Here is a 102982-nt window from a genome sequence, read left to right as displayed (position 1 = left end):
TTTTGCTTTGATCAGTGCAATTGAAATGTCCTTTGTTACCAATATAGTTCTACATATACAGGGCATTTATCCATTAAAGTTACGAAGATTGCTGAAAGTTTGGTCAAGTAAATTGCTCAGTGTCTGTTTTTGTTTGTTTTTTTTTTTTCTGTATTGAACAGAGCAAATACTTTGAAACTTTAATGACCATAACAACTAATAAAATAAAATGATGAGCATAATAGTATGAAATACTGCAAATAACACAAGTTTTGAAAATGTGGGCACTTTTTCTTCTTCTTAATTCTTCATATACAGTGCCGCCTGAAAGTTTGTGAACCCTTGCAGAATCTGTGAAAATATTTTTTTAACAAAATAAGAGAAATCATACAAAATGCAAGTTATTTTTTTATTTAGTACTGTCCTGAGTAAGATATTTTACATAAAAGATGTTTACATATAATTCACAAGACAAAAAAATAGCTGAATTTATTAAAATGACCCCGTTCAAAACCATTGATTCTTAATAATGTGTGTGGTTACCTGGATGATCTACGACTGTTTTTTTGTTTTGTGATGGTTGTTCATGAGTCCCTTGTTTGTCCTGAGCAGTTAAACTGAGCTCTGTTCTTCAGAAAAATCCTCCAGGTCCTGCAGATTCTTCATTTTTCAAGCATTTTTTGCATATTTGAACCCTTTACAACAGTGACTGTATGATTTTGAGATCCATCTTTTCACAGTGAGGACAACTAAGGGACTCAAACACAACTATTAAAAAAGGTTCAAACATTCACTGATGCTCCAGAAGGAAACATTAAGAGCCAGGGGGTGAAAACTTTTTGAATTCGAAGATCAAGGTAAATTGTACTTAATCTGTCTTCCGGGAAACATGTAAGTATCTTCTTTTGCTTCCGAAGGGCAGTACTAAATGAAAAAAATTGATATTTAAACAATAAGAAAAATGTGGACATCTTCATCCTGTTCAAAAGTTTTCACCCCCGGGCTCTTAATGCACCGTGTTTCTTTCTTAATCATCAGTGAATGTTTGAACCTTTTTTTAATAGTTGTGTTTGAGTTCCCTAGTTGTCCTCACTGTGAAAAGATGGATCTCAAAATCATACAGTCACTGCTGGAAAGGGTTCAAATATGCAAAACTGGAAAACTGAAAAATCTGCAGGACCTGAAGGATTTTTCTGAAAAACGCTGGGCAGTTTAACTGCTCAGGACAAACAAGGGACTCATGAACAACCATCACAAAACAAAAAAAACAGTCGTAGATCATCCAGGTAACCACACATAGTATTAAGAATCAATGGTTCACAAACTTTTGAACAGGGTCATTTTAATAAATTTAGCTATGTTTTTTGTCTTGTGAATTATATGTAAACATCTTTTATGTAAAAAATCTTACTCAGGACAGTACTAAATAAAAAATAACATGCATTTTGTATGATCTCTTATTATTTTCACAGATTCTGCAAGGGGTTCACAAACTTTCAAGCAGCACTGTATATGTTATTCAATCAGGAAGTTGTGTAGTCCATCATTCCTAGGTGCTGTTATTCATATTAGAGTTGAAAATGTGAGTTCACTCAGTTCATGTGCAACTGTGAGAGAAAGCTTGACTCGGACATAAAACTCATTTCCACGTACCTGCCTGATATTTTTCGTTCATCTGTTTAGTACATAACTGCACAATCTTATGAAAGCAAACACGTGTTCATTTGCTGCTTCTACATGAGTCCACAGCACGGCTCTTTTGTGTTAGCCGTGTCCTCTTCTGGTGCTCTTAGCTTCAGTAGAGGTGGATCTCCACTAGCTTGGGTAAAGTACACTGCATTGGGAGGCACATCCTGTTGTACCGATTCAGGGGTTTCCAGCGGCCCTTGGGGTCCTTCAGGGATGAGCTCACCCTGAGGGCCTGCAGACAGGGGTAAAGGAGGTGCTGGATGTTTCTGTAGTTTAGCTGCAGCTCTCTGCCGTTTAAGATCTGCGAGCGTGTGGTGTGATCTCTCTCTGCTCATGCTGTCCCCGCCAGTAGCATCCAAAGCTGGAGTGAGCTGATAGGAGGCGCTGCGATCCCTGCGGCCCCCACCCTGGAGTTCTCCTGGAAGTGAGGAAGAAAATGACGCTGTGCTGCCGTTCCCCAAAACTTGAGTTCCATTTTCCACCTCGACAACCTCTAATGGAGGAACAGGGTTGGCATTAGTGCCAGACACCTAAATCAAAAGAGGGAAAAGTACAAGAAAATTCACCAAGGATGGTCACATCTGTATATATAAGACACAAACACATCACTGAGCACAATAGAGGCTCTCAACAAACACAAGATCAGTTCCTTACACAATCATTCTTTTTTTTACGCAATCATTAAATTTAATATTTTAAGCAGTCATGGTCAAAGCAGTTGGAAAAATGTGGAAAATATTATCAGAATTGACTAATTTGAAAGAACAGATGCTTCTGATCCTGTGAATATAGTTGTATTGCTGGTAAATGGAAAAATAATCATGTTTTTTATGTAATTAAATAGGCCTATCATACTAATGTATTGTTTTATTGTAAATAAAGTACTTTTATTATAGATCTTTGTGTCACTTGAGCTGACTGACACACCCAAAGCGCGCACACAGAAAGACACTTCTCTCAGCATGCGATCCCGCATTCAGTTCTTTTTAGCTGCATATTGCGCTTGAATGGTCACAGAATTATTTTATATTTTATATCTACAAGTATTCATGTAAACCTAGTCGGTTATGTCTTAAGTAAACAAACAATTGGGGGTGGGGGGAGATGTGTAGCATTATATTAGATCCACACATTAGATCCATTACAAACAAGAGGTTTCTGATCTCCCTATACACAGCAATGTCATTCCAAATTTCAAGGCCCAGAAAGGTAGTGAAGACATCGTTAAAATAGTCCATGTGACTGCAGTGGTTCAACCTTAATATCATGAAGCGACAAAAGTACCTTTTGAGAGCAAAAAAAAAAAAAAAAAAAAAAAATAGAAATGAAAATAACTTTCTTCAACAATTTCTTCTCTTCCCTGTCATTCTCCTACGCTGTTGATGTAGTAAACACAGTGCAGCGCTTCCAGGTTCTACATCAGAACCAAACGTTTGTTAAAAACAAGAGTCTATAAAGGATATTAAGATATCTTGGTAACACTTTACAATAAGGTTCATTAGTTAAACATTAGTTAATGTATTAACTAACATGAACTAACCATGAGCAATACATTTGTTACTACATTTACTAATCTTCGTTAACGTTAGTTAATAAAAATACAGTTGTTCATTGTTTGTTCATGTTAGTTCACAGTGCATTAACTAATGTTAACAAGATTTTAATAATGTATTAGTAAATGTTAACAAAGATTAATAAATTCTATATAAGTGCAGTTCATTATTAGTTCATGTTAACTAATGTAGTTAACTAATTAACCTTATTGTAAAGTGTTACCTATATCTTTAATACTTCTTGAGTTACAGGCATGCAAACACTTCTTGTGTTTTTTCCCCCATTTTTGAACTGTCATCATTGGCATATTATGCAAGATTGCTAAAGTAAACATTTAAATAACATACATACCAATCTCAGTGTAAAAATAAAGTCATTTTTTAATGACTAAAGTCATTTTTACCCCCTGTAATTTGGCTCCAATTCTCAGGTGAAAATTGTCCTTTTTACCCCCCTCTACAAAACAGTGAATTACTCAGTAAATATATATTCATGGCATTTTATATTTTGGCTTTCTTCTTCATTTATGTACAGGTGCTGGTCATATAATTAGAATATCATCAAAAAGTTTATTTATTTCACTAATTGATATATTTCAAATGTTTATTTCTTTTAATTTTGATGATTATAACTGACAACTAAGGAAAATCCCAAATTCAGTATCTCAGAAAATTAGAATATTGTGAAAAGGTTCAATATTGAAGACACCTGGTGCCACACTCTAATCAGCTAATTAACTCAAAACACCTGCAAAGGCCTTTAAATGGTCTCTCAGTCTAGTTCTGTAGGCTACACAATCATGGGGAAGACTGCTGACTTGACAGTTGTCCAAAAGACGACCATTGACACCTTGCACAATGAGGGCAAGACACAAAAGGTCATTGCAAAAGAGGCTGGCTGTTCACAGAGCTCTGTGTCCAAGCACATTAATAGAGAGGTGAAGGGAAGGAAAAGATGTGGTAGAAAAAAGTGTACAAGCAATAGGGATAACCGCACCCTGGAGAGGATAGTGAAACAAAACCCATTCAAAAATGTGGGGGAGATTCACAAAGAGTGGACTGCAGCTGGAGTCAGTGCTTCAAGAACCACTACGCACAGACGTATGCAAGACATGGGTTTCAGCTGTCGCATTCCTTGTGTCAAGTGTGATTTGAAACAACAAACAGAAGCGTCTTGCCTGGGCTAAAGACAAAAAGGACTGGACTGCTGCTGAGTGGTCCAAAGTTATGTTCTCTGATGAAAGTAAATTTTGCATTTCCTTTGGAAATCAGGGTCCCAGAGTCTGGAGGAAGAGAGGAGAGGCACACAATCCACGTTGCTTGAGATCCAGTGTAAAGTTTCCACAGTCAGTGATGGTTTGGGGTGCCATGTCATCTGCTGGTGTTGGTCCACTGTGTTTTCTGAGGTCCAAGGTCAACGCAGCCGTATACCAGGAAGTTTTAAAGCACTTCATGCTTCCTGCTGCTGACCAACTTTATGGAGATGCAGATTTCATTTTTCAACAGGACTTGGCACCTGCACACAGTGCCAAAGCTACCAGTACCTGGTTTAAGGACCATGGTATCCCTGTTCTTAATTGGCCAGCAAACTCGCCTGACCTTAACCCCATAGAAAATCTATGGGGTATTGTGAAGAGGAAGATGCGATATGCCAGACCCAACAATGCAGAAGAGCTGAAGGCCACTATCAGAGCAACCTGGGCTCTTATAACACCTGAGCAGTGCCACAGACTGATCGACTCCATGCCACGCCGCATTGCTGCAGTAATTCAGGCAAAAGGAGCCCCAACTAAGTATTGAGTGCTGTACATGCTCATACTTTTCATGTTCATACTTTTCAGTTGGCCAAGATTTCTAAAAATCCTTTCTTTGTATTGGTCTTAAGTAATATTCTAATTTTCTGAGATACTGAATTTGGGATTTTCCTTAGTTGTCAGTTATAACCATCAAAATTAAAAGAAATAAACATTTGAAATATATCAGTCTGTGTGTAATGAATGAATATAATATACAAGTTTCACTTTTTGAGTGGAATTAGTGAAATAAATCAACTTTTTGATGATATTCTAATTATATGACTAGCACCTGTATTTCTTTCTTTAATTTTTAGCCAGGGACCTCTGGTTGAGTTGACACAGAATGACCCAGATGTCCTATTTTTTTAATAAGCATGATCTTTATTACTGGAAGCTTAGCGTGTTTCCAATCTGTCATATTTCATATTTCAGAAGGTTTTAAACACTGTATTAGCTCATTTCTCACCAGTGCAGCGTGCAGGTTCAGTTCTGCATCAGTCTGTCGGTCTTCATCATCATCCAGGGCATCTGACTGTTTTCCTCTCTCTTGCCACACCATGGCTTCCTTCTGATGCTCTCTGCGGTACAGACTGCTGCGCTCGTTTACACTGCTGCGCCTCACTACTTTACTGTAAAAACAATCCACACAAAGAAGAGCTCACACACACTGCTTTAGAGGGGTTATTTATATTATCATAATTAACTAAGATCACAAACAACATGATAACACTATTATCTAATCATGAAAAATGGCAACAACAGTATTCCAGTGTAAACGATATAGAAACTGAGCGATGCAACAAAAGTACAGCACTCCAATTATAGTCAGCGAGGCTGTTTCCACGGCATCCACTACAGAATAAACATTACACACTAAAAATTATGCTTACTTTTCAGTGTAAAAGAATAAAAAAGGTAAGTGTACAGTATATGGTGTAAAAAAAAAAAAAAAATGCAATTATAAATTACTGTTTGTGTTACAATAGTGTGATGTACAGTAGTGGCCAAAAACTATGCCCAGAGGAGGATTTCTTTTTAATGACCCAACAAGTTTGATTAAACCATCAAAATATGAGGAAAACATTAGATATATATATATAAATATATATATAAATATATATAAATATATATATATTTTAAACATGAGGGAAGAATAAAACACTAAACTTGGTTAAGGTATTTGTCCGACAATAATATTTGAAACCACAGCTACAGGTTTTATTTTACAATGCAGAATTTTATTTTATTATATTTTATATTTTATTTTACACATGCATGTTTTTGCATGTGTTCATAATTTCTTTGTATGAATGCTCAATATTTTTTATGTGTGTTTTGCTGCCAATTATCATTTTTATATTGTAGTAACAGTTTCTTCTAAAATCTAAAGGGGGAATCAATTAGACTTAATTTTTAATACAACTGTCACTGTCACAAGCTGTCAAGTGCAGCTTTGCCAGGCTGTGACGTACATCAAATGCTTTAGTTGCGCCGTTAGTACTCACCCTCTGCTGCCCGTGCTGGACACTCGTCTCTGCAATGTGTTCTTGTGTTTTTCCTGACCCTTCATGATGGCATCATGCTTGTGTTTCAACTCCGTCATTTTGGCCCGGACCTCCTCATCAGTGCACACATCTACAAAATCACACAAGAAGTATTACGAAGCCTCCTGCCAAGTCACTCCTGATCAAACATGTGGGATGTTTCATACCCAGAGGTGTCTCGTCTAGCTCAGACTTGGCGTTTAAACTCGCACCATGAGCCACCAGTAACTCCACCATCTGGATCTATAAATGTATAAAGACACAATCACTGAAGAATCAACATCAATTTTGCCATTAAAGCCAATATAATCATTCCAACCAACTGCTTTATAATTTTAAAGGTCCATTACATGTTTGCAATTATTAAGTTTACAATTTATTACTTACCAAACAGGAAGGTGGGGCAGGACATTTAAAAAAAAAAAAAAAAATAGGGCTGTCCTCAACTAAAGATTTTTTTAGTCGACTAAGCCGTTCATTTAAGCGATTAGCCGACTAATTGCGTGTTTATATTAATAAGCCATAAATCATAATAATGAGCCTTTAAATGCCTATATATATTACATAGCTTAATCAGCGCTCAAATGCACCACAAAGCTTGCCACAGCGCGCCGGCAAAAATAATGATTATGAGTGTGTTGTGAAAAAACAGAAGCAGACTGTCTAAACATTTTAAGAATTTTAAAAAGCGAAGCGATGCATTTGTGTAAAAAAAAAAAAAAAATCCATATTTAACAAGTTATGAAGTAAAATATCTTGAATACGGAAGCCAGTCTGGCAGAAGTTAGATATTTTACTTGTTAAATATGGATTTTTTTTTCAGAAGGCTTCACTTCAGAAGGCCTTTATTAACCCCCCAGAGCCATGTGGAGTACACGTTTATGATGTATGGATGTGGATGGAGACACTTTCTTCAGCTCATACTCGTTGATCCTGCTCACTGCCATTATAAAGCTTGGATGCGTCAGGATATTTATTAATATTTCTCCAATTGTGTTCATCAGAATGAAGAAAGTCATATATACCTAGGATGGCTTGAGGGTGAGTAAAGCTTGGGATAATTTTCATTTGAAAGTGAACTAATCCTTTAAGTCAACGATGCTGACTCGTCATCTCCACAGTAGTGGACACGCCTATATGCACGTTTCATATGGATTACATAATCTGAGAATATTTGTTTTCCACTTGAATCAGTTCATTTAAAATTAGACATTTCAAGCTTTCCATAGATATATTTTTTCATGTCTGTGAGACAAATATACACTGAGTTTTGGTTCATTTTTGTGACATGCTCACAGAGGCAGAGGCGGCAGAAAGCGCATTCTGATTGTACTCATTATTTTACAAAAGCACAACATTTTGTTGTTATTGTGAGTTTACAGAAATAAAAGTAGATCCTTTTGCATTACTCTTATCTGTATGATCAACAATGATGGAGTATTATACAAGTGATCGCACCGGCGCCTCCATGTCATGCAGTCAGCACGCTCTCCACACAAACACTTGGATATGCACATTTATCTAGGTTAACGTTAGTGCGAGTGGACTTGTAAAATGCTACTACTTACATATTTCAAGTGATAAGCCATATTTGAGGTTGATGAATGATAGGCAAATGTTTGCATTTCCTGCCGTTAATGAACTGTCTGTCATGGACTGCGTGATTTCGCCACTTCCTGTGGAGTGTTTTTTTCCTGCGACTAACATTTTGGTCGACCAAGCATCTTGTAGTCGACTAACAGTTAGTCGACTTTTAGGGGGCAGCCCTACTTAAAAAAAAAAAAAAAAAAAAAAAAAAAAAAAGAGCCTTTCCTTCACTTCTAAGCCTTCAACTATGATTGGTTAGTTGTTATTGCTAGTTAATGGCAGGTAGTACTAATGCAAGTGCGTTCAATCCTGTTCCTGGAGATATACCTTCCAACAAAGTTTAGCTCCAAGCCTAATCAAACACATCTGGAATACTTCAAAAATTACAGACAGGTGTGTTGGAGCAGGAAGTGTTTACCAGTTTCTTTACCTGCCTTATGAAAAGCATAGTCTGTTCTGATTGGCCAGCCGGCCCCAGTCTTTCAGCTGCTTAGAGCATTGTCAGAAATGTAACGCCCCTTACTATAACCGGCTCATTTCAGCACCGGACGCTGCATGAGGCACTGTAAATACTACTGTAACTATGCTAACTATGGCGTCAGTTTTGCTGTATCATTTCGAGCCCTAAACAGTGACAGGAAAACAAGCTTATGGATCCGAACCACCTTCGCAAGCACGACTTCACAGTAGTCTTTTTTATTTTATTTTATACCTATCTTAAATTTCAGATGTGATGTTATAACTATTCTCAGTTCTAACTATTCTCTGTTATAACTTTTCTCAGTAAAAACTGTATGTCTGTTAACACACAATCTCCTTACTACTCCCTATGAAACTTTGCTTTCTGATGGTGTATTTTAAAGTCGGCATGAAATGGAAGTTGCATTTATCTTGATACTTATATTTTAATTAAAGGCCTTTACAAAATAAAAAAAATAAAGTACAATAAGACAAGCAACATGAATTAAGAAAATAAATGAGGTCAATTTTGATTTTATGCAGATTGCATACTATAAACCCTCATGTGTGTCAGTATTCACCTGTCCCCAGCAGGCGGCAGCATGGAGAGGTGTCCACCCGTCAGCGTCCTTGTCGTCAGGAGACATCCTGTGCTCCAGCAACAGCTCCCCCACTGACATGTATCCATTAGCAGCAGCTATATGCAGCTACACAGAGAACTGGACCTTTAGTTTTTGTAATTTTATAAATGATCGTCCTGTCTGTATATACCACGTCTCTCACCAGAGCGGCCCCATGCTCGTCCTTCACATTCAGATCAGCTCCGCTCGCTATGAGCTCTCGAAGGTCAGACAGCATCTCTTTCTCCTTGGCTCCACGACATTCGTCAATTCTCTCCTGAGTAATCCCTAATTACAAACATATGGATAATAGATTTATGTGAACTGTTTAGGAAATCACTGTTTAAGTTTGTTGACTGCAAAAACTAATTTACAAAATCAGGAGCATTTCACATAATGTATCTTTTAAAAGTAATGTTCATCAACACTGCACATAAGAGGATTGATTTAGCTCAGTATTAGGTATATAGGCAACCCTCACCCTGCTCTGCCATGATCATCTCTATGAGCTCTAGCGTAGCCTCGTCCTCACACAGATCATACGGCATGTTTCCATCTGCATTCACCGCCAACAGATCTGCACCCCTGAACACATGAACTCAGACAGTCTGTTTCACAGTTTTAAAGAATAAAAGCTGTGTATTACAAAACAGAGTAAGATCTGTATAAGAACTGAAATATAATTTGAGACTTACGATTCTATCAGCAGCTGGACGAGGTCAGTGTGTCCACAGGTGGCCGCCGCATGTAAAGGGGTCCACAGCTCACTGTCACACGCATTCACATTTGCACCCGCGTCCAAAAGACAGCGAGCTACATCCACAAAATCATCTATGCAGCTCTGCAGAGAAACAGTGACATCTGAAACATCTGAATTATTGGCTGTGAAAAACATGATTCAATAGCAGCGATGTGCCAAGACGGTTGACTATTTGAGAAGTCATCCAACAGCCAACTAGTTGATTAGTGTAGTGGTTGACCGATACATCATCAAGGCCGATATATCGGCCGATGTTTGGCATTTTTTAACCTTTTTTTTTTTTTTGATTTTCTGTTTGGTGGTTAAGTGACAAAAGCAGACTTTTATTTTGTTTTGACAGAAATTCACAAATAACTGCAAAATGCATTTTTTGTTTTTCATTTTAATTCTTTAGTTAAAATAAAATAAGGTTCAGAATCAAGCTGCGCAGCAAATAACCCCATAGCACCACCTAGCGTACAAACAGCAGTATTACTGCATCAGTTTGAAAGCAGATACTGGGGCCAGTTGCATAAACATAGCCATCATATTAAGACAGTGTCTTAAGATCTAGTATGACCCACTAGCAGTTAGTCAAGGAGCAGTCAATCTTACTTTTCAGTATCAAATTAGGATAATCTATGTTTTTATGTAACTGACTTAAAAAGTAATGAACAGTCTCAATTTCAGAAAAAAAAATTGATGACTAACTTGTAAGACTAGTCTTAGTGGTTTATGCAACCGGCCCCTGATCTGTGTGAAAATTATATTGAAGAGAAAATGAAACAGGTTAACATGAGTTGCTGCTGTTATTGTTATTGTTCTCCAGCCTGTCAAATTAAATGAAAATATTACATTTGGGAAGGTAAACTCTTGTCATGACTAACACTGTTCCTGAATTCAGTCATAATTGATAAGCTAAATTTTCCCAACTTATGCATGTTATATTGTGAATTTGTGATACATTAACATTACCATCTCTGGACTTTACTGTGCTTCTAAATTTTAGCTTGTACTCCTAAATTTAAATTGTGCAGTCACAGCAATAGCTTAACGGCCACATACACACAGATTATGTTTGTGTGTGTTGTTTGTGTCAATGAGTGTGTACCTGATGTAGCGCAGTGAGCCCGTCCTCGTTGTACAGGTCTGGACTGACTCCATTATTCAGCAACTCTCGTACTGCCAACAAAAAACAAATGCTCTAAAGTCACCAAGCCAAATTTTGAACAAATGATGACATAAAAGGGAAAGTTCACCCAAAAATGAAAATTCTGTCATAATTTACTCACCCTCATGTGAGTAAATGACAGAATTTTCATTTTTACTTACTTTCTTCTGTAGAACACAAAAGAACATCTTTTCTGAAAAATGTCTCAGTGTTTTTTTTGTCTATACAATGCAAGTCAAGAGGGTCCAATGTTGTTTGGACCCATTTACAAATTTGTAAATATGGTTTCTAAACCAAACTGTAAATATACAAATTGGAAAACCATGGAAACAGATTATTGGAAATGTTGGCCCTAAAAATGTGCCCAATGTGTGAAATTATTTTGACAATTTAAAAAAAAAAAATTACATTTCATACTAATTTTTTAACATTTTTATAGCCTACCAATCAACTTCTGTTGAAAATACAGTAGGATTTTATTTTCTAATGGTTGGTGTTTTAAGCAAGTCTTGATTTAATGTTTTATTCTATAGATGAGAGAGGAAATGGAGAAAGGTCATTAAAAACTAAATTTAAAACTGCTTTTAATATTACATTAAAGAGAAGATCTAGCAAAAGAAAAAAGATCTAGCAAGATTTATCTTGGATTATTTTTTACATTTAAAAACCTGCAGTTTTAACAAGGGTGTGTAGACTTTCTACAGCACTGTAATAAGATTCGCAGTATTGCTACTCTTCTCTTACCCTCCTCTAGGTCATTCCTGGCTGAAGCCTCCAGTAACGTCACATTGGTGTGGAAGGTCACCCTTCTGCTTTTCTTAACCCCATCTCCCTTGTGATTGGCCTTGTGACCACGGGCACTGTCCTTCTCCATCTGAGCCCAGCCTTTCAGCTGCTGCGCCCGTCTCTTCTGCGCCTGCTTCAGGCGCTCAGTGGCTGAGAGACGGCCGATAGTCGCCATTTCCGCTAGCAGCTCTGCATGCTCTGCCATACCTTCCAAGTCAAGACTCTCAACGTCTTCCCTTCTGACACCACGAAGACTGTGGCTTCTGCTTGGATCTTCTGCTGTCTCCTATAATAGACATTCGACTCAGTCACACCTGCAGTTCTGATGTCCAAGTGCCTGATGAGAGCTGCAAACAATCTCGAGATCCAATAGGATAATGTAGAGATGCAGATGACAGCCAAAGACGGACCATATTCTTGATAACTTTTCCTATATGGACCAGGAGGACAAGTTCTGCAAAGAAAGAGCGAAACGTTCTCATGTCTTGCATTTTAAGTGAATTTACACACCAAAAATAGAGAATGAAAGATGGATAAATATTCTTTTTGAACCGTGCTATAGATAAAACGATATAGTTTGAATGAGATAATATTAACCGCTCATAATAATAGCGGTTAATAAGAAGAAGCTCTGGGATGTTGGTTTAGACAACAAATCTCAAAACAGTTATAACCAACGGCTCTGAAGGATTTATACAAGAGTTTGTGCGTGTCTGAAACAGAGTTTACTATACATTTATAAGTTAACTAACATTAATAAAGTAATTTTTTATGCAAAAACACAGCTCTGCTCTGCCAACATGCGTTCTTAAAGGGAAAGCACTCTTCAGGAGATGGGCTTAATCTCTGCCATTATGTATCTTTAGGTCTGCCATCTACAATATGAAAATTTAGGTACAACACCCCTATTAACCTCAAATAGCAATATTTCCTAATATTTCCAATAATTCCTAATATAAACAGGCTTTAGCTTAGAATTGCTCTCTATGGGTTAAGTGCTTCATTTTCACTGGAGGAAAACAACTGTAGTGTGATGAGGGGTGAACGCAGCGAAAACTTCTTACAGTGGATAGGAAACTGTCTTGTATTGCTCCCGCATCACATTATGTAGGCCTAAACTGCGTTTATGAAAAAGAACTGCACAGATGCAGATATCATAACAATCTATCAATAAATACCTTGTCCTCTCTGCTTCAGACGTTTAAAGATTAAAGAATACATTAACGCTGAATAATGCTGACTAAAAGATGGGGAGGAGCTGAAGTCTGCCGCTGTTTTCATATGAGTTTTAAAGGGGACTGAGGCAATCACAAATTCATGTACAGATTTAATCACAAATATTTTAGGGGGGCTGGGTAGAATTTTAGGGGCTATAGCCCCCCGTAAAGGCCCTAGTGATGCCCCTGGCCACAGCCTTGCAGAATTTAGTCCCAACTCTGCTCCAACTAAGCCTGAAGGTCTTGAATAGCTGGAACAGGTGCGGTTTAATTAGGGTTGAAGCTAAACTCTGCAGGACTCTGATGGCCCTCCAGGAACTGAGTTTTGTACTCCTGCTGTATAGAATATATGTTTTTAAGCATATTACAGAAATGATCTTTACTTATATTTAATATATTTTGTAGGGGTGTAACAATACATTGATTAAATGTGTAACGATACAATGTATCGATGCAACATGTAAAAAAATCGATACCATTTATAAATTTAAGAGGCACCTATGTTTTCACACTCTCCAGATTTGCACTGCTCTGTATTGGAGCCTTTTATACCATAATACCTTTGCACAATGAAAGAATATTAATTGTCTATCTTGTTCTGTCCTATCTATCATTTGTTTTTGCCTCATTAAAAAGCTGCGCTATACATTTAAAAGAAACGCCTTTTAATTTTATAGTATCTATTTGTATATAAATAGCCTATATTTACTTGTTTTTCAGTAGATTTTTGACATTGCACATTTTTAGCACAGAAACCTAAAATACTTTGACTGTTGTCATGTCCTAAGCTCATCAGATTACTGATCTCCTGTGTGACTTGAATTTTTTTTATTTGTGGATGTCCCAATCTGGGTGCTGGATGTGAAATTAAAAAAAAAAAAAAAAAAATTGGCATGAGGTAATAAAATGTAACTGGTTGTGTAAAATAGGCACATAATATCAAGATACTGATCAATATACCCCTGAATCAAATCGTATTGTAATCGGATCGCAGAATTTTTTGAGGTATCGGCAAATATTGTATCACTGGCTATGAGAATCGATATCGTATCGTGATGAACTTTCAGTCTCATTTAAATGACAAACTACCAGCCGATAACTGATAAGATGCCAATATATCAGGCATCCCTGAAAGACACACATTTCTGGTTGGTTTGTTGTGAATGCAGGGGTAAGTAAGCTTTATTGATGGGGCTGTGAGGGTACCAAAGACAAAAAAAGGTTAAGAATCACTGCCTTAGGTCATGCTGTGACTAATTAAAATGAAATCAAATTTATCTTCACTATTTGGGTGAAATGAATGATCATCAAAGCAAGCAATACAAACATTATTGGATGGATTTTCATTCAGTGATGCCTAAACAAAACAAAAAATGAGGAAGAAAGACAGACCGAGTCTCATTCACTTATAACCACATAATAAGTACATACATACATATTTATTAAAATCAACTGAATCAGTAGGCGGTGCTGGACCAATAAGTACAAACTCAATAGCCTATTATAAACAGAACTCCTAAAAATAAAAGTCAGCCAACATAAATCAGCATGTCAAGGTATTGTTGTTCGTTATCACCTTTGTGCATCTGGGTTTAAACATCTCGTGTAAAACAAAAAATACCTGTACACACGGCAGGCAGCAAAATTACAAGAAAAGCTTGATGTACCAGCAGCTATACATTATTTAAGAGTATTCTATTTGTTAGGATATTGATATGGGATCTGTTGTTGTAAAGTAAGTTTCATTTATAATGGTTCCCCTTAAAATTGTTATAAAATTCATATTAATAGGCTATTTTCCCCTCACAACTAATATTATAACAAGCCTAAAAGCAAGCCTGATTGTTATATGCCAGTTTGACATGACAAAGAAGAAAATGGACAAGTTTTGTTCAGGCTAAGTCGAAATGCTCCCTCACCTTTCTCGTCTTCTAAGCAAACATTTCTCTGAACCCATCACAAGTGACACAGAAAAACAAATGCATGCAAAGTCTGAGCTCTGAGGTAAAAATAAATGAATTTGTTTTCCACTCAAGATATACAAATAAAATAATGTATTATTTTAAACTGATTAACACGACAATAATTTGAACGTAGCCTTTGTAAAAAATATATAGCAAAACATAAATGTGCAAAAAAGATTTAATGTAAAAGACTACTATTTCCAATGTCAACTAGCAGCAGAATCGTTTAGTCGACTAGTCTCGCACATCCCAAGTGTCCGCCACATTCACAACAGGTATGTACGCACATCAAATTGTTCTTACCCTCATTCTAATACTGATGAATCCAGAATATTCTAAATGAGGAGGCACAAATCTATAGTTAATAATTAGTAGTGATGAGCCAAAATATCAGTCAATCATTAAAGCAATCAGACAACTGGAGCCGGTTATGTGCAGACAATAAAAAGCAGGCAGATAAACAGACAGCTTTAAAACAGATACAAACTCAGGCAGTGAAGAAAATGTCTCTCTGGCTTGGTGTGAAAATGACAGTGTTGCATTTACAAAAAAAAAACAACAACAAAAAAAGCAATTCTAAACTGTTCAAGTTCAGATCTTGAATATCTTATAATGCTACATAAATCTTGAAAAGCCCATAATGCAACAATATTAAAGTACCCCTACTGTGTTTTTTCGGGTATTTCCTTTCATGTCTTGTAATATGGCTGTTTGTTAATGTAAAAGGTGTGCAAAGTTTTAAAGATCCAAGTGCATGATAAATGGGGTTACTGTCTCCCAAAGAAAGAACCGATTCTGAACTGATACGAGTCGTCAGTAATTTTAGTTTTACTTCCTGCACAACCAGGTTTGTAATAAATTTGCGTAATGACAGCCTCAGTGAGGACTCTATTGCCAGCAAGTTAATTTACATTTTCAGTGACTCAGGTACTAAAAACATATTTAAAACAGTTCATGTGAGTACAGTGGCTCTACCTTAATATTACAAAACAATAAGAATACTTTTTGTGCGCCAAAAAAACAAAATAATGACTTTTCAACCACATCTAGTGATGGGCGACTGGTGTTTTGAAATCGGCCACCACTAGATATTGTAGAAAAGTCATTATTTTGCGCACAAAAAGTATTCTTGTTGCTTTATAATATTAAGGTAGAACCACTGTACTCACATGAGCTGTTTTAAATATGTTTTTAGTACCTTTCTCAACATATGAATGAGGGAAACGTGAACAGAAGTCAACTAGCCTAAGAAAAAGAGGTTTTTAACGGGAAGGCGGACAGCAGTGTGAGTAAAATAATAGATGCCCCAGCCACGTTTAAGTTCAAAGTCTGGATGCACTTAGGCTTTTATACCATTGATGTAACAAACGTAGAGACACTATTGACTTTTTTTACCGAACGCTTACACCGATATACACAGGAGCGTTTGAAAGCAGGTGTCTATCAGCGGATATATTAGGGATCCGCTGATAGACACGTGCTTTCAAACGCTCCTGTGTTGATCTGTAAGTGCTCTGTAAAAAGCGTCAAAGATTTCTATTTACAATATGTTTTAGAAGTGTTGATCATTGTAGCCAATCAGACATATATGTTGAGCACGTAAACACAATATGGCCAATCAGAGGTGTTTAAGAATCTGCTCAACAGCGCTCAAAATGCTAGGCTATGCTGGTATCTTTACATTTTTAACATTTTAAAATATCCAAGTCAGTACCTTTGACAACACTATTCCCAGGATTATTTTAAGGAAACTTGTAGATGTTTGAGAAAAGTCGATAAGCAGTTAACTAAGACTAAATGTGTCAGTTTACATACAAAGAAAAGTTTAGGCTTTTAAAAAGTATAAGCATAAAATGTTTAATTTATTTAAAATGTTAAATTTAAATTTACAGACTGAAAAACTTTGATAAAGAGAGAAAACCTGCACTTAACCTTTTTGTTTTCATAGTTAGACAGATATTGTGACGTATCATTATAGGATTGTCTAGCAATATATTGATTATCGCAGAATCACTGTATCTTGATATTATCGTTATTGTGAGCCATGTATCTTGATCGTATAGTGAGGCACCCTGCGATTCCCACCCCTAATCACTGGCAGTAAGGCACACATCACACAGTAAATCCATTTTTGCGCATGAAAATGTTGCTGGTTTAAGTGGCCACTGGGACATGGGTGAAGTATCTAATGTACTAATACAGTAAGCAATTAAGACTGCAACTAACAATTAAAAAAAAAAAAAAAAAAAAAAAAAACTGTCCCTAAATCCAGAATAAATTCATCCAAACATACATAGTGCCATTTTTTTAGGGCATCACTCACTTTAAAAACAATATAAATAAGTCACAACTATGGCTGCATGATATTGGAAAAAACTGACATTGCGATATTTTGTTTTTCTGAGATATATATTGCGATATGAAAACAATTTCACTAGATGACTTGATCAAAAAAAAAAATATTTAAAAAAATATATATATTTTATTTTCATTGTTAATTTTGTTTCTTAAGCATCTGTTTATGATTATTTTTTTTATTCTTTTATGTAAAGCACTTTGAGGTTGAATTACCAATTGTGTATAAAATGTGCTATCTAAATAAACTTGCCTTGCATCACATTTATGTAAGGTGTCAAACTGAGGACTCACAAAAAATGTAATGCCAGTGGGTGGCAATAAAACAATTAAACATAATTGTTTGACTATGTGCCTGCTTGTCCAAAAAAAAAACTTGAGATTTTGCATGTGGTGTCTTACTCAAAGATCCATTATATAACAACAAACATAAATGCTCTGTGACCATATGTTCAAGATTCTTTTGTGTTCATTGGTCAATTATTATCAAAAACATGTTGAACTTTGAAATCAGCAAGACTTTTCCTGCACTATTAATGACTTGACACGTGTAAGGTGTGATTCTGAGATAGCAAAAGTGGGTGCTGACAACAGCCAGACAAAACTACAACAGATGCATAATTTGAAGCAATTATTTGACATCTACATTTAACAGATTGTCATATTTCATATATTTAAATTATTTTTTGTCAGCTATACCATGACCTACACATACACTACCAGTCAAAAGTTTGGAAACACTACTATTTTTAATGTTTTTGAACGAAGTCTTTTATGCTCATTAAGGCTGCATTTATTTCATAATAAATACAGAAAAAAACAATAATATTGTGAAATATTATTACAATTTAAAATTATGGTTTTCTATTTTAATATACTTTAAAATACAATTTATTTCTGTGATGCAGAGCTGAATTTTCAGCATCATTACTCCAGTCTTCAGTGTCACATGATCCTTCAGAAATCAATCTAATATGCTGATTTGATACTCTGTTATTATCAATGTTGAAAACAGTTGTGTTGCTTAATATTTTTTTGGAACCTGTGATACTTTTTCCAAGATTCATTGATGAATAAAAGGTTAAAAAGAACAGCATTTATTCAAAATATAAATCTTTTCTAACAATATAAATCTTTACTATCACTTTTTATCAATTTAACACATCCATGCTGAATAAAAGTATTAATTTCTTTCAAAAAAAAGAAAGAAAAAAAATTACTGACCCCAAACTTTTGAACGGTAGTGTATATTGTTACAAAAGATTTCTATTTTAAATAAATGCTGATATTTTTTTAACTTTTTATTCATCAAAGAATCCTGAAAAACTATCACAGGTTATAAAATAATATTAAGCAGCACAACTGTTTCCAACACTGATAGTAAATCAGCATATTACAATGATTTCTGAAGGATCATGTGACACTGAAGACTGGAGTAATGATGCTGACAATTCAGCTTTGCATCACAGAAATAAATTATATTTTAATGCATATTAAAATAGAAAACCATAATTTTAAATTGTAATAATATTTCACAATATTGTTGTTTTTTCCGTATTTATTATGAAATAAATGCAGCCTTAATGAGCATAAGAGACTTCGTTCAAAAACATTAAAAAAAATAGCAATGTTTTCAAACTTTTTCAAACTTTTGTAGTGTACATTTTAAATATTTGCATGTTTACTTGTAACACATTAACAATATTTGGTAGTTTTTCCTCAATTTGATTTCTTATTATGCTATATAATAATCTTGTCTATTCTATTATAATATTCTTATAATAAATACAAATTTTATTTAATTAAAAATATATACATTTTAAAGAAGAATTTGGGCAAAAAAATAAATATCAACAATATCAAAAATATCAACTATATTCTGTTCTATTGATAGTCAATGTCAGTGTTAGTTACCAAGATTTCAGCTGTCACTAATTTGCTATTGAGCAAACTCTTTTAAACAATTTGAAAATTTAAATAACAATGGCAATTATAAATCATAAATAAATATGTAATGAATATTATATATATATATATATATATATATATTAGATCTTTTGTCTCATTCTGTTAACAATCAAAAAACAACTGACTGCTGTTACATTAATATCATTCAGACAACTTGCAGGAGCCAAATTAAGTTAGTAGACGGAACTACTGGTACTGCAAAAAGACTGGTACTATTAAATTTTTACAATTTTGGTATCGATTTGGTATGATTTTGACATCCCTTGCCAATTGCATTATTTCCAATAATTAAAAAAAAAGACTTTTATTAATAGACGTTTTACAAGAGTATCATCAAGAAAGGATGCAGATAATGTTATGATATTTAAGTTGTAGTCTAAGAAGTAGTGAAGTAAATAGCTCCAAAATCAATTATTTTAGTAACTGAGCAACAATTTTGATGATGAATCGCCTATTATTTGTTACTAAATAATAAAAAAAAAAAAAAGAGTCAAAATTTTGCTTAACAGGGCAGACGATTTTCATTAATGTCTACTTTTTACTAAATTATGCACTCTTGGTGTTTATATAGAGCAAACTTTTAATGCAAGTATGTCATTTCAAGCAATCAAAAAGACCAGAAAACGAACAAATCTAAAACTTACAACAGCATGTCCTTTTCACAACTATAAAATGTTATCGCTGATAACTGCAAAAATATTTTTTCTTCGATGTCTTCTATCACTTTCTAATAACATTTGTGGCAATTCGCTCCCTTCATCAAGGGGATGACTTAAGGGCTCCTCTAGAAAAAGCATTTTTTCAGATGTAGTTGCCCTAATTTAAAAGTTTTCAGAGGTTGCACTGTTGATAAGTATAAACAAAGCACAGTAAGTATGCACGTGACAAGCTTCTTTTAGCCCAGTTTTAGTACAAAAGTAAACCGCCAAGAATAGAGATTCATTATTCATAGGCACTAAGCAGATTTAGAGGCGGAACAGCAAGAGTGAGAAGTTCTCCTAATCCAAATGTTCTGGACAGGATCAGCACAGCAGTATAAAGACTTATTCACAGCAAGAGCCAAACGAAAAGCATGTCACATGCTTTAATGCAAGACACTTACCATCTGACCATACAGATCTCACTCACTGTAATATAATGATCTCAGCATGACAACATAAAACGCTCTCTGACTGTAAAAATGCTGATTTAAACAGCTTTACAACTCATATATTTGAACAGATGAATTAATGTTCTCCTTAAAATAAAATTACAAACTTCACATTTCTGCTTTAAAACCCTTCAAATATTGGCCCCCATTAACATCCTTTGTAAGTGCCTCACTAACTCAAATTTTTTGTTTGATTTAAACAGAAGTTAACATTTAGTCTGTGCTTTTATTATTATTTGGCACAGACAAAACAGTTTCCATACCGGCGTGATGAATCCGATCTTCAACCTTCAACCATAATTTTGTTACAATTACAATGTAATGTGATTGTAACCCTTTTTTGCACATAATCTATAGCATAGCCTATGGTTATATTCACTATATTTGTTTTCACAGCCTTCAATCATTTCAATTCTGGACTGCTGTACTTCTCTGTTGGTCAGCCTTCAAGGTGCCTCTGTAGATGATCCAGAACACAGCAGCATGTCAACCAAAAATGCTGCTGTCACTAGAACTGCACCCTACTACAGTATCTCAAGACGCTCCCACAAGTGTATATATTATCTCCCACTATCTTCCACTATCAGAGAGTGAGCAGCACCTGGTGGTTCTTTTGCAACCATGTACAAAGGGACTGTTCAAGACCTTCACGCTCCCTGCTGTAAACTTTTGCTGTAACTTACTGACTAGCTGCTCAAGGGTTTATTGTACAGCAAGATAATGACTCAAAACAGTTTAGACAGTATCAGAACTACCTTAGAAGAGAAGGTTTCCAGACTTAAATCCCACTGGGCTGATTTGGGACGAACTGGACAATATATTCGTGGGAACTTCTACAACAGCATTGGGAAGAACATATATAGGCCTATATGCAGCTGTGTGTGGCTGCATGTGAGCAGACAAATGCACTTTTTATTCAAAATGTTGGTTTTGGAAAGATGTTGTCAATCAGTTGTATCTTAAGGGACTGTAAACAGACAAGACAAAACATCTTATGTTTTATAATAGATTTCTTTTTGAAAAGAAAATTTCTCACTGCTCGTCTGCATACTTACAGTGAAAGATGCCGAGCACTATTTGTTCTATTGCTTGTAATTGTTTCTTTGTGCATTTACTGACTATCCATTTGTCTTTTTTATGCCACAAAGTTAGGTATTCTTTACTAATATATTCATTTATTAACATTAATATTTAACTTCAAAGAGTTCAAAGGAGTTTGTTCAATAGCAATTTTTGTAGTATCAAAATAGGTATAAGCAATCATTGGTACTGACAACTAAAATTTTGGTATCATGGCACTAACCCTAAGACAAGCTCATAAATTGCAGAATATGATAAATTGATGATTTGCTAAATGACTAAAGGCAAGATTATTTTAGATTACTCTTGTCATGTAGATCTAATATAAACCTTAAACATAAAACTTACATTGATTTCATGTCTAAATAGGCAATTCCCTTGAACACACACAGTGGTTTATCTACTAGGCGTTACTCATGGTGCAATACTGTTACAATATCTAGATTAGACAAGTTCCCACTTCCCACTGTCATGGAAAACCCACATCAAGGAATTTTAAAATGAAATTGTGATTTCCAGGCCAGAAAAAACATGGAAATAAACAAAAATGTTATTGGCACAGTGCACTTTGTTATGTTCCAAGTATCCTGTATTCACATATAATGTTTCCTTTCAAAATTACTGTTGGGGCGGTAAACAATCCTAAGTAATTTGGCTGCCTTCTTTTTCTTGCTTAAAACACAATATAGTATTTAAAAATCCTTTAAATGTATATTTTGATCTAATTTAATTACGAATCGAAGTGAATCGTTATGAATTTGCAATAACTGCTTTTGAATTTAATCGAAAATATGAATAGTGAATCGACCATTACATTATCAACCATTACAAGGCAATTTAATTTCTGGTTATGCCAAAAGCATGGTACTTTGATACCATAGTAATGAACGCTTACCATACATTAATGTACTGACATTACCCTGCTACTTCAAGGGACAAGAATACACGGTACTATGTTACAAAAAAACAAACCAACATAAAAACATGACAACACCATGGTACCATGTCAAAAACGTGGTATTACGATGGAACATGTTAAAAAAACACATTATTTGAACTGTTCTATTTCCTGTTTACTAGCATAATGCTAACTTGTCTGAAGACCAGAGTTCATTTCAACTTCATTCCTCATACGACGATAACGATACAAGAACACTTTAAACTTAAACATATCATTGTATTGAATCAGTCAATCAGTAATAAAGCCATTTTTAGCGTTAATGTTAATGTGTGTGTTAGTGTCAGTGGCCTGTGAACGCACCTGAACACACACCTGTCATTTAACCACCTGTTTGTCATTTCACATTCAACGCTTCTGTCTTACCTGTTGCTTCATTTAAACTCAGTCTGCAAATTCATGTCCGTCTAATCACGTTTAAGTCCTTTTCATAAGCTTTTGAGGGAAATGAAATAATCTCCATAACAGCCGTTGCGCCCTTCGGTCCGTGTATTCGCTCAACGCATCCCGACAGTCGGCGCTACACACAAACACTGGGAATTTGCACAGAGAGAGAATGTGCGGGCAAACAAAGGGCTATAAGGTATTAAGAAATGGTCGGATTGGTCTAAATAATAATTATTTTATTTTACCGCTTCGATATGTATTTTTAATAAAATTTCTGTCAGTGTTATTGTTCAGGTGTAACTTCTTGTCCAGATCTCCGATGTTGCAATAGACGGCGTTATTCCGTGATACCTGTTACTTATTTCAGCGCAAGTCAAGTTGAACCAATCATATTCGTTGTGATTGTCGCATAATACAGTTTTGTTTAATCATTTTATAGGGATTGCTGGGCGGAGTTTCATTTGTAGCCTATGTCAGACAGCAATCCTTTGCATTCACTGTGTTTTAAGAAATTTACTTTTTTAGTGTACAAATATTCCTAATAAGAGAAAAGACGCCCTGGAAATATGTGCCTTCTGAGCCGTCAAGCGCCCCCTGCTTGTTTCTTAAAACAGTCTCGTCAAACATTCATGACTATGAAGAAAACGGGGAGAAATACCCAAAGTGTTGTGTCGTTGCAAACTGCCTCTGCCCGAAGACATTTTACTGTAGTAATTTGGAGTTGCAAGCATCAATTGTCAACGCAATGCTCAAATATCTTGTGATATTTCTCCAATTTTGAGATCTCTAAAAATATTGTTTCAAAAAAGAATGACCATTTTCTACAAGGGACATCCTATAGTATCATCACTCTTAATATGAAATCTGTATACTGTAGCAGTTGTTTCCATCCAAATTCAACATAATGCTCAAAGATTTCATATTTAGTCAATTTAAAAACCTGTAAAGCTTATAAATACATAGAAAATGTTAATGACTTCCATATCAGCACACCTAATATGATATTTACTCTGGCAGTTTGGAATAGGACACATGTAAATCACATGCTATAGGATTGTGTTATAGTCATGCATTATGTTGACTTAATTGTAGAAATGGACTGTTTCTTATTACTACATCTTACTATTGGCACACCTGATGGGAAGCCAATTTACTGGCAGTTTCGAGTATTTGCTTGTGAGCCAAGGAGTCAAGCTTCCACATGCACAGTACAAGCTGAACCAGGGGTTTGAATTATTATGACTGAGTGTCTCAGGATAGCCACTAAACTAAATGTAATGATACTACAGCATTGTATGCCTTTGGTTAGTCCATGCCAGCCAAAAAAAGACTTGTAATGGGTGGCAGACAGCAGAACGATGAGTGCTTTTCCATCCCTTAATTGTGCACAAAATCCATCAAACTTGGGAATCTGGTGCTAAACTTACAGGCCACCTGACTCTGCAGAAAGTGAATGTGCACAAAATTCATCAAACCTAAAAACTTTATCCAGTGCATTGAAAATCAACCCTCAATCCATGACTCGCACTCTTAAAAATAATGGTTCTTTATTGGCATCAGTGGTTTCATGAAGAACCTTTGACACCTAACCTTTCCATTGCACAAAAAGTTCTTCATAAAAAAGGTTAGATTATTCAAATGTTAATATGGTTATTTTAAGAACTGTTCCATAAAAGGATCTTTGGAGAACTCAAATGGTTCTTCCATGGAATTGCTGTGAAAACCCTATTTTGTTTTTAAGAGTGCAGGACTCTGGACACCAACTTGGGCCTATATTGTCCATTTTCTGTGAAGTTTTACTCTTGTATAACTTTCAGTTTTTGACCTGGGGCCTGGCAAAACTGTAATTATTTGAGACTGTTGTGGGTAGAATGCTCAACATTGCATTTTGTGACGTGGACCTAACAAACTTGTCGGGACATCCAAGCCATATTTACTTTGAGAGTATATAATTTTTCTTGGCCCCTTCAGTACCCAGCGAGTTTTGTGTTTCTTGTGCTTTGCAAAATGGTCATTCATTTTTAATACTTTTCATACCTCTATATGTATCCAAAGTAATATCACAAATGTCCAGAAATATTGTGTTGATTTTACTTTTACATACATCAGTGTCAAAATTACTACAAATTCATAGTATGTGTTTAGATGTATGTGGGATGTCTCTAGTTGATTAAAAGTCTATAGTTTACAAAGAAGAATGAGATGAGATGACATGAGATGAAACAAATCAAGTCTGTTTAAGTTAGGTCAATTTTAGCATTTTTAAAATCTTTTTTGTCATTTTTTATCGATTATGTACACTAGGAGTATTGTATGTTGCATTTTAGCATTTCATCATGTATGTGACCCCGATGGTGTTTTATCTTTGTGTGGGTAACATTGCTCTATCTTAAATACACTTTATTGCTTGAAACACCCATTTTGTTGAACAAAGTCCTCATGCGATTTTCCATTACCACTTCTTTTATTATTAATATATTTTACCATAACAAACTGACTTTATAACTCAAATTGGTTGGCAAAGCAGTATTACATTTAATGGCATATCCATTATTTTTCAATGCAAAAAGCTATTTTCTCTGAATTTGTGAGACTTCCGATACATTAGCCGCTTTGAGGGTCATTCCGTGTCAACTCATTCAGAAGTCCCCGGCTCAAATTTTTGATTTTGTTAATATTTTTTTCTGTAGAAAGACAAACATAAATGGTGATGAAAGCCAAAATAATACACTGTTTTGTAGAGGGGGGTCAAAATGACCATTTTCACCTGAGATTTGGAGCCAAATTAGAGGGGTGTAAAAATGAAGGAAGATGGCAGCATAATTATTTCATTTTTACACAGAGATTGGTAGGTCTATTAGTAAAATCTGTTGACTTTAGCAATCTTTGTTTCATTATTTGCCAACAGTGACGGTTCAAAAATGGCAAAAAGCACTTCTTGTGTTTATTGTCTCAATTTTGCATGCCTATGACTCAAGAAGTATTAAAGATATCTTAATATCCTTCTAGATTCTCATTCTTAATAAACTTTCCTTTTGAAATCTTAAAGGATTAAAGGAAACTCTGAAAGGCCCTCAATAGTTCAGTCCCAGAGATATGGACATGTTAATGTGGCTCAATGAGTAAATTGGTCAACTGTACACATTTTCAGTGGTCAAAAACCAAATGTGGGTCACTCTGCATACAGCTGATACCTTTTTTTCTTTTAAAGAGGAATATCTGAAGAACAATGTTGAAATTAGATCTTGTGGTTTTCCATCAGCTCAATTGCATCAATCCTGTCTTGAGTGCCATAAATACTCCTTCTCCAAAGTTCACATGCCTGTAACTCTAAAGGTATTCAAGATACTGTATCTTAATATCTTTCTAGATTCTCATTCTTAATAAACTTTCCTTTTGAAATCTTCATTTTTAAGGCCCTACAGTTGAGCTCAAAAGTTTACATACCCCTTGCAGAATATGCAAAAATGTTAATCATTTTAACAAAATAAGAAGGATCATGAAAATTGCATGTTATTTTTTATTTAGTACTGTCCTTAATAAACTATTTCACATAACAGATGTTTACATAAAGTCCACAAGACAAAAAAATAGTTGAATTTATAAAAATGACCCCGTTCAAAAGTTTACATACCTTGATTCTTAATACTGTGTGTGGTTACCTGGATGATCCACGACTGTTTGTTTGTTTTTGTGATCGTTGTTCATGAGTCCCTTGTTTGTCCTAGACAGTTAAACTGAGCTCTGTTCTTCAGAAAAATCCTCCATGTCCTGCAAATTATTTGATTTTCCAGCATCTTTTGCATATTTGAACTCTTTCCAACAATGACTGTATGATTTTGAGATCCATCTTTTCACACTGAGGACAACTGAGGGACTCAAACAAAACTATTACAAACGCTGCAAAAATTCACTGATGCTCTAGAAGGAAACAGGATGCATTAAGAGCCGGGGATGTAAACTTTTTGAATTGGATGAACAGGATAAATTGTACTTTATTTGTCTTCTAACCCTAACCCTTAACCCAACACCAATACCCATACAAATAAGAAAATAGATTCTTGGTAAAAATGTTAGCGTATTAAAGATCAGAATGCTTCTCTGAAAGTACAGTTCTTATAATTTTGATTTAGACAGAGTTAACTCAAGGACAGCCCTCACAGCAGGAAGGTTACACACCAGCTTATCTGTCTATTACTCGCAGGGCTCGTAAAAGGGTCATCATGACCACTAGTCAGCAATAACTGCTGAATAATAGCAGAACATTGGGTCATATAAACAAGAGTCAGCCAAAAGTGAAACAATGAGCTTCAGATTCTAAATATATTTAATGTTAAATTGAAAATGGAAAAACTATTTAAGGGAAAAGATTTACACAAAAATCTCTATCTGAGATCACTAACCTCATCTCAAGTGTTTAATCTAGTGACCCCTGAAATGACCTCACAGCTTCTTCTGATCTTTTCCAGAGGGATGCAGGAAATAGAGTCCTCTGCTTTTCTTTACATGGCTGAAGTGAAGACGGTTCCGCTTTACTGATTCCAAGAAGATGTAGCCTATATATATTCCTCATCATGAAAATTTTATTATGTTGCTAAGTCTTTGACAAATCAACACTTCTCAAATTTACTCACAAGCTCACTAGGTTTCCATGTGTGTCAATTTTTTCATTCGCTATAAGGTATGAATTAATGCAAGAAACAAACTGTAGTTTCTTAAAGTTGTAAATGCAAAACATCCCCTACCATATTTCTTCACAAGCTTCCTTACAATTTTAAACTAAATTTAAAATTGTATGTATACTTTCCATCAGCGTGATCTATCTTATACCACTTTTTACACCAATGAAGAAGCTGATTTTGCACAACAGGAGAACCAAATTTCCACACATAGCCTATAGGTACAGATTCTGATTAAAATCAAATATCAAAATTCTGTAATTCTGTAAATTGGATTATTTGTGTTGTAGCTATGTATTGTATTTGTATTATTTTGCCTCTTAGTGCTAGGTATTACGAATAATTGTCTATTTTATTGTTTTAAATATTCAGCTTATAAGCACGTCAGTAAGGCTAAATAAATAAATATGAAGGGTATAAATGGAGGCATGAAATTATGCAGCGAATATTTGTACAGGTTCGTAATAAATGAGGAGTTGTTCGTCCAATCAGCGTTGAGGGTTCGTTTGATTAGAGTGTCACGTCAACATTACGCAAATGAGCTACAGATTTTCAAACAGTCAGAGAGCGCGTGACCGCGATCAGGTAAGACACGCGTTCATTCACGTTTAACAGCAACAGCGGCTCCTTTTACATCACTTTAAATGTTTTTCTGTTATAGGTCAAACAAATGTGTACTGTAAAAATTAAAATAAACAAGCATATCCTAATGTGAAATAAATGAATCGCGGCTGTTAGCCTAACATAAAACAGAACATTTCTTTAAAAACCTTTGGGCCTACACCATTAATGTTTCGCAATATTTAAACGTATTTTACCAAAATAAAAAAAGCCCAGTTCACACAATTATTTGTTTCCTGCTAGTAATTTGGAGTCAGTAATTCAAGAGATGTGCATGTGAAAGACGAGTATCCCAATAAACGTGCTACAATAGTAGTCAGTATGTTGTCAATCTGTTTTCAAGGCGATTATCAGATTCTCAGGGTGATAAGTTTAGTTCTCAACCCGCTATTGTGTTTTTGAACCCCCGGGACGGAAGAGATTCTCTCTAATCCAACTTGTTTTCTCTGTCTTGCTGAGATATGAGAGTCCTGCCTTAAATCCAACCCAATCCCCAAAAGCCGTTTCTTTCGGCCTAGAGAAATTCACATAGTTTCCACATTTCGATGTTTAATCCGGCTAATGATAACAACTTTTTTTTTTTTTTACGCAATAAGCATTAGATGCGTGTATTGATACACGAGACAAATATTGCCTATAAAGTGATCGGTTTGCAGTTATTTCCTGATTGTTGATTGGGTGTTAATCTGTGTATTGCTATTTCCATTCGTTTATTATTCACACCTCTATCTGACAGACAGCATGGAAATGTGTTTTTCCTCAGCAATAATATTTAATGTTTTTATGTTAGGTAGCCTAGTGTAGTTGGTCACCATGTTAACATCATTTAGCTTTTGTTTGCAGTTCACTCCAGAAGTCTTGTGATGTGGAAATGGGTTTTAAAAGCATAATATGCAGTGTTTGTAGTCTCATTAATTGCACATTAATTGAATGTTTTAGATGACCTAAAACACAGTATATTTCACTTAACTAGATGGAGAAGGCCTATAGCATGTCACTGTCATGACATGTCAGCTACCCAGATCTGAAACCTTTAATTGGATCTCACTGGTTAGTGAAGCTGGTGCTCTTCTGCTGTGACGTTGATTCGTTTCAACAGTCTATTTAGGCGATTATTCCAAAAGATCTTCCACCCAGCACAACATAAAAAAGGACTAAGTGCGAGATCTTGTTGTTCTCTTTCGCATTTCTTGATTTGTGGAGAACGGTCTACACATGGAATGGCCACTCAAGATGTCTTTCAGGTAATCTGAGCGCTGATTTTTATCGTGTCCTCCCCCTCCTCCCCCGCGGTGATCGCGCATCGCGCCTCATTCTCACTCCCATTACGCAGCGGGATTGACATGAAACTGTGAATTGTTTGCTGCTCAAATATAGTTGATCTGGAGCCAGCAGTCTGAGGGGTTGAGGAGCGACCATCCCTGCCTCCTCCCCCTCTAACATCAGCATGACAAAGCACTGGGGGGGTCCGGGCTTGTTGGCACCACCAGTGATCACTCTAGGAGCAGGAGCCCAACGCGACCATCACCTTGACTGCAGAACCAGCTATTCCTCTTCCAACCCCAGCTGTCATTGCTCCACAAACCCACTGCTGGAGTTCGGTGGCCGACTGGATAAGTCCACCACAGGGATGGCGCAGGACTCCTGTTATAGAGCCAAACCGTCGGATCAGAGCGCATGGGAACTGCAGGATGGAAACTCCAGCGGAGGAAAGAAGAAGAACTATCAGCGATATCCCAAACCACCATACTCTTACCTAGCTATGATTGCCATGGTCATCCAGAACTCTCCGGAGAAGAAGCTCACTTTATCAGAGGTAGGTCACTTTCACATGCACGAGGCGCGCAACTTTTTATTTTTTGGTCAATATCTAACAGGGAATGCAAATTAAGTTTCATAATTGCATAAAAGATGTAGAAATATACTCAATTAGAAACTGCTATTTCACAATTAATTACAAAGAAACCTCACATTTGAATTGGAAGTAGGCCTACGTACTCCAATAATTTACTTTTATTTACAACTTAAAATTATTATTGTAGGTAATATTTCATGTTTTCGCCATGTGTGTTTGTCATCACTTCTACGCGAGAAAACTGTTAAATCAAAAAAGTCGTACCGCAACGTGTACACTTTCAACTTAAGTTGTGAGGCAGCAGAATTAAGTTTTCATTTTTAGTTTGTTTACTAAGATCTTATCCTTTCAGATTTAAGGTTCCAAATGAATATAAGTTCCATTTATTAATACTTGAAACATTTATTAAGGGGAATTAACTGAAATTAATATAAAACTTGATTGTACCATCACCACACTGGCGTTTATTTCCACATAGAAACTACATTGTTTACAGGTGAAATGTGTTTTAGTGCGTGTTGCACATTCAAATCTGCCTGGGGCGCGTAATCTGTCTCGTGTCTGGATCTCGATGGGGTTTGTGCTGTGAATAGTGAAAGCAGAGGGCGATACTCTATCATGCTGATAGCTGTGGCTGGAATCACACTGTGCCACAATTACTACGCGATTGTTCCGAAATGTCGCAATGTGTAAGAATCCACGATCGGGATTAACAGTTTCGCTGACTATTCAAGAGTGACTCCTGTGAATTTTTGTTGATGAATAGAGGTAGGGCCTGCTACAGGTGATTGGACTCGACATTTTCTTTGATTAAAATGGCACTTAAATCCTGTATTTGGTCATTTAGGAAAAGTATAAATAAATAAATACATTAAATAAATAGAACTTTTATCCATTTTAAATATAGGCAAATTAGGCATAATAAAATTAAGTGTGTGTATATTTACATATAAATTGTCACCCCACAGAAATATTACTTTTTAATATGTGATTTAATACATATACATGCACACACTGTTGACTTTCTGAATTTTGTCTAAATGTATTTTCAGTAATATAGTAATCAGCTGTCTTGGTTTGAATCTGTGTTTAGAAGCTGTGGCCAATAATAATGATGTTTTAAATAACTATCAATGAATTGTCTTCATGGAACAGATTCTGAAGGAGATCAGCACTCTTTTTCCATTCTTCAAGGGAAATTACAAAGGCTGGAGGGACTCGGTCCGACACAACCTGTCCTCATACGACTGCTTTGTGAAGGTGTGTGTTTGACTTCAGGTAATTGATAAATGACTTTATATGTTAGTTTGATGTTAACCTGTTGCCTTCTCCTCTCTAGGTTCTGAAGGATCCTGGTAAACCCCAAGGTAAAGGTAACTTTTGGACTGTAGAAGTGAACAGAATTCCCCTGGAGCTGCTGAAAAGACAAAACACGGCAGTGTCCCGTCAGGATGAAACCATCTTTGCTCAGGACCTGGCCCCGTACATCTTTCAAGGATACGCTCCGTCAAACAAATCCAAACCTCTGCCCACTGACCTCTCTTTACCCCCTGTTCCCACCCGTCACAGCCCGCCCCCATCGGAGGACCCCTATCGTCCCAAACTGGACTCTACGTTTGCCATAGATTCTCTACTGCATAGCCTCAGGCCGGCCAGTTCTGCTGGGGAGGGGCTACGAGAGAGGGAAAGTTGGGGCGTTGGGCCCCCTCCGCACACTCGCTCTACGACTCCACCACGCCCTTGTAACGCCTCGTACAACTGCAGTTCGTCGGCCAGCTCCGTCAGTCCTGCGTCGGATTTGTCCGACGAGGACTGGAGAGGGGTGACGCTCGTTGGGAAAAGATCAAGTGATCGAGGATCGACTTCAGATGGATACAGTGACTCCTGCCCCCCGCCAAACAAAAGCTCCAAGCGTGGCACTACTCCTCCATGGGAGCTGCCGACTTCCTATGCCAAATACACCCCCCCAAATGCAGTAGCCCCTCCTAGCATGCGCTTTAACGGAAACCCGTTCATGCCACTGGGCGGTATTCCATTCTACGGTTATGGCGGTGCGCACGTCACTTCATCACACTTGATTGGTCACCATTATTGGCCCATTCTACCAAGTGGGCCAGTTTCCATACAAGCGCCTCCCCTTCTCATGGACTTGGACAGTATGCTGCAATCTGTTCCACCTAATAAGAGTGTGTTCGATGCGCTTGGCCCCAACAATCAGACTTCTCACCCAACTCCAAACCAGTATGCCCTTCAGAACGGACCTTCCCTTTGCAAATATTCTCTTTAAACTATCTCATAACAGTCCTGGAAGAACACGTCTTCCCATCTTTGGCACTGCCCAGGTTTACACATAAAGATTTGCAACCATTAATGCTGCTCAACACAAATCTGTGAATTGACTCAGGGAATTATTTGAGAAAATCCCTCTGTACACTGAACTGTTACTGGAGTTCAGACGGGCCAGTATTGACCAAAGATTCTACCCAACCAATGTTGACACTGTTGTGACTCCTGTCCACTCATGTGATTTTCTTCGACACAATTACTACCTCAAACTTTTAATGTCAGTGGGGAGATTGGTACATTTTAGCTGCTCTTGTTTCCTGAATGGACCCTTGTAGTGTTTAGGGATAATGTAATGCAATACCTGACATGACCAATTGAATGTTGTCTGTTAATAATTCTGAAGTATTCTGTGTGGCTGCTTTAACTTCCTACATATCGACCAGAAATGGTTTGCTGGACATTAGGTATTAGGGATGTGTTTGTGTGTGAATGTGTACTTTTGAATCCGTAAGGGACCTGCAATGTTTACATAAAGACAGGCTTTTCTGCCATGAATGTGTCACTTTTTATATGTTGCAGAGTAAACATGCATTTTTTTGAAATCTTGACTTGTATGACTTTTCTGACCTGATTCTCTTCCCCCAATTTGTATGTTTAAAACACTTTCATTTCACCCCCACTCCACTTGGTAAAAGTCCAATCTCGAGCTCTGATAACAACTGTGGAGGCTTGACAGATCTGATGAGATCCAGTCTTGTGTGTTTTTTCTGGCATGCATTCACTTTGAAGAACTGTAATTAGAGCCATTTTTATCAGTCTACTGTATCTCTAAGCCTTATCACAACTCTTTGTGTCCCTGTGGAGTATAGGTGCTGTAACTATGATTTTTTTTTTTTTTTTTTTTTAATAATCTGGTCATCAAATGAATGTTTGTCACCTTTTGATCATGCATGTCTTCATGATACTGTCCAGAAGCTCATAATTTAGCAATATGATCAGTAATTGAATGTAAGGGTCATTTAACTGGTGGTCTGTGGTTGTGTCCCTCCGTCTGGTGCACGTCACCTCACCACCTCCTGCTGTTTTTTTTCTGTCCTGTCCTCCCTTAAAATCACTCATTCACACCCCCAACACTTCCACCCTCTTACAGGTCCGTTCTTTTTAATAGACCTTAGTATGAGCATTTGTGGCTGATTAATTGGTTCCACTGAAGAGTTTGTAGAGTCTCTCTTCATTGTTTTATTATTGTCATGGTAGCAGTCAGACTGTATAGTATTGTTGAATATGCTTCAATTGTGTCCATTTTAGGTGGAATTGGAATCGGAAATCTCCCGTATATAGATTTGCCTAGTTCCATCTTAAAAGTGTATACACAAATGTTTTTCGATTGCAAGGGAAAGTGGCCCATTTTTAAAATTGAAATATCAAGGAGAAAGCATGAGAGACATTGTCTCAAAGCAAATGCATGTTTGTTACTATTATTTTGCTTTTCAGTCAAATGTTCCTTGAGGGTTTTTTTTTTTTTTTTTTTTTTTGTGATCATGTGTTACTGTCTGACAGTCACATCATAACTTTGTGGTTTGAGAAGCCCTGTAAATCACTTTTACTTGAATCCAGTAATGAAATTGATAGGAATTTTAAAAATTAAGAGATTATTAAATCAAATGCAACTTGATTTTATTTATATTCTTGGTATTTTTAAAATTCTGTATTTTAAAAGATGCAGTGGAACAAGAAGAATCTATAAAGACTATAGAAAACAATAATGGTTCGATCAGAACACAGTGAACCTTATAGAAATCTGGATTTGTTTTGCTCAGCACATCCTTTAATTCAGAACTTTCACCCACTGTATCCACATTGTTTTCATTGTGGAGGCAAAACAGGCAACTAACTGGACTTAAGACTATAGAATGAACATATCAAGTTCTTATGAAATCGCAACCATTTGACCAATTCATAAAATTACTGCTTGCTTTGAACACAATACAGAAACACTGAAAATATAATTGGAGGTCTGATCGTTTGAAAACTTGCATTTGAATATAGAATTTGTTAATATGTTTTCTCAAAAACATTTTTCTTAAGTTTTCAAGGATCAGGAACAAAATATCAAAATAGTCTATTCATTTTAATTTTTATAGTTGTGAGTATTGGCATGACCAAAACAAATAAATACAAATTACATGTGGCAGAAATTATATTCTCGAAAAAAAAAATGCTCTTATAAATGTTCTGATTTTCTCAAAGTACATAGAATAAATCTCGTATTAAACAAAGGACCTTTGTAAGCACATTTGAAATAGGCTACTAATGGTTTTACATAAAGAATAATGAAGTAATCAAATATATCTATAATAAAATGCACCAAAATACGTCTTCACCCCGAAATAATGTTCAACGCCTACTTTTACCATGCATATGTCAATCTGCATATTATTTTCTAATGCATATTGAATATCCAGACAGGTGATATTACCGCATTTACATGCAGGTATAAGGAAAATGTAATAAAAACTGAAATGTCGCTTAAACTGAAAAGATCCATCCATTATCCAAACCGCTTGTCATGTAGGTTATGTAATTTTGAACCCAGTCTCATGACAATGCGTATCAATAGTACGCGCGTGTAATCTCGTAGAATATATACGCCAGAATGAGTTTTGGCGTGCATATGATACGCAGTTTTTTGCGTGCATATGATACGCACTTTATGGCGTACAATGGACACGAACCCCACACCACTAATCCTACCCAAGACTACCAAGAGTATTATACACGCCATTAAGTGCGTATCATATGCATGCGAAAACTCATTTTGGCGTATATATTCTACGAGATTACACGCGCGTAGGCTACTATTGATACGCATTCTCATGGGTTTGAGATTGAAAATGTTCGTTTTCAATAAAACACACAATACAGAAAACAATCATGTAGCCTACCAAAAAAAAGAAAAAGAAAAAAAAAAAGACTTCAATTAACATTAACAAACACAACCAATATGAAAAATAATAATAATAATAATAAAACTATTTGCAATAGCTAGTATGATCGCATTAAATAATGAGCAGTCTCAACATAAAACAAAAAAAACATTAGGCCTATATTAGCCCATGCCAAGGATCGTGTTTAAATGTAAAGTATTACAGTCTTTATAAATGCTTTCTGTCCGATTAGCCTATAGGCCCATAAAATGCCTCAGTTGATATGATAGAACTGTTGTAAATAATGATAGTTGAAATCACATGTGAAAATAAACGTCAAACAATGAATGTATTAGGATATATTAGGCTTAAGGAAGGCATTTAAGTGAGTTAATAATACGCTACAGTTGTATAGGCTAAATAAAAACAATAAAATAGCATGTTAAAAAAAGTAACCACAACGCAACACAAAGCAATGAGTAGGCTAATTCGAAAGGGTAAAACACCTAAAAATCAATACGTTAAATTCTTCATATTAACATGCCCTGTGCCCTATTTTTACAGCCTTTTCTTCGAGAGTAAATGAGGCTTAGAAGTATGAATGGTTGAACATGATTTGTCATGAGCCAAACAAACCTGGCTGTAAAAAAGCCTATTTAAAAAAATAAATAAATAAAAAATAAAAAAACCCGCTCTTGATAGGCTATTTTATAAATAGCCTATCAAAAATACTTTATTGAGCGCAACGTTTGGTCCCATGACTTTCATCAGGCATACACAAACAGAAAAATTACAAGATTATTCAATTTAAAATCTAACATGACCGATCAATGCGTTTCTTGACACATTATGTCATGTTCTAGGCTATATTTCATGAATAGCTTGGAAATGATACGCGCCTCTGACGATGATTGCTCTTAACAAGAGAACTAAATCCTATTAAGTTTTTGTTACGCCTGGTGTAGGCTATTTTTGTCAATATTCCCAAATTTTGCAATTTTTTCCCCTTTTAGCTATACATGTGTCTTTATGCATAGGTCCTATATTGGATTTGAATCATGTCACAAACAAGAAAAAAAAAAAATTCGTAACTAGCCTACATGAATGATTGAGAAAAAAAAAGAAAAAAAAGAAAAAAAAGAGAGAAATAGGCTAAATTTAGAACTTTCAATTTTGTTTTTTCGTTTTGTATTTCCCCAACTTTTATATTGTAGTATCCTTTTTGATGCATTTATTTATTCAAATTATTTGTATGGCTAACCTTATAAATCATGTACTTAATTGTGTCCTGACCTTTCTGTTTATTTATGCACGAATATGCTATTTAGAAAAATGCTTGCGGTTAGCGCATATTTAGGCTACACTTTTTTCTTCTTTTTTTTAAAAGCTCTGTTGTTTGTGCAGGAAATGACACACACACATTTATAAGGCCCCGTTAATTTCATCAATATATCAAATAATAAGAAAAATTCGTATTAGCCTATTCTACAATACAATTAATCCATTCTCTAAACCGCAGAGTCGCGGCGGGTGCTGAAGTGTCTCAGCGTCTCGGAACATCAGGTAAACATCCTGGACGGATGGCCACTGGCCAGTACAAAAAAATGTCACTCATTTTATTATCGATGATTGTCATCTAGTGCATTCTAGCGTAAAATGTTACTGTGTCACTGTGTAGCAGAACAGGAAAAAAACACTTTATAAGAGGTTGCACTAGACTTTATTTCAGCTTTTATCAAAAACAGTTTTCTATTGTCCAATGCTTTGTTCCCTAAAATACATGAATCCACGAAGTCTTCTTAAACTGTGTCCTGCAGCTCATGCAGGCAACGACGTTTAGAGGGAAGTTGATGGTCTTCATCCTGTTCATCCACACATCCATATCCACCTCCTCCAGGGGTGAACAGACTGAACATGTCCTGTCATGTATGCCACAGGTTACTCAAGTTCATTTTAATTAAAGCTTAGATCCGCCTATCAAGCTTTAACCTTTTTAATGGCTTTGTCAAATCAACATTTGAAGTTTCTTTTGAATAAAAAAATGACAATTTTAATTTATTTTAATTTAACTTCCTTACATTCAAAATTGAGGTAACAAACAGGATGCATTTCAACTTTTCAAATGGCAATTCTGCATCCTGTTTGCTTCCTCAATTCAAATTCAGGAACTGAATTGGAATTCAAATGGCATTCTCACTTCAGTTCTGAATGGCACAAACGCCTGGGAAATGCTTTAGAAGTCAGGCATCACTATCTACTCACTCTGAATTGCACACAGCATTACTGTCTCATACATGCTACAACTGGTCATTAATTTTAATTCAGAATGTTACCTTAATACATAGCAACAATGTTTTTCTTTACAAGTGTCAAGATTGTGGAAAATTTTGCAACTGAAATGTACAGTATATGTCCAACTTGCATGATATCTTGTCGTGTGACTATATCACTGATGGTCCTTGTGTGAGAGTAATTAATCAAGTTAAAATGTAAAAGTGTTTACCTCAGATTTCAAACTGAATTGTGAGCCATGCCACCCAGAATCAACCTGATCATATGGCTTGAAGTGACCATTGTTTCTCTAAGTAACTGATTACATGTAATCTGGATTAAGTAATCAGATTCCAAAAATTAAGTACTTGTAATTAGATTATGTTGTAAAGTACTTGTAATCAGACTACAGTTACTTTTTTAATTGGTTACATGATTACATGCTATTCTCACAATGGCAGTAAACTATTCATGATTCATTGATTCTCCCTACTAGTTCTTTTTTTAATCTTTTTATTTATTTTAATTTCTAAAAAAATGCCTACTCCTAATATACACTGCCCGGCAAAAAAAAAAAAAAAAAAAAAAAAAAAAAAAAAAAGTCGCTGTTTGGATTTTAATAAGCAAATGCTTAAGAGTCTATGAATGGATCATTATTACAGTGATTATTATTTTTCTAGCATGTTATATGTTTGGCAACGGTTCTTTTAACCCTAAAAGATGGAGTGTGTAGCTTTTCATTTCTTAAACAACCATGTATTAAGATGTATCATGGCCATATTACAGGATGACAATGTCTAGATTCATCAGGCCAAATTGTGAAAGAATTATTGTTGGGAGGGAGCTTGAAGAATCATTTTCACACATGAATTGGCACTGACCTTAACATCAGTGTTAGTTTTTGGGATGTGCTGGAGGAGACTTTACAGAGTGCTCACCTCAAGTACAAGATCTTGACCAAAAAATGATGCACCTCTCAATGGAAATAAATGTTGTGATGTTATTTCCATCAAGAGGTGCATCAATTTTCTGGTCAAGATGTTGTATTGACAATGCAAGAGGTGAGCACGCTGTAAAGTCTCCTCCAGCACATCCCAAAGACTTTCAATGAAATTAAGGTCTGGACTCAGAGGTGCCAATTCATGTGTGAAAATGATTCTTCATGCTCTCTGAACCATTCTTTCACAATTTTAACCCTGGTGAATCTTGACATTGTCATCCTGGAATATAGCCATGATGTGTCTTCCTACATGGTTGTTTAAGAAATGAAAAGCTACACACTCCATCTTTAAGGGTTAAAAGAACCATTGCCAAACATCTAACATGCTAGAAACATAATAATCACTGTAATAATGATCCATTCATAGATTCTTAAGTATTTGCCTATTAAAATACAAACAGCGACTTTTTTTTTTTGGCGACGCAGTGTATGTTCAGAAGGTCTTCCAGGTTTGTGGAATTGCACATACAAACCACCCACTAGTCCTGTGTCTATAATTCTGTGAGTCATTTAACCATGTATGACTGTCTTTAGGAGGCTTTTGTCTTTCAAACATATTAAAATGTACAAATTCATGTAATTTCATATTTACATGCAATGCAATTTTTTGTCATCTATTTTATTTGGATTTTTAGACTTTCAAATACTTTTTTACTTCAAAAAATGAATAGAAAAATCCATCCGGAACCAGCATTGCTGAAAAAGTGGGTGGGCAATAATGGATATTTATAGGGATATTGCATGAAGAATTTTTTTTTTCTCAAATAAAGGTGTGTGATAATAGGTGTGATATTCATCTGTGTGATCTCAAGAGGGCGTACATCATTGAGGGTGGAACACCATTATGTAGAATAAAAGAGCTTTTTTCAGAACACTGATGACTGTCTCTCCTTTTATCCAAAGTATTGCTGATTTGGAGGTATTTAGAAGTATGCAAAAACACACAGTTTGTCTTACCCCAGGATCCAGGCTGATGGTATTCTTGGCCCCTAAATTTAAGACTCTGCCATCCGTTTTATGTAACAAATTCAGCCCTGGTGCTCCATTTTTACCTCCTAGACAAGCCAAAAATTATATGTATGTGCATGAAGCCATAAGCAAATATATGAAAGCATATATAAATATCTTTGCAGATGAAGGTACCATGTAGGCCATAGGGTTGTGTAGAGCGCCTCTCCGTCAGTACTGACAGAACCACTGGACTACGAAATCGAAGTTTCCGGATCACACCATCACCACCATGGTATATACCTTTCCCTCCAGAACCGGGCCGCAGAGAAAACTGCTCAAGAATCACTGGATACCTGAGACGCCAATATCAAATCAACTTCAAATATCTCTTTCACGTTATGAATGAATGTAATGTTTCTATAATGCTGTTAAATACTCAGACCTGCTCTCCAGGATCTCAGGATCAGTGATGCGAGTGTTTGTCATGTGGGTGTGAACGCCGCCACGCCCATTCCAGGTTGGCCCCGCCCCCGCACCACCAGCAACCGTCTCATAGTAACCGCTTTTCTCGCAGCCAAACGATATGTTGTTCATGCAACCCTAAAAAGAGAATATGAGAGAAAGCACAAAGTAGGATGATAAATGGCATCTAAATTGACCCAAATGGAGTTTTTCATTCCAGGCAATAAAGATATTATGTACTATATACAACGTTTTAAGTATAAGTATTATGCCATGATTTTTTGCCTCGTCGTCATTTCTATGCATATAATCAAATTTTTATATACCAAATACTAATTAGGCTTCTCGCTACACCAAATTGTTATAAATTGAACAAAACCTCAGGTTAACAAATTAATAACTATTCTATTAATAATAATAATAGAATTTTTTCTATAAATCTTAAATTTTTGTACAATTAACATCATACGAATTCATACGAAATCGCCAACTCTTAACATAATTATGTTTTCCTGTGAGATAAGGTTGGTATTATCACACAGCTAATATATAAATTCACCGGCCACTTTATTAGGTAACATTACTGTACACCTGTTCAACTGCCCGTTAATGCAAATATCTAATCAGCCAATCACATGGCAGCAACTAAGTGCATTTAGGCATGTAGACATAATCAAGATGATCTACTGAAGTTCAAACTGAGCATCGGAATGGGGAAAAATGTGATTTAAGTGATTTCCTAAGTATTTCCGAAACTGCTGATATGCTGGGATTTTCACGCACAACCATCTCTAGGGCTTACAGAGAATAGTCCAAAAAAGAAAAAATATCCAGTGAGCGAAATGGGCGAAAATGGCTTGTTCATGCCAGAGATAAGAGGAGAATGGCCAGACTGATTCGAGCTGAAAGAAAGGCAACAGTAAATCAAATAATCACTCTGAGGTATGCAGAAGAGCATCTCTGAACACACAATACATTGAACCTTGAAGCAGATGGGCTACAGCAGCAGAAGACCACACCGGGTGCCACTCCTGTCAGCTAAGAACAGGAAACTGAGGCTACAATTCACACGGGCTCATCAAAATTGGGCAAAAGAAGATTGGAAAAACGTTGCCTGGTCTGATGAGTCTCGATTTCTTCTTTGACATTCAGATTGTAGGGGCAGAATTTAGCATAAACAACATGAAAGCATGGATCCATCCTGCTTTGTATCAAAGGTTCTGGCTAGTGGTGGTGGTGTAATGGTGTGGGGATATTTTCATGGCACACATTGTTTAAACACCACAGCCTACCTAAGTATTGTTGCTGACCATGTCCATCCCTTTATGACCACAGTGGACCCATCTTCTACTTCCAGCAGGATAATGCACCATGTCACAAAACTCAAATCTTCACATACTGGTTTCTTGAACATGACAATGAGTTCACTATACTCAAATGGCCTCAACAGTCACCAGATCTCAATACAATAAAGCACTTTTGGGATGTGGTAGAATGGGAGATTCGCATCATGGATCTGCAGCAACTGCGTGATGTTATCATGTCAATATGGACCAAAATCTCTGAGGAATGTTTCCAGCATCTTGTTGAATCTATGCCACGAAGAATTAAGGTAGTTCTGAAGGAAAAAGTGGGTCCAACCCGGTACTAGCAAGGTGTACCTAATAACGTGGCCGGTGAGTGTATAAAGTTATATATATATTATATCCAACTTTATCCATATACATATAGTACACTCACGAAAAGCGATATATACTACAGCAAAATTCAACCGCTTGATATTTTATATTTTGTCGCAAAATTTACCTATATTATTACCCTGCTCATTCTGTTTGGACTGTTGGTCTTATATTTGTATATTTTTCACTCTGGACTATGCATTTGACTCCGATTCCATGATCGTTTGTGGTGTTTGATGTGTTTGATGTGTATTCTTTATTGTTTTTGATGTATTTATGTGTTGATTGTAAAGCGCTTTGAGCTTGGGAAAAGCATTTTATAAATTAAACTTATTATTATTATTATTATTATGGTAGCACTTTATTTTACAGTCCTGTTCCACATGTACATACTATGTACGTATTATAGTAATTACATACTATGTACTTATTATAGTAATTATAATAACTGGATAATAACTAGGTACTAACTCTGAACCTACCCCTAAACCTAACCTTAACCCATGTAGTTACCTTATATTGCCATCTACTTTCCTAGGTAAGTACACTATAAGTACACATACTGTAAAATAAAGTGCAAACATTATTATTTATATAAATTTAAATTTATGTCCAACTTTATTTGCATACATACAGTACACTCTTGTAGTCCAATATATACTATAAACTATATAGCATACCTCAACTGCCTGATTGCTTGTATTGTTGTAAAATGTAAACTATATTATTGCCCAGCTCTAATCTGCTACATGTGAATATATGGCATGAAGATATTAAGATATTCTAAACATTAAAATTATGATTTTCTGTAAAGCTACTTTAAAACAATGTGTATTGTGAAAAGCGCTATCTATACAAATAAACTTGACTTGACTCAAACAGCCAAAACCGTATAGTCTGAAATCCAGGTCTGGATTTTTGCCTTGTGAGTTCAGAAGCTCAAGGAGATTTCATCAACTGCTGTAGATACAGACCATTCTGTCTGATAAAACACACCTGTGAGGCCGCACACACTTGGAAGGCTCTGAAGATGACGTCCACCACTCTCTGTGAAGTCAGTACATTACCGCCTACTACTGCAGCGTTCTGAGACGGCTGCAGAATCGAGCCAGGGGGGATGATGACTTTAACAGGTTTCAGACAGCCCTGAAACACGAAACAAATCATGACACAAAAATACTTTCTTGCAAATAATAATATTCAAAAAGATTTGTAAAAAGTGCAATACACTTTATTTTATAATGTCCTTGTTACACATTACATAGTAATGACAGTAAATTATCCATAATTACAACCCTAAACCAAACCCTATAGTAAGTACTTATTTGTGTAACATTGTAACAAGGACACCATAAAATAAAATGTAACCTAACACACACATTCCAAATGTGTGAAGATAAGTGACATTTTAAACCAATTGAAACTGTTCATTTCAAATGTTGTCAAATAGTCTATACGTTAAAATGCATATACATGTACAAGTGAGTGAATTTAAGTGACAGACCAACTACCCATGCAACTATGTGTATGAATATTTATTTAGCGCAAATCTATGTCAACAAAAAGTGGAGCAGAACTATGGCCATGAGGTATTGCAACTTGTTTGCTCTCGCAAATCAAGCAAGCATGCTTGAGCTTCTGTTTACAATATTTGATGTGCTCTATATATGTGATTTGACCAATGTTTATATGTGAATAAAAGTTAAATCTGTTCATCATATAAAGCGATTGTGTCTCTTCAAAAGGCTTGGAATAAACTACTTGTCTCACATGGATTACTTTTACGATGTCTTCATGAACATTTTGAAACTTGAAAATGTTGATTACGTAAGACTTTCAATGGATGGGCAAAAAATTATGAGAACATATTAAAAACATGATGTATTTACTAGAAATTTTACAGTAATTTATTGAGTTTAATGTGTGCAAGCAGCTAATGAGACCAAATATGTGCATGTGGGCAAACACATAACACACAAACCACCGCTGTGCACATTATAGTCAGTCAGTCAGTCTGTTTTTTAACATTCATAATAATAATAAATGTTTCCTGAGTAGCAAATCAGCATATTAGAATGATTTCTGAAGGATCATGAGACACTGAAGACTGAGTAACGGCTGCTGAAAATTCAGCTTATGAATAATAACATTTTAAAATATGGTTACACTTTGTTTTAAGGTGTCCTTGAAATAATACATTTAAGTACTGAGAAATATTAATTACACGAAGTTACTACATAACTAGGTTTAGGGTTTGGTTTAGGGTTAGTTATTTGTAATTATGCATAATTTACTGTTATTACTATAGTAAGTATATGTATATGTGTAACAGGAACACTGTAAAATAAAGTGTTACCTAAAATATATTCAAATAGAAAAAGTTAACTGTTTTTTTTTCTGTTTTACTCTACTGATGTAGCTTTGGAGAGCATAAGAGACTTCCTTCAAAAACATAAGAGATTTAATTGAGCACAATCCACCAAAGTGTGTCACCTGGTTGAGGGGGATGTCCTGGCCCACCATGCATCTCAGACAGTATATGAGGGCCGAGAGGGTAATGGCACGAGGAGCATTACAGTTGCCCCACACTTCTGTCCCTGTGCCGGTGAAATCAAACACTGCACTGCCCTGCAGATAGACACAAAGATGGACAGAGGTATCGTTCATCACTGTACTTGGGGTGAAGGGGGTCCCCCTCGAACAGTTCATGATCATGTTCCAGTCGCACCGGTTGCACAGCCCTAAGGGCGGTTCAGATGAGTGAATGTGTTTTCCTTCTACTTTGTACCAGTTAACATTTAGTTTTTATTTATTAGAATTTGTAATTTAAAAATTGATTGTAATTTCTACTTTCAAAAGGTAAGCAATCAGTTTTTTTTTGCGCATAAAGTTTAATAATATATGTATTATATACTGAATGTATCATGGCCTACATTGATACATTCAGTACATTTGTTTCATTGTCTTCAAATTGTACATTGTTTGGAGGACAACACTGGGCAGGATGTAGAATAACAATTTTGTAAATTATGGATTAAAATTAATTGATTTTTAATTAAAATTATTATTTTTATTATTAATTAATAATCTTTGTTTGTTCATCTGATTGACCAATTAATCAAGTAAATTAACAGATTAATCGATTATCAAAATACTTGTTACTGTAGTTGCAGCCCTACATGCAACAGATCCACACCTGCACACATCAATCCACAAATGCAACAAATTCTTGAGCTTGAAGAAAGAACAAATGAACAAACGTCATGCTGTATGTGTATTTTAACATACAGTCAAACCAAAAATTATTCAGACATTTTTGATATATTTTTACTCGTGGGTGCAGGACACTGTAATTCATTTATGTAAGTGAGGATGGCAAAATAAACTTGTCTTATACCCAAAAATTCTTCATACAGTGGACTACCAGTAAAACTGATAAAAATTTGGAACCAAAAATTATTCAGACACTTTGACCTGACCATGTTTTGCTTAAGTGTTATCTGACACAATTAAGATCAATGTTTTCTGACACAGTTTAACTCTGAGATCTTGTCATATTTTATTACCATTTTTAAACTATAGTGAATAAACTGTATTAATGAATGAAATGTTAAAGGTGTTTGAATAAATTTTGGTTTGACTGTACAAGTAAATGCATTTGTAAATGCATCCATTTTAATTTGTATTCTTTCTCAAGAATATATGTTCTATTGCTTCATATTTTGAAACCTAATAACCTTCATTTTGTGATATATTTTGACTGAAATGTATTTAAAATAAATGCCACTTGCTTTGATATTTTGTTACATAATGCAAAGACATTTATACAATGCTGTATATGTCCAAATATCTCAATATTATATACAGTATGAAACCTAGAAGGGTGAAAAAATGCAAAAAAAAATGTTTTAGTTCTAATCCAGAAACTGATTTTAATATGAAAAAGTAAAAATTAATTTCTTACTTCTTGTTCATCTATCTGGACCTTCAATCTGATTGGTGTCCCATCATCCATTTGATCTTCTGCTTCAACCTCAAGGGAGCCCGTTTCCTGTCGCCGCCGCCGGGCGAAATCTTTCAGCATGTCACGAACTGCAAGCTCTGCGTTACTCTAGATATATACAGGACATTTTATGATAAACATAAGGCAATCCCTGACATATCACCATCCATATTTAATACATCACACCATTGTACACACCTGAATGTATCCCATGTATGCCTGGACGACCTCCAGGCCGTAGCTGGTGATCAACTCCCCCACAAGCTGACAGCCCCTCTGATTGGCTGCTACCTGTGCTCGAAGGTCCGACAGGTTGTCACGGAGATTGCGTGTCCCAGAACATCCTGGGTATTGAGCAGGTGCCATGAGGGCTTCTGTCACAGCTGATAGACATAAAGATGACTTTGAATAATGACAAAAAATTAAAATAAACAACACCAATCTTATATAGACTGACTATGGAAATACCCTGATATAACAATATGGTAATAATCATTCAGTATTATCTGTTACATTGTTTTTTTCCCTACCTTTCTCCTGAAAGACTCCACCCGTGACCAGTTTGAAGGAAGTGAAGACAGCACCCTCCTGCTGTAGACTGGTGGAGTGGGGAGGCATGGAGCCTGGAGTGATGCCCCCTATATCAGCATGATGCCCCCTACTGGCCACAAAGAACACCGGTGCACTCATGCCATCACGAAACACCTGCACAAGACAGAGCGACAGCGACAGAACCCACTGTAATAAATGTAACATTTAGCTGTGCCTTTAATATATCAGGGCTCAATGCTAAGGTTTTTTTTCTACAGTTCAGATTTTTACCTTTCCTGCTAAAATGCATCAACATTAATGACACAGACAGCAGCAGGTTTATTAGGCTGCTGTCACTTTAAGACCTGACACACATGACGCTGATCTGACACACATCCTATTTTCTCACAACTCTTTACATTCATTTAACACTTTTTAACTCATTTTAGAGTGTGCTTATGAGGATACTCGACAAAATGGGAATTTTGACAATTTTGTCTGTTTTTGTAAATTCAAGCATGAAAAAGAACTAAATGCGGCACTGGCCTGCTGTCTGAAGCGGCATTCATGTTAGTTCATGCATTCGTGACCTCAAGGCTAGATTATTGTAATGCTCTACTGGGTGGTTGCCCTGCAGGCTTAATAAACAAACTCCAGATGGTCCTAAATGCAGCAGCTAGAGTTATACTAGAACCAGGAAGTATAACCATATTATCCCAATTCTGTCAACACTGCAAAAACTGTCTATAATAATAAAAGCCATTATTAATCATCAGTAATAATTGATAATAAAATGAGCACCAAATCAGCATATTAGAATGATTTCTTAAGGATCATGTGACAAAAAAGACTGGAGTAATGGCTGCTGAAAGTTCAGCTTTGCCATCACAGGAATTCATTATATTTTAAAATATATTAAAATAGAAAACTGTATTTTAAATTGTAATAATATTTCATAATATTACTGTTTTTGTTACTTGTATTTTTAATTTTCAAATAAATGCAGCATTGGTTAATGTAAGAGATTTCTTTATAAATATTACAAATTTTATTTATCCCATATACACCAACCATATACACCAATTTTATATGTGTTTGTTAACTTAGATGGCTGTATTGCAGTAATAAGATTCAAAAGTAAAACATCCATATACATTACAATAATGAAAAACAAGGCTTCTTTTTCAATTTTGTGGTGAAAACGAGCCAAACCTGTTTGTGACAGCCTTTTTGGATCATTCAAAATGAAACTGCAGAAAGTTTATCATGAGCAACCTACAGGAGTGATGACGGTGAGGTCTGGTAGATGACTGCCACCTGCACACGGATGATTACTGAGAATCACATCTCCCTCTTGCATACTGCCTCCTGCCGCCTTTATCTAAAATAAATGAAAAGAACCTTTTATCAAACTTACAATTATTACAACGCTTATGATTTCTTGTTTAAAGTACTTTAATTTATTATATTAGTTTATTCAAAATACAACACTAAGCACGCACATCTGCATCATTCCAATTATAGTGCACAAACATCTGAGAAAGAGCAGATTCTGATACATTCAAATTAAAAGAAAATAAAAAAAATCACAAAAACTGATCATCTGCTAAGAATGACAACATATGTAAGTGTGCTATCAGGCATCTCTGGGTTTCCTTGAGTCAATCTACATCATGCCACAGCATGTTAGGCTGTGTATTTGTAACAATAATTGACACTTATTGGTAACGCAAAGCAGAGAAGCCATTTCACCTCACATGCGCATTCATTTTCAATACTTCAAAGGGTGAATTATTCTGCTTATACCCATGGTTTCACATTTAAATGGGTTTTTCTCAAATCATTTGTCAGGTTTTCAGCACAGATTAAGCATCTCTATTAGGAACCGCTCAGTCTGACATTAGTTTAGTATGTGTTCACTATGTGTGACTTTAAGTGTGCCATTGTGCATGTTTGCATACACTTAATATGACAATAACTATCAAATCTGTTTATTATATAAATTCGTTTTAAAGGTTTACAAGCAAATAAATAAACAGACAATGCAAGAAATCATGTTTATAAAATATTTAGAAAAAATCTGATATTTCTTCAGTAGTGACATCAAAACAAGCATTCTCTAGTGTTCAAAATGACAGTATGAAATTTTATCCTCTCATGTCTAAACTGTTAATACATTCTTTCATAATGTTTTATCAGTAAAACGTTCTCTTCATTGTACCAGAAGTGCTGGTGCTTAGCAGCCATGACTCTAAGCCATGGCCAAAAGTTTTGAGAATGACACACATATTAAATTTTCACAAAGTCTGCTGCTTCGGTGTTTTTAGATCTTTTTGACAGATGTTACTATGATATACTGAAGTATAATTACAAGCATTTCATAAGTGTCAAAGGCTTTTATTGGCAATTACATTAAAGGGATAGTTCACCCAAAAATGAAAATTTGATGTTTATCTGCTTACCCCCAGGGCATCGAAGTTGTAGGTGACTTTGTTTCTTCAGTAGAACACAAATGATGATTTTTAACTCCAACCGTTGCGGTCTGTCAGTCGTATAATGCATGTCAATGGGAGCTCCATCTATAAGAGTCAAATAAACATGCACAGACAAATCCAAATTAAACCCTGCGGCTTGTGACGACACATTAATGTCCTAATACACGAAACGATTGGTTTGTGTGAGAAACCGAACAGTCTTTATATCATTTTTTTACCTCTAATACACCACTATGTCCAACTGCCTTAAGCATCCGGTTGGTGAGGTCTAAAAACGCGCTCTGATGACGGAAGTGATCTCTCGCGTGTATATGTCAATGAGTGCGAGCGATCACTTCCGTGCATTCAGACCTCACACACCGGATGCCGTGCGTGTGCTCAAGGCAGTTGGACATAGTGGTGTATTAGAGGTAAAAAATTATATAAATACTGTTCAGTTTCTCACACAAACCGATCGTTTCGTGTCTTAGGACATCAATGTGTCGTCACAAGCCGTAGGGTTTCATTTGGATTTGTCTGTGCATGTTTTTTTTTTTACTCTTATAGATGGAGTTCCCATTGACATGCATTATACGACTGACAGGCCGCAATGGTTGGAGTTAAAAATCATCATTTGTGTTCTACTGATGAAACAAAGTCACCTACATCTTGGATGCCCTGGGGGTAAGCAGATAAACATCAAATTTTCATTTTTGGGTGAACTATCCCTTTAACGCATTTCAAGTAAGGCAAGTTACATAATCAGATTATTTAACTAGTAATGTGACACATTACTTTTAAATTTACAATAAAGTATGGTTACACTTTATTTTAAGGTGTAAACAATGGTTATTGTAGTTCTAGACCAAATGTGAGCATGCATTTACTCATCTCACTTGCACAAAAACAGAGTCAGTATTCATCAAAATTAATAAAAACAGTGAAATGCAAACCTGAAATAATTAAATATTAAATTACACAAATTTACATTTATGTATTTTATTTCACTTTATTAACCAATGTCTTTGCTGCTGACATCCGATGACCCAATTCAACCATACTAATAAACAAAAACAACTAAATAAACATCACATTTGTGTTTCTTTCTTTTTTTTTATTGTTGAAGTAATAGAGTTGAACTTTCTTCTCCTGCACCCTATTCTTCTGCAACCCCAGAATGGCAATCCAGAGCTGAAAGGTTTGTTTGAGCTGCGCCCTCTACTGTACAAGTCTGAATTTGTATTTCCCTCAGCCTGAGGCTTATTTATTTATTAACTTTTGTTGTTGTTGTTATTAAAAAACTAGTTATGTAATGTAATGTAATTAGTCACTTTTTTGTGGGACTAATGAAATATTGTAACACATTACTTTTAAAAGTAACTTAATCCAACACTGGCCACAACAATCAAGAATTCAACAATGTGTTATAATTTGTTGTATATTTGTGTGTTTGTGTACCTGGAACTGTACAGTCTCCTGCATGGCTCCTAGATGAACAGGGATGTGAGGAGCATTAGACACCAAACCTCCATCAGGACCAAACACAGCACAGGAAAAATCCAGACGCTCCTTTATATTGGTGGATATGGAGGTTCTCTGCAGCACACGACCCATCTGCTCTGTGTTTGAGGAACCAGAAAGCATCAGTGCACTAACAGATAATAACATAGATGACCAGATTTCACATTAAAGGATTAGTTCACTTCTGAATAAAAAAATTTCCTGATAATTTACTCACCCCCATGTCATCCAAGATGTTCATGTCTTTCTTTCTTCAGTCGAAAAGAAATTAAGCTTTTTGAGGAAAACATTCCAGGACTTCAGTGGGGTTCACTGGGTGGAAGGTCCAAATTGCAGTTTCAGTGCAGCTTCAAAGGGCTCTATATGATCTCAGACGAAGAATAAGGGTCTTATCTAGCAAAACGATCTGTCATTTTCTAAAAAAAAATAAAAAATGATATACTTTTTAACCACAAATGCTCATCTTGCACTAGTAACGATCCAGTGTCTACAAAGCGAATGTGAAAAGATTAAGCCAAACACCCTTTTTATACATTTTAAATGACCAATTGTTTCACTAGACAAGACCCTTATTCCTCGTCTGGGTTCGTGTAGAGCCCTTTGAAGCTGCACTGAAACTGCAGTTTGGACCTTCCACCCGATGAACCCCACTGAAGTCCATTATATGGAGAAGAATCCTGGAATGTTTTCCTCAAAAACCTTAATTTTTTTTCGACTGAAGACAGAAAGACATAAACATCTTGGATGACATGGGGGTGAGTAAATTATCAGGAAATTTTCATTCAGAAGTAAACTAATCCTTTAACACACTCATCATTTATTCCAAACTTTTTTCTGTCCCATCAAACCTGCGATGCTCATGAAGCGATGGGAGAAGATGGACAACTGGATGGTGTTGAGTTCAGTTCCTAAGACACACTGCGTTCCCATGCCAACAGCAATACACACGTCACCATCCTCTGTCAGATGAGCCACACACGCCGGCTCCACGAGAATTGTGCTGATAAAAGAAATATAAAAAAAAAATGAAATTAAAAATATATGGTTACAGAAACAATGTGGAGATTTCTAAACATCTAAGGTCAACCCTCAAATGGCAAGTCCCAGAATAGAATTATTACTTCACCGAAGAGCTGGAGACTGAAACAGGTAGTGACAGTTTCCCAGTAGAAAGACAGTTTAGAGAAGAGCAAAACCCTCTGCTATTAAGATTAGTCACTTTTTAATTCGATGCTTGAAGAGGGGCAAAGCCATCATAACAATTATTGGTAACAATTTATTTTAAGGTCACATGGTTACACGTTACATGTACTTACTATAGTAATAACAGTTTATTATGATAATTAAGTAACTAACCAAAACCAAATCCTTACCCTAACCCTATAGTCAGTACATGTTGTTAATTAATATTACTCAGTACTTATTTGTGTAATTACACTGTAACAAGGGCACCTTAAAATAAAGTGCAACCCAATTATTCTCAAAAAAGAACACAGTACTGTGCAAAAGCTTTTGGCACGCTAGATTATTCACACACACAAAAAAGTTTTAAGACACACAACATATTTACATTGCCAATAATAATCCAGTAAGATTTTTGTATGCACAAGAGGTCTGACAATAGATAGCATGAACCTCACAGACATCTGATCTCACCATCATTGAGTCCATCTGGAATTACATGAAGAGACAGAAAAACCTGAGGCAGACTAAATCCACAAGAACTGCGGGAACATATCCAAGATGTCCGGAGAAACTAACCTGCAAAGCTACATTAAAAACTGTGTTCAAATGTAGCTACAACAAAAGCTGTTCTAAAGGCAATGGGTGTTCTAGCAAATGTTAAATCAGGTGTGCATAACCATCAGGGATATTGTCATAAACTAAACCTATTAAAACATATTTGTTAACTAAAATAAAGCTCAAATAAACAAAAAACAAACAATTGTGGGCTGATTACAAAATGAAATTAGTGCTGCTGTCAGATAATGTTCTGTCAAGTTCTGCGGGTGCAGCTCCCTAAATCTCCTCAACAAGACACATGATCTAAGGAATCATGCATATTTGGAGCAAATGTTCAGCATACACTGAACTTTAACAGGTTTGATCAAACCCTACACAAGCACCACTAATGACGATGTATTATATTTAGAAACTTTCAGGAAATCACACACACCTGTTCTTATCAATAATAATGGCTGGTCCCTGGATTCTGTGATCACAGGAAAGATTCTCCCACAGATACACACTGGTGTCCAGATAACGGTCCTCAAAGTAACACTGGGTCATCTGGGTCCAAAAAATGAAGTTAATCAATAACATTCCTGTATAATTCCTTGGTTTTTATTAATAACAGCCATAATAAAAAAATTCAAATATGTGTAAAGCATCTTGGCAAATGATAATCTGTGGTAAGGGAAGATGCACTACTAAGAATGTTTCTTATGATCTTAAAAACCTTTTTGTTCTAAGGCTTCTATTAAAACGCTTAAAATTAGTTTTGTAGACAAATATTTTCCCAACAATTTAAATCAAAAAGCATTCTGCATGCATGTGAACACCTTCAGTTCTTCAAGAAGTTGGTTGAGAGAATGACCAAAGAGAGCAGAGGTGGAAGCTAGGGTGGCAACTTTGAAGAAACACAAAAAAACTTTTACTGTTAAGGGGGTCGCACATCAGACGAGAAGCGCAGCAGGTGACTTCACCCTGGGCTAATAGATTGGGCAATGTATATTTATAACACTATACTTTGTGTTATATTACCTTGGCATTAAATTACATAAAACTAGTTAAAGGGTTAGTCCAGTCAAAAATGAAAATTCTGTCATTTATTACTCAACCTTCATGACGTTCAACACCCGTAAGACCTTCGTTCATCTTCGGAACACAAATTAAGATATTTTTGATAAAATCCGATGGCTCAGTGAGGCCTCTATTGCCAGCAAGATAATTAACACTTTCAGTTGCCCAGAAAGGTATTAAAAACATATTTAAAACAGTTCATGTGACTAAAGTCGTTCAACCTTAATATTATAAAGCGACAAGAATACTTTTTGTGCGCCAAAAAAACAAAATAACGACTTTTCAACAATATCTAGTGATGGGCGATTTCAAAACTGCTTCGAAGCTTTACGAATCTTTTGTTTCAAATCAGTAGTTCGGATCGAGTATCAAACTGCCAAAGTCACGTGAAGTATTGAAATTCCGAAACACTTATGACATAACGAAGCCTCGTTTACTGAAATCACGTGACTTCGGTGCTCCGAACCACTGATTTGAAACAACAGATTCGTAAAGCTTTGAAGCAGTGTTTTGAAATCGCCCATCACTAGATATTGTTGAAAAGTTGTTATTTTGTTTTTCTGATGCACAAAATGTATTCTCGTCGTTTTATAATATTAAGGTTGAACCACTGTAGTCACATGAACTGATTTAAATATGTCTTTAGTAGCTTTCTGGGCATCTGAAAGTGTTCATTATCTTGCTGGGAATAGAGGCCTCACTGAGCCATCGGATTTCATCAAAAATATCTTAATTTGTGTTCCGAAGATGAATGAAGGTCTTACGGGTGTAGAACGACATGAGGGTGAGTAATAAATGACAGAATTTTTATTTTTGGCTGAACAAACCCTTAACGCTGCTGCATGAATGTTTCTATTACAACAGCTGAGGGATTGATGCAAATTTTACATCTTTCTCTCTTCTGACCAATGTAATCAATTTCTATATATTTTTTCAGTTTTTTGTAAAGTCATAGAAACTCTTTTGTGGATTTTTTTCTTTTGCTATTGGAGCAAATGAGAACATAAAAATTATATTTGTGTAGTTTCCATTCACCACTATAGCAGCTTACCCAACGCTGCTGAGAACCACAGAAATGTGAAAAGGGTCCATTGCGTCTTTGAGCAATACCTTGACTTCCTAATATCAGGAGCAGTTTCAGAGTATTTACTTACTTATAAAATATATGGTTAGGTTTGCATTGGTTTTAATACCTTAATAGGTCTTGGAGTTTTCTGCCCTGCTTTGGGCTGAACTTTTGACCTAATTCCAGACTTCCCAGAACCACGCACACGGATATCATCCACCATGATAGGCCGATCAGTGATGGTAAAGCCGAACTCTTTCAGATATCTGATGTAGAAGCAGAAAGAGTGAGAGACTGAAGAGGAAACAACAAGTCATTTTTGACCATTCACAGTTGAAACAGCAGTACCGTTTAGTGAAGGCTGTGCGGAAGTCTCCCGAGCGACAGGAGTGGGCATTACTGGGGTGACCTGCAGCCGTGATCATGAGCGCGCAATCTGTGCCCTCATAACGCAGGTGCAGGAACACTTCTATACTGATCTGAGAACTGTACAGACACAATCATGTAATTATCCTCTTATTATTACAATAATATTTTGTTGCATTTTCAGTTGTGTTTGTTAAAAGTTAATGATACACCAGATAAGCAAGTAGATAAGCTTTTCAGTGTAACTGTATCCTTGAGAGTGACCTGCTAAAGCCTTGTTTGCGCAGTATTTGGTCGCAGCGTTGAGAGAGTTCCTCTATCCTGCGGTCCAGCTCAGAGTATGAGCCTGCTACATACTGTAGAGAACATGGTTCCTGAACCTCCTCCACCACATCAGCCAAAGCCAAACCATATGCTGACAGCACTCCGCTGTATCTAACAGTAGAAAGAGAAAGAGTATTGTACTGTCACCAATTTATTTCAAAAACACAAGCACTTCATGTTAATGTTCTTATTCTAAATGGCTTACAAGGACTTCCCAGCAGGCATGGATGTCAGTTCTCATTAGGCACTTTATTTTTAAATACAGTATGTATATAAACATGAAATTTGACCTAGGATGAGCTCAAACAAATTTCACAATGGCAGAAAAAAAAGTCATGTCCATCGATTTAGAATAACAAGTAATTGAGATTATAGCTCACAAAGTTTCTGAAATAACAAAAATTATTCAATCATTTTTGCGAGCCAATCACAAAATTTGGTAGACAGCGTCATGCACACACCCTGCATGTATAAGCTGAATTTGATGACCATCAGCCATTCACAAATGAATTTATTCACAGCACAACAGATTGTGGAAAAAGCATCTTATTGCCATCCCATTCAAGCATGTGACAAATGAACACACCAAAACACACAGATACTTCACTCATATAAACATACAGACATACTTGTGTATGAAGACAGTCTTCATGCCTAAGGCTCTTGCAATGGCACAAGCGTGTTGACCCCCAGCTCCTCCAAAACATGCCAGCACATGCTCAGATGTGTCATGCCCTTTAGCCTGTTGAGAGAAAGCTGATATTCAAAACAATAATTTAGATACCCATCATCTAAAGCAGCAATTGGTTGGATGGTGGGCGTTACATTCCAGAATTGTAAAATTGTAATTTTTCGAGGTATATATAATGAAGGTTGTGAAATAAGTGCCTAATATTAACCAACCTTTTCATTAGCTGCCTCAGCAGTCTAACACCGCTCATCAATGTCAAAATGTTTGAGAAGACCAATCAAATTAAAGTAGGCAGGCTTTATGTTCACAGAAGCTGCCTGCGAGCCGAGTGCGAATTCCAGCGCGACACTTCACACTTCAGCTAACGATCGTAAAGTGTGAGACAAGATGTAAGTAGCTAAACTAAACAGCTGTTTTACGATAGAAGTGTTAAACGACCGACAGAAATAAACAGTTTGCAAAGACTATCAATCAAAACACAGCTTTGGGAAGGGAAGAGATACAGACCAAGAAAGATAAGGAGACTGAAAGAAGAAGAAAGAAAGAAGGTGATGGAGTTGAGAGAGGAAGAGCAGGTGCCCAGGATGAGATTATCATTATTACAGTGTATTCCTATTTAACACAGATATAATTTTTGCTAATTACAGTGGAAACTATAGACTCACTTTAACAACTCAAGCACCTATTATAAATATAATGCCATAATAGTACTACTGTATAAATATATATTTGTATATCTGGTCCTTGAATGTGTGATATTTCACAAGTATCAGCACCGGGACTTTTTAACGTTTGTATCACTCTGTTTGTCTGTGTTTGCATGTTCCATACAAACTGACAGTCTAAGGCCCTGTTCCAAATGGCACCCTAAACACTCGCGGTCTTCCTATGAGTCCACACTTTTGTGACATAACGCCTCTTTGACTGTCAGGAAGAAGTCTGCTGTGGAGCTTGCTTCAGTGCGGGCTCGGCAAAAGTGGGCATTGAGGGTGCATATCGACAGCAAAGGGGGTGCCGTGAGAAACCTTGTGAAACCTAAAATGACAAATGGGACACCCTACAGTCTCATAGACTTAAACGACATGCGCACGCGGCAGCCGTTGTAAGTCCACAAGACCGAAAATACATATGAAGTGTGCCATTTGGGACAGGGCCTAATAGTGGAGACTTCAGTGCAACTTGCATCATTAAGCCAGTAGGTGGCGATAAGTGGCTCTTTATGAGCGAGCAATTGGAACCATTAATTGAATAGATTAGTCAAAAAAACAAGATCAAAACCTAGCAAGATCAATTTTGGGACGTCGCTATTTCTAAAGCCCTGCGTACGGCCCTGTGGGCAACTGGTTCACCTTTTAGTGCTTAATCATGTTCTGTATACACACAGTTCAGTAATTTACAGGAGTGACAATCGCATTCTACATCCAGATTAACTCCCGAAAAATGCAGGTAGTGACAACTGCTTTTACAAAAATGAGTGTATGGAACCAAACTGAAAAACTAGTTGTTAATGACACATTTACGTGTATCAGAGATGTTTCTCTCTTCTGCTTAAATCACAGGGAAAGCGGTACGAGCCTTGACTTGTTCGTGTTGCCAGATCTTGCTAGAAAAACGTTATGCTTTATGCTGAAAATAAGACCGAAATACCGCACCTGCTAACTTTAATAACTTCATGAACTCAGTCGCTTTATTAGCCAAGCTTAGACAGCAACCCCAAAAAACGATTATAATAAGTGGACCTGGCAACACTACAAAGTGCGCTCTGTGAAGCAGTCTTTCCAAGCATAAGCAAAACCAGCTCCTCCAAAACATGCCAGCACATGCTCAGATGTATCATACCTTTTAGCCTGTTGAGAGAGAGCTGATTTCAAAACAAAAATTTAGATACCTGTCCTGTAAAGCAGCAATTGGTTGGATGGTGGGCGTTACATTTCAGAATTGCAAAAAAAACAGTGGCTATATAGCTGTTGGGCAACCAGGGCCGTACCCACCATTGAGGTCCCCAGTACCTCTAGACCTCAGTCATTTTTTTATTAACCAACCTTTTCATTAGCTTCCTCAGCGGTCTAACACCACTTGTCAATGTCAAAATGTTTGTGGACCTGGAAACACTACAAAAACGCACAGTCTTTCCAAGCATAAGCAAAACACAACTCCTCTGTCGACTGTGCTTTAGTTAAAATTGCTGAACATAACGAGTCTTTTGTCGCTGTACTATTTTTTTGGTAAGAGTAGCAGTGACCAAACACATGAGATGCCAGAACGTTGCCATCAGCTGATCTGTTATGTGCAGTGCACAAATTCTGTTCGCAGAAACAGGAACTATTCTTGCAGGTGTATGAGATCTACCTGTGTTCGCTCTGTCCCTGATCTCAGTGTAATCTTGTTATCATATTAACAAGTGGCTATCTAAATAAGTTTGAGTTTATTTTGTGCAAACTCTGGTTTCTCAGTCTCAAGAAGGTGAAATGTTTTTATTGGTGTTCATTGCCATGGTATGTCCCAGATGACATACTATACTATGCACTTATGCTATGTACTCAACCATCTAGTGTATAAATAGTAAATGAATTTCATAAGGTCATTTTTTCATCCATCATTGCAGTCTGATAGCCCCTCCCCCTCCGTTACATAAGGAAAGCTTTGACAGTTGAGTGCATGAAGTGTCCAATATTCAACACTTCATTTTTACGGTTAATTAAATGTACCATCTGGGTATTTGAAGTGCACTTTTTTTAATTTTTAAAATTTCAGTGTGAACACACTATTTATACTAAAAAAGGGCATAGAATAGTGCGTAAGTGCATGAATTAGGATGCAGTTCAGCACTTTATTCTAGATAATAAGTCGCAAACCAAAAGTGGATCAATCAGCTGTGAGTAAAGTGATATTTGATGCAATAAATTCACTCCGCCTATATCTCTTTATTAAGCTCTAAATTAAGGGGGATTCTGAAAGGTGGCATCAATTAGTGTTGCATTTGTATAAAGTCATATAATTGCTCTTTGTTAATGCAAAAAAAAAAAAAAAAAAAAAAAAAAATATATATATATATATATATATATATATATATACACACACACACATTACCGTTCAAAAGTTTGGGATCAGTAAGATTTTAAAAGAATGTTTTTAAAAGAAGTTTCGTCTGCTCACCAAGGCTGCATTTAATTAATTAAAAATACAGTAAAAACAGTAATATTGTGAAATATTATTACAATTTAAAATAACTGTTTTCTATTTGAATATATTTTACAAAGTAATTTATTCCTGTGATGACAGCTGAATTTTCAGCATCATTACTCCAGTCTTCAGTGTCACATGATCCTTCAGAAATCATTCTAATATGCCGAATTGCTGCTCAAGAAACATTTCTTATTATTATCAATGTTGAAAACAGTTGTGTACTTTTTTTTCAGGATTCCTTGATGAATAGAAAGTTCAAAAGAACAGCATTTATCTGAAATGCAAAGCTTTTGTAACATTATACACTACCGTTCAAAAGTTTGGGGTCAGTAAGAATTTTTATTTTTATTTTTTTAAAAAGAAATTAAAGAAATTAATACTTTTATTCAGCAAGGATGCATTAAAATCGATCAAAAGTGACAGTAAAGACATTTATAATGTTACAAAAGATTATATTTCAAATAAATGCTGTTCTTTTGAACTTTCTATTCATCAAAGAATCCTGAAAAAAAATAATGTACACAAATATTTTGTACAATTGTACACAATAAATGTTTCTTGAGCAGCAAATCAGCATATTAGAATGATTTCTGAAGGATCATGTGAAACTGAAGACTGGAGTAATGATGCTAAAAATTCAGCTTTGCCAACACAAGAATAAATTACATTTTAAAATATTTTCAAATATAAAACAGTTATTTTAAATTGTAAAAATATTTCACAATATTAATGTTTTTACTGTATTTAAATTAAATGAATGCAGCTTTGGTGAGCAGACGAAACTTCTTTTAAAACATTAAAAATCTTACCGATTCCAAACTTTTGAACGGTAGTGTATATATACAGTTCCAAAAAAAGTATGTGAACCACTTGCAGAATCTGTGAAAACGTGCAAAATTTTAACAAAATAAGAGAGATCATACAAAATGCATGTTATTTTTTATTTAGTACTGTCCTGAGTAAGATATTTTACATAAAAGATGTTTACATATAATCCATAAGACAAAAAAATAGCTGAATTTATTAAAATGACCCAGTTCAAAAGTTTGTGAACCATTGATTCTTAATAAAAAAGTTGTGTTTGAGTCCCTCAGTTGTCCTCAGTGTGAAAAGATTGATCTCAAAATCATTCAGTCACTGCTGGAAAGGGTTCAAATATGCAAAAAATGCTGAAAAACTGAAGAATCTGCAGGACCTGGAGATTTTTTCTGAAGAACAGAGCTCAGTTTAACTGCTCAGGACAAACAAGGGACTCATGAACAACCATCACACAACAAAAAAACAGTCGTAGATCATCCAGGTAACCACACACAGTATGGTTCACATACTTATGAATGGGGTTATTTTAATAAATTCAGCTATTTTTTTTTGTCTTGTGGATTATATGTAAACATCTTTTATGTAAAATATCTTACTCAGGACAGTACTAAATAAAAAATAACATGCATTTTGTATTATCCCCCTTATTTTGTTAAAATTATTAAAATTTTCACAGATTCTGCAAGTGGTTCACATACTTTTTCTTGCAACTTTATATATATTATATATATATATTATACATTATATATATATATATATATATATATTATATTATATATATATATATACATATATATATATATATATATATATATATATATAATGTTAGTGCTGTCAACATTAATGTGTTAACGCATGCGATTAATTCAAAATCCTTACATATAATCCTATATATATAGGCTAAAATCACTTTATTTGCATTGACACAGTCTAAATGTAAACAGGTCGTATGTCCTTTTTTTCTAATTTCATCACAACCACCAGCCTGTAAATTCCTGCTAAAGGACAGAAAGACCACAGCTATTCTATTATGTAAGCTATTAAAACTGAAAGTGACAAAATAGTGTACTGTACCTGTGTAAGTGCTCTGATTGGCCGGCACATGGCCTCATTGGCCACACTGATGAAGCCCATGGCAACATCCTCTACACTCATTTCTGAGCGGTGTCTTCCAGAAGCACTACTAGATTGGTTAGTAGAAAGGAAGTGGTTAATTTCTTGTGTGAGTTTGCGGAAATGCTTCATGGTTTCCTCGGTTGAGAGAGGCTCATTTTCTCCGGGGCCAAAGATTTTTGGGAAGTAGGAAGGCAGCAAGCGACCAAGGGCTAGATTTGCATCAGTGACAGTCAGAGGACCACCTGAACCAAAAGAGAAACCGAATAATTATGTGCCATAGAGTTAGTGTAGCTTTGAGTCCAGTCTTTATGACACACTGACTTCAGACTTTTTCGGTTGAAAAAAAACATGGCTAAGTATGCAAGGCAGAAGCTGTCGCAGCATATTTTAAATGTATGAACCTAAAAGTGAAAAAAGAACATAAAAGAGACTTGTGGTCTCTTATGACTTTTGGATTTGTGGTACATCAGAGCTTCCAAGATCACCTGCATTCAGTGCCATTTAGTTTTTCTTTTTCTATCAGCAGGTAGGGTTTTACTTGTGACATCAGCTATAATGACAAAACAACTTAACCTTATATTTATTAGATGTTGTATGACAGGTAGCATTTGTGGTTTTACAGTAAATATTATTTAAATGAGTTTTACAAAGAACAGTGCCTTACAAACAGTGTTTATTTCGTTGATGAAATACTTTTGTCATAATTTTCGCCAACATTTTTTCATTGATGAAAACGAGACGGTAACTAAATGACAAAAACTATAATAAAAAAATACTGACCTTTTGTTAACGAATAAGTATGAGATGAAAATGTTAGGGAGATATGATTTGGGAAGATTTAATCACAATGAATGTGCGCGGTAGGGAGATTAGATGCACACTAATGTTAACGCACTGATCTACCCGGGTTAATAGCAGACAATTGCTGCATGTCTTATAAAACATTTAAAAATGTCTGTGAGAAAGAGAAAAACAGACATATGTATAAATTTCACATTTGATGTCAAGGAAAACAAGACCATTCGTAAACGTTTGGAGTGACATAATTTCCAGGAAAATGCAAAATAAATTACAATAAAATACAGGGCTTGACAATAAGGACTGCACGATGGCCCTGGACAGTTGAAGGAATTGACAAAAAGTTTATCCTACATTTGCATGTGTTTTGCCAATTTAAACAATAAAGCAATTTTATTTAAGTGAAAGAAGACATTTTTGGCAAGTATTCATTTAAACAGTTGATTATGTCTTAAGTGAAAGTAAATAGATGGGAGAAAATCATATTTGGAACTGTGCAATAGTTCTTAAAGTGACAGTAGCCTAAACCTGCTGCTGTCTGAGAAGATAAAAAGAAAATCACTCACTGCTCTTGACTGAGTAACTCTAGGTTTTATACAAGGAAGACTTACATTTGATTACTTTATTCAATATTAATTTATTTCATTTGTATATTTGTTCTACTGTATTTATTTGTTTTTATTAACTGACTGCTGGATTTTAGTCAACTAAATCTATTGTAGATTTAGTCGACTAAAATCTAATTATATTTGGTCGACTAAAACTAGACTAAAACTAAAACAATTCAGATGACTAAAATAAGACTAAAACTAAAATGCCATTTTAGTCAAAATACTATTACTAAAACTAAATCAAACTTGCTGTCAAAATTAACACTGCATACAAACACCCCAATAAATAAGTCAAAGGTGAGACTAGACATAGATCTTTTTTTTATTTATAAAATCGATGCAATTAAGTGCTGAATCATACATATGGTGTTGTTTTAGGAGAATACTTTGCCATGAATTTGCTAAGTCAATTGCCCACCATAGCTGAATTAAAAAATAGCAGTTTAAAGTGTTTTTTTTTAAATTATAAAAATGCACTAAAAATGGCAAAAGATTCTGATAGATGGGACCTTGTTTTTAAAACAGTAATTATGTAATGCATATTAAAGATAAATAAAACATACTGAAGATATATAGAGTAAATAAAGGTAATGATGACAGTTAAGCTTGATCCTCCAATGATAGGTGACGGGATGAATTTGTTAATTAAAGTATTAGCCCACTTTCAAATTAAAATTTCCTGATAATTTACTCACCCTTATGTCATCCAAGATGTCCATGTCCTTCTTTCTTCAATCGAAAAGAAATTAAGGTTTTTGATGAAAACATTCCAGGATTATTCTCCTTATAATGGACTTCAAAATTACAGTTTCAGTGCAGCTTCAAAGGGCTTTAAACGATACCAGACGATTTCCTATTCAACTTACGGAACAACGCGGTGTTTCGACCGATCGTTTCGCTAGATAAGACCATTATTCCTCGTCTGGTATCGTTTAAAGCCCTTTGAAGCTGCACTAAAACTGTAATTTTGACCTTCAACCGTTTGGGGCCAACTGAAGTCCACTATAAGGAGAGTAATCCTGGAATGTTTTCATCAAAAACCTTAATTTCTTTTCAACTGAAGAAAGAAGGACATGGACATCTTGGATGACATGGGGGTGAGTAAATTATCAGGAAATTTTAATTTGAAAGCTTATTTAACAATCTTTATGTAAGTATTTTCAAGATCAAGCCTTGACCCTGAGGAGAAAAATGATGTGACCCACTTACAAATACAGTATATATGAATATATAAACAGCGGTATATCAAAGAAGGATCTCTAAAAAATATAACAAGTGTGTTGATACAGTAGGCAATAAAGCTGATGTTGATGGAGGCCTCTTCACCCTCTCATAGCAATAGACATAGCAATGTGAGAAGAATTTTCAGATTATTGTGTGGATTAAGTTACTCACTCTACCTACACTACTGTTTAAAAGTTTGGGGTCAGAGAGATTTAATGTTTTTGAAAGAAGTCTCTTATGCTCACCAAGGCTGTGTCTGATCAAAATACAGTAAAAACAGTAATATTGTGAAATATTATTATAATTCAACATTGTAATGATACAAAATTATATAATTTCTATTTTAATATATTTTAAAATGTAATTTATTCCAGTGATGACAAAGCTAGATTTTCAGCAGCCATTACTCTATTCTTCACATTATTATTATTCAGATATTCATTCTCACATGCTGATTTGGTACTCAAGAAACATTTCTTCTCATTATTATTATCAATGTTGAAAATGGTTGTGCTGCTTAAGATTTTTGTGGAAACTGTGACACATTTTTTTCAGGATTCTTTGACAGCATTTATTTGAAACAGAAATCTTTTGTTAACATGATAAAAGTCTGTACTGTCACTTTTGATCAACTTAATTCATCCATGCTGAGAAAAAGTATACATTTCTTTAAAGAATAAAAATTTAAAAATCTTACTGACTCCAAATTTTTGTCAAACAGGTTCGGTTGAGCTTCTGTTTATGTTCGCTGGTCAATATTTATATATGAATAAAACCCTAAATTCAATCTGTTCATCATATAAAGCAACCTAGTCTCTTCAAAAAAGTTGGACTAAACGGCTCGATTCATATGGATTAGTTTTACGATCTCTTTATGAACTTTTTGAAGCGTCAAAGTGGTAGTTGCGTGGACAGAAATCTCTCAGATTTCATTTAAAAAATCTTCATTTGTGTTTTGACGATGAATGAAAGTCTTGCGAGACTTTCAGGTTGCGAATGACATGAGGATGAGTAATTGATGACAATTTTTTTCATTTTTAGGTGAACTAACCTTTTAATGTCATAGTACTTTCTAACAACTTACACTTATATATACTGAGGCATGTGAACTGGGACACAGCAATAGACGGGAGACATTTGAGTTGTTTAACACGTGAAGGACAGTTGGGCAAGAGCAAGTATTAGGCAATGTAGAACTAAGTGTGAAATGTACAAGTAAGAAGAAGAAGACTGAAAGACGGTGAGTCTGATAAGAACCTAACATCCGCTCTTACCCTTCCTATAGCAGGCCGGTCCAGGATGAGCACCAGCAGACTCTGGCCCCACAACAAACATCCCTGACCTGAAATACAGAAGAAATATTCAACTCTCCTAACTTACACAGGGTTAATACAGTTAAGCTCTCATTCTTTATGGTTGTAAGTGTACTATGACATGTTAACGTTTTGTGTGGTATATAAAACGTTCTCTCTGGAAGTCACATGATCCAGGGTGGTATATAATTTTAAAGCTAGATGATGGGATAGTTCAAGTCATTTGTGATATATTATATACCTTCATGCATGAAAATATTTCAAAAGGTAGTTTTAACAAACAATAAGGTCTCATTTGTTAACATTTGTTAATGCATTAACTAACATGAACTAACAATGAGAAATGTATTCTTACAGTATTTATTATGCTTTGATGATGTTAGTAAATAATAACATTCATGTTCAAGTTAGTTTACAGTGAATTAACAAATGTTAACAAATACAACTTTTGATCTTAAATGTATTAGTAAATATATTAGTTGGCCAATAACTGTCGAAAGAAACAAATTTATTTTGACAGTGGTGATTTACTTTTTATCAAGTGCAAATATTTTTTTCAAATTGATTCATTTTAATACATTTTATGTAAAATACAAATACAAATTTCACTACATCAAATGTTGTGTCTCTATCTTATTTACTAATAAATTAAATAAATGTGATATCGGCTTTATTTCTTGCCACCAGGCACAATGCTCTCTAAGATATCATCAGTCAACCACTAATTTTCACTCCCGACTGGAATTTGCACATGGAAATGGAAAGAAGTCAGGAGAGTAATAAACAAGTGGGGTGAAGGGCAAGATGCAGAACATGAAGCAAATAGGAAAAGTACAGAAAAGACTGTACTGTAACCATGACTGAAGAGATAGGCTCCTGTCAAGGATGTTTGCAGTGAACATAATCTTTATTTATAGAGAAACATTCCAAAACTGAGTGTGCACACTAGCTTTAGATGATTGCACAGCCAGTGTTTGCATGAACGCATTTGTGCTGACATTGATTAATCAGTAATCTTAACCAATTAAATTATTAACAACAAATAATTGGTCATTGATTGAAATGCCACTGGTTCTTACTTATCTGTCTTATGAAAAATCACAATGAGAACAACTGAACCAACCTATCTAAATCTAAAAGAATGCTTTACAATGTCTAAAAATGGTTAGAAAAAGCATTACAATATAAAAGCACAGACTCAACAAATCAATAATTACATTGTTATCTATATTCATACTGTATGATTGTTACCGGAAGAACAGCCGAGAGCCTCCTCCTGCTGCGACAGTGCTGATGTCAAGCTGTGGTGCCTGCAGGGTGATGCCAGCGATAGTTGCTTCAAACACATGTTCATACTGTCCAGCGTATCTGCTCACATCTGTAGAGGTGCCTGTACAAACAAATCCATCATCAGTAATGTCAAATTGCTCAAATGTTTCTGTTTTCTGAAATCAGTTCAACACTTTCTTCACTGCATGCTAAGCATGAACAAATACATACATAAGATATAAGATTTGAGACCTGTGCTGGAAGGCAAGATTTTTAGTGAATAGCCTGAATTACTTAAATTTCAGTCAGTTCCTCACACAAGGCATCATATGAATGCAGAAGACTTAGACGATAATGCACAAGTTACAGTACTGTTACAGTATGATACTTTTATGGTATGGTATGGTATGGTTTAGTATGATTTTGTCCTATTTAAATCTTAACAGCTCCTGGTCACTATATGATTTTATTGTAAGGTAAAAAGTAGTGAAATTGATTAAATGAAATGAGTTTGTTTCACTCAAATAATAATGAAAGTTCATTGTACTTAATAGAAAAAAGTTGTGTGAACTCAATTTCATTGTAGTAAGCTGAACTTAATATGACTGAGTTGAGTTGCAGAAGATTTCTAATTTGTCAGATTGTATACATAAATGTTGAAATTAAGTGTTATTTTGTGTGTTTTTGCACAAGATTAACATGGGGAGACACAAGTTAGTGTTTAATGTTAAGTGTTATGTTGTGATTTACAGGGGGTTCTGTTATGTTAGTTTTGTATGGTTACCACTGTGGTGAAGAGTAGAGCCTGTGGTTAGGTTGAGGATGGGCTGCAAAACTTTTAAGACCATATATACGTTTGATTATATAAATGCAAGTATATAATGACAGTCTCTTTGACAGTTATAATAGCATGTGTTATTTGCTAACATCTAACCAACATCTGAATGTGATGTTTATGTAAATTAACTCTATGTAATTATGATGAGTTGGGCGAGGCTGAGAACTGTGGGAGCGAAGGGATGCAGGTGACGTGATTGTTAATGAGAGATACCTGTGCACCACACTGGCCTTGCTCTGCTTCCACGGCTCTCAGCCCTACCCCACTTGTTACAAAAATTTTAAGTTCTACTAACTTAAAAAAAAGAGGGTTACACTTTATTTTAAGGTGTCTTTGTTACAGTGTAATTATACATTTAAGTACTGAGGAATATTAAGTAACTACATGTACTTACTATAGGGGTAAGATTAGGGTTTGGTTTGGTTTAGGGTTAGTTGCATTTATCTATGCATAATTTACTGTTATTACTATAGTAACTACATGTAACATACATAACAATGACACTGTAAAATAAAGTGTTGCCAAAAAAAGTTAGTTTACTTACATTTTTTAAGGTACTAAGTTTCCTCAAATGTTTTGAATATTCTGAACTTATTCCCCCGGTTTCACAGACAAGGCTTAAGCTAGTCCCAGACTAAAATGCATGTTTGAGCTGTCTTAACTGAAGGCAACTTGCATTGACATTTTTTAAAATATGTCATTACCATTGTTTTGTCTCAAGATTCACACCAGTAATGTTTTTTTTAAGGGTACATTTATAAAAGCTACTTAAATGTCCTAATTGAACCAAGGCTTAATCCTGGCTTTGTCTAAGCCCTGTCTGTGAAACCAGGCCATTGAGTTTTATAGTGCACTTAAGATGTATGTTGTGAAACCAGATTACTGACACACAGTGGTTTCTGTCAAATAAAAGGTAACATGCAATGCTGGCTATGGTAATTCTGATATATCAATAAAGATCATCTGGCTGTCAATGCTTAATTTAAGTTCATTATCATGGGTCGCAATTTCTTCTTTAAGCAACTATATATTATTTAACACTATTCTTTTCATTAGGCTATTGATATATGAACTGTTATTATCAATCTATGAAATTCAGGATCGTCCCTATTTATAGATGAAATGATACATCCTGTATTGAATCACTATGGCATGTGATTTGTCCCATATTTTTTCTATACACTGTTTAATAAACAATGTCTTTGCGGTAGGGAGATATAATAAAACATAAAACCAAATCAATTTCACAAGAAATAGCAGAGAAGAATAGAAAAGAACATGGGTGCCGCATAAGATCAATGTCAACCCCTTTGTTTTCTAGTCACCATTAGAGATCATGCAGGCATGAATGGGTGGCCCTTATTAAGTAAGTTTTATTTAAAATGTTCCTCCTTTTACCCAATATTAATTTTTGTAAGTATTGTCGTGAACATCTCCTTATGCATTTCATAGAAAAAAAAGTCAGCCATAGGAGTTTTAAACAACAAGAGTAAATGATGACATGTTTTTCGTTTTTGGATGAAGTATTCTTTTAAACCTTCATCATATATCACCTCCCATGTCGAAACCAATGACGGGCTTCTTTTCCGTAAACCCATAACATGTGACGGCATAGCCCACAACTCCTCCAGCAGGACCAGAGAGCACTGCCCGAGAGCCACAGAACTGCTCCATTGGTGTCAGCCCACCATCTGACTGCATGAATAACACATCCACACCCTGAGAAAGAGAGAGAGAGAAAGAGAGAGAGATAGGGTATTAATTTAAAGCTGCAGTAAGCGATTTCTGAGAAATGTTGTTGAAAGTGGATCGGACATAGCACCACAACACACTTGCCAATCAGCAGTAGGGGGTGTATACACTCATGAGGGGGGAGGAGAGAGAGTGAGCAAGAAGGAAATTTGAGGAAAGACTGTAGAAAGAGAGATGGCTGAGAGACATTACAAAAGAGAAAAGGGTCAAAGGAACATCACTGGAAAAAGAAGGGTTATGATCAGGCAAGAGCTTTAGGACCCGTGTTAATATTAGAAAAGCTTTCCAGCGCTGGAGAGACCTAAGCAGGAAGGCCTGAAAACGGATGCTGAGGTTGCACTGATTCTTCTCCATACATGAGTAACGTCGATTTTGCTTTGTTTCACAGAACCAAATTACGCTGCTGTTGTAACGTTAGCTATAGTAAAAGGACAGTTTTGAGTGTCATTGTTTGTCTGGAGCTGGTGTGCTGCTGGTGAATCTTGCTTGTATACTCTTGTGTATTATATGTTCATTTTTGTTCTTCCTTATCGTTCATTCGTCATTCACTCTTGCATTGTGCGTTTGTGCATTTAGCGGACGGAGCAATGAAGGGAGGGGAGTGTTTGTTTGGGTTGATTTCAAATATCAACAGTGTTTAACAATGTTTCTCAGAAATTGCTTACTGCACCTATAAGGGGTAGCTTGATAAAGTAAAACACACACATACCTTCAAGCCTCCTTTAAAGCCTGCAGTGAATTCAGTGAGGTATAGGTGTATTTTTGGTGTAAGGTAGGCGTCAGTACAAACAGTGTACCCACGAGGCACTGCTCGCACCATGGGCATCACCTCACTGGAAAGAGACACCTGAGTGAAACCAAGACGCTTCGCCAAAGACCCCACAGCCTTCTCATGAGCTGCCCATCTGAAACAGACACAATCAGAAATTATAAATATGATTTCAATAAATATGATCAGATGTGTGTCTCAGTGTGTTTTAATTATTTCAGTGTTTGATATAATGGCACACTGGGCATTAGGAAATTTCATCTCCACACCAAGTACCAACTGGTGTTCCACAGGGCTCAGTGCACAGACCACTTTCACTCCCTCTTTATACCAAGTCATGAGTACTCTCATGAGTACTTCTGTCATTCTCACACAGATGAATAACTCTCTCGTTCCCCTGTTTGCAGGTATATTTCAATCTCAATTGTTTAAAATGTTTTACCATTTCAACTGTCTCACTCCTCACTATAATTTCAGGTGGTGTAATAAGATTATAGTGAGGGGTGAGAAAATGGAAGTGGTAAAGTATTTTAAATATTTAGGTATGATTATTGACAATATATTATTGACAGTTGACTTTTTAAAAACTAAAAATTGTAGGGAGAGTACAATATAATCTTAAGCAATATAAATGTATTTGAAATCATATAAGCAATGAAGCAGCAAAGTGATATATGCACTCAATGATACGATCACAACAGGCAAGCTCTACTACTAGCTCTACACAGTATTAGACAGGAAAACAAAATTGTATCACCACTGTAAAATTATTCTAAAATAATCTTTTAACTTTTGAAAATGTTATAATTATGGCATAACACATTATACTACTGCTACTACTGTATCTTCAAGAGGTGACTGTTACATTAAATTTAGATTTTAAAAAAATGTGGTAGATAAGTTGTCTCGGTTAAAGCTGTACAATATTGGAATTCCATTTTGAGTACTATTAGCAAGTGCAATACTCTAAAAATGCTTAAATGAAATTAAAATCACACTAAAAAAAGCTTAAAGAAACCCAGTCACATGATCATTAGTTAGAGATGCTGTGCTTTGTGTCTACTGATACACACTGCTTTCCCTGCCACCCAGGGACTGAGGTTAAAATTTAGCTTTAAAGGGTTAGTTCACCCAAAAATGAAATTTCTGTCTTTATGCATTCATCCTCATGACATTCCAAACCTGTAAGACCTTTGTTCATCTTCGGAACACAAATTAAGGTATTTTTGATGAAATCCAAGAGTTTTTTTTAATTTTTTATCCCCCATAGAAAGCAACATAATTACCATCATTCAAGGTCCAGAAAAGTAGTAAAGACATTGTTAAAATAGTCCACGTGACTACAGTGGTTTAACCTTAAAGTTAAATGTTCTGATGTAGAGACATGTATTGAATACATAAGATAAATATAATGATCTATACAAACGTGTAAGAGTGCAGTAGCAGCACCGCTAGACTTCTGATGCCTTTGGATTGCACACGTCTCAAATCCTGCTCAACACGTTGAAGATCCAACTCACGCCACACCTCCAGACTTTCTCCTGTACTGCCTGAGAGAGACACAGAGATTCCATGCTTAGATATCATCAGTTGACGTTAGAGATTCTGTTTGGAGACTGGATAAACCAACAAAACTAGTTTCAAACAGCTACATACAATGTTAGTCAAGGTTTCTTACACTCTAAGTTAGCTTTAATGGCCATTTTACGCTCTTTCTATCCCTCTCTCTTTCTCTCAACTTGTGGAATTTCAGATCAAGTAGTTTTTGCAGCTCAGTTTCAATAACTGCCCTTCTGCACTGAGAAGAACTAACAATGCATACAGTATATTGTGACAATTATTTTGTATGTGAGGTATGTGCAATAGATGTTGACAAGTTGTTCACCTGTTACTATTCGTTTGGGCTCGTTTCTGGGAAGCTGACAGGAATCTTGTCTGAGAATAACCCTCTCCTCCACTTCAATCACCTCCTCATACAGCACATCCGGCATACACACCTCCTAAAACAACAACAACACACACTTTGAAACACTCACAAGCAGCCCCTACAACAACAACACACTTGATTATCTAGGAATTTCATCAAAGCATTGTTGATTGTGAACTGTTTTTCAGTGGTGAGATGAAACATTCATTATCTTCTGGGGTTTCATACTGCTGCATTTCCAGTGTGTACTTTGATTCACTCTGGAAAATACTGTTTTTGTGCAAAAACTGCTGTGTTTTAAGAGGCGGGGGAAACCGGAGAACCTGCAACATCATTAGAACATCAATATTGGGCAAAAACTGATATGGACCGAATATATGTGCATCCCAAATGGAAAGAGGAATTGTGGCAGACAGGATTTTTGCAGGCTAGTGGAGGCTGGCAAGTTAATTAATACAATTAGTTTGTGATGTTCAATAATTGATTTTATAATGCTAAATATTGATTGAATTGCGAAAATAATAGACAGTACTTAAAAATATTTAAATATGGTCCTCAGGAGGTCCACAATCATGTCACAAATGATCCATCTCTCACTACATCGCTATGGTCTCAAGTCAAACATACTTAAATCATTGATACTACTGCTCAACTAGTCCACTGCCAGGAACAGTCATTTATGAAAAATACCCTTGTCCAGAGAACACAGTTTAAACTTTCTGTTAAAATTTAACTTCATTATATAGTTATATAGTTACATAGTTGACCCTTGCCTGACTACAAACCAGTGTGGTTTCATCGTGTTCCCTTTTTAGTCAAGAGCTTTTACAAAAATATGCTACTGGAATTTTACAATACCAGAATCACAAACATTATTTCAATTAGGATTTTTTTCTCAACTAGAGAAAACAATCCGTTCTGACATTTGACTCAAAACCTTTTGAAATATAGCTCTTGGGACAAGAAGACTTTTTTGAAAAAGAAGTGTAATGCCTCTCGCAGTTCAAACCGCTTACGTTACATCCTACGCCTTTCGTATTCAACTTACGAAAAAAGTGTAACTGACGCGACGTCGTAAGTTGAATACATCAGGCGTAGGATGTAACATAAGCGGTTTGAACGGCGAGAGGCGTTACACTTTCTTCGTAAGTTGAATACGAAAGGCGGTCTGGCAGAAGCTAGATATTTTACTTTATAACTTGCTAAATATGGTTATTTTTCTTACACAAATGCATCGCTTTGCTTTAGAAGGCCTTAATTAACCCACCAGAGCCGTGTGGAGTACGTTTATTACGGATGGATGCACTTTTTTGAGCTTCATACTCGTTGGCCCCGTTCACAGCCATTATAAAGCTTGTCAGGATATTTATTAATATAACTCCGATTGTGTTCATCAGAAAGAAGAAAGTCATATACACCTAGGATGGCTTGACGGTGAGTAAATCTTGGGGTAATTTTCATTTTAAAGTGAACTAATACTTTAAAAAGCATTTCTTGAGTATCTTGCACATGCCCGCTGTAATAAAGTATCAAGAACTGTTGTGAGTTTAAATGAATCTGTTGAGTGAATGATTCATCATTCAAAGGCTCAGCACTCATAAAGACCCCTTTCTGGTCACCACCGAGTCACAGGGATGAATTTACATCGTCACTATTACTCACCAGATCAAACAGGTTAGGTCGCGCTTGCGTGCCGATATGTAGCAGGTCCCGAAATCCACGTGTCACCAGTAGTGCTGTTCTCTCACCCTGGCGCTCCAATAAGGCATTAGTGGCCACTGTGGTGCCCATCCGAATCCAGCCAATCTGAGAAGTGTCCAAGGGCTGATCTCGAGCAAAGCTCTGCCCCGTCTCCTGTTTAATTCATTAACCCAACAAACAAAGTGGATTTTATGTGATATTTTAATTTCGTGCACTTCTGTTCTCTACATTTTGACCTATCCTCCCCAGATCTAATCCATAACCAAAAAAGGTTTTCTCCTCACCTCCTCCAGTACTCGGCGAATGCCCTCAGTAGGGGCGTCTCTGTAGTTCTGGGGGTCGTGTGACAGCAGTTTTAGGACTCTCTCTCTACCATCGGGCAAACGGGCAAACACATCCGTGAAGGTTCCTCCCCGATCAATAGCAAAATCAAACTTCCCTTTAGTTTCAGCCATGCTGGGACACAGACTGCAATGAGCACAACATTTAAAGTTGACACACTGGCTGGATCTCAAAACTTAGCAGCTAATCCTACCTAGACTGCATAAAGGGACAGTTAAACCAAAAATGAAAAATCTGCCTTTATTTACTTACAACTGATTTCTCTTCAAAAAAAATTGAAGCGATGATAATTGTAAACTTAAACAATACTTTATAGTTGGGATTAAATTTAAGGTATCTTGCTTTGTGAATGTGGTATTTACCCATCATACAAATTAAGTTTAAGACATTATCTAGCTCCTTATTGAAAAACACAAGAAATAAGGATGCTGACATTTGAAACCAGAAATGATTGGTGTAATAACAGAAATAAAATAAGTGAGAGACATTCTTCCTCCTCTTGGCAAAAGGAGAAAAGAAAGAAAGCCATACACAACAGTTTTTGAACTATCATTTTAAATTAGAACGTGCTTATGCAAATATTAATAGTTAAATTATGCAGGTACGCTATGATAAAACGCAGTCTGGAAAAAAAACGCTGTGTGCTGTCTGCAGATGCTCAGCTGTTATAAATAGGTGCACATGGAAACTAAAAGCTTAAAGGGCAGCACAATCCCTTAAACCTTAACTAGGCTAAAGATCACTGACTATACTGTATGTGTTGCAATGTTTCTGTCAATAAATGCATTACATACATGCATACATGAACTATAAGGCAATTACAACATGAGCCTATCCTGCTGTACTTACACTTGAAGCGCTAGTGAAACAAGAAACGAATAGACGATTCCTCTCGTGTTGTACTGTCTGTTTACAAATATGCCACACTTCACCGCTTCGATGTGGAGAAGTTCAGCACCACCTCCGCTAGACTGCCTCCGCCTTCTCAGATATCACGTGACTGAGGCCGTGTTCTCTTCCAGGGAACACGTGATTGCTCAAAAAGGCGAATACTCACTTCTTGGAATCCTCTGTATATTTCAAAACTTTGTACTCATTTACTCCCCCTCATGTTGTTCCAAACCTGTATGACTTCATTTCATCTGCGGAGCATAAAATAAGATGTTTATATTAATTTAACTTGGTTACATTAATGTTTTTTTATTTATGTGTTTGCCAACTTGTTATGCTTCCTAGATTTCTAATGTATGTATATTGATGTCCTTTGTTAAGATATTGAATATTTAATATCTGTCCGGTGTTGAAGTAACTGTTCATTAGAAGGATCTTATCTGACCTATTAAAATGGATGAAAAACCTATTCTGATAGCAACACATTAAATTGACTAACAGGTGCAGAAGTCGAGAGTCAGGAACAGAAGACAGCTGATTATTGACTATTTATTTGGAGATGTCTTTTGAATGTAGTCTATTTTTAATCACTAATGCATTATTCATTATAACAACTAATTGTTTAACTAAATTAATTATATTTAATTTATTATATATATATATATATATATATATATATATATATATAAAACTAAAGTTTAATTCACTTGGTGAAAATAAAATAATTTAACTGAATTTAATTACTTATAGCACATTTATTATTTGTTAGAACACATTTAACCCACACATAGGCAAATTGACAAAACAATATAAACTCTATCAAAAAACAAGCAAAGTGTAGGTAATCAATATTAGAAAAGATACTCAAAATACTCAAAATTCCCCCACTTCAAAATTCAAAGTACAGATATGTTTACAGCAGAGACTTAAAAATCTCAGCTGACTGTACAAATACATAAAAGGGAAGATGCTTGATCACCTTTTGACTTTTGCTTGGACCTATGGACAGCCAGAAGCATTTAGTTTATAGATCTCATATAGGCCTATATGAAGTATAAAGACTTAGGAGCTCTGTAATGAATTGTGGAGCCACAATTAAGAGTGTAGTGCTAGTGTAGTGATAAAATAAAATAAAATAAAATAAGATAAAAACTCAAAATAAAATAAAATAAAATAAATCTTGTGGTGGTCAGCAGATGTCAGTGTACAGTAGGTGTGTTCAGTTCAGAGTTGCTGAGGTGTTTTTTGTGCAGTTGAGCTCATGGATGGATAAAACCTGTCAAACTTTTAACATCCACAAGTCATCATCACATCTTTCTGCTGCAGGTCTCCGTTAATGCCGTGAGCACGTTTTATTATCTTTATTATTCATTCAGTTCTTATGCGACTGCTTTCTAAAGTACTTTTACTGGTTAGCTTAACAGATGTTAAACTGCTCGAGTGGGTAATAATTCGCCATGTTTCCATACTCAAATACACTTTTAAATCGTTTATGGCACAGGTAAACTGTCTGGTGTAAACGCGACATTTTGAAACACTTGTGTTTGTTATGTTTGATCCTTAAGGTTAAGCTAATGCTAGCTGCCAATGCTAATTGCTAATGCTAACTAAACCCACGAGCCGTCAAATTTATCAATAGAAAATAAATGTGTATTGTAGTGTTTCATACTGTAAAACATGATTCTCGGGGATATTTCATTTTTAGTTTGCCTGTAGTCTTTCAGTTAACTCACCTCTTGAGTTTAAAGCAACAGGTTTGTGTTGATGCTAATTGTATGTGCTAATGTAAGTCTGCTTCAGGGATAAAAACACATATTTTTTTAAGAACAAAATAATATTGGTTTTATTAATGCATGTGTCTCAAAATCTATTGAGTTGGCAACCTAGATACCCGTTTTTGGCTTCATACCGTTAAAAAAAGTACCGTGATTTACCATGGTGCAATGACGGTATTATATGGTAAAGTACTAAATGATTACCATACTCGCGTATCATGCTATTTACACGGTACGTCAATAATATTATGGTACTCTTTAGTTTGTGTGGGCACATGCAGCATGTTTTGGCAAAACATAAGACTAGATGTAGCGTACTACCATACTGTTCTATCTGCAGTATGTATAATTTTAAGGCTGTTTTAAACAACATAGTACTTTTATTGTCTCTGCAGTATATAGTACAAATACTGTGCACAGCATGCACATTTTCTGTATGCATAGAATACCTAGATGTCACCATACAGTACACTTTTCTTGACACTCCATTTCTTGAGCCTGTAGTGACATCAGCCATATTTTTTTTAACATTGATGACTGACAGAAATTCAGGTTTTTTTTTCCACACAAAAGTGCACAAAAATTAACCATGTGCATTACCAAGATGATCGCTAATTTAAAAATGCAATGTCATGAGGTCATGTGGCTACAATGTAGCACACTACTGTTTGAAACATTTGTGGTATGCAACGTCATAAGGTCATGTAGGTACGATGTGAAACATTTGTGGTATGAAGGCTACGTTCACACTGTCAGTCCAGATCTGATTCTTTGTGTATACAAATTGTGTATCGCAACTGTTCAGATCTGATTTGTGCGTCCATTCCACTTTTTCGTTTTCCGGAATATCTGCATTGGTTTCTATGGCAATGACGTTGCTTTGGTAGTTATACGCCAAAACAATAACTGCAACATGGAGGGGTTTGTAATACAGATGTTGTCTTATTTACAACATGATGATGTGTAGTCGCCATGGCAGTGGCAAAAACGAAGGAGGCTGGTATGCGTGGCTTTATTCCGTGCTGTTTTCTCAGACGGTTTCAAAACATGTCTCCATTATATTGTTGTTTTCTGCTTGTCCAGCACTTTGCAACAACACAACTTTGCTTCTGCAGCGACTTTCAGCATGTTTCCTATAACAACGTCAGATGTTTACGTTTAACGTGGCATGAGAAAGTCACATAAACCACGCTGAATCCGATTAAAGTGGTCAGACTGAAACGGATTTCCAGAAATGCAATTTGAATAGGATTTCAAACCACATATGGATGTAGCTTGAAACGGATTTGTAAAAATTGCATTTAATGTGATTTTTTTTGCCGTTTACACTTGCTAAATCTGATTAGATGTGCACAAAAATCGGTAAATTTTTTATGTATGTAAATTTTTACATACAACTACAAATAGACATAAAATGGAAGTTGCGTTTAACTTTTCCTCTATATTGTGAGTGTATAGAGTGCTGCGGTGATGAAGTATAGGCCAGCCTGGAAGTTGGCATCACCCTGGTTTCCTCAACAAAAACCCAATATATGATTTTTCCATTGGCTTTCGGATTATTGCAGACAACAAGCTCTGTAATCAACAAAAGTTTATGATTCTTACAGGTTTTGTTAATTGCGATAATCTTAACAAATGAACACATTATGAATTTTGAAGCCTAAATGCAATCAACAGAAGTAAAAAGCTAAATGTAAGTTGTAAATTAACTTCAGCATCCGACAAATATCGAACAGAGGAGGGTCTACTCTGCTGGCAAAAAGAAAACGCAACATGTAATAAAACAAGAATCAACATTAGCTTGGCTTTTCGGAGATGGCGAGAACTGAGGGATTTGAAATGTTGTAAAAGCGAATCGTAGATGGTGTTTTTATTACACAATAGGTAAGTAAGGTATTTTATTGAACAGATAAATCGCCATATGTTGCTCTCTAACGGAGTTCATTGTAAAGCATTATCTATAAGCATATAGTTTTCCTTAAGTTCTTCCCAAAGTTGAGCTTTATTGGAAGACCTGTATGGCTTATCACATTTCAGGTTTATAATTTCCCAAAGGTTTTTCAGTGGTTTTAAATTCAGGGGACTGAGAAGGCTACTTGAAGACTTCAAAATGCTGAGCATGAACACTTTTAATGCGTTTTTGGGATCGTTATAATGTTGGAAAATACACATTTGATCTCCAAACAGATCCTCCATATTTGATAGATTGTGTTTCGCAGGATTCTGAAATATTAGTCCATTTTCACAATGCCAGCAACATTGTAGATCCTTCCATCACCTGCTACAGACATGCCTCCCCAATACCATGTTTCCCCTGCCATGCTTAATGGCGCCACATATGCATTTGGCATTAGAACACCCCATTCGTCTCCTATGAACATACCTGACACCATCCAATGTTAGGTTGTTAAATTTTGACTTGTTGGACTGCAGATCACTGCTCCAATCTTCTATAATGCAGTCCTTATGTTATTTGGCAAATGCAAGGTGTAGATTTTTGAAGTAGATACAACTAATAAATGGTTTCTTTACTGGTACACAAACTCTTCAGCCTTTTTTAGTGGTTGGCTTACAGTTCGAGATGAAATTGGAGGTTGGAGGTCTCGTCCAGATGTTTAGAAGCTGTTTTGAGGTGGTCCCACATTTAGGTGATTTTCATCCTCCTGTCAAAATGCTCACTAGTCTTCCTTGACCAGCCATGGCACTTTACTTTGTGCATGGTAGTGGTCTCAGGGTGCTTTGAAATAATTCTGTGGGTATTGTGACCATTCACATTCTGCACATGAGCAATTTTCAAAACCGATTGGCCAGATTTAGCCATTTTAACAATGGGTTGCCGAGGACAGCTCCTTCCATCTGGTCATTTTCACTAAAAACACTCCAGGCACAACTTAAATATGTAATAAATATTTAATGAAAAGTGCAAAGAAGCCAATTTTCCTACATTGAACATCTCTTTTGGCCACTACTGTATGTTTGGCCAAAGCAATGCTTCAAGTGTAAAAATACTATTTTTTAAATATTATGTGAAAAAGGGTGTCCAGTTTTGTTAGCAAACAATGAGTCAAGAGCAAGATATTTCTTTCGGTTCATTCATCAAACAGAAGGTCAAGTCGAGCACATTTCATTGTGGGATACAATTTTCATACGATTCTTAAAGTTACAATTGCACATCTCTGTCTATTTGTACAGAGCCAGGTATGGCGCTGTGGATTCAGGCGCAGCAGCTGCAGGGGGACGCCCTGCATCAGATGCAATCTCTCTATGGGCAGCACTTCCCCATTGAGGTGCGGCACTACCTGGCACAGTGGCTGGAGGCTCAGCCATGGTGAGTGTCTCCTCCACTAGCAGCTCAGATCTATGTATGTAACAGACCTTCAGGTTAGATGCCATGTTGAATTTAATGCAGATGAAACAAGGTTGTGAGGGATAGACTTACAGTCTTTACAATGTCAAGCACTGTATAAAGGTCCTAGATCACATAATTTTCACAACTCACAACTTTTAAAACTGTTTTATGGAGTTTTTGACTCAAAATTTTTTTTTTTTTTCCAGAAAGGGATTTAATTAGCTGAACAATTGGTATGTTGTTAAACAACAGTACAGTCCATTGAACATACTGTTCTATCCCTCACAGCCTCATTTTCATTCCTGTAAAAAAAAAAAAAAGAATATGGCGGAACCCTGACTAAGGTCTATAAAGTCTGTGTACTATCGTAGCAGGGCATGAAATGAAATGAAACACGTTTGTGTCGTGTGCAGGGATGCCATCGACCTGGAGAACCAGCAGGATGAGTTTAAAGCCAAGCGCCTGCTGGAAGGTCTGATCCAGGAGCTGCAGAGAAAGGCAGAGCATCAGATGGGTGAAGATGGCTTTTTGCTGAAGATCAAACTGGGCCATTACGCCACACAGCTGAAGGTATGAGAGCCAGTTGCAGGTATACGAGGCAAACCCAACAAGGATTAAAAAATTGGAATTTAATTTCTGAAATGGTTTTACATTCCCTCGCAATATGCAGAAAAATGATGAAACTTAATTTGACGTCACACAACAGGCAACTGTGCTTGAAGGTTCTTTAGGGTGCTTTAACACTTTGTTCGATTGACTGTTTTGAACCTGAGTTTGATTCCTTCTGGACTGTGCTCACATTATTTTATTTGGGTCCGAAATGTGGTGCGTTTGCATCATTAAAACAGCAACTGTTTACCCCTGCAAAGCGTTGCTCGCCTTTCATATTTTGGTTTTTGAACCTTTGGTTTTGTTTTCAAAGCCTCAGAACTTGGGATGTCCCAATCATTTTTGTTTGTGCCCCAATCCAATCAATGACTCAGATCGGAAGCTCGAACATGTGAGACACGCTAGAACACACCTCATTGGTTCTTTTGTGTCACATGCTCATTTGAGCTTTCTTTTAATGGTAGTTGGCAAACTCACTTAAAGGTGCATACTGCCACCTACCGCACGACACCTGCGTGACAGCTGAGGTTAAAAAAAAATGTTCAGGCTTAGGATAGCTGATACTGATCATTAAAAAAACGGAGTGTCTATTTACACTAAGTACAAATAGTGTCCCTTGTTGGCAAACGCTATTTACACTAGCTCCGCCCACCAATGTCTGGTTGGGTCACTCAAGTTTTAAAAAAGACACGAAAAATTCAATGACTTCAGTGGCGTAGCAGTAGCGAGTAAGGCTTGCAGTCCCGGCTTTTAACGCGATCAACGCATGTTCGAATCCGCCTTTTGCCGAGCTCGCATTTACTTTATATAAAAATGAAAATAATGTTCTAAAAGTGGAAATAAACTGCGACCGAGTGTTTTATAATATTAAAAGTGTTTATTGGGTAGGGTTAGGGGAAGGTGTAGGGAGGGTTTTTACTCTCCCAAAAAGGCAGCATCCTATTAATAAATATAATCGGTAACACTTTACAATAAGGTTCATTAGTTAAACATTAGTTAATGAATTAACTAACATGAATTAACCATGTGCAATATATTTGTTACTGTAGCCTATTTACTAATCTTTGTTAACGTTAGTTAATGAAAATACAGTTGTTAATGCACTGTGAACTAAAATGAACAAACAATTAACTGTTAATAAGATTTTAATAGTGTATTAGTAAATGTTGAAATTAACATTAACAAAGATTAATAAATGCTGTATAAGAGCAGTTCATTATTAGTTCATTTTAACTAATGTAGTTAACTAATGTTGTAAAGTGTTACCATATAATCATTTACACTCTATGATATTATTACATCCTGTTAATGTACAAAAATACTGAGGTGCAAATAGTATCTGCCAATATAAAGTATAGATAGCATCTAATTACTATTTACTCTTATTGCAAAGAACTGATACTTTTACATGGTGTAAAAAGAATCTATCGCTATTTTCACTTAGTGTAAATAGAATATATTGCTATTTTTACTTAGCGTAAAAAGAATCTATTGCTAGTAAAATATGCTATTTTCACTTAGTGTAAATAGCATCTTAAAAAAAATGCTTAATCACCCCCAATACCGATCCTTGAGATCATCTTGGGACATCTCTCAGTATCAGTAGTTATTGATATTTTGAAAATAATAATGAGTCGTAGTTATTCAATCACGTCTGCTCCAGTTTATTTGTGATCACAGGACTTTGTTACCCAACATCCATTTGGGCTTTTAGTCCAAAAGTATACACATTTGGAGAAATATTCATATTTCTTTAGAAAGAATCATAATTTATTTTCATTTCCTCTAAATTATGCAATCTGATGAGTATGAAGCGGCTTCAAAGGCTCTTTGACTATGTTCACACTGTCAGTCCAAATCTGATTATTTGTGTGTCTGATTGGAATCTGATCTAAATGATTGACTGTCCACACTGTGTAGTGCAACTGCTCAGATCTGATTTGTGTGTCCTGTGGCTTTCTTTCGTTTTCCGGAATATCTGCTTTGGTTTCCATGGCAATGCATTGGTAGGACTGCGCCAAAAACAACATGGAGGGGTTTGCAGTGCTGTCTTGGTGTAGCTGCAGCGCTGGACTACTAATGAAGCAGTGACAGAAACAGGCTGGCATGAGCGGCTTTATACTGTGCTGCCGTCTCTGCTGCACAGTAAAAACGAATCATTGTATTAATCTCATAAATTTTCATATGTAGCTTGAGGGTAATAGTAGCTCTTATGCACCTGTTACCCTGGTGCAAATTTATTGCATTATGTATTTTGTCAAAATAATTCACATAAGGTACGAAGAAAATGTTTTGTTTTGTTTTCTAAAAGACTTTTGAAAAAATGTGGGTATATATATATATATATATATATATATATATATATATGTATATATATAATAAAACAAAATAATTATGATAAAAGAATGATGACATTTATGCCTCATGCTTGGCAGAATTACTGTATGTCACGCAAAGGGAAAAAATTGATAACACTTTAGTATAGGGAACACATATTCACTATTACTACTACTACTACTACTACTTTTCTCTCAATAAACTCTTAATTTACTGCTTATTAATAATTAGTAAGCCAGTGGTTAAGTTCAGGTATTGGGTAGGATTAAGAATGTAGAATAAGGTCACTCATTAATATGTGCTTAATAAGTACTAATAAACAGCCAATGTTCTAGTAATATGCATGCTAATAAGCAACTAGCTGAAAGACCCTAAAATAAAGTGTTACCAAAACATTACATGCCGTGATATACCGTAAAACCACCAGAATCGTAAAAAATATGAGATGCAGATTGTTGGTCATGGCAACCAGCACTACTCAGATCCATTAAATAATATTAACAGATGCAACTTCTAATTTTAATAATGTATAAGTCATTACACACAGACTAAAGTGGTACATTTGACATGAATCGAGGTCTATCGCATGTTTTATTTCAAAAGATTTGTTCCTCTGAATTGAGTTCATTCATGCCCACGATAATCTGAGTTTGATGATCCTGTGTTTTGTAGAGCTCGTATGACCCTTGCCCTTTGGAGCTCGTGCGGTGTGTCAAACACATTCTGTACACTGAGCAAAGACTCGTACAGGAAGCATCCAATGTAAGTCACATGCAGTTTCTTTGGTTGTTTATCTAATGATTGGATTGTGACAAGTGAATGATTTTTTGCATGTTTGTGGTGATCAGGCCAGCAGTCCGGGGTCGGGTCCGGTGGATGGGACCCCTCAAAGATACCAGCAGATCAACCAGACATTTGAGGAGCTGCGTGTCATGACGCAGGACACAGAGAATGACCTCCGGAAGCTGCAGCACAGTCAAGAATACTTCATTATTCAGTACCAGGAGAGCTTGAGGATACAGGGTATGAACATATGCGTCATCTCAAGTCCAGTTTTTCTGAAGAGACTCGATCGCTTTATATGGTGAACAGATTGAATTTAGGCTTATATTCACATATAAACGTATGAACTTTTTAAAGCGTCAAAGTGGTAGTTCATACAGGACCACTTAAGTCAAAAATTACAAGAGACAAACTTTTTAGTCAATTTTTTATTGGCATATTTTGCTAAAGTTAAATTTGGCGGTATGGCTCTGTTCTAAATTCTCCGTCCTTTTCATGAGCTCCATGAAAGCTAAGACCGGGAACAGCAGCAGCTTCTGGGGGCAACCTCCCATTTTTTAACTGGGAGAGCAGCACAAAATTATTTTAGAGTTGCCAATTGAGTTAATAGAAATCGGATCAGCTGACATGGGTGGGGTTGGAATTTGCAAATCAGCTGATAGCGGAGCTTGACTACGAGGCCTGCCTGAACTAACGCAGAATGCTTGATTTATGTAGCTGTCTATTCATTTGTGTTCTGAAGATCAACGAAAGTCTTCCGGGTTTTGAACGACATGAGAGTCAGTAATTAATGACAGAGTTTTCATTAATAGGTGAACAAAATGAGTAATATTAATTAACGTACTACACATACTAACTATAGATTTAGGGTTAGTTGCATGTAATTATGCATAATTTATAGTTATTACTATAGTAACTACATGTAACGTGTAACAAGGACACTGTAAAATAAAGTGTTACCAAAGACTTAATATACAGAAAGACGGTGCACTCGTATTTTTATGAATGGGAATAAGTGCAATGCGCAATATGGTGGAATAAGTCCCGCCTTCTAAATAAGAGCCAATCGTCGATTGGTAAAGTCATCGCATCACTACAGCTGCTGTTAGAAGCTCCGGTTCCTATAGAAACAGTGACGCGCGCTTTCTATAGAGACTTGCACTTAGGACTGCTTACGCGCATTAGCTTGATCCAGCCTAAGAAAAATGCATTTTTTTTTCATGATTTGAGTGTTTAGAAACAAAATTTGTTGTTGTTGTCAGATTTCATTAGTGATTTCAAATATGAAATTTAATCGTAAGCTTGGCAAACAGCTTTGGAGAATTTGATGTTTCCCCATTCAAAGAGATAGGAGCTGCACTTGCATGCCCGAGAGGCGTTTCAAAGATGGCCGCCGAGTGAAATTACTTGTCTTAAAGGGACTTTGGTGTTACCCAATTATGCAATAATATGGAACTTGCAGTTCAGTGAGTCAGTCATATGTTGATTCAGTGGACACTCTGGGGTGTTTCCCATACAACAATGTAAGTTGCTGCTTAACTACCATAGTACGATGCATCGTTGCATGTTATGGAGTAATAGCTTCTGCTAATTAATCAATTCAAGATTGCAATTAATGTCAGATTATTGTAGTACTTTACACGAAACAGCAGAAAGCCTTTTTTTTTTTCAATCACATGCAGTATGTAATTGGTGTACACCTTTACTCCCGTAGTCTATATATGTGGTTTACTCAGTCAGCAGCTTTCTACACAACATAATTTCTCTTAATTGAACTCAAGCCGAGTGAGTCGTTCTGATCAAAATGGCAAAAACATGTGAAATCCTACACAGGACTTTACTGATTCATTGAAGTTTTTCTCTGTGTCTTTCTGAGTAGCTCAGTTGAGTAGTTTGGCCAGCCTTCCTCCAGCCGAGCGTGTTCAGAGAGAATCGGGTCTGCAAAGCAGGAAGTCCACGCTAGAGGCCTGGCTCACACGAGAGGCTAACACCTTACAGAAATACAGACAGGTACAGTGAATCCACATGATACGCATTTTACTTACTGCACTATAAAACCAATAACAAACATTTTGTGGAAATCAGAATCAATATTTTATATCATATTTTCCAGCAGTTGAATAATATAATGTGTGTTTGTGTGTAGGAATTGGCAGAGAAGCATCAGAGAACTCTAGCTCTGTTGAGGAAACAGCAAACCGTGATTGTGGATGATGAACTGATCCAGTGGAAGAGACGACAGCAGCTCGCAGGAAATGGAGGACCATCAGAGGGAGGACTGGACATACTGCAAGCTTGGTACTGATGTACAACACACACATATTTACTGGGCTGTCTGAGTGCTTACCGTAGGTTTGTTTTTCTTTTTTTCTGAGCTAATTAATATGACTTACACTTTACACAAACCCTAAGGCCACACCATATACAAAAGCAGCCTATTGACATATTGAGATGTTAGTTATCAAAGTGTAAATCACCATAGATTCCGGAAAAAATGCAAGTCGCAAGATAAGTGACATTGGTATATTGTCACATACAGTTTATGTATATAATGTATGTAAATAAACATATGTAAATAAGTATACATTTTATTTTTACATACATAAAGATTGTAAAATACTGGGTAAATAAAACGAAATGTTTAACATTATAACCCTTGAAACATGTATTTTAGTTCCCCTTACCCCACGAAAATCCATGTGCATCCATCCAGTGCGTGTTTCTTTATCATTATGTTATGTCAATAACTTTACTGCACTGCACCTATGTACAGTATTTACATACCACAATATAAAAATATAGCAAAATCTGAGCCCTACTGGTTCTAGCTCTCCATTTTTGAGTGTCATCCAACAGGTTTTCAATCAAGCGAGTTTAACAGTTACGTCGCCTGTTTGAACAGCCACTGAATGATAACAAAGCAGCACAAAAGAGTGGATTCACTGAGATTCAGTTGTCTGTGTGAGATGTGCATGCGCTACATTGCTTTGAACAGGTTCCTCTTGGACAGTATTTTATGTTCTTGTTTTGTGAATGCAGGTGTGAGAAGTTGGCCGATATGATCTGGCAAAACAGACAGCAGATTCGTCGAGTTGAACACCTGACACAGCAGCTGCCCATACCTGGACCCACAGAAGAACTTCTCACTGAACTCAACGCTACCGTCACAGATGTCATATCAGCACTCGTCACCAGGTGCGTATGGAGTCGCTGCCATCTTTGGACACTATTGTCTCTCTCAGAGAAGCAAGGTTTTGAGCAGTGTCTTTTCTTCTGGTCTCTCTGCAGCACATTTATTATTGAGAAACAGCCTCCTCAAGTGCTGAAGACTCAGACGAAATTTTCGGCAACGGTTCGCTTGCTGGTCGGTGGAAAACTCAATGTACACATGAATCCTCCTCAGGTTAAGGCCACAATCATCAGCGAACAGCAGGCCAAGGCATTACTCAAGAACGAGAACACCCGCAAGTAAGATTACAGAGCACAAACTGCATTCAGACACACTGAACCAAACGAATAAGATTAAACACTTTTTCAGAAACAATTTTTTTTTTTTTTTTACTATAGAAAAAAATACAAGCAATTGACACAAAGATCTGGCTTTGACTAAAACTTAAACATGGAAGAGATTTAGCACTTGTTGCTTTATCTTATTTGGGGTAGGGGACCACATCGGACATAATATTACATTAGGTTGTCCGAGAATAATCATAAGAGTTAAAATTGAATTCAATACTTTATTTATCATCCAAAATATAATTCTTTGGTAGATTAACATATAACAGCCATAAACGGCAGGGTTAGGCTATCACGTCTATCACACAACATGGAGGACAAAACTAATACAAGAGTGGACATATCATAAAAATAAAAAAAGATGAAGTGAAAAGCAGCCTACTTAATTTGCTATTTTAAGGACATTTTTATTTTAAGGAAAATAGTAAGACAACTACTGATGCATATTTGGAAAACAATGAGAAAATGTCAAATGATCAGACAGATGTTATTGAATGAGCATACAAAGCATTAGATTAAGTCCCTTTTATCTGCAAGTTATTATAACAGATTGTAGTCACCTTGAATATCAACATCAGAGTAAATATCCTATGCCTGTACTTGCTGGAAGCAAATTGGACAAATTGTTTGTTTGTTTTTTTGTCAATTTCTTTTGAATTGTACAACATTTTTAATCCACCTTCCGTTTCTTTAAAAGAGGGTTACTTGAAACCAGTCCTCTAAACTTGAATTGGTTCAACTAGCTTTGTGTCATAGGCCTCTGGTTAAGACACAGAGATAAACAAGTATATTTGGGTTCAGTTTGATTTACTTTTGTTTTATTTTTGATTATTATGAACATTGTAGAACTGTCTGCTAAAGTACTCTCTGCAAAGCTGCATCTATTAATCTTTTTGAGAATTTGCATCTCTGCACCACCCTAATATTAAACTATTTGACTAGATGATTGTTGGATAACCAGTCAAATAGTTCACCATCCTGGCACGTCCCTACACATCACACAACTGCAACTGTAGACATGTATTGTATACAGTATGAGCATCTGAATCACAGATGTCTACTGTGTTATACAGTTTTATGGACATCACCACCAAGACCTGTAGAGAAACACTGTTTTGTTCCTGCATGTGTACATGTGGTTAAATGACAATAAAAAGTGACATGACTTGTTGTGTCTTTTCTTTATACTGAAGTGACAGTAGTGGAGAGATTCTGAACAACAACTGTGTGATGGAGTACCACCAAACCACTGGCACCCTAAGCGCACACTTCAGGACCATGGTAAACTGTGCTTGAATGCTTTACGTTACACATTGAGTGTGTTTAACTTGATTATCCATATGATTATCCATACATCAATTTTTACAAAAATCATATGATACAGCAGGCTTTTGAAGAACGTTCATCTCTCAATCATCATTGTATTGCATTGCATTCTATGTTTTGCATTGCATTCTATGATATGATCATAAAACTATGCATTTAAATATCATACTAATATATACTGAAACATATTATGGGGAGATATAAAATAAGCTGTTCCATTTCAAAAAATGTTTTTTCTTGTTTCAGTAATTTATTTTTTGACATTCTGTTATTTGATTCAGTGGATGTTGTGGGATTTGATGAATCAGACCTATTGTTTGTAATACTATTTCAATGATTAATTTTTTTATGACTATTTTTGCTCGTTTACAGTCTCTGAAACGTATTAAGCGGTCAGATCGCCGTGGGGCGGAGTCAGTGACTGAAGAGAAGTTTACGGTTCTGTTCGAGTCTCAGTTCAGTGTGGGAGGAAATGAACTTGTGTTTCATGTGAAGGTGAAACATTGAACTAAAACAGAAATCTTGTCATATTCATTTGTTGTTTCTTATTATGCAGCATTGGATCATTAATAAATTTGTGCCTTTTTTGTTTTTCTCTCTTGCGCAGACATTATCCTTGCCTGTTGTGGTCATCGTTCATGGGAGTCAAGACAATAACGCTACAGCGACAGTATTGTGGGATAATGCTTTCTCTGAGCCGGTTAGAGCACACATCTTTTTTCACATCAAATTAAAGTTCCAATTTATCGGAAAACCGAAAATGTAATACTCTAATTAATCACATTTATTTAATAATCAGTAAACATTTAACATTGCACATAAGGCCGTTTTTATATCTAGACAGTTTTTAAAGCTATAATTATGTTTCTACTTTATTCAGACATACATTAAATAATGAAGACAACAGGTTAAGTAACAATACAATGAATATGTAATATAATTAATATTTAGAAAAATGCTCCTCTCAGGTTATCTAACAAGCTTTTGAACTTTATTGTTTGAATTTCGTTATAAAATTGACAGAATTTGAAAGCTCAGACAGATATGTTTCATATTAAAATGATCAAAGCACAAAGCTTATTGCGATTATTAGATGGAAGGCACTACAAATAATGTTTATTGAAGTTTTCATCAACTGAAAACAGCATAGACTAAAAGATCTTGGTTTATAACCCAGTCAACCTAGCCCTAGCATCCACACTTTTGCTTGTCGGGGAAATCTTTAATCCTGTTGCTTGTCGGGGAAATGTCTTTAAATCCTTTTACACAACCAAAATGCAATGAAGTGAAAAATCTTGAAAACGCCCCATACTATGGTGTTCACAACAGAACACACCTGTTCTCATTATGTTCTTCATTATGTCTCCTTAGGGTCGAGTGCCGTTCGTAGTGCCTGATAAGGTGCTGTGGCCGCAGTTGTGTGAGGCTCTGAATATGAAATATAAATCAGAGGTTCAGAGTGACAGAGGCCTGTCAGAAGACAATCTGGTGTTCCTCGCTCAGAAAGCCTTCAGCAGCTCCAGCAATAACCCTGAGGACTACTGCAACATGACTATCACCTGGTCTCAGTTCAATAGGGTAACCATCAATAATACACAAACCAGTGTCTGTACATCTGCGTCTTATCACCTGAAGATGTTCTTTGAGTTGATTCTTTTCAATGGTTTGCAAATCAGACTGAATGATTCTGACTGTATCAGTTAAATCGTCTGATGCAGCCTTTCGGTCATGTGGGAGTTTTAAATGATTAGAGAATAATAATATTGTTGCAACACACATATTAGGCAGAGTTTATTTTTAATAAATAGCATTTTAGAGGCATGCATTACAGTGTTTCCCACAGGATTTTGTAAGACTATAGGGGTGGATCTCTGTAGTGGGGTATGGGGGTAAGCCACCCCCCACCCCGTATTAAAGTTAAATGCATCAATCTTGGACTTAAATAGTGTCTCAGTCTACATTACATTCACACTGGTATTTTAGGAAGCCAAATGATAACAATATAATAATAATAATAATAATATATTATTATTATTATTATCCCTAAGACAGTTAGTGTTACTATTGTAATACAACTGCATTGTAAAACAAATCTTATTTTATTATACACTGCTCAGCCAAAAAAATGTCGCTGTTGGTATTTAAAAAGTCAAATGCTTAAGAGTCTATGAGTGGATAATTATGGCAGTGATTATTATGTTTCTAGCATGTTATATGTTGTGCAAAAGTTCTTCTAACCCTAATTGATAGAGTGTGTAGCTTTTCATTTTTTAAACAGCCATGTAGGAAGACACATCATGGGCATATTCCAGGTTTGTTGCCAAACATGACAAGCTAGAAACATAATAATCACTGCAATAATGAACCATAGATCATAGACTCTTTTTGCCTTTTTGCATTTGCTTGTTTAAATCCAAACAGCAACCTTTTTTGGGGCCAGGCAGTGTATTATATTGTCTACATAATGTTAAATGTTGTTTTACTTTACACTACAATAGGAACAGTATTACAGTACTTGTGTTTTCTCTTGCAAGAGTTAAACCCTTGAGCTGTTATTTTGATGGAAAACTGCAGTTTCTGAAAAACAGGTTTACCAATGTGTCCCATTACAAATGCTTTAATCATCTGTTTAGTTTATTTTAGTTTTGATTTATATAGCACATTTAATAACGACAAGTCAACCAAAGTGCTGCACAAGAGTAAAATAGAAAAATTAAACAGATAACAGAATAAAAACAAAAGACAAATTGTGCAAAACACAATGTTCAAGACCTGTTATGTTATTGTGAGAAGTGTAAAAATATTTTTAGTTCATTATGAAACTGTGGTGTGATAGATTAAACTGTGGCGGGCCACCAGAGCTGCCAATATAAATAAGTTGGACTTCCCAACACTAGTGTTCAGCAACCGTTCCCATTATGCATTGTCTCCCTTTAGAGCCATTACTTTAGATTTTTTTTCTCAGAACATGAACTGAATGCAATGCAGTATCCAGTCTTGGGTGTTCTTGTGTTGACAGGAGAGTTTGCCGGGCAGGAACTTCACATTCTGGCAGTGGTTTGATGGAGTCATTGAGCTAATGAAAAAACACCTGAAGTCTCACTGGAACGATGGGTAAAGAAAGACTGATTCCGCACTTCCATCAGTAATAAGAGTACATTTGGTGAAATCTTGTATGTTCATCTGCAGAGCAATTCTGGGTTTTCTGAACAAGCAGCAAGCTCAGGACATGTTGATGTCCAAACCAAACGGCACATTCCTCCTGCGCTTCAGCGACTCTGAAATCGGAGGCATCACCATTGCATGGGTCGCAGAAAACCCGAACAAAGCAGGTAAGAAGCACAGTAAATGGTTAGTAAATATAATATTAATCAGAACGCAGTTGCATGCAGCCAAACGTGGGTCCGAGCTGAACAGAAATGCATGCCTTTACCCACAATCCGTCATACTGAATATGTGTGTTTTGTTGTGCAGGAGAACGGATGGTGTGGAACCTGATGCCCTTTACCACTAAAGATTTCTCCATCCGCTCTCTGGCCGATCGGATCAGTGATTTGAACCATCTGCTCTTCCTCTATCCCAACCAGCCCAAAGAGGAAGTCTTTTCCCGTTACTGCACACCTCCAAACTGTATGCATGCCTTCTTTTGCAAATGTATCAGAAATGTCATGATCGATTATTTATTAGCATAGTAACAATTACTGAGCATCTGCAAAAATCGCCTTTTGAGTCCAAAATAGGTCATTCGGGCAATTAGTGTAGATCCGATGTCTGCAGTAGGGATGTGCCGAAGTCTAATACTATGTTCAGAAAGGAAATTACATATTCTATGGAGCCCCTAAAGGGACATGGCGATGGAAAAAAATATGAGATGGGAGGAAAAAATATAGTTGAATGCTTTTGCATTCTTTTGCAGTTATATAGTTGGGTAATTATATTGTACATAATTTGCAGGCATCAGTGAGCCGCTATCAACCTGCAGGGTAATCGCTTTTAAATGCATGCTCAGTTTTTCAAAATTCTCTGTGTATAGGGAGCGGCGGTACGGACCACACATTTTACAAGATAAGATATTTGTCAGTGTAGCCCAGGATCTGTTGCGAACCAAATTCTCCGACATCGTCCTATTAGTCATCTCTCCTTAGTATCTTCACGTTATGAGTGAAATCTGAATTACTGTAATGTAACCGAACTACAGCAGCAAGCCTAACCATGTCCTTTTAGGGACTCTGTAGAATGCGTTATTCATTTTCTATGCCTTTCTCAAGGCTTCAGGCACATCCCTAGTCTGCAGTATCGGCAGTATGACTCAATTCAGTACCCACTGATAAGCGGCTGCTTTCAAACACTCCCATGCATATTTGCTTTCACATTCTGTTAAGAGCGACAAAAGGTTTCCATTTACAACATGTTTTTTCATTGTTGAGCTTTAGAGCATTAGTACACTCTGAGTCTGCAGAGGTCAAGAGTAACAGCCACATTTAATTCTGCTACATGATCAGTCACTCCTGAAATTGCGATGATTGACAGTTATAATATTAATGAGGATTAATATCATAGTGTAAATGCAGACTAATAGACCTGCCACAGCAAAAATTATAATAATTATCATAGCAATAATAATATATATTTAATAGTTAACATTTGTTTTATTGTCAAATAGTTACATTCTAAAAATAGTTAAATAGTTGCAGTTGGTGTGTTACAGCAGTTTTTTCTATTGGTACTTCATCCAAACAAATGTCCCTCTTACATTACTTTTGTAACAATAAGATAAACATTGACTGTGTTTTTCCCCATATCCTCAAGCTAAGAATCCACTGTAAATTCACATTTTAAACTAATATAAAAAATGAGATTGCGTCCCTGAACTTTGGTTCTAGAGTACCTCAACAGTACACGTTTTGAATGTATTCTTTGTTTGGCAAACATTTCAGTTTTGGATCAGTTAATGGATTGAATCAGGGGTGTGGCAACATACTGGTATTGTCAATACCATAATGAAATATTTGTATGATATTAAATCAAACACGTATGATAATACTGAGAAAAACTATGCCAGATTTTTTAAATAATGCATCAATGTTTGTGAGAAAAAAAAAAGGGTATAATTGTTTCCAATATTCCAATCATTTTAAATAATGTTGGGCATTGCCAGCTTAGCATTGTAAGCTGAAGAGTGAATAAACATTCAAAATGCATCCTATATGAGATTATTCAGATATATACAGTATATAACATAAACATAATATTAGAACTTGCATCTGCACAAAAGGATGCAAATGTACAAGTGAACTTGACCATGCTAGTCAGAATGTGTATCTCCCATTGTGGATGTGTGTAACAATGGACTAAACCACGGGCAACTAAAGCACAAATAATTTACTACATTCTATTACAATAATTGTGAAGTGAAATTATGTTTTGACTGCCCTCATCAGGAGTGCTTAATTAGGGAGACATATATAATGTGCTGTGTTGGGGGAGGGAGACCAGGACCAGAATCAATGCCCTTATTAGATGAAAAAAGCTCACTTTGGGTCATGTGAATGAAACTGTTAAAGAGTTAACATAGTAATAAGTCTTTTAATGAATGTGATCTTGTTTTTTCAGCAAAAGCCGTGGGGGATGGATATGTCAAACCAGAGATCAAGCAGGTGGTGAAGGTTGAGTGAGTATTTTTCTCTTCTCTCAAGTTATTATTTTACAAAAGTCAAAAACAATCCAAATAAAATCCACATGATTATCATCAGCAATTCCTGGATATTAGAGAATAGTTCCCACTTCATATGCCAATATATATACAAATGGATCTATTAGGAAATCCTGTCTAATGCCTTTGCAATAAAGAAACTGTCAGGGTATATGTATTCCTAACCAAAGCTACATTGTCATCTCAGAAGGTGTGCTCTAATGCTGGCATTGAGGTTCATTGAGAGTCACCACAACCAAAAAAATCTCTGACTCAAAAACATCTCTGGAAACACTGGAATCTGTTAAAGGAACACTCCACTTTTTTGAAAATAAGCTCATTTTCCATCTCCCCTAGAGTTAAACAGTTGAGTTTTACTGTTTTCGAATCCATTCAGCCGATCTCCGGGTCTGGCGGTAGCACTTTTAGCATAGCTTAGCATAGATCATTGAATCTGATTAGACTGTTAGCATCTCGCTCAAAAATGACCAATGAGTTACGATATTTCTCCTATTTAAAACTTGACTCTTCTGTAGTTACATCGTGTACTAAGACCGACAGAAAATGAAAAGTTGTGATTTTCTAGTCCGATATGGCTAGGAACTATACTCTCATTCTGGCGTAATAATCAAGGAACTTTGCTGTCGTACCATGGGTGCTGCAGGCGGTCTCATCAGATTCAATGAACTATGCTAAGCTATGCTAAAAGTGGTACCGCCAGACCCGGAGATTGGCTGAATGGATTCGAAAACGGTAAAACTCAACTGTTTAACTCTAGGGGAGTTGGAAAATGAGCTTATTTTTTTAAAAAAGTGGAGTGTTCCTTTAAAACAGATGACCCAGCAATTGTGAACATATTAATCAAATTTTCATCCTTTTGAAGGTGAAATAAAAAAATTATGTGGGATCTTTGGAAATTAGGAAGCAGATAATGCTATCAAAGAAGCATTATCTATAGAACAGAAAAATGCTCAATACTTCGGAAGCACCAAAATGAAATTTTTACCGAAACCAAAATTAGTTTTTTTTTTATTTATTTATTTTTTTTAAGAATACCGAGAAGAAGGAAAAAAAGTTTCTTCAATACATAAATAAAAAGAGATTACCTATGCTGTAACCCCTGCTTTCTTTAATCAGTCCAAGGCAAAATCCAAACAAAATCGAAAGACAAATAATCCAAGTCCAGGGAAAAGCAGGGTCAAACACATAAAAGCAGAGTAATCTGCTTTATTGTAATATCAGTATATTACAATAATTTAATTTAATAATGGGAAATTAGGTGCACACAAAATTGTGGAAGTTGAACACTTATTTCACACAATATTATAATGTGTATTTAAATGCAATATACCAGAATCATTACAAATTCTCAGTATATTGCAAGAAATGACTTGAGCAAGACATCAAATGTTAATACAGACCTCAGATTAAATGACCTGCATGTATTTTCTTTTCCTTCTCAGGTTTTCGTCACCCAATCCTGAACCGTCTTCTGGGAATTCCTTCATGGAGCATGCAGCATCGCCCACCGTCAATCAACACCATAACTTCACAATCTATCCATCAATGTAAGTTCTACTTTTAAAATGTATTTTTTCCCCATGCTATTAGTGTCAATCTCTGCAATAACATGATTGTATGCAGTACCGTGGGAAGTAAGGGTGCTGCAGCACCCCATGGCATGGAGCCCAAGAAAAAAATAGGTGGGGGTGTTTAAAAAAAAAAAAAAAAAAAAAAAAAAAAATGTTTTAACAAATAAATAAATACAATTAATTTTATTAATTCGTCTGTTCAATAAAATATATTGGAAACATTATTGACTTGACTGTAAAAAGTCAACCTGTATCACGTCTATAGCCAACATTAACAATTAACAACCATTTCTATACAGTCATTCCAAAGAGAGAGAGTAGAAAGAGAGTGAGTCTATTTGTCCCTCAGCAGCAACTAATCTTGCATTCTAGTTATCTATCAAGCATCTAGGCTATACACTAGGGATTAATATTAATCAACTTTACAACGTTTACAACGATTACAATGCATATTTTACAAGAAAAGATATTTGTCAATGACCCTCAGGATCTATAGCACAAATTTGGTCTTCTACGTTAGATCTTTCCCTTACTTGGAGGACAACAAATTCTTAATGTTAATTCAGTATTACTCTTAATGAGAAAACACAACAACAATAAAATAGTACAATGACAAACTCGCTTATATTAACCATAGAACTTTTATTAACAAAATGAATAAGACTGATGATATGGTATTCCCACGTTGTAACAAATAAATGAAAGGTCTTACTTTAAAACAAATGCTTAGTTTGTGGTTCATTGTTATTAATGAAAACACATCAACAATAAAATAGTACAATGACAAATTCACTTGTATTAAACAGAACTTTTATTAATAAAATGAACAAGGCGGATGATATGTTATACCTGCTTTGTAACACACAAATAATTAAAAGATCTTTGGATTTTACCCTTACTTTGAAACTAATGCTTAGTTTGTGGTTCATTATTATTTTTAATGAAAACACAACAACAATAAAACGAAGACAAACTTTTTTTTGTCAAATTTTTTTTATTAACAAAAGTTCTATTGCGCTTTTGCCTCCACCATCGTCCTGTCAGTCATCACGCCTCACTCTAGTCACGTGACTCCTGCGGCTCTGCGCTGCTTCTCTTGCTCTACGGACCCCTCCCTTCCTCTTTTTTTTCTCAGCCACCCTTGCTAAAATACTTTCCCAAAGCTATGATTATATGATTGTATGATTGCTGTGTATGTGTGTGTGTGTCTGAAGGAATGAATCCATGTTAGACACGGAAGGTGAATTCGATCTGGATGAGACCATGGACATGGCCCGACAGGTGGAGGAGTTCCTTCGACAGCCCATGGAAACCCAATGGAGTGGACAACAGTCATGACCTTTAACCCTGTGATTTCTCATCCCAACAACACAAAAACTCTATGGTTCCATTCCATATTTTTATCTTAACAAATGTGAAATGTTACGTTTGTCAAAGCTGTTTAGTGGTGTCTAACTGCCTTTGCATTTTTATGATAGTTTGATGTGTAATTTCCCATCATTAACCAGCAAAGAACAGAATATCATGATACACATTGTGGACTTCACAATGTGGACTTTTATTTGGCTGGATATGAGTGACTGCGTTACTAGTCCAATCTGGGTTTTCTACTTTCATTACCCTTTACCTTTTTTGTTATTGTCATCTTATAAAAACCTACTTGATCAAATATTTACATCCAATCAGATAGTTGGCTCATTGGAGACATTTAGCTGTCAGTATTCAGTCTTCTCAATTTGTCCACCTCCAATTAGAATACCATTCAGCTGTCATTTTTAAAAAAGCAAAATAAGTTAACAACACAGCGGAATCAAGCCACAACACAATAGAAACAAGCCACAACAGAAGGGAATCAGGTCAAAACACAATGGAGGTGCTTCTGCACACTAGTGTGATTAACTAACTACTTAACTATTTTAGCTTAACTACTTTAGCTACTAATTTGTTAGTTCCTTATTGATGTGTGAACCTCACCTTTAAATAACACAACATATCTGTAGCGTCTATATCTGTAGAGCTACTTGAAAAATGGTAGTAGTATGATAGTCAGAATTTCTCCGCCTGTTAAGGGTGTGTTAAATCCGACAAATCATGGTCTAATTATCTAACAAAAAAAAATCCACATTTTAACAGTTTATATTTGCACCAATCTTTTTTTTAATGGACACTTGAACTTTGCATGTACTAATTATTACATTTGAATGAGCCAGTCAGCTCAAGACTGTATGATGACTTGTATGATGGATACAACATACACTTTCTAACGGTCTAACAAAATGTAACTTTTTAACAGTTTTTACTGATCTTTTTTATGAACACTTGGACTGCCCATGCGGGACAATACACACTGAGCCATCCTATTGCCTATCAGCCCATTTCAAAGTGGCGTTTCTCAGCCACAACAGAGAGTGTGTTAAAGCTAACAAAATTGCTTCATACTAGGGATAATGACCTAACAGTTTCAGTTTTAACTAATCATTTTTATGAACTATATTATGAAATATTCTTGAACTTCCTATGTGGGTCAATACACAAAGCCACGTATTGCACAGTCAGCCCATTTCGCAGCACCGTTTCTCAGCCATCATAGAGGCTGTGTTAAAGCTAATATACTAGAATTAATGGACTAACAAAATCTTTGTTTTTACTGTACCAATATTTTTTATAGACACTTGAACTGTTAACCCAAATGTTTAGCCCACCCTCTATGGTGTCAGAGAAACTGTTGTGTTGTGGCTTGATTCTGTTGTGTTGTGACTTGGCCCCTGTCCTTAAGGTGGTGTTATTTCTCCCCAACTCTCCAGCATCTCCAAGCTTTGACAATTGATGAAATTTGGCACATCACCTCAGAATATCCCTGCGTTCCATGTTTAGTAAAGTTTGGATTTTGTGCTAAAGTATGTTTTAAAAAAAAAAAATTAAAGTGGTGAAAAAAAATCCTTTAGAAATGTAATTGCATATGACCATTTGATTTGGGGGCACTGAAGGAATTTGGTTCATTGTTAACATTAACTGTAATGACCCCTATGAGTAGAATTTAGCACAGTTTGGCCTAAATTTTGAGAATGTCCTGTTTATCTTTACCAAGATTTGTTAAATGTAGATGTACATCTTCAGAACAAATTGAGTAATCAACTCTTTCGATAACCTTTTGTGATTTTTATGTTTAAACTAGGCCCTTGGTTAAGGTTTAAATATGTACAGTAGCTTTTAAATGCCTGGTTTCACAGACAAGGTTTAAGATTAGTTCCAGACTAAAATGCATGTTTGAGCTTCTTAACTGAAAGTAACTTGCACTGACATATCTTAAAATATGTCAGTGCCATTGTTTTGTCTCAAGACAGGTTTTTAAAAAAAGCTAATTAAATGTCCTAAGTTAACTAAGGCCTACTCCTGGCGTAATCTAAGCTGTGTCTGTGAAACCAGGTCATAAAGTTCAAATACCATCTTCTCAAGTCAAACATTGTTAGGCAACACTGCAGCTTTGTGGTGCTTTCTAAATATTCAGCATATTTAACACAGCCTTGCGTTTGACAAGAACAGTTTGCTTACATTAGTCATAAACAGCATGTTCTCTGATAAACAGGTGGTTGGGCCCGTAAGTTAAAAGGTGACAATCATTTGAAAGCGTTTATTATCATTGTCTGATTTTGTCCATTTCTTAAAAACTGACTCCCTCCTACCTTAGATTCTTCATTTTACCTGAGCCATTGTCATTTCCTCTTCCTGTGCCTTAAACAGCTGAGGTTTGACCAGTAGTTATACCAAAGTCTAGTGTTAACTTGCAGATTTCTGGCCACTTTCAAATTTAGATTTCAGAAAAATACTGAACTGAAAATAATTTGATGCTGCAAAACATCTTGATCCCAGTAAAAATCTGAAAACATTATCGATTTACTTGAGAGGTAAAACTGCATAAGATGTCAAGACTTGTTTTATAAAGTTTTTTTTTTTTTTTGCCCATTGGCAAATGTTTTTTTCCTCTCTCCTTTTTTAACATTTTTTCTAAGCCTTTTTTCCCTTATAGTGAAATGGGTTTTATAGATATTAAAGCTAATGACCATCATGTTAATCAAAAATGTTGTTTTTAAAGGGCCAGTCCATTTTAAAAAATAAAACACCTGAGTAATGAAAAATTTAAAAACAATTTTTTCCTTCATGTCAGTCAAGATACCGTCGCACCCCCAAGAATAGATCTCAGGAAAATAAACCTCAAAGAGATGTCTTTATAGTACCTATGCAGACAGAATTTTATATAAAAAAAATTAACAAATATATATATTGAGAAATAGTTATAATTTACACAGTTGTCTCAAAAATAATGTTGCGATGCAAATAAATTGTGCTTGAATTGTCTTTAGAGCAAATGTAACTTGTTTTTAAAGTGAAACTAATGTGATTGCTTGGCTTTATTGTCTCTTTTTCTGTAAAATCTACTTTTTTGAACATTATTTGTACTTTCATTGTGTTGGAAATAACATCACATTATGTTCTGTATGTAAAGGGATGATGTCCAGTCAGCAAGTCATCACAACATAAACCCCCACAGGGTGATCAGGACCCCGTCACTAAGTGCAGGGGTTGTCCTGTTTTTTTTTTTTGTTTGTTTTTTTTGTTTTGTTTTTTAAATAATGACTGGCTGGCTATAAGATAAATGTCTGATTATATGGCTACCTAACTAATAAAAATATAAATGCATGGATTTGAGTTCAAATTATTTTATCTTGAAGAGAGGGTGGAAAGAACCACCACAATCCTCTGCTTGACAAAGTCATGATCAAATATTCCACAGAGCCGTGTAATAAATCTAACTCAGTCGGTTCTTTTGGCAGGTGTGCTGTTGTCTTGAGACAGAATTATGGATTTACGTAGCAGTACTGAACAGAATCTTGCGAGCACCCATTGGACTTGATTGGAGCAAAGCAGTCTACTGCACCCAGTGCCTAAAGAAGATTTTAGCAAACTTGTCCCTTGAATATGTATGTGTTAAAGTCAGCATGAAATTAAAATTGACACATTCCTAATTTTAAAGCTGCAGTCCGTAACTTTTTTGGGTTAAAAATGATCCAAAATCAATTTTTGAGCAAGTACATAACCAGCCAGTGTTCAAAACTATCTCCTTTCCTTAGCCTGATTCACAAAGGTAAGCTTGTAATAATGTTTTGTAATAAAATCGGTACTGGTGGAAATTTGAGCATGCAGCCATTTGTCTTTGCGTCATTATGTCACATTTGAAAACAGAAAGAGTTCCAGCTACCTGCTGCAGGTAGCGGATCATTTATAGCCTTTTCTCAAAGCAGCTGGAATAATTAAACTTATCATTTTGATGGCGGATTGTAATCCAGAAAGGTCCAAATGACAATCATCAGTGACAACTGAAGATTCACCCGTAGTCAAAAGCAAAAGACTTCGGACTGTGGAGTGGCTACAGAAATTGAAATCTACAGGTAACGCTAATACACACTAAATACACTGGTCACGCAATGCTGATGTTGTTAACATTAACAATTTGAGAACACAGTATAACAATAATAATAATTTGCATGGTTTGACGTGATCCGAGCTAAGTGATTGTTAGACTTAATCACTATTGGCAGCGTGATTTTAATGGTTTTTTTCTCAGTTGGTCAGAACAAAAGTGGCAGACATGTTACTTGTTCAGACATTTTCCAGTGAAAATTCTTATTTTGGTCATTCTTCCAAGACAGAATCTGTGATTCCGAAGTATCCACACCGATGTGAAAGATGATAATTCCGCAAATAACTGCAATTGCAGGTTTTGAACAGAGATGGCAACAAAGAGGCAAAACTTAAAGCTGCAGTCCATAAGTAATATTGCAGTGTTTATTATAAATGATGTATCAGTGTATGTAATCGTTTTTAATTCATGTGTCCTTGTAGTCTTTAATCAAAATAACTCCCCCTCCCCCTCGCAATGTCATCTCTGTGTTCACAGCATTTAGAAAACATTTACATTTATTCATTTAGCAAATGCTTTTATCCAAAACAACTTACAAATGAGGAATACAACAAGCAATTCATCTTAAAGAGGCAATACAAAATTTCAGACATCGTTTAGAATAGTACAAGCTAGAACAGGGAGAGATTAACAAATTGTGAAAATGTAGGGCAAGATGCAGTTAAGTGCTAAAAGAAAAGATGAGTTTTCAGCTGTTTCTTGAAAATTGTCAGGGATTCTGCATTTTGAATAGCGTTGGGAAAATCATTCCACCAAATGAAACATTCTGGAAAGTGATTTTGTGCCTCTCATTGGAGGTACCACGAGGTGTCGCTCACTTACCAACCTCAGGCTTCTGGAGGGAATGTAGACTCATACGGTGTGGGTGCTGCGCCTGTGGCTGTTCTATATGCAAGCATCAATGTCTTGAACTTGATGCGAGCTGTAACTGGTAGCCAGTGCAGCGAGATAAACAGAGATGTGACCGTGGGTTCTCTTGGGCTTATTGAAGAACAGTCGTGTTGCTGTGTTCTGGATCATGATTGCACATGATGGCCAGATGTCCTGCCAGAGAGCATTGCAATAGTCCAGCCTAGAAATCAATAGGGCCTGGATGAGAAGTTGTGCAGCATGCTCAGTTAGGAAGGGCCTGATCTTCCTGATGTTGTGCAGTGCAAAACCTGCTGGCCTTTGAAGTTCAGCTGGTCATCAAAGATTACCCCAAGATTTCTAACCAAACTTGATGGGATTATTGTTGATGAACCTAGCTGGATGGTGAAATTGTAATGTACAGTTAGTGGCAGGGAAGACGAGAAGCTCTGTCTTTGCTAAGTTGAGCTGTTGGAGATAGTAGGAGTGTAGTACAAACATGTGCCTGTATAGTGGGTCCCAGTGATGTAGTGTATATGGAGAGGTAGAGAGGTCCAAGAACTGATCCCTGGGGAACCCCCATGACCAGTTGATGTGCTTTGAAAAGACCTTGAAAGACCTACCTGTGAAAGACCTACCTGAGAGGTAAGATTCAAACCAGCAAAGGGGAGTTCCTGTGATGCCCAGTTGCTAATGACTACGATCCTATGATCCAATCAGTTCCTGCTGGACAAAATCAAGTCCCGCCCTACATTTTTTCTCATTCAAGAAACCATTTCAATAGGAAAGAACATACACAATTAATGAAACAATTCACCATTTTCTTACAACTATATCTTATCTTATAATGACACACCACCTTGTACAAACCTCAAACTGTCATGTCAAAATCAAATATTTTAGACAAATACACAGACTACTTTCCTGCCCATTGAACACTAGTGAGATCAATTCATAACACTGAAACAAAAACCTCTTATTGGAATTCAGGAATAATTTTGCATCTCAGTGTCTATTACAGTATACAATATATCTGAAGTTGAAGTGCAGATACCATAAAATACAATGAGCTTCAGGAAAAAGTCATTTTCATTACATTACTGTAAAGTGTTAAAAAATCAGCATCCTCTGCACCTTCGGCCAAATTTCATTAAAGTATATAATACTATAGAGTTTCTTGGTCTTCTGACAAAAAAGACTTTACCTCCTCTGCAAAATAAAAGTGCTTTGGCTATAAATAAATTTAACAGTCATTGAGGGTGTAGAACCTGCTAGAGTTTACTGAGTTTTACATAAATAGTGAAATTTTACTATTTATGTACAGTATAGGCTATATCAGGGGCGCAAAAATGGGGTATGCAGTATATGCAGTGCATAGGGGCGCCACACGGAGGGGGGCGCCATTGTGCCAAAACAAGTTTTTGAAAATTGTCTTTAATATAACTTTTAAAATATTTGAAAAATTATATTTGTTAAAAGGCAATTTCTGTTTAACATTTTAAATGAGTAAAAAAAAAAAAAAAAAAAAAATTAAAAAAAAATCAAGTGACCCCGCACCCCCTACATTAGCCTACTCCGTTCCCGCCGTTGCTAGACAGTCACGTATGC

The 102982-nt window shown here is 35.9% G+C and overlaps 4 protein-coding genes across 8 annotated transcripts; 2 read left to right on the top strand and 2 right to left on the bottom strand.

The window, feature by feature from the left end:
• Nucleotides 1–898: 898 nt before the first annotated feature.
• ppp1r16a (protein phosphatase 1, regulatory subunit 16A) lies at nucleotides 899–23315 on the bottom strand. Its single transcript, XM_051915349.1, has 11 exons — nucleotides 22982–23315; nucleotides 11882–12377; nucleotides 11078–11148; nucleotides 9923–10068; nucleotides 9709–9812; nucleotides 9391–9515; nucleotides 9189–9314; nucleotides 6729–6804; nucleotides 6523–6652; nucleotides 5484–5646; nucleotides 899–2198 (listed from the first exon to the last, which is right to left on the bottom strand). The coding sequence occupies exons 2-11, from the start codon at nucleotides 12126–12128 to the stop codon at nucleotides 1713–1715; spliced, it is 1674 nt and encodes a 557-aa protein (XP_051771309.1). The 5' UTR covers nucleotides 12129–12377; nucleotides 22982–23315; the 3' UTR covers nucleotides 899–1712.
• A 4845-nt stretch (nucleotides 23316–28160) lies between these two features.
• foxh1 (forkhead box H1) lies at nucleotides 28161–33045 on the top strand. Of its 3 annotated transcripts, XM_051914908.1 has the most exons (5): nucleotides 28161–28266; nucleotides 29276–29546; nucleotides 29680–30118; nucleotides 31313–31417; nucleotides 31497–33045. In XM_051914908.1, exons 3-5 carry the CDS (start codon nucleotides 29750–29752, stop codon nucleotides 32442–32444), a joined length of 1422 nt encoding a protein of 473 aa, XP_051770868.1. In that variant the 5' UTR covers nucleotides 28161–28266; nucleotides 29276–29546; nucleotides 29680–29749; the 3' UTR covers nucleotides 32445–33045. The 3 variants fall into 3 exon arrangements, with proteins under 3 accessions (XP_051770868.1, XP_051770867.1, XP_051770869.1); XM_051914907.1 differs by having other exon boundaries at nucleotides 29276–30118; XM_051914909.1 differs by lacking the exon at nucleotides 29276–29546 and having other exon boundaries at nucleotides 28193–28266.
• Nucleotides 33046–33327: 282 nt separating this feature from the next.
• oplah (5-oxoprolinase, ATP-hydrolysing) lies at nucleotides 33328–74166 on the bottom strand. The gene is made up of 27 exons (XM_051914906.1): nucleotides 74026–74166; nucleotides 73119–73302; nucleotides 72796–72987; nucleotides 71092–71206; nucleotides 70633–70756; nucleotides 69147–69342; nucleotides 68239–68404; nucleotides 65830–65968; nucleotides 64540–64607; nucleotides 60591–60874; nucleotides 55450–55562; nucleotides 54761–54931; nucleotides 54479–54616; nucleotides 54258–54396; nucleotides 52439–52551; nucleotides 51111–51262; nucleotides 50200–50360; nucleotides 47547–47648; nucleotides 46267–46441; nucleotides 45935–46119; nucleotides 45698–45844; nucleotides 44227–44361; nucleotides 42730–42879; nucleotides 40035–40192; nucleotides 39785–39945; nucleotides 39599–39696; nucleotides 33328–37289 (listed from the first exon to the last, which is right to left on the bottom strand). Exons 2-27 carry the CDS (start codon nucleotides 73287–73289, stop codon nucleotides 37170–37172), a joined length of 3873 nt encoding a protein of 1290 aa, XP_051770866.1. The 5' UTR covers nucleotides 73290–73302; nucleotides 74026–74166; the 3' UTR covers nucleotides 33328–37169.
• A 1042-nt stretch (nucleotides 74167–75208) lies between these two features.
• Nucleotides 75209–99744, top strand: stat5b (signal transducer and activator of transcription 5b). Of its 3 annotated transcripts, none has more exons than XM_051914478.1 (19): nucleotides 75209–75408; nucleotides 79035–79170; nucleotides 79605–79761; nucleotides 82810–82899; nucleotides 82986–83160; nucleotides 84800–84930; nucleotides 85067–85218; nucleotides 85960–86115; nucleotides 86209–86388; nucleotides 87627–87717; nucleotides 88135–88257; nucleotides 88370–88462; nucleotides 89134–89340; nucleotides 90782–90876; nucleotides 90952–91094; nucleotides 91237–91392; nucleotides 93376–93433; nucleotides 94918–95022; nucleotides 96261–99744. In XM_051914478.1, exons 2-19 carry the CDS (start codon nucleotides 79043–79045, stop codon nucleotides 96382–96384), a joined length of 2364 nt encoding a protein of 787 aa, XP_051770438.1. In that variant the 5' UTR covers nucleotides 75209–75408; nucleotides 79035–79042; the 3' UTR covers nucleotides 96385–99744. The 3 variants fall into 3 exon arrangements, with proteins under 3 accessions (XP_051770438.1, XP_051770441.1, XP_051770440.1); XM_051914481.1 differs by having other exon boundaries at nucleotides 75214–75408; nucleotides 87630–87717; XM_051914480.1 differs by lacking the exon at nucleotides 75209–75408 and adding an exon at nucleotides 76427–78949.
• The last annotated feature ends 3238 nt before the right edge of the window (nucleotides 99745–102982 follow it).

The sequence above is a fragment of the Ctenopharyngodon idella genome, chromosome 12, assembly GCF_019924925.1.
Source record: "Ctenopharyngodon idella isolate HZGC_01 chromosome 12, HZGC01, whole genome shotgun sequence".
Classification (NCBI taxonomy): Eukaryota; Metazoa; Chordata; class Actinopteri; order Cypriniformes; family Xenocyprididae; genus Ctenopharyngodon; species Ctenopharyngodon idella.
This window is presented reverse-complemented; position numbering and strand designations above follow the sequence as displayed.

Coding starts and splice junctions, on each gene's coding strand:
- stat5b (XM_051914478.1), top strand. CDS start 79,043: ATGGCGCTGTGGATTCAGGCGCAGCAGCTGCAGGGGGACGCCCTGCAT. Junction 84,931..85,066: donor CCTTACAGAAATACAGACAG/GTACAGTGAATC, acceptor GTTTGTGTGTAG/GAATTGGCAGAGAAGCATCA. Junction 88,463..89,133: donor ATAATGCTTTCTCTGAGCCG/GTTAGAGCACAC, acceptor ATGTCTCCTTAG/GGTCGAGTGCCGTTCGTAGT.
- ppp1r16a (XM_051915349.1), bottom strand. CDS start 12,128: ATGGCAGAGCATGCAGAGCTGCTAGCGGAAATGGCGACTATCGGCCGT. Junction 9,315..9,390: donor ACGAGCATGGGGCCGCTCTG/GTGAGAGACGTG, acceptor TTCTCTGTGTAG/CTGCATATAGCTGCTGCTAA. Junction 6,653..6,728: donor GCTAGACGAGACACCTCTGG/GTATGAAACATC, acceptor GTGATTTTGTAG/ATGTGTGCACTGATGAGGAG.
- oplah (XM_051914906.1), bottom strand. CDS start 73,289: ATGGCTGAAACTAAAGGGAAGTTTGATTTTGCTATTGATCGGGGAGGA. Junction 69,343..70,632: donor CTGCTACTGCACTCTTACAC/GTTTGTATAGAT, acceptor TGTCTGTTTCAG/ATGGGCAGCTCATGAGAAGG. Junction 54,397..54,478: donor CGCACAGCCTTCACTAAACG/GTACTGCTGTTT, acceptor CTTCTACATCAG/ATATCTGAAAGAGTTCGGCT.
- foxh1 (XM_051914908.1), top strand. CDS start 29,750: ATGACAAAGCACTGGGGGGGTCCGGGCTTGTTGGCACCACCAGTGATC. Junction 30,119..31,312: donor AGAAGCTCACTTTATCAGAG/GTAGGTCACTTT, acceptor TTCATGGAACAG/ATTCTGAAGGAGATCAGCAC. Junction 31,418..31,496: donor CATACGACTGCTTTGTGAAG/GTGTGTGTTTGA, acceptor TCTCCTCTCTAG/GTTCTGAAGGATCCTGGTAA.